Below are 143,575 nucleotides of genomic sequence, written 5' to 3'. Positions count from 1 at the left end.
AGTATTTTAAGTTCTTAGGCCCCACTTTCTGCCTGGGAGATAATAACATAACTACTCTGCAATTTGTAACAATTTTAAGAGCAGGAAGTTTCTAACAGATTTAATGTAAGCACATCCATCCATCCATAAATATCCATTCAAAGCATAGAGGAAGAACTAGTAAGCAAAAGAAAAAGGCTAGAGAGAAAGTAAAAGATACTATATAATTAAATTAATTTATATCAACACCATTTACTCTCCACCCCTTTCTATCCCTGCAAAGAATTCTTGCTTCCCCCATGTCTATGCAGTGCCTTTTGTTCTTAAATTTGTTCCCTTTCTTTTTGAGGATTTCATCTATTCCATCCAACCTCTTGGCCTTTTTAACAAACCCAAGAAGTGTGAGAAACACTGGAAAATGCAATCATAAAAGCCCAGACCAGCACAATTCCACTGAAAAAGAAAACAAGAAATTCAAGAAGAAACCAGCATGGCTGCACAAAGATCTCTCTGACAAACTGAAAGACAAAAAGGACATAGAAAAAATGGAAAGAGGGGCACATAACTAAGGCTGATTATCAGCAGACAGCCAGAACATGCAAAGATGAAGTCAGGAAAGCAAAGGCTCAGAATGAACAAAGACTTGCAACAGAAATCATGGGTAATAAAAAAAGTTTCTTCCAACATATTAAAAACAAAGTCAAGGAAACCATTGGTCCACTAAAGAGAGAAGATGGCCAGGAAATAACAGGGCGAAAGCAGCACTGCTTAACTCTTCACACAAAAAGAAACTATAGCCCAACTTACCACAAAAACCCACTGCAAAAGACAAATTAGAAACAAAAATTTAAATAAGCAAGAAAATGGTAAGAGAACACCTATCTGACCTTGATGAATATAAATCACCAGGGCCTGACAGATTACATCTCAGAGTTCTGAAGGAGCTGGCAAATGTTATCTCAGAACCATTGCACCACATCTTTCAAAAATCCTGGAGCACCAGGGAAGTACCTAAGGATTGGAAAAGGGCTGATGTGGTTCACATCTTCAAGAAAGGGGGAAAAATGGACCCAGGAAACTACAGACCAATCAGTTTAACATCGATACCTGGGAAGATCCTAGAAAATAAAATAAAAAAACAGATCTGCGAACAACTAGAAGCAAACAAAGTTATAACTAGTAGCCAGCACAGGTTTGTTAAAAATAGATCTTGCCAAACCAGTCTTATTTCATTCTTCAACAAAGTGACTAAACTAATAGACCAGCAAAATACTGTGGACATAGTGTATTTAGAATTCAGTAAGGCATTTGATAAAGTAGACAACAACCTACTCCTTGGTAAGCTAGAAAAAGGTGGAATATACAACATTACCACCAGATGGATCTGGCAAACCGTACTCAACCAGTAGTCCTCAACAGCACTACATCCACATGGAGAGAAGTAAGCAGTGGGGTACCACAAGATTCTGTCTTAGGCCCAGTACTCTTCAATATCTTCATCAATGACTTAGATGAGGGAATTGAAGGAGAGATCAAATTTGCAGAAAACACTAAACTGGCAGCAGTAGCCAACACCCCAGAAGACAAACTCAGGATCCAAAAAGATCTTGACAAATTTGAACAATGGGCCCTATCCAACAAAATAAGTTTCAATGTGGAGAAAAGCAAACTTTTACATTTAGGCAGGAAAAATCAAAGATACAAGTACAGATTGGGCAAGACCTGGCTTAAAAACAGTAGCTGTGAAAGGGACCTTGGAATCCTAGTGGATGATCATTGACTATGAGCCAGCAGTGTGCAGCAGCAGCCAAAAAAGCTAATACAATCCTGGGTTGTATAAACAAGAGGCATAGAATCAAGATCACACAAGGTATTAGTACCGCTTTATAAAATCTTAGTAAGACCACACCTGGAATACTGCAGCCAATTTTGGTCACCATATCACAAAAAAGATATTGAGAGTTTGGAAAAAATTTAGAGAAGAGCAACTAAGATGATCAAAGGCCTGGAGACTAAAACATATGAAGAATGGGTTTGGCTAGTCTAAAAAGAAGAAATAGGGGAGACATGATAGCAGTGTTCCAGTATTTGAGGGCTGCCACAAAGAAGAGGGGGTCATGTTATTCACCAAAGCACCAGAGGCCAGGACAAACAATGGTTGGAAACTGATCAAAGAGAGAAACAACCTGGAATTAAGGAGAACCTTCCTGACAGGACAATTAACCAGTGGAACATTTCCCCCCCAGAAATCATGGGCGCTCCATCACTGAAGATTTTAAAAAAGAGGCTAGACCGTCACTTGTCTGAGATGGTATAGGTAAGGGGTGTCAAACTGCCAGCCCGCGGGTTGGATGCATCACGCAGAAGTCGCGCCCACCCCATTGCCAGCAATGAAAACTCTCAATATGTTGCGCAACATCACGTGACGTCGTGAGTTTGACATGTCTGGTATAGGTTCTCCTGCTTGAGCAGAGGGCTGGACTAGAAGGCCTCCAAGGTTCCTTCCAGATTCTATTCTATTCCATTCCATTTGTATATATTTTCTCTGTAGTTCATCTTCATTATCATATGGTATAACCACTTCAGTATATTTCTTTGTAATAGTCTTTTATTGATGTATTCAGTTCACATTCATTCTATATCCATTTGTCCTTGACATCCATTCTTTTCTAATGTACCCTATCCAATTGCATTGGAACTTTTAGATTTGTTCCCAGCTCTCACTTCTGTGTAACAAAGTGAAAAGAAGCAGTTTTATATACAGCCATTGCTACTTCAGCAAACATTCCAACACACCACATATTACCTACTTATATACTACTACTACCAGACTAACTACCAGCGTTTGCACATTTTAAGATATCTCAATTTCCCTTTCTATCAAAGTATTCTTATTTTTCATTGTTTTGTAACTTAACATCAACATAACAAACTTTTTGCCTATCAACACGACAACCTTGTTCTTTGATATGTTCATGCTGAAATCCATAATCCTTACTGTCATACAATTCATTTAACATTTGCTGAAAATCTGGGTTCTCGGTCAATAACACACAAGAGCTACATACAAAAATACATAGCCATTTCTATTCCTAAACAATCTGCCTCTAATATTGCCACAAGCATTACTTATACATATATTCAAGTACATTAAATAATCAAAAGGAACGTATTCCCTGCTCATTAGGGAACAGTTTGCTAAGCTATTCATTCTCATGCACATTTTATTTCTATGTCACTCTTACCAAAGCAACCATCTTTCAATTCCATACTCACAAAAAATGATCCATAGTTCCAGGCAATTTGCTTCATTGTTTTACTTACATATACTAACAAATCTACAATAAATTATCTTTCTCACATTCATACATTTCTCAGTGAATTGCTGAAGAGTAAGATCTAATCTGTGCAACTCCTGTCTTGTGTAAAGCTGCCCTGCACCTCCCAGATTCTGCATCTTGAGATAACTTCTATCCGTTCAATGAGAATTCTGCGAAACATTTTCCAAGGAATACTTAATAAACTGAACTCTCTGTAGTTATGCATTTACTCTTACTACCTTTCACTTTCATTCTTTCAGGGTTCAGGCACAGATATAGGTCTTTGGCATACAAATGAACAAGTTGCATAGTCACTTCATAAGCAAACTACATTCATAGTTTAACTTCTACAGCTGCAACCTTACATTTTTCAATATTATAGTATTTATGTCTTTTTTTTCTGGACTACTAATGTTTACAGCATTTGTTTCATGTATCTTTATCATGCCCATCAGATCTCTAAAACATACCTTTCAGTATTTCTTAGTTTCATCCCAGAGCATTTCATTCAAATATTTCTGTATTTGCTAATCTGAACTGGTCCTTGCTCTCTTTGATTACATTCCTAGCCATTATGTTTTTATTTATATACAAATTATAGAGTATTTTTTATTCTAATTTCTTGAAGCACTCTTTTCCATGTATTTTTTCTCCTCTGCAGTTTTTTTCACCATATTTCATCAAGCAGCCTTTTCCAATCTGCCGTTAGTGAGATTTCAATAACTTCTCTAGCATTTGTTGAGCAGACTTTTTTTCAAACTAACTTTGCAGAATGCAGAATATAATGTTATCAATAACAACTACTGTAATTTTTAAAATAAAAATAGTAGATAAGTGTAAAGTTGCTATTAGATTAGTAAACAAGATGGTTTTGTATGATCAAACCAGGATTAAACTGTTTCAATAAAAACTGTTTGTCTGAAAATCTGGAACCTGAATGCCAATAATCTGAAGACAGCAGCTTTCTATGTTCCTATCTAATTCAGTTATTTTTCTAACATGTAAAAATAGCAGAACACATCTCCCTTAACATTCAAGATGTATTTAACTGTTATCTTCCCCCTTCAGTTATTTAATAGTATCCTGAGATGATTGCTAGAAAGCATGGAATCATCAGAGGGTGAGTACAGAAAGTCAGTGTTTATGGATTTAAATATATGCATGAAATTGTTCTACACCATATCCAAGGTCATTTGGATTAGAAACATTACAACTTGTCTTCTTGGTAAAAAAAAAATGCCCTTGTAGGAGGGCGTAGAAACTTTTTAACACTGTGTAACACTTAGTGTGAAGCTTTCTGTATGAAATTATGAAGAATTATAAGTTTACTTATTCAGGTAGATTTCATTTGTTTTAACTATGCCTAACTATTCATAAAGAGGGACGCGGTGGCTCAGTGGGTTAGGACGCTGAGCTTGTCGATCAGAAGGTCGGCAGTTTGGCGGGTGGAATCCCGAGTGCCGCGTAACAGAGTGAGGGCCTGTTACTCGTCCCAGCTTCTGCCAACCTAGCAGTTCGAAAGCACCTAAAAATGCAAGTAGAAAAATAGGGACCACTACGGTGGGAAGGTAACAGCGTTCCGTGCGCCTTTGGCGTCTAGTCATGCCGGCCACATGACCACGGAGACGTCCTTGGACAAGCGCTGGCTCTTTGGCTTTGAAACGGAGATGAGCACTGGCCCCTAGAGTTGGAAACGACTAGCATGCATGTACGGGGGAACCTTTGCCTTTACCTTTAACTATTCATAACTGTCTAGGTCAGGTTCCACTATGACATGTATAATTCTCAGAACATATTAAGATTATTACTAGCAGAATAATGAATAAGATGACTTTAATTCTCTGTTTTGCCACTAATTTTCCATGTGATTTGGTGCACAAGAATTAGCATCTTTTGTTTCCATGGAGTTTATAAGGGCTTTAAGTAGCTTTTTCTTGGGAATATTCTTCACTACAAAGTGCAAATAATAGCTCTCTCTCTTCTTGCTTAGAACTGTTAAGATGCGTAGGTAATGTTTGTGATGATGGTAAAGATTAAATATCCAGGTTAATACTTCTAATGATTATGATTTCTTATTTTTCAGATATAAAATTTATTACTGATGAAACACTGGATTTTGAACTGTTTTCTCCTTTGGATTGGTAAGACTGATAGATCACTACTGACAATTCATAGAAGCTGTCACATAAATAAAAAGCAAGTGTCTGAAATTGATAAGCAAGTATTCCAACAACCACTAACATTTTTTTTAAAAAAATAAAAGTGGAATTATTTACCTTAGGGGCCATGAACTCAGGCCCACTCTCTCCCTGCTATCTTGATCAGGATCAACTGATAGTCCTTCTAAGGATATTCCAATAATTTCCTTGATCCTGCTTATTCAATTTTTCCACTACCTTTCCATTCTTCTATTTCCATCAACCTTGCCATCCACAATATTTTTTTTCTAGTTCATCCACTTGCATTACAGATTCAAAGTTTGTGTATGTAATGTATGAGTTTCTACTTGATCAGAATTTTAAAGGAGTCTTTACTGTGTCCAGGACCAATTGACAGGTTTTTTAAGAGTAAGTGGCACTACTCTATCTAAACTCTTTATCTTGATCTATATCTGTATGTTACCACTTGTGGAGGGGATTGTCTTAACTCTTTTGTTATAGAAAATATCCTCAATCTTGTGTAAATTTGTCATTTTCATTGCTAGGATTATTGTACTTTAACTCATGTGAAACACCCCCCATGCCAGCCAGTTCTTGAATCCAAGAAGACAGAATTATCAATCTCCTTTATTTCTTTGATGTTACTTGTGAATCCAGTGATTGTGGTTGACATTGTATTTGTCATCTTAATATTTTCCGTTACTCATATTTTTCACTTATTTTTTAATGTTCTTTTTTCACTAAATTAAATATACTAAATTTGGTCCTCAATGTTCTTAAATTCTGACTCTATATTCTCTAAGTCAAATTAGTGGGTTCTACAAACTGTCATGGTGAATTGGAGTATATATCTACATTTTCTCTATTTTATTATGAAATGTTGGATGTTGTCCATTCAGTGATGTTCAGATGTGATCTGCCTTTAAATTGGTTGATGCAGATGTTGGCAGTGAAGACAGATGTTTCCTCATAAAACACTATTAACATCTCCTGCATTATTTCATTTACCTAGTCCTAATCTTCCTGTAATTCCAGTTTCTTCCATTTCTCTAAATTTTGCATTCCAATCATCCTTTTGCAATTTGTCATAGAATTTGTCAATGGCTTCCATCAATGTGTGTATAGTTGGTGCATAGCCTTGTTGACACTGATGTTCACTATATGCCCTCCTAATTCTGAAATATATTATCTTGTCATTTATCAAGTTATAGGTAAGCACATACTCAACTATATCCTTTTTTAAGTATCAGTGATGCTACATTCCTTTGTATGGTCTCATGACCTCAATATATAATATCTTGTGATTAGAGGGACCAATTCTGATTCACTTAGTGCATTTACTAAGTTGAGCTATTCTTAAAACAGGCAGTATAGTATATTTCATTTCTACTTTAAAAATGTCAGATTTCCTTTGGATCATTGTTCTTTATATTCCATGTACCAACTTAGTACATCCTTATAAAGTGAAAAATTCTTCTTTGACAGTACGACTGATCAGTGATCAGGCTTACTTATAGTATCGATATTGTCTTTTCCAGAGGTATTAATGAAATTCAGGGTTTTTTTAATTACAAGAGAAATGCCTTCTAAATTGTTGGTCTCATAATCTAGAACCAAATTTATCTAAATATCTATGGAGCTTCCTTGGCCACAATAAAGTAGTGGCTTGCCATTATCTTCTGGGATTCCTTTTGGAATTCGTTCCCTAGATACTGTAGCTTTCTTAACATCTGTCAAGCTCCACTTACCTTCATTCCTATTGAATCACTCATACATTATTCCTCATCTTTCTGATCTTATCGGCAAGGAGGCTCTCATGAAGTTCATGATCTTACTGGCTTCACTGTCAGGATCTTTGAAACTATTAAAATCCCTTAGAGAATGAAAGTGAAAGGCCCAGTGCAAACATTTTGCTCAAGTGTGCACAAATGAAGATCTTAGTGGATCAAATAAATTATTTAGGAGAAAAAAGAAAATAAATAAATGATTCACATTTGTTGTCCATTCCTTAAATTGAAAGATTATATATATAATCCCTAATATATTTCCAATGTATTTTTAAATAAAAAATAACAGTTGAAAATGCTAATACTGACAAGCTTTATTGGTTTTGTACAAAAGCCAAATACTTTGAAATCTGGCCAGATGGGAGCTACTTTATTAGGTGACCACCTTATATTCTTTTTTTTACATGCCTCTCATAACAAGTCTACAGTAATAAAAATATGGAACTTTATTTTGAGTTACATGGCTGTTTCCTTGCATGTGTAAATGTGTTTCATTTTTTTCTTTCTCAGCACTGTTTGCTATAGACAAGACGGAGAGTCTATAGCCTATCCCCTTGAACCCAATGACAAGAGTGTGGAACAAGCAGTTGATCTGAACATCTTGTTGGAGAAGAATGATGGAAGGGCCAGAGAGCCAATTCCCCAGTGGAGTCCCCTGACTCCAATGAAGCAGGAGGAGGTCAAGAAAGAAGCTAACTTGGTGGCTATGCAGCTTGAGAAATGTCAGCTCCTGGAAAAGCAGAATGTCAGTTCTGAAACAAAGCTTGAGACGGTTCTAGAACATGAGCTTTTACCCCCAATCAGATTCTTGTGTGCAGAGACTGAGAGTCCCCAGAACTCCCGGAGAAAGACTTTCAATGTGAAAAACAGTCCTCTGAAAGCTCTGCTCCCAACAGTGGAACCAGTTTCCTGCTTGGCTCAAGGTTCCCCCAAAGCTCTGCTTTCCAAAGGTAGAAGTCCTTCTTCCAACCTGGTGGAGTTGCCTAGTCCCAGAAGACTCCAAAATACATCTTATGTGTGCAGCACTGATGTTCTCCAAGCTGCACTCTCTGAACCCAAGGCCTTGGTGACAATGACATTTGGCAATAAAAAGGTATGGTGGCAGAACAGAAGCTCATAAATAAGGCATATAGATTGCAAACATTATGCTTAGGGAACCATTGGTTTTGATTCTGATTTCTTCCTTGTGCTTATTATACTTAGTCAGCCTTTCCCAACAGCCTTTCAACTCTGTTAAGAGTTTCAGCTCTCAAAACCTCAGCAACTGACCTCCTAGACCAGGCATGTCAAACTGCCGGCCCGTAGGCCAGATGCATCACAACAAAACCGCGCCCTCCCCATTGCCAGCAATGGGGAAAAAGTCGCGATACGTCGCACAACGTCACGTGACGTCACGGGTTTGACATGCCTGTCCTAGACTTCTTAGAAGACTGCAATGTCAGGTTCGCTAACTGAAAATGTTTGTAGACATTGCACACATGATGACTTCTTTTTAATGAAAACACTGTGTAATCCCCCATCCCCACCCCCAAATCTCTGGATTGCTAGACACAAAGAACTATGGAGTTTGTTTCTTTTTAGTATTTTAAACTGAGATAGTACAGTTGCGGCATCTTTTTCCCCCACATTGCAGTAGTTGCACAAAGATCCTTTTAAGTAGCTCTGCATGGTACTTATTAGCATTATCTTCCTATTACCATATAATAAAGATGATGCAATAGTTCATTACATGGATTGCTACAATATGTAGCATTCCTTTACCAATTTGTCCAAGTACCTTTTATGGTAATCTATTGCCTAGCTCTGTAAAAGATAATTTAGCTTTAATCATTTCCACTTTGCAAAATTGAATCTGAAAATTCAATATTGAATTTACTGCTAAGCTTGTAAGCCGCCCTGAGTCTTCGGAGAAGGGCGGGATATAAATGGAATTAAAATAAAAATAAAAATAAAAAAATATTAGGAAAGAAAATTCCCAACCTGATATCTTCTTTCTCTACCCAGCACCCTCTTATTTGAATAACAGAGTTGGAATGGACCCTGGAGGTCTTCTAGTCCACCCCTTTGCTCAAGCAGGACACACTGTATCATTTCAGACAAATGGTTGTCCAATTTCTTCTTAAAAACCTCCAGTGATGGAACAGCCAAAATTTCTAAAGGCAAGCCATTCTACTGATTAATTGTTGTGTCAGGAAATTTCTCCTTGTTTTTAGGATGCTTCTCTCCTTGACTAGTTTCCATATAAGAACATGGATGAAACATCCAGAACAAGCTTCTTTTTTTTCCTTTCAGGTGCTTTGGAAAATAGGTTGACCCCCCCTCTTCTTTTGTGGCAGCCCCTTAGATATTGGAACACTGCTATTATGTCATCTCTAGTCCTTCTCTTCATTAAACTAGATGTACCCAATTCCTGTAACCGTTCTTCATATTTTTAGCTTCCAGTCCCCTAATCATCTTTGTTGCTCTTCTCTACACTCTTTCCAGAGTCTACATATTTTAATATCATGGTGAGCAAAACTGGATGCAATATTCCAAGTGTGGCCTTACCAAATTATCCATTACATTCTCTGCTTTGAGTTTAGAGTCCCATAGTTGCCTTATTTTTTCAGAAATCACAAGGAAGCCCAACTATTTTAGAAGCATCTTTTGGAGCAGATCAAAATGCATAGAGTAGTAGTAGTTATTACTCTTAAGCAAGAATGCATCTCTGTGTATAAAATCTAGTGTAGTATATGCAGTCATGATCGTGGGATTCTGGAAATGCAGAACTTTACATTACAGTCGAAGTCATTAGATTTTTGAGGGAAGAGTTATATACACTTTTAAGAAAGATACTTGCTTCACCTTGCACTAAATGTATAGTAAAAGGAGAGAGGGACAGAGATGCCTGCTGTACTCTTTCAAAACCTTAGGATTCTGCCCAGAATCTATGCCAGTCAACTTTAGATTTGTATGAAAGTTGTAGCTATTGAAGATTGCTAATGGAAGGAGTAGCTAAGCTGCATTCCCCAAGTATTTAATTTTGTGACTCCTGTAGTCCCTTTTATCAAATAGCTTGCTACGTTTTTCACCATCCCAAGGCACAATATAAACAAAGTTCAATGTATGTCCTAAAATAGGTGTGCTATATGTTAAACCAAAAAAACGTATCTACCACCTTGGAGAGTTGATAGGAATCCAAAACCTGGCTCTACTAGTATATGGCCTTGCCCACTCATGTACCTCTCAGCTTCCCTCTTCTAAATGGGAAATGCAGCTCTTGGCCAGATGTTTCCCTGTCTTTTTATATCCACCTTATAAGTTACAACTTTCTTGTAGAAGAAAGTTCTGCGTGTAGTCCATTTGGAAAAATGTGCTCTGATAAACATGTTTAGACAACCACTTCGAAACAGGCTTCGTCTCAATCCTGCCAAGACTGAGTGGCTGTGCATATCGGCATCTCGGATAAACCAGGTTGTTCCACCACTAATGATGGGGGGTGAGGTGTTACCCCCCGTCGATAGGGCTCGCAACTTGGGCGTCCTCTTGGATTCACGGCTCAATTTTGAAGATCATATAGGAGCCGTGACCAGGGGGGCTTTTGCCCAGCTTCGTCTGGTGCGCCAGTTGCGGCCCTATCTGGACCAAGATGCCCTACGCACAGTCACCCATGCGCTTGTGACCTCCCGGCTAGACTACTGCAACGCTCTCTACATGGGGCTGCCCTTGAGGACCACTCAGAGGCTTCAGCTGGTGCAGAATGCAGCTGCGCTAGTTGTTATGGGAGTTTCCTGATACTCCCATGTAACACCTCTTCTCCGTGAGCTGCATTGGCTTCCGGTTGCCCTCCGGGTGAGATTCAAGGTCCTGGTAATGACCTATAAAGCTCTAAATGGCTTGGGTCCGGATTATCTAAGGGAACACCTGCTGCCGGCATCAACTTCCCATCGTCCTGTGCGCTCCCACAGGGAGCGCCTTCTTAGGGTACCGCCAGTTAAGGAATGCCGGCGGGTTATCCCCAGGGGAAGGGCATTCTCTGTGGGCACGCCGGCCCTTTGGAACCAGCTTCCCACGGAGCTTAGGACCGCCCCCGACCTTCGCTCATTTCGTAGGGACTTGAAAGCTTGGTTTTTTGAGTTGTCTGGCCCAGACTGAGGGGTTTTAATTTTTAATTAATGGGGTTTTAGTTAAGTTCAGGGATTAATTTAATCTTAGTTTTAATCATTTTTAATTGTATATGATGTATTTTAACTTTTAATTTTCCCTGTGAACCGCCCTGAGTCCTACGGGAATAGGGCGGTATATACCGGTAAATTTAAATATAAAATAAATAAATATAAATAAATGTACTTTTTGGTTCTGTGGAATCTGCCCATTTGCTTTTAACTTAGTCATATGTTTACTGACGTTTTTGCTTTTTAAAAGCTGCTACTCTGCTTTGAGGACCATACTTCTTCGAATGGGATATGTATCACCATATTTTGTATTTTTTCTTTTTCATAGAAAATCTGTGTAAAAATGTTTAGCCAACTTTCTACAGAATAGTAGTTCTGTTCAAAAGCTGCAGCTGTTTTATTTCTGCCCTTCAGCTTCAGGCAACTATCAGGAACAGCAGGACAGATAAAGCACTTGTCCTCCCCACTACCACAAAAGACCAGGAGCCATTGCTGCATTTGAAACCTCTCCCTCAAACCAGGATAAGGAAAATGCTGAGGAAGACAGAAGCTTCTGCTATAAATGTTTCTGATCAAGGTCCACAGGTACGGTATTTCCAACAGAAGAGCTGGGGGTGGGGGAGGGAACTGGGCAGATAGTTAGGAATGTACATCACTGCATAAAAGCTGCATGTATAGAGAACCACTCTGGCATGGTTCTCCAGGCTGAAAGGTTGCCTAGCTCATCTTTGTTCGTATCAGTGCAAGCGAAGGCTATAAACATCTCAAAAAACGTGCACGTAAGTTGTACAATCTCCTCAGAGATATATTCATCCACGGAAGAGTGGGTGTGCATGTGTGCCTATAGAACCATATTGTTTGTTTTCCATGCACAACAGGGAAGCTTCTGAATCTTTATGGAGCACCAGTCATCTTTATGATAGCGTAGCATAATCCTGTAAAATGTAATTTCCTCTGGAATCTTGCTGTGGATATATTTGCAGGTTTCCTCTAACAAAGAGACAGTGCTTGCTGCACACGTGAAAAAAAAGCCAACTCCTCAGTTGCATCTCTTGCAGACCAGCCCTGTGAAAAAAATTCCAGTTGCTCCAGAAAAGACGGTACCTCTCCAGAAGACAAATGCAAGTAAGTTAGAATAGGTTACTTGTATTTTGCCTTATCCCCTGATCACGTTTCACGAAAATCTTGGTAAGATTTCACAAGTGGTTTGCCATTGCCTACTTCCTAGGACTGAGTGACTGGCCCAAAGTCACTCAGCTGACTTTATGCCTAAAGTGGACTAGAACCCAGTCTCCTACGTGGCAACAAGAATAAATTAGTTAAGAGGGTTTTTTTTAGCTTTTCATTCTGGGTCTTCACTAGCTTGAAAACTTATTGACCCATCATTAATGTCTGATTCTCTAGCTGACAAGTGAACTGGTATTAGTCTTCATTCAAATCATTAGATCCCACATATTTTCCCCTTTCACTATGAATTGCCTTTGTTTCTTGCTCTATTCCTTACTGTGTGACTGCTGAATATCCATAGCACAGGGACTTAGACAAAGTACTCTTGAAAATCCATATAAACAATGTATCTACCTATAAACTACACATCCTTTTACATTTGAAGAATTAGATAGGATCCAGTCACCATGTCTAGAAACATTTTGCTGATTTGCCATTAAATCATATTTTTTTCCTTTCATCACAGGTCAGGTGAAAACTATGAGAGGCAATGGCCCCCAAACACAAGCCATCTCCAAGCCTCGTGGTGGTTCTTGTCAGATTCAAACAAGACACACTGCCACATCTGCACTGGCAAGCCAACTTCCAGTGCCAAAACCAAACAATCGTACTGCTGCTGTTTTAGGCAGGTATGCCGTTCCTGGGAAATCCAGCCAATTTAAACCACTGAGTACAGAAACATCTGGTGGGCAAAGATCCATTAAACCAACTGCTGTGGTTGGGAAGAAAGGTGAGTGAATGCACAAAGATGCTAAAGAGCTTTGCAATTCTGTTGAAATATATTGTTAGAAAAACTATACACTGGAATAAGATTGTCCTCAACGCCATTTCATCTATTAAAATGGTAGACATGTGACGTCACATTGTCTTAGGTGAGAAACAAGTTCTTCATCTAACTTAACCTACACATAACATGAAATAAGCCATCTGGGTCTTGTTTAGATATGCCTAGTAAGGTAGTCCTCAACTTACAACCATTCATTTAATGACACTGAAAACAGTGGCTTACCACTGTTTTCACATTTATGATCATTACAGCTGTTTTCACATTTATGATCATTACAGCATCCTCATGGTCATGTGATCACAATATGGATGCTTGGCAACTTGCATGTATTTATAATAATTGCAATGTCCTGGGATTATGTAATCACCATTTGTAACCTTCCCAGCCAGCTTCTGAAACCACAATTCTTTATCATCCTGAAGTATCATAAAGTACATTTGTATCCATGCCAGATATTGGACTACATAAACTGGTTTATAGGTTATTTACTTTGTGTTTCCTTTAGCAGCACATGCACTAAAATTGGAACAATAAAGAGAAAATTAGCATGGCCTATGTACAAGGAAGATATAGAAGTTCTATACTCTGGATACCAAGACAGTCATGTGTGTTAAGCACACACATAAAATAGCCTGTCTGCAATTCAAGCCTAGAAGGTCCTTGAATTTTGGAGAAGATACTTTACAGCATATCACATACATGTCCTTTTTTGACTTGTGGACAAAATGGACTTGACCATGAATCTTGAACGTAATCTGTTCATAAGTAGAGCACTGTCTGTATAAGAGAAATCCTCTGGTGACCCATTCTTGTTGCACACTTCTACAGTTACATTTCTGTATAGTGTTTTCCTTCCCTAATCTGCATGTTGTCTGATATGTGGACTTCAGCTCCCAGGATTCTCAGCAATGGACACAAATGGTGGCACTTAGGTTGCCATATTGAATCGAAGTGAGCTGCCAGATTTTTGCTGACAACCCTGCTCAATATGTAGAGAGGGAGGTTAAACCTATTTCAAACAATGGAATTTCCCCCATAACGTAGGATTAGAGTTCTGGTTACTTTAGTTTTCTCTGCTCAGTTTCCAGTCAAGAGTTGTCTGACTTTTTTGGCAGCATAAGTTTCCTCTGTGCTAGAATTATAAAATAAATAATGAATTAAATACAATTACTTCTCTTTTCCCTCTCTCCACCTCCCTCTACAGCTGCATGTCAGAAGCCAGTCTCACCTGGCACTTTTCAGAACAGCAGGATGAGACTGCCAAAGACGACAACTTCTAGCAGTTCAAAATGAGGGGCTGGATCCCTGGGTTTTGAAGCCACGTAAGTGTCCTACCACACCAGTGTCAATGGGAAAACATTAGCTCTCTAAGACAAGTCTGTGGGGAGAAAGTCAACCCATGTGCCGATGAGAGATTGTCTGCAGTGCTCTTTTGTCGAATGTTCTGGGTACTGAATGCTTGTGGATCTGATGATTAGCAGTTGAAAATCTATCCACATTGTTTATAAAAACAAAATCCCAGTCCTTGGATTTTAAAAAGTACATTAGTGATTGTTCTAAATAATGGAATAATTTGAAGTGTATGTAAAAAGTACAATACAAATTAATATTAAGTGCATACTGATTTCAAGCGTTTGTAGACCTGTCCTAACTACCTGCTCCATCTGTCCTTTAAGATAATACTACTAGCCATTACTCTAATCTTGGGAACAAGCCCGAAAGAACTGATAATCTCGGATGATGCCTTCCTTTTGAAGATAAAGCTGCTTTGGTCTCATAGAAGGTCCTGGAATCACTTCTTTCAAGAGAACTTTCAAAGCTTGCATTGTGCTTCTCTAATGCCATCACACTCTGGGTTTGTAGTTTGAGGATCTGGAGTAAGGAAGCACTGCCAGTTCTTGACCTATCATTACATTCCTTAGATTTATAAATGAAATTTTTGAGGGCTCAAAGTCTCTTTGAGCTGCAGCCTATGAAGCTTTGCTGAGCCATTGCTGAAAGCTTTATTTTGTAGCTTAAAACTTTATTAGATAAAAAACAGCCTTACTGGAACTCAGTGGAATATTTAGTCTCTTATAAGGTACACCAACCACTATACAGCATTGAGCTGTAAAGAAGCATCATGTAATACTGAATAATATATGCACTGTTGATCATTTTGATATTACTTTAGAAGTAAACACTAACATACGTTTTCAGTTGTTATACGTGAAGTATTTGTTTCTTTTGGTTAAACTTATTCAAAAGTAAGAAACCTTTTGATTCTTATTGTGTGAAAGACTACACAACTCACATTTCAAAACCTTTTATCTTTTCATTCTTATTCCATACCTCCTTTTTATATTAAACTGAGAACGGTCAGTGTTAGTGCTCTTAATCCACAGATTTCCTGTGCTATTAACCTAAACAGAAGTTAAAAAAAAACTTACTCTGTTATGGAGTTGCTAAAAATTTATCCCAAAACACAAATGACACTCATTAAATAGCATTTTTATACTGCTCTTGATTATTCTTAGGGCATTTGTGGCTTAGATGATGGAAAAGCAGCACACAGTGCTGAAAATACCTTTGCTTTTCAGCCAGTTTCATACTATTTAGACCTACAGTATATAAATACAAAAAAATACTTCTAAGCTGTTGCAGTGGAATTCTTAGAAGCCTAGTCTTGAACAGATCTACCTCCCTGCCTTCATTATCCATCTGCTTAATCAAATTTGCAACAACTAAAACAGAGAAAAATGCCTTGAACAAAAAATCTTCAGCTCCTTCCTATTCTAAATTAATTGGTGCTTCCCTAGTGGACAATAAAGCTTTAAGTGAATGAAGTTGAGCCTATTTAAGCAATCTCTGCAGAAGTGGTGTAATAATGTGTTAAGCATCGCAATACTCTTCATTTCAAGACCATATAGCGACAGGACTCTATTCAAAGACTGCAGACTGATTCCTGGATATATGGAAATTCTTCCTTCAGCAGATACTAAGGAATAGAAGATGAATTCTTTGCAGCTTAAGGAGTTGCAACAGTGAAGTTAATCCTTATGCCTTGCACAAGATTGAAGGACAAAATGCTGTATCAATTCTGCCAATATATTCATGAATGTTGTATCGATATTTTCTAATTTCTGAAAATGTGCCTTTCTAATAAAAACACACATCTATATAACAATTTGTAGCAAAACCAACTCCTTGAGTAATTATTGCCGCTTTGTGATCAGTGCTTACTCGGGGATAAGAGAACCAATACTGTAATTCCTTTTCAGCAACAGAAGCTTGACTTTTGTCCCATTTTGATATCATTAATGTAATGTCTCCAGATAGATAAGACTGTGTTACATTGTTCAGACAAAAACTGAATGAATTTCAAAACCTGCAGTGTACCATCATATTTCTGCGAAGATTAAGGGTTTCTCAAAATCAGTAAATCATTGTTAGAAGAACGGGGTGTGTGTGTGTCATTTTTCGATATATGTATATTTGAAAGAGAAGAAATCTAGATTCTGTTTTACAATGCCTCTGCCCAGAAACAGGGAAACCTAATAGCCTCAACTCTTTCTATTGATTTCAGGTTCTTGGTCTTCCCTTTCCCTACTCAATTTTCTAGTAAAGATAGGCAAAGCACTGAAATGGAACCACCTACATGGAACTATGGTTTTATTATATAGGAAAAGGGGTGAACCCTATTATATTTACATTAAGAACCCTCCCTACATACTTGAGATATTTAACCAAAGGAAAAGCCTATAACTCATCTAAAATTTAAAAAAACCATTTTGTTCCTCCAAAAAAATTAAATCATAACTCTTGTGCTTTCCCCTCTCATCAAACTGGGCTTCTTAAGGAAAAGTAAGGTTTGTTTCCCTGCCAATATTCCACCAACTTCAACAGCTGCCTGTCAAGCAGAAATTCAAAGACTACCATTTCCAATTCAGTAGATGAGGCTGTGACACGAAAGCATTTATTTCTTGAATTTCTGCATGCATCACAGCTACTCAAGACTATGGAAACAGCTGTACATGGCTTTAGCTGAGTTCTGCTGGAAATGACTTTACTAGCTAGTGAAGAGGGAAAAGATGGATTGCATCAATGGAAATTCATACTAGAAGACAAGAACCTTGAACCTACAATGGCATATGCTTAGGTCTGGACAATGGTGGTGGCGATTTATTGCCTAGGAAATGAAAGGTGTGCTCAGTTGTAAATATATGCATATACATCTTTAAAAAATAATAAATTAAAAAGCAGACATGTCAAATACATCCTTTCCACAGTTAAAACAGCTAATTAGCTCTTTATAGACAGCAGAGGGACACTTAAAAATTAATTAGCTGCAGTGATGAAGCAGAAGCTGAACTCTTCACATCAAGCTCCCCATACAAGACAGTTTCTCAGTTTTTAATACAGTTAAGGTTTAACACTTCCTTAGTCATGAATGGAGTGGCATACCTCCCCCTCCGATTCCGTCCCACCTGGCACAGGAATAGGTGGAACAACTCTTTTCCCTGGAAGCCGCTGCTGCTGTAGAGAGCTTAGTTTGAATTCTTTACTACCACTGCTTTCAAGTTTGTTTCAATTAATGGATTTGCCATATAAGAAATATTTTGCATAGGAAGTTATTGTAGGCTAGTTTGTGCATTTGACTTGCAGTCTAAAAACTCATCATTTAGAGGTACTTGCAATTGGGATGATGGAGCAGGTAACCAGTGCTTTTTGTCTGGTAGAAATCTAATACTTTGAATGGTTTCAGAGAAGCCAAAATGTAGTAAGTGAAGATGGTTTTTAATAAGGAAAAATTCCCAAGGCTTCATTTGTTTGATAGCTGCCTTAATGGAGCCCTGACATAAAATATAATGCAATGTTGCTTGGAGAAGAATATAATTTCATGTTTTTATGAAGGAATGGGGCTTTATGGAAGACACCGTAGAAATGCCATTGATCTTTCCTTCCAACCTTTCAGCATACCAAAACAAAAGAAATATATTCAGGAATAAATTAGCCTCTACCTTAACAGGTGGCAATTTGAGAGGGAGCCTTTTTGGTGTGCCTCTCCTTGTCCAGGAGTAAGACATCTGTAGCCCTCCAAATACAGCTAATAATCCCCAGCTTTTATCATTTGGGTTGGGGATACCTGTAACGTAGTTACATCTGAAAGACCTCCTGTCCTAGTGACTTTTTCTTCCGATCTATTTACTCCAACGCAGGAGTGTCAAACTGCCAGCCTGCGGGCCAGATGCGTCATGCTGAAACCACGCTCACCCCATTGCCGGCAATGGGAAAAAAGTCGCGATACGTCACGACACGTCATGTGACGCTGCAAGTTTGACACCCCTGCTCTAATACCTTTGCATTTCAAGTTGGCCTTCCCCAGTCAACACCTTTCAGATGTATTGGACTACATTCAACAACCCCCAAGTTGTACGACCAATGGATTATACTGGTTCTGGAGAATGGGACTTGCAGCTCAGACACATCTGAACAGCAACGGGTTGAGGAAAGCTATTATAGATATGGGATAGCCAAAAGTGTGCCCCATTTCCTGCATTTGGAAGCATCACTTACCATTTTGCATTCACCTATGAAGCATGAGGGAAAACACTTCCAGGGCAACAAGGGAAGTCCTGTGGGTTTTAAATACTCCTTCCTGCTGCAATAACTTCAACAAGCCATATATTAGGATGCCAAAGTGGTTCCTGCCCAGATGAATCTTATTTCCATATGTATCTCCAGTTTGCTTCAGTATGAGCAGCGCGAATTGACCAGAATGGTGTTGAACAGCAATACGGGCTCCAGGTGGAACTTGAGCAAATGGCTCTTTTGTTGTAACATGCTTTTTTGGGTGGAGGAGGAGGGGGTTGTGTCTCCTTTCACTTAACCAGCTAAAGTCAAATGGTTCAGAAGGAACACTCAGTGGAAATAACACAGTAGTAGATCATACGCTGAAGAAGCTGATATTTATCCCCTTTGACCTACTGGAATGGGACAACTAGCCACAACCAACTCGTTACGGCCAATTTGCCATGGCCAACTCACTACAGCCAACTTGCTGTGGGATAACTTGCCATAGCCAACTCACCACAGGACAACCCACTGCAGGACAATTGAACAATTCAATTTATTTAAAATAATTACAAAATTATTTTAATTTTTGTCATTCACATTTTATTTTGTCCCTCCTTTGGCATCCTTTCTTTATTGATTCTATTCTATTTCTTTGATATTGGTGTAACTTGTCCGGCGGTGAGCTGTCCCTTGGCAAGTTGGCCGTGGAGAGTTAACCCATGGCGAGTTGGCTGTGGCAAATTGGCTGTGATGAGTTGGCTGTGGCAAGTTGCAGACCCGCGACCTACTTAGCATTGTAGATGCCACTGCAGTGCCAAGTTGACCTTATACAGATTTCAGAGAATCACATTCTATGTGTCAAAACATTCCAAGAAAGGTTTTGGAATTGGCAAATACAGAGGCCACAAAAGGCTAAAGAGTAATGAGCGATATTACTGGAGGTGTTGAAAAGAAAAGCCTAATTTTCTTTCTTTGACAAGCCAGGCCATGACAACAGCCAAGTCCCAATTAACCCCTTATTGTGCAAACCTTGGCTAAGTCAGTAAAGCGCATCAGATTCTGCACCCAGCTAACAAGATTTAACATTGCTGTAAAGCATGACCCCAAGGGCTTTTCAACTATTTAAATTAGAACTCCTTCAGCAATGGTCAAATGAAAAATAAAAATAAAAACACATCAAAGTAACAGTGCCTTCACCCTCCCCAAGCTGCCCCCCTCTTCCCACTCTCCCTTAGCAGAATAGTCTCTTTCCCGGTGAACATTATAAAAAAAGTACTTTCCAAAAGGACCAACATGAAAAATCTCCATTATGAGCAGGCATCAGGCTTGGCTGAGTGTAGAAAAAAATGAAGGCTTCTGAGGCAGAAAGGCAGCAACCTATTGGCATGAGAGCCAGGTGCTTTTGGGAGACATCAAGGCAGCGTTCCTGCTCCAGCCACAGTAGCAACAGGGGGACACGTGCTGACTGGCTGGGAGGAGCGGGAGGCGGGACTTTTTACTTTTTGTCATTTTCTACGAAAATAATTGCAGCGTGGACTGATGGCTCAAGCAGGCCACACCTGTGGTGCTCAACACCTTATGGGCTGCCTCTTGGAGCATTCTGATGGGGCCAAGTTACTGGAATGGTGAGCTGAGCTTGGAGAAGTGGCTGTCAAACAAAGCAGTTAAGAAAGTAACTGTGATCCAAGGAGGAACGTTTCCATTGATGCCAGAGGATAGGCTGGTCCTGCGTCCCTGATCCCACTGCAGTCAGAAGCACCGTGGCTGGAGTAAGCAACTTGCCAGAGAAGAACAAGATCCCCAGCTGACGCTAAACTGTACAATCCATGAATGTAGGCAGCATGATAGCGATGAACATCCTGGGGAGATGGCTCTGGGTCTGGAACAAGCCTACTATTTCAACATTTTTTTTTAAAAAAAAACTTTCCTTAGGCCAGAAAAGTGCAGTTGGCACTAGTGCTTCCCTGCAGAAGAGCAATGTACTTTTACAGCATTCTGGAAAAGTTATCTGGATGATGTATTTCTTTCCTATTCTATAATTGCTTAGTATGGCAAAACCAAGATGTCAGACTCCTATTTTCTGTGTGTGCTGGAGAGCCCAAGACTGAACTGCACCCTGGATTAAATATGCTTCACTTGCACCTTGGAAGGTGTGTTTAGATGCACGCTGCTGGGTCAGAAAAAAGCATGACCATGGCCCCTTGACACACATACATTGCAGAGGAAAGCCGGTTGTGCCCTCCAGATTCAACACAAAGGTTCTTAAGGAATGTCTGGCATACAGTAGGTCTCACACGCGTCCTCTGCACAGCCAGGTCTGCTAGACCCTCCAGCTTCAGTTTAAAAGGTGCTATTTCCCTCCCGTCCAAGGAGAAGCCCAGTGTGGTGTCCGCCAAAACTGGGCTGATCCTGGATTGTTACTCAAGTCAAAACTTACAGTTCTTGGTGGCTCCTAGTTGCAGCCATCTTCAAGCACACTGGCCCCTAGCTCCACCCCATTGTCAAATATGCAATGAAAGCATCTGCACAATAATACATGTCCACATGGTGGCTGCTGAGGCTCCCCCAGACCAATTTTGATAACGAAAAAAATATATATATTCCAGACACGCAGCACTTCCAGACTGGGCAACAAAGCATGAAAATCCCTGAAGACGTGGAGGTGGTCAAGTTTATGTTCTTTCAGTCCATTTTAGAATGATCCAAAGTGCATCTGTTCAACAAGGTCCGCCTCCTGGAACCTGGTGTTCCCCCCCCAGGGGGTTGGGGGGGCAGGTCACTTTTCATTTGGCACGACATACAGTGGGTCCAGCTCCCTGGGCCAGGCCGAGCTGACGGAGACAACATTCCTCGCTGTGGTTTGAGAGCAATCCTGGCTCCCAGACTGGCCAAGCGTGTGTGAGAGAGAGAGTCTGGTGCATGCGACATCAGATTGAGGTTTCATCGCTCCTGCTCAGTGATCAAACACAAAGCGAGACAGGACAGGGGGAACACAAACACATGAGTGTGGTCATGAGCAGGTTTGAGCAAAGCACCCCCCCTGGGGCTCATGTGTTAATGGAGGAAATTAAAAAACAGAAATCTGGGCGATTGAAGCGAGAGGTGAGAGAACAAGAAACAGAGAAGGGAGGAGAGGAGGAGGAAAGGGGGTTAGTGCAAGAGAGCTCAGGAGGAGGTTGGAACAGGATAGCATCCCCCAGTTCCCCCCCCCCTCCCTCACAGTGCTGAATAGGTTGGCTGAGTCCCCCCAGCATCTCACAGGAACAGCTCAGTATTTCTCAGGGACTTTAAATCTGACATGCTGCTCTGGCCCTTGGGATAAGGTAACCCTGGGCTTCCCTTAAAAAGTTCCCTTTCCCACCTAAAGTCCACAAAGGAGGAGATGGCTGCATCCTGCCATTCAGATTCTGGCAGCTACATCCAGATGCAGCTAAGGGGTTATATTTTCTCCAAGAATAGGAACCCTCCCCTCAGTGGAATAGTCAAGGATTTCTGTAACATAAACATCAGGAAGAATCTAGGGAACTGTAAATAGGTAAGACTTTTTTTTTAAAGGCACAGCCTGGGAATAATAATAATAACAACAACAACTATGAAATATAGCAAAATATCAGCCTGAAAGATCGAAAGCACCATTTCCGGCGTGGACAAGAGGCTTCACGCAGGCAGCAAGTTGTCACCCGCAAACCACCAAGGACGGGAGAGCAAGGAAAAGGCTCAGCCATACTCACTCGGAGCCAGAAGAGTCCTCATCCACTGTGCCAGTCTTTATGCTCATGGTGATAGGTGTAAGGCCATTGAGCTGCTCCTGTAGTGTCTGTCGGGGTCGTGGCATCCCACCTCCACGGCTGCCATCACTCCCTGAAGAACCATGCAAGGATACCATTCCTGAGCGGCAGCTGGACAGCTTGTTATGGATGTGCTGGATGCTGCTCTTTTCACTGATGGGTGGCAGGTATTTTTTCTTTAAAATGCCTGAGGGCAAAAGATCCAGAGTTCAAAAAAATAAATAAATTCCTTGCTACAGTCAGGGAACCAAGGCCAAAGGATCTGACTACTTGTCTTTATGGACAGAGGAGCGGGCTTGGTGATGTTCTACTTGTAAAAAACAAAAGGCAGAGCTGGGTGTCATTTTCATCTATAAACCTTAAAGGCATCCAAGATCCAATCCATTTGGTAAATTAAAACAGTCTTGAAATTAATGACTAAAGACTATCTGGTTTTATATATTTCCTTCATCATATTGTCACATCCCATGGTCTTAGGCCCATCTTAAAAGAGATCAATTTTTTTTGTCTCAATTGTAAGCTGATAACTTGGAGAATCTTCATCCCAGTGCAGTCTTTAACTTTACAAAAATTGCCCTTGCCAGATTATCTGTATAATGTATATAAATTCTTATAAATTAGTATTGTGGAGCTTTCTCACCAAAGGCTGCAAACAGCCTTACGTCTGCCCAAACAGAGCTAGTTTTATTAACAGGAAAAAAAATTAAGCCTAACTAACATTGCATCTTTTAATACTGTATGTTCCCAGTGCTTTCTCTAGGCCCAATCTTATTTCTAACAAAGAATGACACATAATTAGATTTGTTGATTAATGGGTTATTAAAAGGTTATGTCCTATAAAGCAAAATTCTTCACACCTGGGAAAAATACTCATTTGCAAAACATTCTTTACATTTTTCTGTTTTCTTCCGGTCATACAGAAAGGCAAAAAATTATTCCTCTTAATTTCCACATAGACGTATTCCATATTTATCTGGTCTGAAAGGCTTCAGATGCTGAATTCACTCCTGAATATTAAGAGCAATTGCAAAATGCAACTTGTTGTTTGATGTGACCCCAAGAGGAAACTGCTAGGGCAGGGGTAGGCAACCTCGGCTCTTTTATGACTCATGGACTTCAACTCCCAGAATTCCTGAGCCAGCCAAGCTGGCTCAGGAATTCTGGAAGTTGAAGTCCATGAGTCATAAAAGAGCCGAGGTTGCCTACCCCTGTGGTAAAACAGACCAGTCGGTATTACGGTTCCCAGAATCTAACTTTTTACCTTTCTGGGGCTGAGCAGTGGGGTGAGGCAGTGAGCCCAAGATGCCCTCTCCATTCTCTCTGGCCAACTCCTCTGACAGTCCCAGCCGGTCATTCTTACCCATTGGTTCGACTCGCAGCGACTCTGAGCCAGGGTGGCCCTCGCTCTCGCTGGCAGTGGTTACAAAGTCACCCGGCCAATAAGGGTTTCCAGGTCCAGAGATGTTATCTACTGAGAAAGCAGAAGATTGTGGATTTCAATGTCCCTCTATCTGCTCTCCTGACTTTTCAACAGCTGCATTAAAGAACTTCACAAAAGCTACTGCCCAGGGAGATGCAACCGATATAAAAATACACGACCGGACCCAGAGGAAAATTATACTGAAGGAGGAGTTTTGTCCTATCTTTACTATTCTGGAGCGCCAACTTAGTGAGTGAGTTCTGCAGGGTTTCTTCTCTCCCTTTGTCACATAATTACATCTTTATATCACCTCTTGTTAGCAGCTCTTTACAGCTTGAAAACATACAAGGAGAAGAGACATCAATGCCACTGTTCTGAGGATTAAGGTACATCACAGTTTTAAATCGACAGGGAAGAACTAACAATAAAGTAGTTTACATGAAGAAATAAACTTGCTCTGGTCATAACTGAGATGATATCTGTTTTATCTCAATTGACAACTTTGCAGAGTTTTAAAGCATCTGCAACTTACAGCAGCTGAACTTGATTACACACCTTACTTAAGCTTTAAAATTCCCTGAAAGTAATGGTCTCGACCACACATTCAAAGAAATTCTAGAATGATGAAGATGAGTAGAAACATCTTTGTAACCTGGGTAAAGTCTGATCTAGTGTTAGCTCCATCCCTTCCTCCTTTAGTGAGATATTCCTGGAGTAGCCCAAAACCATCTCTAGCATTACCCTTTGGAGCGCTGAGTGTTGGCAGTTTCTCATTGTTAGGACACAGTAAGTTCTCCCAGCAGGGTTCCTTGGGAAATTCTTCATCCTCTTCACTGTCTGAGGAATGGGTGGAAGCAAAGGAACCACTCTGGTCATCCTCCAGGGAGAGGTCGCTGTCTGAATCGGTATCACGTTCTGTGCCCAAAAAGTGCAGGGAGAAAGACAAATAGTAATCAGACTGTATTAATAGTACACCCATTCTTCACTCAACTGTTCTACGGTCTCAAATCATAACAAAACATATCCCCTAAGAGGCTAGAAGAGGTGTCTGCTTAGGACATACCACCTGATTCTCATACCAAGTACTTAAATGGTCTCAATTGGTGATTTAAGAACCATCTACACCAGGGGTGTCAAACTGCCGGCCCATGGGCCGGATTTGTTATGCCAAAACCGTGCCTACCCCATTGCCGGCAATGGAAAAAAAGCCATGATACATTACGACACGTCATGTGACATTACGAGTTTGACACCCCTGATCTACATAAATCAGGTGATTACAGCATGTGATTAAATTGTTCTCTTGTATATTTATTTTTGTGCAAGCTCAGTCTATAACGTTCTATCTGTGTAGTGGCTACAGTGTCCACTTAGAATGGGAAAAAGCCAGGTTCAAATCTAAACCCAGAAAACCATCAGAATAGGTCAATTTGGAGTAAATGAGAGTGAAGATAATAAAATGTTCAAGTGGCATCAAATCAAACAATGTCGGGGGGTTTTCTTAGAGGCTTTGTTTCTTTTTCAACTTTTGCAAAATACATTTTAAGATATTGTCCCTTGGCTCACAGTGATGAAATGTATGTTTGAATGTGAATGCTACCTGAAGTTTATTCCCAAGTCTACTACTGTATAAGAACCATTTCAATTCAACTAGGAATACAACACACATCATCACTATTAAAAACAACAACAACTGGCTCCTGACCTTTGAGTCTTTCCCCACTTGTACCTAATCATAACAAATGCATGCCTGGGGAGGAAAGGGTGAAGATTGCCATGTCTACATGATGTTACCATCACTATGTTTCCAACCCACGAGTGAAACGGACTTATGTTGTTTTTAGCTATACCAGTGTAAATGCAGTGTTTCCTTCCTTACTCTTCCACAGTGGAAAGGCAATCTCAAGTTGTACAAAATTTCTTGGCTTTGTCCCCCATGACCTTGGCAAGAAGTGACTAGTTGCATAGGCAGTAGAGGATAAGGATCAGTAATGCAAACACCAAATTCCATGTTTTCACAACACCATAATGGGTGAACAGCACTTCAATTCTGTAGGGAAAATCCTTCTGTTCTGTGTCACTCTTCGGTGGAAGAGACAGCATGTTATCACTTTTAATTCCCTGTTTTTAAGTATTAGCTACACGAAAATTTCCCTGCATCTAAGCAATGCACCAGGAATCAAGCTCAATTTGAAGGTAGCTTTACTTCTTACCCCTTTATTTATTTGTGCTCTGCCTTTTATTACTTTTTACAAATAACTCAAGGTGGTGAACATTCACCTTTCCTCTTCCTATTTTCCCCTCAACAATAGCTCTGTAAGGTGAGTTGGGCTGAGAGAGAAACACTGATCCAAGGTCACCAGCTGGTGTTCATGGATAAAGCAGGACTAGAACTCACGATCTCTTGCTTTCTAGCCTGGTGCCTTAACCTCTAGACCAAACTGGTTATACAAGGGTGATCTTATTGGCTGTGGCAGCTTTTGTTTTATCAGTTTCTAAAGTCCAGGGTAATTTTTTAGTTTCCCAACAATTTGAGAGACTAACAAATAAATGGAAGCCTGGGAAAGGGCGGCCACTGAGGCTCTTGACCGAGTTGTACCCTTGCGGCCCCTGACCCGTCGAGCTCCATGGTTCTCCGCGGAGCTCCAGGAGATGAAGCGTCGGAGACGGGGCCTAGAGAGCGGTTGGAGGTCCAGCCGATCCGAATCCGACCGATTGCGACTAAGAACCTACATTAGGTCTTATCTCGCTGCGATAAGGGTGGCGAGGTCTAATCACTTCGCTACCCTTATCGCGTCCGCAGATAATCGCCCGGCCGCTCTGTTTAGGGTGACTCGCTCCCTCCTTAATCAGGAGGTGAGGGAGGAACCCTTGCAGGGTCGTGCCGAGGAGTTTAACAATTATCTGTCGGACAAAATCGCTCGGATTCGGATCGGTCTGGACTCTGACTGGGCAGAGTCTGGCGATCAGGACACGGGCGGTCTTGTCGATATCACCTGGGAGGAGTTTGATTCTGTGACTCCGGAGGAAGTGGACAGGATTATGGGGAGACTGAGCTCCACCACATGTTTATTGGACCCGTGCCCTTCCTGGCTGGTTTATGCAGCCCGGGAGAGGACACGCAGCTGGTTCCAAGCAGTTATATCAGCTTCTTTGAGTGAGGGTAGCTTCCCTGCCGTCTTGAAAGAGGCGGTGGTGAGGCCTCTCCTCAAGAAGCCTGCCTTGGACCCAGCTGTATTGAACAACTTTCGTCCGGTCTCCAACCTTCGCTTTCTTGCGAAGGTTGTTGAGAGTGTGGTGGCGCATCAGCTCCCTTTGGTCCTGGATGAAGCGGATTATCTAGACCCGTACCAATCGGGTTTCAGGCCCGGGCACAGCACGGAGACGGCATTGGTCGCGCTGGTGAATGATCTCTGGAGGGCTCGGGACAGGGGTCATTCCTCTGTTCTAGTCCTATTAGACCTCTCAGCGGCTTTCGATACCATCGACCATGGTATCCTGCTGCGGCGTCTCAGGGGATTGGGAGTGGGAGGCACGGTCTTACAGTGGTTCTCCTCCTATCTCCAGGGACGCTCGCAGTCGGTGTTGACAGGAGGGCAGAGGTCGACCGCGAGGTCTCTCGTTTGTGGAGTTCCTCAGGGGTCGGTCCTCTCGCCTCTCCTGTTCAACATCTACATGAAACCGCTGGGTGAGATCATTCGTGGCTTTGGAGTTGGGTATCATCAGTATGCTGATGATACCCAGCTTTTTCTTTCGACCCCAAACCACCCCAGTGATGCCCTCAACGTGATGTCCCGTTGCCTGGAGGCGGTTCGGGTCTGGATGGGGAGGAACAGACTTCAACTCAACCCCGACAAGACCGAGTGGCTTTGCATACCTTCATCCCGGGTTTATTCGGATATTCCATCTCTTTCTATGGGGGGTGAATTATTACCCCCCGTAGATAGGGCTCGCAACTTGGGAGTCCTCCTAGATTCACGGCTCACCTTGGAAGATCACATGGTGGCTGTGACTAGGGGGGCTTTCGCCCAGGTTCGCCTGGTGCGCCAGTTGCGGCCCTATCTAAGCCGGGATGATTTATGCACGGTCACTCATGCGCTCGTGACCTCTCGTCTGGACTACTGCAACGCTCTCTACATGGGGCTTCCCTTGAGGACCACCCGGAGGCTCCAACTGGTACAGAATGCAGCCGCGAGAGTTGTGTTGGGAGTCTCCCGATGCTCCCACGTTACACCTCTGCTCCGTGAGCTGCATTGGTTGCCAGTTGTCTTCCGGGTGAGATTCAAGGTACTAGTAATGGTGTTTAAAGCCCTACATGGCAGGGGTCCGGAGTACCTTAGGGAACACCTGCTGCCGGCATCAACTTCCCTCCGCCCTGTGCGTTCCCACAGAGAGGGCCTCCTCAGGGTGCCACCGGTCAGAGAATGTAGATTGGTGGCCCCCAGGGGGAGATCTTTCTCTGTGGGCGCCCCAGAATTATGGAACCAGCTACCAGTTGAGCTCCGGACGGCGCCCGATCTCCGCTCCTTCTGCCGCGACCTAAAAACATACTTGTTCGAACAAGCCGGCCTGGCCTGAGGGGGGATTGGGGGGGTTATTTTTATTTTATTGGGGTTATTTATTATGTATTAATTGTTCTTTTAACGGGCATATATTTAATTACTTTTAACTTTTGTAATTTTGTATTTTACTCTTGCCCTGTACACCGCCCTGAGTCCTTCGGGAGAAGGGCGGTATAGAAATATTAATAAATTAAAATTAAATTAAATTAAAATTAAATCAGAATTATACATCTTCTCACACAACAAATTGTCTCCTTTCTAACCTGTAGTACCCACCCCAAGCCCCCTTTCTATTTTAACTGACTAAATTCACTGAAGGGCAATGGGCTATCTGCCTTGCCTTATTTATTCCACAAGACTGTTGTGTAGATAAATACAGATTCTTTAACTATGAAGGGTGAAAATAAAAATTTCATAAGGAGTGGGATAGTGTCTATGGAAAAAAGGCAAGTATTCCTCTACAGGCACAGGAAGATCCATATCACAATGGCCTGGTTCTCAATTTCTGTATGCAAACAAAGACAGTGCTCATTTTAATCTGCCTTTCTCTTTTAGAGTCAATCAATTTTAGCACAACAAAAGAAATAGAGATTTGCTGTGCAATTCTATGAAGATATCCATGAATTCCATGGGATTTACAGAAATGCTATGTAATATACTAAGCTGCAACTTTAGGGATCTACTACATCCTCATCCCTAGCACATATTTAACTTTGACTAGACTCTGAGAAACATGAGGAAGAGGAATTGTCAATTTCTTGTTCACATGTAATCACCATAGCTGTCCAAAAACATAGAGCATTTAAAGAAATGGAGGGGGGAAAACAAGAAAAGAACTACATGGAAATGAGAAATATTATATGTAGCTTTAAAAAGCAAATTATAGGGCTATCAACTGAAGCCAATCCATAGGCCCAGGGATGTAGACAGTTCTGCCCAGAACTTGTCCCGTTCTCTTCCTCTCACCATTGTTCTGATCCTTGTCTTCCAAAAACAAAGAACTGGGATCCGCAGGCCCAATGTGTACCTGGCTATTGTTCAAGCCAGACTCCTCCCTGTGAACAGAAAATAGAGAATTTGATAGCTGCCAAGGCTCCACAATACAGACAGCAAGACCTATACTATGGGGGAAGGGAAAGAGTTAGACCTTCTTTACATTAGCATTACCTGAGCACAAAAGGGATGTAGCTGTGCTGACTTTTGCCTGAGCGGACAGTGCTATGCAAAGAACCAGTGGAGTCCCCAAATGGTGTATGGTACAATTGTCCATCCACGTAGGTATTGTTGCAAATATAAGCCTGTTGAGGTCAGAATAATATGGGAGAGATCAATTAATAGCAGCAGAGAGGCAACAACTAACTAACTTGGTGAGTCTCTTCAATATTTTTTTTTTGGTTCATCAATTGGACTAAGGATCTGAGTGTTTTACATTGGCACAGCTCTCCATTCTGGACCTCATATCTTTCACTATGCCAGCTTTGTCTCATCTACTTGACCATTCATCTCTTCTATATTAGAAGTCTCTTTTCTCAGTACTAGCATTATGTGTCTTCTCACAGGCATTCGTTCACTAGCTGTTCTTTGGAATCTGTTGCCAAAACACATCTTTGCTATAAGAAAGCAGACCATCTTTTTTCCTGTTATATTCTGGATATAAATACTCAGTGGATGATCTGAAAGCAAGATATAGAATATTATGCATGCCATCTGTTCCAAGAAACACAAAATTCGGAGGTGAATCTCAGCTTTCGTGATATTACTCAGTTTTAAGTGATGTAGATGGTTGTGAAAAGATGTGGGTGCTCAGGCGATCAAGCCTGGAGATTATACATAATTTGGCTTCAGTGTCCTACATCATTTTTGGGCCTTCCATAATACTAATAGTAGGAGAATATGTATACACGTTTCCTTCATTGCCAGTGGCTTCATTGTCATTTCTTGATGCAAAATATGACTCAAAATTCTGGACTGGAGCAAAATGCCAATTCCAGGTCAAAGTTTTGTTTATTTTTCCTTTTAAGATCAGTATTAAATTCTGCAACAACATACCCATAGTTTTCTACTCAAAGGTATTGTTGGCCCTCAGTGAGAATAGGAAAGAAAGCGCCTTGAGATACTCACTGCTGTCAAGGTAGATTTGGTAGTGAGTGTAGGATCAGTGCTGTGCTTCTTTCCGCAAATAGATCTGAGAGCCTTCCTCACTTCTTTGCATAAGATGACACAGAGGAGAAAGATTAAGGGTCCCTATGGAACAGTGAGAGAATAGGCAATGAATGGCAACCTCATGGCTTCCAAGCTTCAAAATGTTTATTTTTTTTCTTAGACTTATATCTTGTTCTTCCTTCAAGAGCTCAAGACAGCTTCCAGGGAGATCTCTTCACTGTATCTTCACAACAGCAATGCTGTGAAACAGGTTGCACTAAGAGAGAGAATGACTAGTCTAAAGTTATCAGGGTATTTCCATAGTAAAAGGGTTCTTGAACCTGGGTCTCCCTAGTACTAGTCCAGCAATTTAACCCTTGCACCACACTGGGTTTCCAAAACATTATAGTAAGGGAAAGCCAGTAGCCTAATTTGCAGACCTTGCTTTCTTTTTTCAATCCTATGTGGTCTTATTATTTTTGTTCCATATATTTCTACGCTGAGAATAACTGCTGCTTTTATTAATAAGACTCGCTCCGGTAGATGTTACCTTGGGGAAAAAAACAGTAGTTGTAAAAAATAAAAATGTCATATTTGCATGTTTTCATTATGACTGAGAGAGCAATATTTTTGGTAAAAATCATCATTTCCTAATTATTTGGTGAAATAGATCTCTGACAGAACAGTAGAGTATGAACTTGTTTGAAATCTATACAGATTCAAGTATTTGGAGCAACAGAGAGAAGTAAAATAGCTATTTCTACATATAGTAATAGAAATTAAAATCCTGTTGTTCCATAGGATTACATCACTTTAAGAGCCAGAGTTCAAGAATATAAGAATTGATTTACTTCAAAGGTTTAAAACATGTGGTCAAAGTGCTATGTAAGTGCTGTTTATGTCTCCCAGAATTCTCCTAGAATTCTTTCATCCTTTAAAAGACCCCAACCCACTAAAAATCTACCTCTTCTTCCCCTGCTAATTGCTTGACATCAAGGTCAATAAAATCTGCAGGGTCCTTGCTCCAATTGCCAACAGAGGTCAATCATACTCCAAATGCCGCATGAAATTCTAAAAATAAAAATCAATTTTGGCCTGATTCTTCAATTTATATTACTGTATGAAATTGAGATAAATGAGTTCTTGGAGAAAAAGGGAAAGTGGTGAAAACAAAATTGAATTTGGGGGGGGCTTCATAACAGCTCAGTATTATTGAGCAAATGTGACTGATTTGGGGAGATTCCATACCAATGTGTGCTATTGTGCTATATTACGATACCCAAATTACCTGGAAGCAGTTGAAGCCCACAAAGAGATAGTGGAAGAGGATGGCATCGCTGTTAATGGATAGCAGAGCCAGTAACCAGGTGACACTCATTATCAGCAAAGAGATGAAGCCCGACCGTAGACCGGAGCTACAGTAGAGAAAGAGTATAGTTAATGTGGTCTCTCCCACACAACAAGCCCCAAGTCTCATGGCTGAAATATTACTTATGAATAAGCTCCGGATTCTCTTGGCTGAACCTGGAGCATGGCCTCCACTAACTTTGCAATACTACTTAGCTTTGTACCTATGTAGGACAGATCCCACAATTCCAACAAAAATATTGGAAGCATAGACTTCCGGTGGCTCCGCGGCGACGGAGGCAGCCTTCCCGGGCTGCCCGCGGCTCAGCTGAGTGATTTTCGCCCGAAACAGCGCCGATCAGCTGTTCGGGCGAATTTGAAGCCCCCTCCTCGGGAGAAGAGGAGGGGGTGAGGCCCCAGGTAGGGGTTGAGTTCTCCGGGGCCGCCTGAGCTTGCAGCTTGGGCGGCCGAAGGATTGAACTCCCCCGTAGCCTGGGTCGCTCCCAGCTGGCCAGCGCCTCTGCTCCTGACTTTATGGAGCAGAGCCAGGCATCTGCGACCACCCCTGCCTGAAGGAAGGACTATGGAATAAAAAGAGCAGGCAGAGTACAAGAGGAAAAGGTGAAGAGGATTATTTTATTCTACTCTCGAGCTTGATGGACTTTTTAAACTCTAAGTGAAAGTGCGTCACAATTGAAAGTAAAAGATGGCGGCTAAACCTCCCCCTAAAACTCTTTGGAGTGCTGGAACTTCCCCGGTGCAACAATCATCATTGCAGGCATTGCATCCTCCTGATGTAGTGACATCGAAGGACTTACAAGTTGCTCTTGAAAAACATACCCAGGTAATCTTGGAATCAATTTTGGAATCAATGGGTGATAAATTTGCACAGATGGAGGAGAAATTGAAGAAGTTGGAGGAGAGAATGGAGGAGAGGATGGAACAGAAGTACAGGGTGATGAAGGTAGACATTTTGTCTTCAGTGTATAAAGTGGCTGAATGTGTGGAAGATTTGGATGAAAAAGTTAAAGATTCGACTCAAAAGAATGCCATATTAGAAGCAAAAGTATTGGAGAATGAAGATTTAAGACACAAAATGGATAAAGAATTGAGTCTTGCTCAATATTTCCAGATGCAGTTTGCCATTAGAATCAGAGGTTTAAAGGAGAATATTAAGGAAGATCTAAAGCAGCTGGTTTCTGAGGCTCTCGAAGTGGTATTGAATCAGCCAGCATCTGAAATAAAAGGAGGCATGGATAAAGTGTATCGTGTGAACTCATGGATTGCTAGACAGAGAAAGTTGCCTAGAGATGTGGTGGTTTATTTTACAAAAAGGGAAATTAGAGATGAAGTTATACAAGCTGCCTATGATACTAAGGTCGTGATTGCTGATCAAGAAGTTCTGGTTCTAAAAGAAATTCCTCCAAAGATTTTAAGGAGAAGGAAGGATTTTACATTTCTTGTGCAAGAGCTCAAGCAACGAGATATAAGGTTCAGATGGGAGATTCCAGCGGGGTTGATGGTGATGCATGAAGGTAAAAGGTACCGTCTGGTCACTGTGATGCAAGCGCGTGATTTTTACAATAATGTTTTAAAAGCAACCCCATTAACACTTCTGGAAGCTGCAAAGGGATCTGGAGAAGGAGAATATCAAGAGGTTGAAGATGGACAGACAGAGGAGAATGGTGCTGGAGGAGATCAAGTTATAACACTTTTGGATGATCCCAGAGAACAGAGGGTGACGCGTGCTGCTTTAAAACGATCAAAAAAGATAAAAGAACAAGATCAGCAGAAGTCTATGGAACTTTCACAACGTACTTACAGTCAAGTAGTGGGAGGTGGGAAAAGATTTGGGTGAGGAATGTAAAATTTATACAAGTTTGAAATCTAAGAGAGAATTTTTATAAAATGTTTTATAGATGGTATTTAGATTTTAAAAAGCTAAGCATGTATCTGAATTATTAGCCTAAATGTTGGAGGTGTGGTGATAAAGATGTAATATATTTTCATATTTTCATATATGGTAGACTTGTAAAAAGGTCAAGGCTTTTTGGATAAAAGCCTGATGGAATATACTAAGTTGATGTTGAATTTAATTACGGGGATAGTACTGGAAAGAGGAACTGCCGACTATAGAGGAGTGGATTTTAAAGGTTTCTGACCTGGTCGAAATGGTGAAGATGTCGGCCTATTTGAAAGATTACTCGCAGGAACGTTATATTATGGAAGGGAGAAAATGGCTTGGGTTTATTCAGAATAAGTATAGGGTTAAGAAGTTTTATATTTGAATAAGTCTTCTTTCTTTGTTTTTTTTTTCTATATTAGTTTTTTTTATATATATTTATATATATTTAATATTACTAAGGTTTGTTTTATCCTATATAAGCTAGAGAGTGATAGATTTTAGAGTTTATGGTTGTTAGTATATGGTTGTTTATGATTGTTTTTTTTATATATACCTTGTATTTAGCTCTGGTAAGTCGGTGGGGGGGAGGGGGGGAGGGGGGAGAGGAAGGGGGGAGGGAGAAGGGGGGGAGGGGGGATTTTTTAAGGGAAAAATTGTATGTAAAACTTTTCAATAAAAAAAAATATTGGAAGCATTGACTATTAGGATACATCAATGCTAAGTAAGAAAATGGAAAGCAGGAGAAAGAACAACTTAGTAGGGTGAAATAAGGTGGAGACAATAATAAGGGTGATAACTCAGAGGAAAGGCACATAGTACCAAAAAGGTAGAGATCACAACCCAGGGACATGGAAGAACAGTTAAATACACATAATAGGTGTAAAGAGTAGCTGTGCATGAACAATGACAGACTCACATTGTCCCCTTCTTCTCAAAACCCTGCTGTTGAGCCGCACACGTAGCCTTGGTGGCCAGGACATAGAGGAAGACACTCATCTATGGAATGAAAGAGGGAAAAGATTAATACTAGATTTCTCTCTGGCTAATAGTGCGTCCTCCCAAACCCGGAATATTTTAAATACTGTATCAGTCCCTCTTCCTTGGCAGTGCTCTTTCCTTGGTCTTGCAAAGATCAGTTCTATTTTATAAGTCTTATAACAATTGTATGACTGATTCGGAAACCCAGGTAACCTATCATCTGAGGTTCCTGTTGAAGCAAGGGAAGAGCTGCAGTGCTTCTCAGCCTTCCATTGCATCTTCAGTCAGTTGAGCAAGAAGACTGTTTTTCAAGTTAATCAAGGTGTTTTAGTTGGAAAAATAAAATGGCAGAACTAGGCAGTCTTGACACACTGGGTATATAAAACTAAACCCTAATGTGAAAAGTAATAGTTGCCATGTCCATGCTAAAGAAAAAAACTCTCTCTTTTTCCCATGCAGTTATAATTTACACCTCACATAAACCACAAGTAACCTTATGGAACTAGACAGCTGCCCCCATTTTGAGAAATGGGGTTTTCTTGCCTTTCCTCCCCATATTCCCTTGCTTCTCTACTCACTGCAACAGCAAAAGCAATGGGACCAGCAAAGCTCCAAATCAGGGTGTCATAGATGGAGAGCCAACAAAAGTCTGGGTTCCCATATCCTTCAGGATCCAGGCCCACAGCAAGTCCTAAGGAGAATACCACACAAAACAATCAATAAAGAGGAAACATAAGTCTTCAATCATTTCATCTACTCTACAGCACGCTGGAATCGAACTAACAGTGACAGGACATTATTAAGGTATTGGTTATCACCTTTAAAGCCCTTTATGGCATAGCTCCAGGCTTCTTGAGGAACAGTCTCATTCGGATGGGACTGGCCCACCCCGCCCGCGCCAGCACAGTGGGCATACTGAAGATCCCATCAGCCAAGGAATTTCAGCTGGTGGGATCCAGAAGAGCCTTCTCTGCCATGGTTCCTGTCCTCTTGAACATGCTACCCCCCCCCCGAGATGAGATTGGCCCCCAGCCTCATGACCTTACGTAAGAGCTTTAAGACCTGGTTCTGCCAGGTGGCTTGGGGAACCAATTGGGGACTTTCACACTGGAGTTGGCTGACTAATTAAAACCTAATCCTACCCCCCCCCCATGTATCTGGCTCGCTCCTTCACCATCTTGTGTTAATGATTTTACCCTCTTTTGTTATTTTATAATTGATTATTTTAATGTTTTTATGTTTTAACCCGCCCAGGGTCATTGGACACGAGATGGGCAGCAAATTAAATTTTGTAATAAATAAAAAAATAATTAATTTAAAAAGTCCAATACACTCCAGCCCTATGTTTAGGCTAGGCCAGTTATATCCTGCTTAAATTGATTCAGTTACCTGTTATAAGGCTAGCAGAGGAAGGAACCACTTTATTTTAATAAAATAAGCGATTTTCTTTTGAACAGAATAAGGTTCACAAAGGGTATAATGGGCTCAGAACGTCCATGCCTGTGTACCAGATTTTATGATGTTTAGTGCAGGCCTCACCTGTGATGAATGCTGGCACACCCCATCCAACCATATAATAGAAGCGCATGGGGCCATAGTTGATGTCTCGCACTTCACTCAGCATTCGGTAAATATGCAATGCTTCTAGCAATGCCCAGGCAAAGGCACACATGTACAGAAAGTGCAACAGGATGGCAATGACAGTACAGACAAACTATCATGGAAAGAGACAAAAGAGCAGGATTAGAAACCTTTTTCCAAATGTGTGCAAAACCCAAAATGTAATGAACCATTTCACTGTATATTCGGATAGGATATTTCCCTGTCTTTGATTCACATTTTCAGGAGCTGCTGCTATTAATTTAAGGCATTTTTCTTGGCATCTCAAAGGCACCCAAACAAAGAAGGATGCACAGATGCCAGAAAACTCTGTATGATTTGTTGGGGAGGAGTGGGGTATCATTAGCAACAGATAGTAATTATTGTATTGATACTTAATACTAGATGGGACAGTGACTATGAACTTGATCTTTTCAGCAGAGCTCCCTGGCTTTTCTGTCCCACCCATACAGATGCTTACTGGCAGATCAGCCTGGTTGATGCCCAGCAGGAAGACGAGTTCAGAAAAAAATAGTGCAATGACTAGGTTCTTGCGGATGCTTTGTTGGTTAGATCGCAGAGTTCGCAATCCCGCCAGGAAGAGGAAAGTAAGCAGGAGGCTGCCCAATGTCACAGCAATGGAGATATATGTGATCGTCTTCAGGGGTAGGATCTCACCATTCTGGGAGAAACAGACAATTTATTAATGGATACCCATGCATCTTATTATTTGGTCTCCCTAAAAGCAAGAGCAATTTGACTGTGGAATCAATTACTTCCCTTTACTAAAAAAATTTTAAAATTCCATTTATATCCCGCCTTTCTCCGAAGACTCAGGGCGGCTTACAAGCTTAGCAGTAGCCTTCATTCTATGTATATGCCTGCTTATTAGGGCTTTCACACACACCCCAAGCGGCATTATTACAAAGTCAGCTTAATTGCCCCCAACAATCTGGGTCCTCATTTTACCTACCTCGGAAGGATGGAAGGCTGAGTCAACCTTGAGCCTGGTGGGATGCGAACCTGCACTAATTGCAGGCAGCTGGTGTTACTTAAGGAGGCATTAGCCTTAAATGTGTTCAAACAGAAGCTAAAAAGCTATTTGTCTTGAATTCCAGCAGTGAGCAGGGGGCATACATGATGGCCCAAATACCTCAGCTCTAGTAGAAGCCAAAGCCTAACTTCTGCTACCATGTTATGCTCTCTTCAAAATTCTCCCTTGCCCTATTCTCCTATCCTCAAAGTAGGGTCCTTATTTTTCTCACCTCTCTGCGGGAAATATCCATCAGCACAGCAAAGCTTGTCATATGGTTACACTGGCAGCTGACATGGGTTTCATTCCTGAAGACAACCTCACAGCCTTTAGCTGACCAGCCACCAGTCCCACTGACCCTGAAAAACAGCAGAGTCAAAGATGGAGCCATCAGCCTGAGGAACCCCACTCCCAATATCTATTGCTCCCTCCGTGTTCATTATACGGCAATCCCAGACATTTTGCCTGGGAAATAGATCTCACAGGATGGAGTGGTTCCAGAAAACACAAATAGGTTTGGTCCGCTCCTCAGTTTCCAACATCCGAAATTGCACAGTGATGGGTTTCTCCAGGGCACGTTGCATCAATGCGTCATTATCATGGATGCTGATGCTCACCACTGGGGTGTTGATGACAGGACGCTTGGGGACTCTGTGATGACAACAGGGCATTTATTTATTCATATATTCATCCATCCATCTATCCTTTCGTTCAATTTCTATAGCTGCTCAACTCAGCCAAGTGACTCTAAGCGGCTTACAATTCTAAAATTAATTAATAATTAAAAAGCATTAAAATAATAAAAACATCCACACAAAGTACAAACAGTAGCCATGATGATTAATCAACTTATAGTAAAGCCAAATGACAGGACCCTTAACACATAGATCAATAAAATATATTTACTTAAATCACTGTTTCCCTCCTGTAAAGTTGAATTCTGATTACCATCTTTCTCCCATTTAGTGTCTTCAGAATTTGACAGGTCTTCAAATAAAATAAAATCTCTTTTAAATCAAGTTTGACTCTTGGAGATTTAATGATTACATAGATATCCTTTTTCTAGCAATACTACAGATGGAGGTTTGCAATTGCTTTAGAGGATATTTTTTCAATTTTCCAATCTTGGTGTTCCTTAGTGGTCTCTCATTCAAGTACTAGTCAGGATATGTCCTGCTTAGTTTCTAAAACTAGGCAAAGTCAGCCAGGCAAATAACAACAGCCATTATTTGTAACAATAGCTATTGGAATTTCAACAATCTTTTCAATAAACAACATGGAAAATTGGAATAAAACGCAAACATTGTGTATCTAAACATTTCTACACCCTCTACTAATACATTTTCTGCATTGAGGCATCACCTTAGACTCCTTTTATCTGTGTCATACTGCTCTGGAAGCAGACTTGCCAAGTTGCGGTAGATGATCACACTAGCAATGGCCTGGCCCTCACTTAGATCTGGATGTCTCTTCTGCCTTGTCATAAGGGCAGGTTCTTCTTCCTTACTGGTGCCTGGCAAATGCTTGGCACTGGCCACCGAAGATTCTGAAAAGTGAACATGAAACATGGAGCCACATTTTATTTTGCTAGAGCAACAGGGTAAACAAGGTTTCACTAATATTTGTTTCCAATATTTGTAGTCTGTCTGTTTGGGAAAACAAAAAAGAACCTAAAGGGCATGAACAGGTCACATTTTTTCAGGAGATAGTGGAGATTTTCAAGAAAAGATTGGACAACAATTTCTTCAAGATGGTATAAGGTCTCTTGCCCTGGAGTTGGATGAGAAGACCTCCAAGATCCTTTCCAACCCTATGACTTTATGTCTATGTCTATGTCTAATGAACTTATGTCAGCAGACAATTAGATCACCATTAGACCACCCTGACATAAGACCACCATTTCCCTTCTAACAAGTGATTAGCATCAGTCTGCACACTAGGGCCATCCCAATTCTCCTGCTTTATCTGCTACTTGAAACTACAACTTTGTTGCTCTTGCCTGGCCCCTTCCTTGCCTGGACCAAAAAAGACAATATTAAATTACTTCTGACATCATTTTAATCTACTATGCTAACTCCACTATTGTTCTTTTTAGATTGGCGATTTTGATAACATCCATAGTCCTATTTGTCAGGGCCTGAAGTTGTCCCTCATGACAAATATATCCTCTTCCCATTCCCTCATACATAGGAAATAAGAATTTTTGGAATTGACATACTGTATAACAGGAAAGGAAATATTAACAAGACTTCCTTCTTTTGGTCTCTGTTTTCCACTTCAGCTTCCCATTGGTAGTTTTCCTTTACAAGGAAAGCTAATAGAAACTCATCTTCAAGTGTAACTTAGTCTTGTTCACAGCATTCAGCACTGAATTACATTGACCCATTCAGGAAACTATGAAGCCTCAAAATAAATTCCTATGTTTGTTACGTAGCACACGAATCCTATTTGTCAGAACACATGGTGGTAAGGATAGAACCAGGGATGGGATTCAAATATGTGAACAACCGGTTCTCTGTGTGGATGCCACTTCAGTTCTGGGCCTGGGCAACAAAAAATTAGCTACCAGTTCTCCTGAACTGGTGCGAACTGGCTGAATCCCACCACTGGTTAGGTTAGGTTAGGTTAGGTTTATTAAATTTATATGCCGCCCTTCTCCCTGAGGACTCAGGGCGGCTCACAACAATAAAAAGTTAAAAGATATAAATACAAAAATTTATAGATAGAACAGATGGGTTTCCACATTGCACTAAGCCACAATGTAATTTATTTTAGTGTACTGCCAATTCTGCTGTATTCAGTGAAACTTGGTAAATATTCTACAGCTTAGCTTACTGAATAAACCAGGTCAATTAAGAACTTTGGAAGTGTCATATAAGACTTCACGAAAAGGCCAATTGGCTAAAGAAAAGATCTAATCAGCCCAATCTTGTGTATTCTGACCAATAGTCAGGGTATTATAAATGATATGTTTCTGTGTTAATGCTTCTCTATCACTCGTACCCCAGAGAAAAGAACTGGTTGTGTTGCCAAAGAGGAATTGTATCAATCAATTCCTCTTCTTTTTCCAATACAGGAATTTTCACCCCCATGCCCAAAACTCACGTTTGCCTTCTGGAGCCTTGAACACACTTTCAGGCAGGATGACAGCAGTTTCTATGTCGGCAGGTTTCTCACCGCGGAGTGTCTCATAGTGGGGCAGTTTGGCACCAGCAAAGTTCATTTTCTCTAGCCTCACCACCGAAATAACTGCCAGTGTAAGATACAGATAGATAGTGACCCACATATGCACACACGAGCCATGATGTTTCAAGCCAACTGAGTGGCAGTGTCCAGTTGGACTCTTTTATTTATAACTTTCATTCAGACGTGGATGTTTTTGAGTGGGCATTTATGTCCCTTTCATTTATCTCCACATACTGTCATAAATCCTAACTATATACCCAGTCCAAAGCAACAAACGTATTAGTTTTCAAATTATCTCATAATGGCAATAATGAAACATTATTTCCAGAATATGCCCACTCATCATTAATTGATGCAATGAAATATTTTTGCCCAGGGCAGGGAAAGACACTCATAATAACAAATAGTTTTGTTGTGGTGGTGGTGGTTGCTTAAATACTATGTTAAATAAATTAATGGAGGAATCACAAGGCTACATTATGCAATGCCACCACACCAGCATACCCTAGCCTAGCAACAATTCATGGAGGTGCTGTGTCTCACAGTATAGCTAAGAGGACTCACAACCCACTTAGCTATGCTAATATGATTTGTGAATGCGGGAAAACACTGGCCCGTAATTAGCCAATAATTAACTAAACAAAATTAAGAAACCTCATTTCAGCTCCCTATCATTAATTTTCAGATAATATTCTAGGTGTATCTTGGAATTATTGGACATTTACGGGGATAGTATAGGAAAAGAACTATAATGCCTGTTTAAAAAGCATGATAGTTCAGTACTGTGTTCAATATTTAATTAAATAATTAATTTAAAGCTGCACACCCAGGAATTTGATGCTGGTAACCATCTCCACAGGTGAATCATTTATGATCTCTTTGTTTTTTCCAGTATTTAAAACTAGGCTGTTTTCCTTACACCAATTCACCAACCCCTCAACCTCCTTGTGGTAAGCTTCCACCTTGTCATCATGAATAAGGCCCACTACTGTTGTATCATCTGCGAACTTCACAATATGGTTGGTGGCAAACCTAGCACAACAGTCATGGGTCAACAGGGTAAACAGCAGTGGACTTAGGACACAGCTCTGAGGAGAACCTGTGCTCAAGAAAATGGTATTAGAGATATTTATTCCAACTGGCACATATTGGGGCCTGTTGGTAAGAAAATCAAGAATCCAGTTGCACAAAGGAGTGTTTAAGCCTAAAAGGCCCAATTTGTCTACTAGATGCTGGGGAATTATTGTGTTAAATGAGTGGTAAGGACTCAATAGGTAGACAAAAATGCCAAATCCAGTCTGAACATCTGGCTGACTGTGCGCTGATCAATAATAATAATAACAACAATAATAATCTCTTTCATTTATCATTGTTGTTATTCACATGCAGATTAATCTACTGCAATTACAGTGGTACCTTGGTACTCATTCTTAATTGGTTCTGGGAGGAGCAATAAGTTACCAAAAACAATGAGTACCAAACAAATTTTTCCCATAAGAAATAATGTAATGAGTCACAAGGCAGCTTACACGAACAAGTTCTAACTTGTGCATTGAGTACCAAATGAACAAAGAATACTGGAGGCGGGAGGGGAATTCATGTCAAAATGCGTTGAGTACCAAACTTGATGAGTTTCAAAGCAGTTGAGTACCAACATACCACTATATAATTGTCTAAAATGCATAGAATTGAACAACTATTATTTTGCTAATTAAGAGACCTTATTATTATTATACTCTCACCAATGTTGGGTGTGATGATGGTGAATGGGTTCAAGTACGTCTTGCGCATGTTCTGGGCCAGAATGCTTGCATAGTCCTCAAAGTGCCTGAGCAACTGCGCTGTGCCACCTTCTGCCTGTTGGATCAGTTCCCAGTGACGCTTGTTGCTGTTGTCCAATAAAGCACTGCCAACCTTAAGCAAATTCTGTAGGACCCAAAAAAAGAATATAAGACAGCTACGAGTAGCTTCTGATGACAAGGCTAAAGTAACAGCTTGCTTCAAGGGCCAAGACTGGGATCCTGTCGCATTTACAGGAAGGCCAAAAAGTTACAAAGAATCCATGGCAAAAGGATATTTGTTGCTGATAGTTTTTGCAGGGAACATTTTACAATGTGTGTGCCTTTTAACAAACCACATTTATTAAGAAAATAATCTTCACTGGAGAACTAACTTAGGCTTTGTATTTATACAGAATGCTCTGTGGCATTTATTTTTATTGATTTTATTTTTATTGAAAACACCTGTAGATCAGATTTTAATCATTTAGGATGAAGAATAATTTGTCAGTTGTCATTCCTTCCATAATGCCCAGCTGAGCTAAACCCATTTGTTCCTCCTTTAAGTATCAGTGAAAGCACCAAACAACTTGATTCCCTTGAGATGCAACAGGATATCTGCCAGTTCTTTCCCACTAAACCATGTAGTGTTCTACATATTCCCATGCTGTAAAGCAGGGGTCCCCAAACCCCAGTGTGTGAACCGGCATGCCAGAAACTGGGCCATGCAAACAAGCGAAGCCCCATCCGTGGGATGCAGCAGCATGTGAAATCATGCCCCCTCTGGTCCACGGAAAAACCTCTCTCCACAGAGCGGTCCCTGGTGCCCAAAAGGTTAGGGGGCACTGCTCTAAAGAGTAGACCAGCCTAATATCATCAGATCAGATCAATGTATGGTATCGCCAAAGAAACCCTGGTGTCAAACCTGCTTGCCTGCTTGTGCTGCTGACAAGAGTTTCTATTTCATATAAACCTGAGCTGTTGGGCTTACCTCAGTGAAGTGAACATCCTGGGTAGCAGCCAAGCCAAAGCCTTCTTGGTTGCTTTCATGATTCAGAAGCTGAGCTAAGAGCTGAAAAGCTACTTTGACATCACTGCCAAAGAAGCTCTCAGTGTTTTGTGTAGCGTTGCGAAGCTGGAGAGCTACCCGCTGAGACTGCTCTGTATCCAAAAATGATTCATTCCGCAGCAATCTTTCTGCCTGTTCACAGGAAAGATTAAGATATTCTGCAAAGGTGCTTCAACAAAACAAGGTAAATTAACCAGACACAGATTCTACTGGACAACAATTTTTTTCAAAAGTTTTGCTTTCTGGAAAAACTTTTGGTGATTATGATAGACCCCTTCTAACTGAACACAAATATAATTTCAGAATGACTGCATCACATAGTCTTGAAAAATATGAAATTATTATAATGTATTTAATTGCATAAAGATTCTGACATGCTACAAGAGGTCTAAAAGTTTTGCTGCTGATTTTCATTTGTAGTCAGTGTCTGATGCACCCTGTTGCAACATCCAACAGTTGTCAGCCAGCACTGCCAGTGGTCCTAATACCATTGTTCTATTTTGACAATGTCCTGGTGAAACCTTTTACCATGTTCATCACTGACAGATTTTTGGGAAAGAAGTCCAAGTGTGAATGCAAAAAATGAATCTTCAGTGACACATTGCACTTCATGGTATTGTATGCTGTAAGAAGTTTGTCAACCAACTGAATGTAGTTTGGTGCTTTGTAGTTGCCAAGAAAAATCTCAATTATATCCTTAAATGCTTTTCAGGTGATTTTCTCTGGCCCCACTAACACACGGGTGTCAAATTTGTGACATCACGTGACGTGTCGTGACATATTGCGACTTTTCCCCCATTGCTGGCAATGGGATGGGGGCAGTTTGGGCATGACACATCCAGCCCACGGGCTGGCAATTTGACACCCCCACACTAACAGATCTCTGAACTGCTTGTCACTGATGATATATCTGATCTGTGGACCAATAAAAATGCCTCCCTTCATCTTGGCATCAGTTATTCTTGGAAACATTTTTTTCAAATAACAAAAACCTTCACCTTCCTTGTTCATTGCTTTCATCAGTCTGAGTTTTATGTGAAGTGGAGGTAAAAATATATTTGTCAGGTCAAGAAGTAGTTCTTGTGCTATGCTTTTCTGTCCTGGAACCAATTTCTTTTGGAGTGGCCATTTCTTTTTAATATAATGTGACTCTCTTGCACAGCTGTTCCATTTGCATATATAACAACAGTACTTAGTATATCTAAGCTGCATTCCAAGCAGCAGAGCCACTACTTTTAGATCTCCACAGATATTACAGATGTACTGGATGTGCTTCACTAATAGTTCCATGTTTTTGTATGTTTCTTTCATGTGTGTAGCATAGACAACAGGTTTTGAAAGGTATACAATGTCACTGTGTAAAAAAAGATTTCTATAATGATAGATTATAAATTATAGTACATGATAGATTAAATTACAGGTTGTTTTCATGATTAGCAGCCAAAAATCTATACTCCAAAATGTTCAGGAAGTGTCTTGATAGCTCAACTGTAGCTTTTGTCTCATCAAAGCTTTGCTAAGATTTAGTCAGAAATGGAACCAAACCTTACCCTAAGCTACTCCAATCAAAATGTCTAGTACTGAATTTAATATTCATCATAGTATTTCAGAATTCTGAAAATCTCTTCCTTCAAGTTATAGTCCCAGAGCTAAAAAAAACCCTGAAAATTTGAGGATTATACCAGCTGAAATAGCCAAAAGTAAAAATGATGGAAGTCTTATCAGTTACAGGCAGCAGCTGTTAGCTCTTAAAGAAAAGCAACTCATGAAGAGATAGTTTGTTTAAGCAATCTCTCCACTCTGTGAAGAGGGGGAAAAAGGGGAAAAAATGGGCCAGGCACAGGATAACATGTACTAACTGATTGAGAGAGAGATGCACTGTGAAAGTTGTAGATATGTCTTGTCACAAAGTTGTTTTTTTCAGCACCATTGTAACTTCAGATGTAACTTTAAACCTTCCAAGAGTCTCTTCATAAGAGATGGGTGGCATACAAATTTAATAAATAAAAAATAAATAAATAATGGTTAATGCATGAAGCAATTGGCAATCTCCTTGTACTTCTTTGTTAAAAGACAATTCATATTGCCATTCCATTCATCAATCCAGACAATAAGGGGAAGTGGTCCTGAGAAAGCTGCTGTCTTTCTATTTTTACAATAATGCAGGCTCACTCTCCACAAGTTCATTGTGAAACAACTTGCAAAGAGAGTCAATATTTCCTCCCTGGCTTATAGTCAAGGAATGGTAATTGGCAGGACTGGGGATTCTATGAATGAAACCAACTTGAGTAAGGACAAAGAGCCACATCAAACAACCATTGCTTTTGAGAATTTTGATGAAATAAAAATAAACTATTTGCATTTATTCATACATATAGAAGGAACTAGATCCATAGATTCCTGGCTTTGCTCTGGACCAGGAAAAATGAAAGATAAGTACTTACAAAGTCCTTGAGAATAGCAAAAGTCAGTGAGGTGCAGTTGAAGAGATTGGGTGCCAGCCAGCCCTTGTGTTCATCACAGTGCCGTACAGCAGTCCCTGTGGAAAGGAAGAGGAGGAGGAGGAGGAGGAGGAGGAGGAGGAGGAGGAGGAGGAGGAGGAGGAGAAGAATAGTTTACGGCAGACATGTCAAACACAAGGCCCGGGGGCCAGATCCGGCCCGCAAAGTGGTTTCATGCGGCCCACGAAGCCATCCTGGAAACAGTGAGGGAACGGCCCCCACTGCCTTGGCCCTGGCCCAGAGACTCTCCTTATACCAGAGACCCTCGGATCTGTCCCACTCCTGCCCAGGCCCCCATAGGCACCCTTGATGCGAACGATGTAGAGCTGGCCATGCCCACCCAGTAGGCCATACGCACTTTAGCCACGCCCACCCAGTAGGCCATGCCCACCCAGGCCACACCCACCTGGCCCCTTGAGGGCAACCACAATGCTGATGCGGCCCTCAATGAAATTGAGTTTGACACCCCTGGTTTACGGGAAAAGTGGCCACAATGTGAAACTTAGCTCACAAAACCAAATACTACGAAATATTAGCTTCCTCAGGTTTTCCTTCCTTCCTTGCTTGCTTCCTTCCTTTCTTCCTTCCTTCCTTTCTCTTTCTTTCTCTTTCTCTTTCTTTCTTTTTTTCTTTCTTTTTGAAACATTTTAAACATATGTCTCTCAAATAGAGAGAAGAATTGGATTGTACTTGTATTTCCCTTTTTATAATGTGGAATATTCTTTTCCAGACACAAATCACATTGGCATGATGCTAAGAGGAGAGTATGGCTGACACAAAAAGTGCTCCAAGCAGAGAGAAAAACTCTGTAACATACACTGTAATGTTTACTCCATTTTTTTAAATGATACCTACTTGAGGAAGACTACTTTCTTTGGCCATCTATAACAAATCACCAACAAAGTAGGATAACTAAATAATCCTTTATCTGGAAGCATCTAAAGACCATCTAATAACTCAATTGATTACTATATGTACATGACTGCATTCTTAAAGATATTTCATTACCTACAGATCCCCGAGGACAAGGTGCAGCTGCAGGTAAACCAAAGCGGGTGCGTGGCCACCAAATATCAGCTTCAATGGCACGTGGACAACTATCATAATTCACTGCAAGAAAAAATATTAAGAGTGTGTGTGTACTAATTTATTTATTTATTTATTTATTTAGTTGCATTTGTATACCGCCCTTTCCCTGAGGACTCAGGGCGGTTTACAGGGAATTAAAAATCAAAACATACAAAAGTTAAAACCAATTTAAAAAGCATTAAATTCACCCTGTACACTAAAAACCCCAGTTAAAATTTTCTCCTCAGCCTGGGCCCGAGAGCTCAAAGAGCCAGGTCTTCAGGCCCCGGCGGAATGATCGGAGGTCGGGAGCAGTCCTCAGCTCCACCGGCAGCTGGTTCCAGAGGGCAGGCGCTCCCACTGAGAAGGCCCTATCCCTGGGTGTCACCCGCCGGCAATCTCTCACCGGCGGAACCCTGAGCAGACCCTCCCTGTGGGAGCGCACTGGGCGAAGGGCGTTTGATGCCGGCAGCAGGTGTTCCCTCAAATAACCCGGACCCAGGCCATGTAGGGCTTTATAGGTAATAACCAGCACCTTGAATTTCACCCGGAGGGCAACCGGAAGCCAATGCAGCTCGCGGAGTAGAGGTGTTACATGGGAGTATCGGGAAACCCCCATTACAACTCGCGCGGCCGCATTCTGCACCAGTTGAAGCCTCCGAGTGGTCTTCAAGGGCAGCCCCATGTAGAGAGCGTTACAGTAGTCCAAACGGGAGGTCACAAGCGCATGAGTGACTGTGCGTAGGGCGTCTCGGTCCAGATAGGGACGCAACTGGCGCACCAGGCGAACCTGTGCAAAAGCCCCCCTGGTCACGGCTCCTATGTGATCTTCAAAATTGAGCCGTGAATCCAGGAGGACGCCCAAGTTGCGAGCCCTATCAACGGGGGGTAACACCTCACCCCCCATCATTAGAGGTGGAATAACTTGGTTAACCCGAGACGCCGATATGCACAGCCACTCAGTCTTGGCGGGATTGAGACGAAGCCTGTTTCTCCCCATCCAGACCTGAACCGCCTCCAGGCACCGGGACATCACGGAGAGGGCATCACTGGGTTGGTTCGGGGTGGAAAGAAAAAGTTGGGTATCATCAGCGTACTGGTGATACCCCACCCCAAAACCACGAATGATCTCGCCCAGCGGCTTCATATAGATGTTGAACAGGAGAGGCGAGAGAACCGACCCCTGAGGGACTCCACAAATGAGAGACCTCGGGGCGGATCTCTGCCCTCCCGTCAACACTGATTGCGAGCGGCCCTGGAGGTAGGAGGAGAACCACCGTAGAACGGTGCCTCCCACTCCCAACCCCCTGAGACGCCGCAGCAGGATACCATGGTCGATGGTATCGAAAGCCGCTGAGAGATCTAATAGGACCAGGACAGAGGAGCAACCCCTGTCCCTAGCCCTCCAGAGATCATTCACCAGCGCGACCAATGCCGTCTCCGTGCTCTGTCCGGGCCTGAAGCCCGATTGGTACGGGTCCAGATAATCAGTTTCCTCCAGGAACAGAGGGAGCTGATGCGCCACCACACTCTCAACAACCTTCGCCAGAAAGCGAAGGTTGGAGACTGGACGATAGTTGTTTAAAACAGCCGGGTCCAAAGCAGGCTTCTTGAGGAGGGGTCTCACCACCGCCTCCTTCAAGGCGGCAGGGAAGACACCCTCCTTCAAAGAAGCAGTTATTACTGCATGGAACCAGCCTCGTGTTCCCTCCCGAGCCGCATAAGCTAGCCAGGAGGGGCACGGATCCAACAAACAGGTGGTGGAGCTCAGTCTCCCCATGATCCTGTCCACATCATCAGGGGAAACAGGGTCGAACTCAGTCCAGATAACATGCTCAAGACCGCCTGATTCCTCCACATCAGACTCTGCCCAGTCAGAGTCCAAGCCGGTCCGGATCCGAGCGATTTTGTCCGTCAGATGATGACTGAACTCCTCGGCTCGTCCCTGCAAGGGATCCTCCCTCACCTCCTGGTTAAGGAGGGAGCGAGTCACCCTAAACAGGGCGGCCGGGCGATTATCTGCGGACGCGACAAGGGCGGCAAAGTAGTTAGACTTCGCCGTCCTTATCGCCGCAAGATAAGACCTTATAAAGGTTCTTAACTGCAATCGGTCGGATTCAGATCGGCTGGATCTCCAACCGCTCTCTAGACCTCGTCTCCGACGCTTCATCTCCCGGAGCTCCACCGAGAACCATGGAGCCCAGCGGGATCTGCGCCGAGTCAGAGGTCGCATGGGTACAACACAGTCGAGTGCCCTGGTGGCAGCCGTTTCCCAGGCCTCCACCAGAGCATCGACTGGGCTGTGGGTAAGGGTGATAGGTATCGGCCCAAGCGCCCTCTGGAACCGGTCCGGGTCCATTAGGCGCCTGGGGCGGAACCACCTGGTCGGTTCCGCCGCCCAGCGGCGGGGGATGGCATGACGGAAAACCAGCCTCAGGAGGTGATGATCTGACCATGACAGAGGGGTGATGGACGGAGAACCCCCTCCCAGATCATCCAACCACTGTCCAGACAGGAACACCAGGTCGAGAGTATGATCCCCCTCGTGAGTAGGGCCCTCAATAACCTGGGTCAGGCCCATGGCTGTCATGGAAGCCATAAATTTACCCTATGCAGCCTCAGAGTGCTCTTTTCAGCAAGCAAATTTAAAAGGGAAGGTAATCAAGACTTAATATTTTTACAAATACTTGCTTTGGAAATAAACTGCATACAGAAAACAGAGGGTAAAATGCACTCTGGTCATATAGAAAACAACAATTCACCCCCAAGAAATCCAATTTGTATGTGTTGCATTGTATCATCCCCTTTAATGGCTGGGTGCTTTTTAGTTCAGAAAATTGGTGAACAAAAGTAAAGGCATGATAAAGCAAACTTTCCTTTGAATCAAGCTTGACTTTGTTTTCTGTTAACTTCATAGACATACCATGTAGATTTTTTCTGAAGTAGCACAAAGGTGGTCTGTGATTGCTTTCTTCCAAGATTTCTTTACCCCCCCCCAATCTTGTCTATTGCTAGGGTTTCCTGGTGCCCTACCATTCATATCCCAATCAATTGTAACCCTACTGCATTCTTTGGGATCAGCTAAGGTTGCAGTTGCAGTAGACAAATGTGACCTAATCCAAAGTGCTTCAGTTATGCTTCCTGTCCATGGAGTATTTCTGACCTTCACAACCACTGATGGTAACTTCTGCAAAAGGATTGTCACAGCGGTCGCAGCGGCGCCCAATGACACCTGGCTTGCAGGAGCACTGCCCAGTCTCAGATTCACAGGTGCGAGACAATGAGCCGGTATGGTAGCAGTCACAGAGGAAACATGAGGCACTATCTGCTGGATGGTAGTGATTTTCCTGTAGAATATCAGAGAAAGATTTCTGTCCACTTTTTTTATCTGTCATAATAATCGTATATGAATCATACCTCTTGGCCAACCCAACACCTTTACCAGATATATTGTTTCCTATTACATTTTTAACAGTTTGCTTGCACACTCAAAAAGGACAGCATTTTCTAAGATATAAATGATTTCTATCAAATATGTCAAATCCAATTCTGTATTACTTTGAGTGACCATATGCATGTGTCATACCACGTAATGGTTAAGTTTGATGCTTATGAGAAGCAACAAGCACCAGCACACTCTGCCTTTACTGCCTCTACATTATTGGGAGCAAGTCAGAAGCATTTGATTTCCATTAACAGTGTCATCTGGAGGGAAAATCTGTGGCTAACATTATGGCTAGATTCAAATAATGTTCAGACATATTTTTATGAATTGTTAAAGCTAATTATAAGGATGTTGAACCATTATTTATTTAATGTTTACCTCACCAAATTCCTCAAGCTGAAGACAACTCACATAACATCACAAAAATGCATAAAAGCAAACAAATAAATTAACTGGTATAATACAAAACATAATTATTGGTCTGGGAAACAGCAAATTAATAGCAAAATACTTTGTATACACAAAGATTTTCAAATTTTTGTCTGGTGTGTCATAACTTCCCTTGGTAGACAAATTTATTTGTTAAAGTTATTGAAGGCCAAATGTTTAATAGCCAAGCTATTAAAACAATGAACAGCAATACAATATCAATACAGATACAGGAACTGTTTCTACCCTTAACAAGATAAATAATCCAAAACTCACCTTGCAGTGGCACTCTCCATTAGTTTTGTTGCAGTCAGGGTCAAATCCTTTATCAACATCACAGTTGCAGGGGCCACATATAGGATGCCCCCACCATCCCCGGGGACAGGGTTGAGCGAACCTAACAATGAAAACACAAGGCCTGTTGTAAGCACCTTTCAAATATAGTAGAAGATTATAGTAACTTCCTCATTACAAATTATGGTCTTGTTTTTTCTAAGCTCTTCCATTCCTTTGAGTATGAAGGCTTTCATCATTTACAAGCCTTCAGTAAAGAGACAATATCTAAAGATATGTTGGGATTTCCACAATTTGCCATATTGATTTGTATTATAAATCACATTATTTGAAGTAATCTCCTTGGCTGGCATGCACATGTACATCAATCATGGTATGTTAATTATGTACAGTATATATACACTGTATATACAAGTCAATGTCACTACATTCCTGCCTCTCCCATACATGAACTATTGTTACTCACACATTTAGGTTGACCTTTTTATTTGCACATTTGCACCCAGATGCAAATGCCTAAGATTTCTATTAATATCTGCAATATGCATCCAGCACTTCTGCATTTCAATTCTGTAAATACTGAAAAGTACCAACACACACTTACAGACACATAACAACAAATGTAAATGAACTTTCACAGACTCACTTGTTCTCGCAGTATGGTCCAAAGTAGCTGTCGGGACACTCACATATGTAGCCATGGGATGAGCTGGGCTTGCGGACACATATGGCTTGATGCTCACAAGGGTTAAAGGAACAGACATTGGCACAGCTGTCTCCATAGTAACCTGAGCACCACAGGAAGATTTCTGGGTATAACTCTGGCAATAATCTCCAACCTGAGACTAAAAGATAGCCCAGCCAAGCAAGCGATTCTGGGATAATCATTCTCCAATCATAACCGAGCTAAAGGCTATGTGTGGGAGGGGTGGCTGGAAAGATAGAAACCAACATTGCTCCTATCCTGTCTGGTCTAAAACAAAGTCCTGCTCTGTTGTAGAGACCTTTATGCTTCCTCAACCACCTACTTTTATTTTAACTTTTTAATAAAACAATGAAAAGCTAAAATAGGCTAAAAAAAATACAATCCCTAGCAAGAATATTGGTTTCTGGCCCAACCTCAGTCTGAAGTAGTAAATAATGAAATAAAAATTGTTTATTTCTGGTAGTTGTTATGTTTTGTATATTATCCTAATCAAGTGCAATGCCTAAATATTACTACTGTGAATTATGTAAATATAGTTCATGTTATTTCATTATGCTAAGATAACAATCTTAATTTTGGGGTATATTAGTTATTTAATTAAGGAAACTGTCAAAAACAAACTATATAGGATTAAAGGAAACAGCACGGAAAGTTCATATATATTGTACAGATGAACTACAGTAAGAAAGAACAGTCAAAACACAGTAAATTTATAACGTATCTTTCTATCAAATCAAGATTAATCAGAATAAATCACAATAAATTATTAAAACTTTGTTATCAGTGTTTTAATAGCACTATTTTAAGCTCTGATTCAGGTATTACACAACTAAAAATAATGCTTTGAATACAATGTAGGTATTATTTACAATAGCTAAAGCCATTTACATATCATACATGGCAAATACTTGGTGCCCTCCAGATATGTTGGACTATACCAGGGGTGTCAAACACAATGTCACGTGACGTGTCATGACGTATCGTGACTTTTTTGCCATTGCCGGCAATGGGGTGGGTGCGGTTTCCCTATGATGCATCCGGCCCGCGGGCTGGCAGTTTGACACCTCTGGACTATACCTAAACCCTAGGCAGCACGGTTAGAGCTGTTTTAGAGGATTTTTAAAAAATATATGTATATATTAAATTTATATGGTAGCCCATCTTGTGGTATGCAATTCTAGGCAGCCGAAGAACTGTAATGAGGAGTCTTCTACATCATTATAATCACACTGTTCCTTCCACTAACCTGGATCACAACTGCATGAATAACTATCCCAATCATCATTGCAGTAGCTATTGAGAGGACAGGGACTGGAGTCACAAGGGTCTGGGATACTGCAGCCATACTCCACATTCACTTTCTCAGCCTGGTTTACATTCAAGGTGATAGTGCTGCCTGACGTTTCACCCATGCTTACACCCTGGAGGATCCAAGCAAAAAAAACACAAACAAACAAGGAAGGAGAAGATCAACTCTTAGATAAATAGATGATTCTTCTGTACATTCCTTCCTTGCTTTACAGCCTATTTAAACCAACCGACATTTAGGAACCCAAAAGAAAATATAAATATCACTTAAATAAATAAGCCAACTATGAGATCTGCAGCCCCTAGGTGGTGCTGCATTGCTTAAAATAAACAGAGTTTATACCTGACACATCTGCATAAATAGTTTGTTCCAGTATTCATCAAATTTAAGATGCTATATACTCAGCCTACATTCATAAACAGGAAATACGGAGCCAGCATGACTATTAAGTCGGAAAAGTGAAAAACAATGCAGTGATAGAATTGTGAATTGTATGCTACAGGGAGTCCTCAACTTACAACAGTTCGTTTAGTGATGGTTCAAAGTTACAATGGAACTGAAAAAAAATGATTTTCAACTTTCACACTTATGACCATTGCAGCATCCCCATGGTCATGTGATCAAAATTCAGATGCTTGGCAACTGACTCAGTTTTGTGACAGTTGCAGTCTCCTGGGGTCATGTGATCACCTTCTGACAAGCAAAGTCAATTTGAAAACCAGATTCATTTAACAACCATGCTACTGAGTTAACAATTGCAGTGATTTACTTAACAACTGTGGCAAGAAAGTTTATAAAATGGGGCAAAACTCCTTGTCTCACTTAGCAACAGAAATTTTGGGCTCAATGGTGGTTGTAAGTCAAGGACTATCTGTATATGTTGTTGCCCTTGTTTAAGATCTGCATCAAGTAGATATTGCCTAGGACCTAGAAGCATGCCTGCTTCATTCAATTTTCAGCAAAATCAAGATGAGACCTCATCAGTACACAGTTCTGGTCGCTGTCTGGTTGATTTCCAGACAGAACCGCTTCTAATTTATTTATATGTATAGATATACTGACACAGACACATACTGCACAGCAATCGCTCCCAGTTATATAATTTCTTAAGGATGTCAGTTATGTTATTTTCTGAAGACTGATGTGGTCTAATCAATTGGGCCTACCTTTCCCAAAACATATGTCATTTATATAAAAAGCACCAAAGAAAGAAGAGTTGAAAGAAGTGGTGGAGCCTGCACCTGATGCGTCCATCATGGTATGACCCAATAACATCCAGAAAGAGCCATCAAGGTATATTCTTCACCTGCTCACCTGCATGCAACCACGGAATCCATGCTGCAGGTTTCCCTTTTCCCCCAGTACAGCACCGATACTCAAACTCCGCATTTTTAGTCCACGAAGTTCACTACTAATATTGGCCATCACCTAGAGGATAGGCAGGCAAAGCAAATATCATTTTTTCTTAATTTCTTGATGAGACCACAGTACTTATTTGTACAACACAGATCAGATGTTACAAACCATCAGGACATTGGTGAAAGCCAAGAAGAAGTGGGCTGGAATAAATTATTAAGATAGCTGTAGACTGACACTAAAGTATTTTATTGAATTAATTAACTATAAATCAAAATTGATAGAAAAAGAGCCTAAGTGTAAGGCTAGTCAAAGAGATTAGTGGCAAAGTGTATTAGAATACTAGGAATCAATTTAGATCCATCCCACAGATAGCTTCAGTTCCCCTGGATGAAATTATGCTACAAGTGTTATATTCAAGCTTTAGGAAATACACAGAATTATGCTCTATAAATGCCAAATTAGTTGACCAATGAGATTGAGTTCTAATGCTCACTGTACCTGGTGCAAACCATAATCAAAAGCCATTATGGCTAACCACTGGGCTTCTGGATTGTCCCAGCTGCTATGCAGCTCCAATTGTAGGTGATGCCAGTCACCATCATTTACTTTCACCTGGTGTAGCCTCAAAGCTGAAATTTGGCTGTTGGCTCGGTACACAGTCATCAGCACGGTGCCTTCATTTAACTGAGCAAAGAGATAAGAACAGAATGAGTTTAGTTTTGAGCCAAGCTTTCACTGCAGAAGGCACTACCCATCTCTGTCCATCATAGGGAGCTTGAAAATAATGAAACAAGTACATAGCATCAAAGAATGTCATGAGGCTTCTGATGATGCAAAGGATCTAGAAGCCACATCTCACCAACCTTTGTGCTGCTTCTGTAGAGCAGGAGACTCTAGAAAGTACACAGTTCCATTCCCGCTCGTAAGAGATACATGGAGAAGATAACTCCCTTTGCGGTTTGCTGCCACTGCAACTGGAATGGGAAGCCTCTGGGAGAAAATAGACCCTTCTCCACATTTTAAAATCCTCCCCCCATCATCTGAAATAGTGCTCCAGAAAATACTGCACATATTTTACCCATAAATGTTGGTGGGATAATCTTCAGAATGCTGGGAGGTTCCATGGGCTGCAAGATGCCCATCCCTGTTGTAACACAAAGCGGTTTTCTCTAGGCCACTAATCTGTACGAGAATAGTAAAGTGTTGCCTACTCACCCAAAGTGTGATGGAAGAATGCTGTCCCGCAGCAGCACGGAGGAGGACGCCATTGCTCTGCCTAGTACGGAACATAAGTCCAATGTGCCATGGAAGTGTGATGATCAGTGCCAAATTGCTCCAAGTCACCAGACTGTTGCCCAAGAAACGCTGAGGACTTGCCATTTCTTCACAGAGAAAAAAAAAGTTCAACAAGAGTATAAAATATTGCACACCAGACCATGTGTGTGTGTGTGTGTGTGTGTGTGTGTGTGTGTGTGTGTGGTGGGTGGACTATTCTTATATATACTCATAATATTTTTTTTAAAAAAATAACGTCCCTTCAGCATTTGGGGCTGAAAGTATTTAAAAATTCCAGCCAAGTTCTAATCAATGATCTGATGACAATTAAAAAAAATATCCTTAAAAAGTGAGCACCATACGGAAAAGCAGAAGAGAATTCAGTATTATCGTCCTGCATTAGATAGGGAAGGTTATGGGGATCCATTCTTTCTCTCCATTTTCTTGTCGTACAAATGGATATAGGAAGGGCCATACCCACCCTTGCTTAGGCTGGAGATACCAAATGAGGGTGTTTGAACCCACTCCAATAGAGGGGCCTTCTGGTAACTACAAGATCGTGTTCATATTAGAATTTCTGGCAACTATATATATAATTGGCTTGTCATTGACTTCTATAGTGTGTATGTGTATATTTATACACATGTAATAAAAAGAGAGAGAAAAACAATTTTAATATCCTTTTTGTAGTTTTGTTATAAAAGGTTCAAGAAGAGATAAGATGCTTTACTCAGTTTCTGCTGGATTGCTAGAGCTTCCTCTATTGGCTTCTTGATTGCTGAAAATGTGAGAACCAATACACTCACTTTGTAATTATCAACATTTCTATTTATTAACATGGGGAAAGATGTTGACAAGGAGGCGAGGGCCCAATTACAGAAGATCCTATGGGAAATGGCTTAGGCAGATCCCTTCCAGTCAGGATTCAGGCTCAGGCAGGGAAAAGAAATGACACTTCTTTTTTTAGAAATGAGCTATTTTAGAGGTCTGGATAGGTAGAGTGCACATTTCTTGGCTCTTTTGGATCTTTCAATGGCATTCATCAATATAAACCATGGTACTCTTTTGGACTGCTTGCAAGGGCTAGAGGTTGGGAGGATCAGGTTGCTCCTATCTAAGCAAATGGTTTTATTTATTTTATTTATTTATTTAATTGGATTTGTATACCGCCCTTTCCCGAAGGACTCAGGGCGGTTAACAGGGTAATTAAAACAGAAATACAAAAATTAAAAACAATTAAAAAGATTATAACAGTCCCTGAAAAAGTAAAAACCCCCAATTAAAAATAGAATTAAAATTCTCAGCCTGGGCCAGAGAGCTCGAAGAGCCAGGTCTTCAGGTCCCGGCGAAATGAACGGAGGTCGGGGGCGGTCCTCAGCTCCACGGGCAGCTGGTTCCAGAGGGCAGGCGCACCCACTGAGAAGGCCCTCCCCCTGGGTGTTACCCACTGGCAATCTTTTACCGGCGGCACCCTGAGAAGACCCTCCCTGTGGGAGTGCACTGGACGAAAGGAACTTGATGCTGGCAGCAGGTGTTCCCTCAGATATCCCGGACCCAAGCCATTTAGGGCTTTATAGGTCATTACCAGCACCTTGAATCTCACCCGGAGAGCAACCGGAAGCCAATGCAGCTCGCGGAGTAGAGGTGTTACATGGGAGTATCGGGAAACTCCCATCATAACTCGCGCGGCTGCATTCTGCACCAGCTGAAGCCTCCGAGTGGTTTTAGTTGATTGGGGTAGCATTCAAGCCCTTGTTTGCCCTAATGCATCGTACCACTGGGTTTTGTGCTTTCCTTGTATTATTTAACATTTATATGAAAACTTGGGAGAGGCATCCATTGATTTAGGTGGGGTGTCACCCACATGTGTTTGAAAACCAATTATATGTCACCCTACAGATGCCATACCCTGGATGGAGCAAGGCACCCTCAGATTAAGCATTAGCTAATGGAGTTGTTTTATGTTAATAAATATCCAGACAGTCCAGAAACTGGCCCCAAGGTTTACTTTTAATAAGGATTTTCTCCCTCCCCAAGAGTTGGTTTGTGATTAGGGATCTTTCTGAACTTGTGGCTCTTGTTCAAACAAGAGGCAGAAGCCATGGTCATAGGTGGCTTTGCCTAGCTTTGCCTAGTTATGATCCTACCTGGATCAGGATGCCCTTACAATGGAACCATGACCCCGGATCACCACTTGCACTCTAGGTGGGATTGCCTTTAGAGTTGGTTCAGAAGCTGCAGCTGGTACAGAATGAGGTTGTTGTGATTCAGGGTCAGCCTGTGGGTTCGGCAGTTGGGTCGGACGACTCAGAGGAGGAGGGAGGTGTTGAAGAGCTTGCTGAGGGGGTTGGAGAGCTTGCTGATGAGAGCCCTCAGCCAGGCCCCTCCCACCTGGTCACGACAGAGACCCAGCTGTGTGAGCCTGACAGCGTGGATGAAGATGACCCACAGCTGGCCCTGTTCAAGGACGCCCAACGCAGGAGGCAGTCAATCAGGAGTAAACAGAGGAAGGCAATGGGGCACCTCGGAAGGAGGCAGAGAGAAGCCACGCCCTGAACTGTATAAAAGGGGAATGCGTGGGAGGGCTGGTTTGCTGAAGGCAACTGCTTGAATAGCTCCTGTTTCATGGTTCGTGTCTTGTTTGTTTTTGTATCCATAAAATTGGTAGGCTTAGTTCCAGCCTCTTGCCTTCTTGTAAAAGGGGTTGTCCCTGCCTTTTCTGCAGGGCCGGTAGCAGGCTGGTACAGAACAGAGGTGGCCAGATTGGTGTCAGGACAACCCAATGCTGCACAATAATACTGCATTGACTGTTATTAGGTTTTTAAGTCCAATAAGAGTGTTAATTATCACCTATAAATCTCTACATGGTGTAGCATCAAGACATATTAGACACTGTCTTATCAGAATTGTTTCTAAACATCCTGTCCAAATATCAAGGAAGGCTCTATTAAAAGTACTCTTACTCTTGTAAAGTGTAGGAATATAGGTGAGACAACAGCTTTCTCTGTGATCACCCCCATGGTTTGGATCATATTCTGTGTGGAGGTATACCTGACATTTTCCTTTCTTTCTTTTTTATTTCACAAGGCACTTAAGACCATTTATTGTGGCTCTAGTTCTGATTCAACCTGGGCAACCATTTTTTGTGTGCTTTTTTGACTCCTTGCTATAACCAACCAGACATGTGGGAGCTACCAATGTAAAGAAGGGCCTAAACCACTCCCATTTTTCCCAATTTGTACTGGGTGACATAACCACTTTAGAAGAAACTGTATTTAATAGAATTGTATTCTGCAGCTAAGTAAATAACAGCTCTATTATACTTGGATCCCCAGGTATTTGCAAAAACCAATCAGCACATCCTATTCTCATACATATAAATAAAACTTATTAGTACTACAAGTTCCAGTCCAAGAATTTCTAGATTAGCATTCCCACCTTTTCTTCTGTTGCTTCTAATAATTAGAATAGTATATTTTCTGTTTTCTTGGAGCTAGGCAAGGTGTAACTTCCTGATATAGTTCCTGGCAATTAGCACATATGTCATTCCTAAAAAGCACCTTCTTTAGCAGCTTCCATCTTTTACCTTGCTTGCAGTCCTTGCCTCCAAAACCCAGGGGGCATTCACAGCTGAAAGTATTCCACTGGTTGACGCAAGTTCCACCATTATGACATGTGTTGCTATCACAAAAATTCTTCTTAGCAGAGCAGCCTGAAAAGAGAATGTAAGAATGCACTGGGAAGGACAGTAATAGAAAATTCTCCTGGGATTAGGAAAGTGTTTGCTGAATTTTCTACTGAGTAATGAGGAGCTAAGTCATGAATGAAAGTCATTCCTATGGATATGTTATACTGCAGACAATGGCTAGGGCCTGCTCAGGTGTTCTCGATAGGTAGTTTGCCAATTTCCATCCACAGAAACCCCACTATTTGAGCAAACTTTTAATTTCCTCCTAAATTCATCATACCAGGCAAAGTTCCATTATTTGCAATGAAGTCAGCCAGGTCGACATCTTGATTATCAATCAGAAAGTCTCTCATGCAACCTATAAAATGCCGATTCCGTACTGGGAAACTCTCAGGAAGGTCAGGAATGCCACCCAGTAACAAGGGACCTGTCAAATCCAAGGATCTGTAAAGTCAAATTAGAGTTATTCAAGAGAAAAACATGATCAAGAAGAAAAAAAAGTCTGCCTCAGAAAGTTGTTCTAACCTAAACAGGTATTAAGCTGGCATCAATCACACATTATATTAAAAGAGTAGATGGGTGACCTCAGAGTCACTATGGATCGAATTTATAGTAGAGGTTTATAGTAGAATTTTGAGATTTTAGCAAATCCCTGTATACCCCTGTATGTAAAATTGCAGCAGCAGAAGATAGCGGGGAAGACTAAGGAATATATCATCACCATCTCAAATGTCCTGCCCTGAAAATAGTCTTCACTTCTCAGAATTTTCAGCAATAGCCAAACTGACTGGGATATTTGGGAGTCGAAGTCTGTTCATTCATCCAAAAGCCACTCAGGTTAAGGGAGGCTAGCAGAATAGCGGAGTCGTGAAAAAAAGTAGTTTGGAACATACAGTAGTATTACTTCTCGTGACTGTTCCAGGTTTATGTACTGTATATGCATCCATGCAATGTGTCAAAATACCAGCTTCCTATCTCCGTGAATACCAGGACATTAAAGCGGATGACCAATAAAATCTACAGTACTTCACTTTTATATAGGGTGAAGTTGAGCCAGGGAAATTAACAAAGTTAGTTTTAGCCCTATGGCTTAACTTTCTGACAGCCATTTCCCCACTGAATAACTCCTGTAAAGTCAGTCTGCTTTCACCCATCACTATTCCATAATTATTACATTACAAGCTCATCAGATGAACTTAATAGTGCTTGCAAAAATTCTCACTTCTTTGTGCCTGATTGTGTCCCTTGAGCTGAACAGGAATAATTTCCTAGAATAGAGCCAAATTTCAAGGCCACTGAAGTGTCACAGTCGTCTACGGTCACCACAGCTACTTTCTCATCTGAAGGCCCCTGTGGAATTCCAGACGACCCCACGATGGGCTGTAAAAAGAAAGCAGAATTCTTTTATAAAACTTCAGGGAAGCCAATTAATAATTATGACAGAAAATTTTTATGGGTAAGTGCAGAATACTGACCAAAACCTACTGAACAATGCAAATGCTCTCATACAGCTGCTTCCAAATTAGGATGAATCTAGTAAAAAGGCCCATTTCTAACTTGCACTTTACATACTCTCTATGCACCCCTCTACAGCTGACTCCAGATGCACTATCCCCATGATAAATCGGCTTCTTTCAAAGCTTTTTTATTTCCATATTTATTTGTCTGGACCTGAAACAAAGTTAGCCTTTTTCCTGAAAAATGATAGGGCCTGTGAACAATTTGGTTTTCTACTGACTTTGCTCTTCTTTCACAACACCTGTCAGCTCCTGGCCATAATTAAATATTTCTCAGCATCCATTTCCTTAACTATCCTAAGAAAGGAATTTAAACAACCCTATCAGGCAACTCAATCCAAATCCTCCTGTTCACTTCCTGGTCAATGTCACTATATGAGAGAAAGAAAGCTTCCTCTGTTTCTATAATTTCTCAGGGAGCACTCTTAACATTTGTAGTCAGTTTCACAATCACGGCAAAAAATTTCCTGGCTAGGTTTTCTGTTTAAATAAACAACTTGCATGAAATTCAAGTGAGCCATTGCTCTCTTATCAAACACATGAAACCCCTCAAACATACCTGTAGAAAGTGTAAACCAAAAATCACAACTAGGGTTGGCGCTATTATGATAAATATCAAATTGCAAAGATGCTACCATGCCACCAGCTATGTGTATAATGAAGAATCTATTTCCCCAGAGTAGCTGGAAGATACTGTCCAATAAAATGCAATTACAGCAGTAGGCAATGCACCACTGAGTGGATTGCACAGGCTAATTCAAGAGGGAGAAGGGGGAGAAATGGAAAATTTAAGGGAAAAATACAATGTACCATAACAGACCACTCTGTTTTGTATATATCAACTTTCTAGCAGCACATCTAATACAGGGTTTTTAACTGTAGTAGAAGAAACTGTGTTCCCACAGCAGGCCAATTTCTTTCCCTCCAAAACAGTGGTCAAATGCACCTATAATGTGTACTGAAAAAGGAAAAGTGGGGTGCTAGCACCTTGTTTCCACTTTCTTTGCATGCATTGTATAAAGATGAGATTTTTATTCTACCAAGGCACAGGATGCTATTTGATCCCAGTTTTCATACTGAAGGCAGAACTGAATGCCTCATGGTGTTCCTGTTTTCTGCATTTCCAGGCCAGAAGAAGTGAATGAACATGGTTGTGGTTGGCTTCAAACCATATTGTCAGGGATTGAGGAATGGAAACAGAGTGAAATTTATGTGAAAGAGTCTTTCTTATACCTCAGAAATACTTGCAGGTTCAGTTAGATGGCACAGTTGTGCTTTTCAGGGAAAAAATGTGCAGCATTCCTCTGCTAGCTGTGATGCTAGAAATCATGGAAAAACAGCTATGATGGCAGCTTAACATCAATGGCCAAATACTTTCAGAGCATTCGCTAGAGTTTCGATACTTAGAACTCAACAAGGTGGTAAATGGGTGGAATTTTCCCCTGTTGTTTCATCACAGGTATTTATTTATGAAGCAGTGATTCTAATATGCACTAGCAATGATAAAGGCAGAACCAGGAGCTGAAACTTATTCTGATAAATGAATTTATGAACCAAGATGAATGCATTCTATATGTTTGCCTGGGGAGAAGTTAATGATCTAATCTTTAGAAATAGATCCGGCAGCCTAATATGATGTCTTATCCTGAGCTATCAGCATGTATTGCCTTACCTGGTTCCATCTATCTGTCAGAATCAGTAAACCCTAAGCGCTCTCTCTCTCTCTCTCTCTCTCTCTCTCTCTCTCTCTCTCTCTCTCTCTCTCTCTCTCTCCTTCTCTCTTTTCATGATGATGCCCTAACCATCTGGCGATGCCTGGAAGTCAAACGTATGACTTATATAAGTAAAGCATCAAGCAGACATCACACCCATACAAACATAAAAAGATTTTGCAGATTATAGGGGTATGATTTTTTTATCTTAATTATTAGTAATAATCTTAATATTTTTCTAAATCAGTTTTGTGCCAACATATATTGTTCCTTGCTATTCATGAGCAGTTTATTGCTAATGTATGTTGGATAATTGAGAAAACCAAAGAATACCAAGAAAGAAGTGGTCCTCACTTAATAACCACTCGTTCAGCGACTGTTTGGACTTCTGATGATGCTGAATTAGTGGTCAGAGTTCCTCAGAGTTCCAGCCATCACAATGTCCCTGAGGAAGCATGAATGCAGTCTAGGCATTCAGTGGCTGCCTTACAGTTATGACATTTCAGCATCCCAGAGTCATGTGCCACCTTTCCTGTTGCCATTTGTGTCAGGAAATCACAGTATGAGCAGAACATGGCAAAACATGCTCAGGCAGGAAACCCTATACCATTTCAGACAAATGGCTGGCCAGTCTCTTCTTAAAAACTTCCAGTGTTGGAGTATTCACCACTTCTGGAGGCAGGTTGTTCCACTGGTTAGTTGTTCTAACTGTCAGGAAATTTCTCCTTAGTTCTAGGTTGCTTCTCTCCTTGACTAGTTTCCATCCATTGCTTCTTGTCCTGCTTTCAGGTGCTTTGGAGAATAGCTTGACTCCCTCTTCTTTGTGGTAGCCCCTGAGATATTGGAACACTGCTATCATGTCACCCCTCACCCTTCTCTTCATTAAACTACACATACCCAATTCCAGCAACCGTTCCCTATATGTTTTAGCCTCCAGTCCCCCAATCATCTTTGTTGCTCTTCTCTGTATTCTTTCTAGAGTCTCGACATCTTTTTTTACATCGTGGTGACCAAAACTGGATGCAATATTCCAGGTGTGGCCTTACCAAGGCATTGTAAAATATCAAACATGCAAAGAAACAAAAATAAGTCCAAAATATCTGTATTACATCCAGAAATGCCAACTTTGCAACCAATATTTCTCATCCATAACTATGGCACCCTAAGGATACCTGCATACATGCAAATGTTTCTCTGGGATCAGTAACGCAACAGGGATTGCTTTTTCCTTCCAGTAACATATACCTAAAACCAGTTTATTGCATTTGGCAATTGTACTAAAAAAAATCTCATTCATTTAATTTGAAATCAAGTGAAAAATTGATTTAAATTATTTTATTAAAACAAATTAATGGCAATTCTTTTATAAAAAGTTGCCTCAAACAAAATGAGTTTGACATGCCTGCTCTAGATAGTTGAATGCTCCAAAATAAATTCTATACCAGGCCTGTACATTATTAATTGATGTTATTAATTGCAGCCTACCAAGCACCCTTGGACAGAGCAGACTTTTTTTTAAAGTAATAAAATCACCACCACTGCCCTGAAAGTCATGTTGCCTAGTGCCTCCATGGCTTACCATGACCACAAGCTCCAACACTGTAGATGCTCCTCTAGTCACCAAATCATTGATTAGCCCACCAGCATTCCTTTGCAGACCACAAAGATTTTTAATTTATCAGTGTGGGCCTTTCCTTTCTACAAGATAATAATAATAATAATAATAATAATAATAATAATAATAATAATAATAATAATAATAATAATAATAATAATAATAATAATAATAATTAGTAGTAGTAGTAGTTGGAAGGGACCTTGGAGGTCATCTAGTCCAACCTCCTGCTCAGGCAGGAAGCCCTGGATACATGTCTGGGTGCAATAGAATATATTGCTAATAAAGACCATAAACAGCATGTTATTTACAAATACAAACCAAATTTCTAATAAAACTCACAGAATGGCACAAATATCTACTTAAAGTCAAACCTTTAATAATTATGTGTTCTAGAATGAGAAGAACCAGAGTTGAATCAAGTTATTAGCAGCTGCCTGCCACGGCAGAAATTATTTATACTTTTCAATTTCATATGCTGTTATGAAATTATTTTTATTTCTAATTTATTTTAGGTCCTTGTTATGCAATTGCCTTTTTTGTTCATGAAAATTGCAGAAAGGGGAGGAGGGGAACCAGATGATAACCTCCTTTAAGTAACCCCGTCGCCATATGTTTCCATTATTTTTCCATTTTTATTCTTACCAGAACCAAATTCGGAAACAAAGAACATATCCAACTGCTGTCTAATGTTAAGATAGGTTGTGCTAGGTTTCAGCTTAGAAACATATCCAGTTACACTAAGAGCCCTCAAAGCAATTCACACCATTGTTTTGCAAAATGCCTATTGAACTGTCAGACTATGTAGAACTTGAAAGTGTGCTTTTTGTCTTATTAAATAAAAATAAAATCTTGTTATTAAGCATTCTCCCCACTTACACTTTTCATTTTATACACTGCTGGAGGGACAGAATATCTCACAAAGAGACTCTTGACAAGGTGCCTGTTTAGGAAAATGTGAACAGATAAGCATCTACAAAATCAGGAAAAGAGTAATCATGACTTAACCAGAGATATCTGTTTTGGAAAACTGGGGAACAGATGAATGTGTCAGATTAAACATCTATTCATTTTTTTTCCCTTTCAGGAGAGAGTTACTAAAGCAGATAGAAAATTTCAAATTAACACTATTTGCAGCCATCATTTCTAGGCTTGGAGGTCACTCTTTGTTTCTGCTGTTGATCTTTTTTTTCTTCAGGTATAAAATGTTGATCCTGCTTATGAGGATAGATTTCAGATGGTAATTTAAATATCTCTTTAAAATATGGTACAAATTCTTCGGCTTCTTTTCATAAATGCATTAAAAAAAATACCCTCCACGAGGCATCCCTTTGCCTTTTAACTAATACAATGTGAGCTTTTCTTCAAGACTCTGTCTCTTTCCCCTTTGTGTTCATCCACTTGGCTGGTCCATCCCGCACATCCCTTGTCCCTTGCAGGGAAAACCCATGGGTCACCAGTGGCAGTGTTGTTGTGCGAAGGCCTGGACTACAGTAGCTGAAGACCGATTCAAAGGCCTGGCTCAGGAAACAGGCCAGTTCCAGACAAAGGGAGTGAAGACAGCTACACAGGGGGAGGGTGAGTGTGCCCACAGCAGCAGGTCACAGCACAGCACAGCACCAAGGGACTGGCAGGCAGCCCAAATCTTCCCTCTGCCTTTGAGTCACTCCTCCACTTTAAACATGCAAAAACAAAATGGGAGAACAGAGGGAGGAACTCTGCCTAAGGTTCAGAGCCCAGCCCCCATACTTCAGCCGCAGGCAGATTCAAGTAAACTCCTCAGAGTTGGAGCTAAGTCTAAATTTGCTTCAGATCAAGTACTATCTATGTGGTGGCTTTTGCAAACAGCAGGCACACGGCAAAATAGAGACTTCAGTCTGAAAAATCTACAGAAGCGGGATTAGAAGAAGACTGCAGCTGCCAATCCCCCTTTTGTGCAAGCAACAGAAGCTTTCAAGCTCCAGGTACACGTACCTGCTTTGGACTGCTGACACTCAGAGACAAGTTCCCCAATACAAAAGGCAACATATGCTTTCCCCTCTGTTTTGCCCAGAGGCAATTCTTGTTTGACACAGGTTATTAAACATGAGGCTCTTACTTCTCTGGGATAAGATTACAGCATTTTGGAGTTACTGTAGCCTTAAAGATTTGTGAGCCTGGAAAACCAAACGTCTCCATTCTGTCATTCAAACATTTTAATTGTATAGTGATGGGTCCTTAGCTAATCCACTGTGACCAATGACAAAGGAGCTCTCTCTTTTTTCTGCAAGCCATTATTCCCAATCTTGTCCACATCTGGAGGACATCAGACTGGTGAAAGTGCTTGATATTTGACCACAGAGGAAAAAAACTCATGGAAAGTAAAAGTAATCAGATGATTGCCTCATTCAGACTCCAGGAAACCCAATACAGAAGAAAACAGGAGTTATAGGTATGAACTTCAGTTTCATACAAACTTTTATTGGGTGGCAGAAATACCAGGTAAACCATGAAAACAAGCAATGACTGCACCATGGCCTTTGAGAGGGAAGAAGCAACTAAGCAACCCTTATTTGCTCCTATTGTTAAGGAACTAAGAATGCAGTTTAACACATGATAAATGCAAATGCGGGCATTTTAGAAAAACATAGTCACTGCCACAAATGAGTATCTAAACCAGGAATGGTCAACGATGGCACCTTTATGTTCTGTGGACTTCCTAGTCCAGAAATTCTGGGAGTTGAAGTCCATAGGTCGTAAAGGTGCCATAGTTGCCTAACCCTGATTTAAATACTGCAGGTAGAGGAGGAAACATTTCTCAATATAGGGTTCCTGATGGCTGTATAGGAAGCAAGCTCAAATTATCATTAAAAAACCCCTTTCCTGCTCATACTTATAGCAGCATCAAACTCACACATGCATGAGAGTAATCATCATTAGAATTGTAAGGGGAAATGGCACGTTGGGAGTTCCTTCTTAACCTACCAAAAAAATAGCCAACTGAAAATTGTTAGTGATGTTTATTTTCAGGAGAGTTCCAGTTTCAATGAATCCAAAATCTTCACATAATTATGTCCAAAGTACGATAATTTGAGTCTGGTCATCTATGCCTTTGAGTTAGAATTCTAGGTTTTGTTTAATTATTTTTTTAAATTATTATTGTTCATTTTCTTGGCTAGCCAGGGCATTCTCATGAGTCTTCTCCAATACCAAAGTTAAAAAGCATCACTGTTCTTTCTATCTTGCTTCTTCAAAGTCCAACTTTTGCTTCCATAGAACACCACAGGCCCTATGGCATAAGGAAAACATTGCCTGAACAATTCTAGTATTTGTAAGTATACAAACATTATAGCATTTGAAAATATTTTTCAAGGCCTTGATGGCTACTCTGCAAAGTGTTAGTCTGCAGCAGACATGTCAAACTTGCGATGTCACGTGACGTCGCACGATGTATCAGAACTTTCCCCCCATTGCCGGCAATGGGGTGGGCGCAGTTTCCTCGTGGCACATCTGGCCTGCAGGCCGGCAGTTTGAGACCCTTGGTCTGCAGCATATTTCTTGAGTATTGGTTCCTTTACTGTTGATAGCTGAACCCCAAAGGGAGAAACTAACCAATATCTTCATGGTCAAGTTGATTACTGAACCTGCTCTCATGAATTTGCTCTTTATTTTTAATCTTAGTCCCATTTTTTTTACCATGCAACTTCACTTTCCTTATGAGAACTTGTTGATTCTTTGCCTCTTCACTTACCAGAGTAGCATCATCTGCATAGCACAGGTTATTAATGTTTCTTACTCTACTTTTAAAACACACTGCTCATCTTCTTTCAATCTACCTCCCCCCAATATATATTCTCCACATAAATCGAATAAGGAGAGAATACATAGTGTTGTCTCACTCCTTTGCTAACGAGTCAGTGTGTTTTGCTACCTTCTGTCCATATCGTGGTTTTCTGATCTGTGTATAGATTTTACACGAATGCAACTATGTGTTCAAGGATTCCATTTTTTCTAAACATATTCCAGAGATAACTAAAACCAAAAACTATACTTGGATATGCTGTATCTTTCAGCTACAAGTCACAACAAAACAATAGGGACTGGCCTATGAACAGCAATGTTTTCTGCAGGTTTGCAAACAGGAGGACAGCACTTTAACTGAGCTACAGGGAAGAACCCTTAATCTCCTTTTATTGTCCTAGGAGGATCATACTGTACTCTTTTCCTGCCTTCCATAATGTAGTCTTAGTATGTCTTATGTCTCTGTCAGTTCATGGATATTCTGCATTTTAGGTTTAGAAGGGGTGATTTTGTTTACTACCAAAATTCCCAAATCCTTCAATTCTTTTCACTGGCTAGAGGAAAATAGGAGTGAATTTTTTTTCTACAGCTCTGCTATTTTTTGTTCCCATAAGTGTATATATGCGCCCAGAAACACACACAATCTGTCATTAAACTAAGATGTACCAATAAGCCTCAAGGCAATGCCTAGGAGGACTTGGAGCAAAAATATTGAGAGCTGTTCTTTGGATCCACTTACTGACACAGACAATGGAGAAACTGAGAGCCAAGAAAGAAAACCAAGGTTAGCCACAGGTATGCAATGAGCTATCCCACTCTTTCACCATAGGAATAGTTGGTAGAAATAGCAAATTTTGCCCTAATTGGAAAGCATTCTGCTCAATACAAAGAAAGGGGGGAAAAAGAGCCTCGCTTCCTGTGTGTCCTAGCTTCCAAAGCTAGGATAAAGAGACAAGGCACTTTCAACAATTAAGCAAGCTCTCACATGTTTGGACAGAGATTCACAGTGGTTTTTAATAAGCTGTATTTATTGCTCTGAAAGAAACAGCAGGACTACCTTATTACCACTTGACAGGCATGGCACTGAAACCCAGAGCTTGCTCACTTTATCAAGCACTATCAATACTGGAAGCTTAGCCACTCGTATTAATACTTAAAAGAACACTTTTGTCAAATCTCTCCCCAACTTCTCCTCTGCTTGCAACAGCGTGCAGAAAAACACACACACACACACACACACACACACACACACACACACAACAGTATCCAAAGGACCAACAGTAAAAACTAACACATCTTGGTTTCCAGCCAGGATAAGCCAAGGATAACATATTTTTAGTTTGTGGGAGGAGGTCAGGGATAGAGTATCCCTCTATCTCCCATGTAATTTGCATGAAAGCATTTTTTAAAAAAGTAATATTCTGATAATCCCTAGTGTCATAGCTCAGAGGATGCCTTTGATTCTTAGAATGTAAGGTAGGAGGGAGAGTCACAGAGTTATTTCTACAAAAGCTCCAGAGCTTATGCAGGTTTGACTAGTTAGGACGCTGAGCTTGTCGATCAGAAGGTCGGCAGTTTGGCGGGTCGAATCCCGAGTGCCGCATAGCAGAGTGAGCGCCTGTTACTCGTCCCAGCTTCTGCCAACCTAGCAGTTTGAAAGCACGTAAAAATGCAAGTAGAAAAATAGGGACCAATGCGGTGGGAAGGTAACAGCGTTCCTTGCACCTTTGGCGTCTAGTCATGCCGGCCACATGACCACGGAGACGTCCTTGGACAAGCGCTGGCTCTTCGGCTTTGAAACGGAGATGAGCACCGGCCCCTAGAGTCGGAAACGACTAGCACGCATGTGCGGGGGAACCTTTACCTTTACCTTTAATGAAATATTGCAATGCTTCAGCTCAAGTTATGGAACTCTAGGTCAACACAACATGCTAACTACAGCAATCTATGAAAGCACCTTTGATTCCAGTTTTGCTTTTTACCCTGTAAATTGTCAGGCACCTATCTTTCTAAAACAAGGGTGAAAATTCGGGAGTGGGGGGAGGAAGAAATTGCTCTATGGCACTAGCTGGAGGCAGTGGTAGCAAGCACCCTCCCATATTAGTTAGCAAGAGCTGTCTGCTGGCGCACAAGCACTGTGCCTGGGTGAAGTACCCACAGGCAATCCAACTCATCAGTGCTGACACCTGTACAGTATTCAGAAACATTCCCAGGAATGGGAGGAACAACTCCCATCCCAAATAAAGTGCTTTCAAATTAGAGCACGGAGCCAAGCCAGACTCCTTTAAAACTCTTAATTTGTCACAAAAATGTGGTTCTGTTTTACTGCTACCTTTCACTTCTGCATTTGATGGGGAAATGAAATAAGCACCGGTCAAACAAGAACAAACGCAGCTCACAACAACAGATGGCTAATTGTGTAGTCTAACATGATATTTATCTAGCACAATGTCAATGCTAAATAAGTGTCAAACAATTGTAGTGATTATCTGATCTTTTTTTTTCTGTGTAGCAGACGTTCTTGCCTAACAGGTACTGTATTGATGCAATAGCACAAACATTAAGCAAATGAGAGGAATGCCTGTTAACTAGGCTGGATCTTGGCATCAGAATTTTTATTCAAGCTCTGAAAGACTGGGGCCTTTTACAGTATCATTGTGAAACCATTTAGGAGTCGCAGTTCAACACAACATGTATAGCTGAATTCATTTCTCTGTCCAAACACTACAAAAGCATAATTATTAAAGCTGAACGTTTATTAAGTAAGTCAGTGTCATGAAAATCATTCAATAGGGCGCTCTGGATCTGCTTTTTCATGATGCAACTGCTTAACACTATTTTTTTTTAAATGGATTTTGCCTGTCTGACGTGATCATCTAGGACGGGGATGTTTTAAATCCCAACTCCTTGAGAGATGCAAGAGACATGGACCTAGAGAACAACCTTACATGTCCCAACACAGTGGAACAACTTGCCCTTAGAGGTATCCCTGCCCTCTAGCTCCCAGCCTAGACCAGGGGTTCCCAACCGGGGGTGCGAGACGATATTCCAGGGGGTGCAAAAACTTGGGTTTAGAAATTTCAAAATTATAGTGTATATGCATAATTCATTGCCATTATTTCGAACCTTTGTAAGGGGTGCGAGAATATATAAGAAGCGTTCTAGGGGTGTGGGGTATAGAAAAGGTTGGGAACCGCTGGCCTAGACAATGAAGGCCATTCTCTTAAGGGACTTTTAATTCTGAATTTTAATGATGAAACAGGCTGTCAGGTTTAGTACCACCTTATTTTGATTTGGTTTTATTGTGAAAGGTTTGTGGATGTTATGATATTTTATGGAATTTGATACTGCATAACTCCTCAGAATTTTGGGATTATATAAATAATTGCAACAAGCAAGTACACAAGGCTGCTTCAAAGCTATTCCTGAAGTTCTTTCAGCAATTGCCAGAATAACCAGTGAGATGCTGCTTCCCTCCACTAGCAAACTCAGGAGAAATGTATTCTGGGCATGTAAATGCACATTTATAATGCTCTGGGAGAGCCTTGAAGCAACCATGCTGAGCCTTTGAGTAGCCATGGCTCCTTTGTGGCTTCAATATGTAGTTCTACTTCAAATAATTTGCTCAGGGCTTCTCTAAACTGATTTTTCTAGATGCTTTCTCACATCAAGTGGGCTGGTCTATGATCAAGGTTTTTGTATCCTTCAACTGATCATCACATTCAAGCAGCGAGTCCTGAGTGAATTGGATCAACATGATGACTTTTGGAAAAGTGAATGAAAAATGCACTGACCCTAGAGAAGCAATGGTAATTCCCTAGGACAACAAGGAGACAGCACACAGGAATCTGGCTCAGAAACAATAACTGTGAGAGGGATCTTGGAGTCCTAGTGGACGATGACTTAAATCTGAGCCAGCAGTGTGCGGCGGCAGCCAAAAAAGCTAAGACAATCCTTGGTTGTATAAACAGAGGCATAGACTCAAAATCACGTGAAGTATTAGTACCGCTTTATAAAACCTTAGTAAGACTACTCCTGGAATACTACATCCAGTTTTGGTTACCAGATTACAAAAAAAGATGTCGAGGCTTTGGAAAAAGTGCAAAAAAGAGCAACTAAGATGATTAAAGGCCTGGAGACAGAAACATATGAAGAACGATTGCAGGAATTGGGTATGGCTAGAGAAAAGAAGGACTGGGGTGACATGATAGCAGTATTCCAGTATTTGAGGGGCCGCCACAAAGAAGAGGGTGTCAACCTATTTTCCAAAGCACTAGAAGGCAAGACAAAAAAAACAATGGATGGAAACTTATCAAGGAGAGAAGCAACCTGGAATTAAGGAGAAATTTCCTAGTAGTGAGAACAATTAACCAGTGGAACAGCTTGCCTCCAGAAGTTGTGGATGCTTAAAAGACTGGACAGCCACCTGTCTGAAATGGTATAGGGTCTCCTACTTGAGCAGAAGATTGGACTAGAAGACCTCCAAGGTCCCTTCCAGCTCTATTCTGATTGATTCTGATTGACCTATAGAGCACAGGAGGACTTCCCTATTGCTCCTTCCCCTCCCCCAGATTAGTATCACTCCCTCCATTCTGCTCCTGCCCACCAGCCATCAATGCCATTGTATTCCCTTGGGCAGCCTTTTCAGGCCCTTGCTTATTAACTGAAGCAGGCTGTGACAATTGCACCAGCTGTTCACCTTTTCTTGCCCTCTGTCAGCATCCTCCTATTTAGCGATTGGCTTCTTGGACTCAGTCATGCTGGGACCACCACAGCTCTCTCTCTCCACTCCCCCCCACCACCACCACGCTTCTGTGTTTAGAGCACTATGAATACTAATAGCTGGGATACCCAACAGCTTACAGGAACCAAACATTCTGAGGCAGCCATCATGACAATGACTCCACAATCAAAAGCTTCTTTTAGTTCTTGAATGTTTCATGGAAACCACCTTCCTCTTCCCCTGGCAGCAAGATCTCCAACTACAGATAATGACATGTTACCCAGGGGATACCAGTGGGAAAATTGGCATAAAATGAGCAGAATGCTTCAGAGATCCCAAGACGATTGCTGTGCTATTTCAACACTAGGCCGGGTGCAGTTCAGCACAAAAAAAATCTTACCTTGTTATAATAGTGCAGGTGGACAGTGTGCCACTGTCCATCGCTCACACCTCCTGGGATGAATGGGGCAACTGTGCTTGTGGTTTCTCCTGAAGGAAAGATGAAACACCGCTCAGTTTTTAAAAATAAAACCTGAGGAGAAAAAGAATAATTTCCCCATCGTTTTACAAAGATTCTGAGAAGCAGTGAGGGCACCAGAGTTATAGCATGCTGAGCGAAGGAGGTAAAGAATATTGCTAAAGATTTAGGAAAAAATAAGGTACGGAAAGTAAAACCTAAGGTGGAGTGTTTATAAACCAAAATAAATTGACAGATATACTGGAGAGCAATCATACCTGCTGAGAAAGTAAGCTGAACTTGTTCTTGAACGATTTCCAATGCAACAAAATCATGCCGTTCATTGAAACGCCCATTGTAGAGGAGAAGACCATCCCGTTCCTTAGTGGCAAACCTGCCCCAAAAGAAGAGAAAGTTGAGCCTCGTTCCAAGCACCCCAATGCCCATTGCAAGATGTTCATAAGAACTAAGGTGACTTGTATGGATGTGAATTTTTGTCTGGGCCAAAATTTTGCAGCTTCTAATGCCTTATGAAATCAAAAGATGAAATGAAAAGAATTTAGAAAACCCCCAGAATGGATTCCCACACAAACCGATAGAAATTGTATCCTGAACTGTTATTGCTGGATCCCATATACTTACAAACAGTTTTCCTCTGAAAACATGCACAAAAAGAGAGAGTTCATATACAACATTCATAAATACACACAATTTACCATGTAGAAATTTTGGGGACATCCTGCCTCTGAACAGAGGAACTGTTGGTTGCTAAGGGCCATGGTTTACCTAAGGAAGCTAGCTAGATTTAACAAAGGCATTCCTTTGTGATTAGACACGTAGGTCCCTCATACAAAGGAGTGCCCAAAAGGCTGGCTCAGCTGTGACTCATCCTGGAACTCCCCCCCTCCCCCCACACACACTCTCCACCTCAACCCTCCATTCGTTCACATTGGTTGCACTGTGTGGCTGTATATAAATAACGCATAAGAGTGAAGAAAGGGACAACGATAAACACGAAATAACAATTTCTCCAATGTCAGTGGGAAGCTCTTCAAGGTCTGGAAGCCATCAGCGATCAGCCATTTGAAAAGGTTAATGCTCTGCTGGGAATATTATGAGAATTTGATTACTACTCCCAAAATCAAGACTATAGAGTCACATGTTGTTACATAACAACAAGAAGTATCAAGTTTCAGTCATAGTCTTTAAGGGAAATTCTGAGATAGCCCAGGATATTTATAGTCGTGAGGAAGAGGCCAGAAAGCACGGCATCCAGGCCAAGTTCAAGAAACGGGACAAGAAGAGTAAGATTTCTGTTAAGTCAAGCAAGAAACTGGGGTAACAGAAATAGGGATTGGTGGACAAATTGATCCAATAATATCCAGAGAATGCTATAGTTGTGTTGGAAGAAAATTACATGCTCAAAACTTGGGGAAAAGTGCTCTGTATAAATTAAAAGGTTTTGCTAGCTACTGATTAAAGCTCTGGCCAAAAAAAAAATATCTAGAAACTGGGTTTTGCTTCATGTATCACAACTTAACTTGTAGCCTCACACCTTCTTCTATTCCTTATTTCATTAGATGGCTAGGAGGAGAAAATACATTGATGGGTTACTTCAGGAAATACAATGGGATGTTCAGTTGATTTACAGTACGCTACTGCTTCTGGGTGATCTATAGTGAAACTTCCACTTTGTTAATGTAGCAGTCAGTTTTTTTTGACAACATCAGAAAACACAAAATTCCAAAATATATATTTAGACAAAAGATTCAGGTACTCATTAACTCCCATGTAATTATGAAATCAACCTCTACCAATCTATTTCAACTTCGAGCTTGCTAGAATGCCATTTTTAGGTGCCTCTTTACTGTGATACTGGTGGTGGAAGATTATTATTATTATTATTATTATTATTATTATTATTATTATTATTATTATTATTATTATTATTATTATTATATTATTATTATTATTATTATTGTTGTTGTTGTTGTTGTTGTTGTTATTATTATTAATTATTTGCAAACGATCATGTTCGCTTTAATGTAACTGATGGGTCTCCAGAGCAAATTCAGCTGATCATCAGGCACTCAAAGGTTGCTTACTATGATTTAGTCTAAAGAAATGGAAATGGAAAACCACTATAGTTAGGATGATCTTTTCTTTAATTAACTGCACACTGACATATTAATTGTCTATAGTCAGAATACTGGGTGTCTTTTTGTTGTTGTTGTTGTTGCTTTCTACAATCTTCTGGTAGAACAAAGAGCACCCATTTACTAGTTTCAATCCTTATAGCTTCCTGGCACCAGATCAAAAATGTAATCTGGTAGAAAAAGGAATTAAAAGATCCCAACAAATAAGCTTAGAGGTGTCAAATTATTCCGTCTTCTCTCTTCTGATAAATATGAGAATTATATCATTCATTATTTCATGTAGGCTTTCATCAGAGTATGTTGCTTACTGCTACTCATTCCTAAAATGTACCATTTCTAATTGCAAATGGGAAAACAACACATGAATGCTTCTCAATATAACAACCGGAATTACCTATGTATAAGTTGGAGAGCTATATAAATTTGTTTAATAAAAAAATAAATATAAAACTTATAAAAATAAAAAGTATTCTCTTAATTTGTTATGATGGAAGCTAGTCTTCTCCTGATGTGCTATTATTCTCATTCTCACCTTCTGTATTTATTGGCTACTGTATATAGGCTGATTTATCCAAAAAAGACTAAAATACAAGTCAGTTAATATGTTTTGCATTTTTAGCTGTTAGTGATACCATTTCATACTTGTAGAAATACACTATTTCTGAGCATAGAAGCCTTTAAAGGTTCCCAATGATTTTAAAAACATAGTTGTTAAGTAATAATGAATTTTTAAAATGAGCAGCAGCTCAGAAAAGTCAGAAAACACAAACTATACAAATTACGTGTTTGCATTAATTTCTACCACTTTGAATTCCACTGTACCTACTTTACACACTTCATGATCGGTATTCATACCTTGAGAAAGATGCACAATGTTCTCAGTATAAAACTACACATCCACACCTTCATTTAAGATATTAGCTATTTGCTACTGGCTCTGAATTTTTCATTTGCCCTGCACAACCTTGTGAAGTAGGAAAGGTGCGCCTACTAATGAAATTTAGAACCCCACTCCTAAATTGCCATTCAGAAAATCGAAGGTGGTCAATTAATATCTTGACTGGCATAGGGTACCGAGAGTTGCTGCTGGTTAGCTAAGGCAACCTGTAAATATTTTAAAAAACATATTATAATTGGACACAGCCAACAGCCAACTACCAATTCTGCATGGCTGCAAGTTTTTCTTTTATTACCGGTAATTGCTACTTCAAATACACACTTGTCTATTCTTTAACAACAACATGTTTATTCCCCAACATTCATACTTAGAGTCAAAGGAGCAGAAGCACCTTCTCACTGGAATACGTGAAATTACACCTGCTCAGCATATTATATTTTATTAAGGTTGCTAAAGGGTATTTAGTTCTGATCTAACAAATGAAGGATAGAGACATTTTTAAAGATTTATAAGGTTGGTAAAGGGGAAAAAATGTGTACTTCATAACTGGTCAACTAATAGTAAAACTTTTTAAAAATCTAATTCCCTAGGTGAATTACTATACAGGTAGTCCTCAACCTATGACCACAACTGAGCCCAAAATTTCTGTTGTTAAGGCAGACATTTGTTAAGTGAGTTTTATCCCATTTACAAACTTTCCTGCCACGGTTGTTAGGTGAATGAATGCAGTTGTTAAGTTAGTGACTCAGTTGTTAAGTGAATCTGACTTTGCTTGTCAGAAGGTTGCAAAAGGCGATCACATGACCCCGGGACACTGCAACCGTCATAAATATGAGTCAGTTGCCAAGCATTCTTAATTTTGATCACGTGACCATGGGGATGCATCAATGGTCATAAGTGTGAAAAACTGTGAAAAGTCACTTTTCCAGTGCCTTTCTAACTTTGAACCATCACTAAACGAACTGTTGTAAATCGAGGACGATCTATATGCAAGAATAGAAAGTTTCTCAAATCAGGCATCAAGTATTCTTGTTTTTCCCTCTTACCACAATCTATTTTGCAACGGTATCTGAAATAAACGCAGAGCCCCATGCAAGAGGCTCTTCTAGATTAGCAAGTGGCTGAATTATTGGAGCAACCCCGTCTGCAGCAGGTGGGAAATGATAATCCACAGAAACAGTGAATGATGAGCCTGTCAGGGCTGAAAAATACAGTTTCCATCTGAGCAAAGCAGATCTTCCTTTCCCTTGTGACCACACACAGAATTGCTCTCCTGGGTAGATTCATTTTAGATTGTCAGCACTTGGCAGTTTCCCCCCATTACCCACCCACACCCACCCACCCACCCACACTCCACACACAGTCCCAGAGGAAAAAGTGTGTGACAAATATACAGAGCAGAACTGGAGATCACTGACCCTTTGCTGGGGACAAAAAGGCTTTGGCTGGCTGGCTTCTTTGTGCTAGGCTAACAAAAAGGATGGAATTGGAATAATTATGGGTGGTAAGGCCAGGAAATGGGGAAGGCTCCATAATCTCATCAGAGGAACTCAAGCAAATAACATCCTTACAACAAATAGAGTACTTATATGCCCATTTACACTGAAAGGACAAAATGAGAAGTGAAATACGTAAATCCCAAAAATTTTGCTAGGCTTTACTCTAGTAAAAGTTCCTTTCTCATTTGTTCAGAGATGGACCTATACAAGTGCAACACTATCAGTGCTTACTTATATAACTTCCTGCTGTGGGTAAGACTCGGAGATTCCCCTGACACATATTGTATGTCCATATTCAAGTCTTTTTAATTTGTCTGACATAACTTTTCAAATCTCAGCATGAGAAAAAAACATGCATAAGATGAAACAGAAGTTTGTATCAAAACTTTTAAGACTACAATTTTAAACACATTTAAGAGGGGATGGTCCATCTGGACACAGTGGGACTTTTTTTTTAACTTGTAGAGCTTATTTTTAAGGAAAATGAGTATAATATCCAAGGAAATATTATAGTCATATAGTGCATCTAATTTTGCTTCAAAAAATGGGGATTTATTTTCCAAAACTTTACCTTTTGCAAATGCTTAGCTCTGTAACATTATATTTGAAGAACTGGTTAATTATTTATACTTTTCTAATTATATTTTCTGTTTTTAAAATCTTTTTTCTTAGGGCTTCATATTTTTTAAAAAAAACTTTGGGAATGAAATAAGATTTTTTTAAAAAAACAGGGATAGTTACAAGGGTTACCCTGCTGGCTCATAGTCCAGAATGTCAGAAAAATTTAAGGAAGGACAAAATAATGTAAATATAAATGTAAGACCATATTGGACTTCTCTTTTTCCTAAGCCAAGTACTTACTTGAGAACAATGGTGAAATGGAAGCGTTGGCGCAGCCCCTTAAAAGTAAGGAAGGAGTGGCCTGGGAAACTGCGGGTACTCATCTGGCAGTACGGCTTCTCATAGTCTCCAGAAAGGCAGTCACACTTGAAACCACCCACCAGCAGGTTGACACAGGTGCCACTGTTCTTGCAGACACCAGGGGTACAGCGGCCCAAGCGTGAATTCACTTCACAATTCTCTCCTGTAGCAGAAGGAAAGAATATCTATCAACCAACATACATATTCTCTACCTGCCTTGTCCATATTTCTCAAAATTAGTTAACATTCAAAGCTACTCCAAGCCCAATTGAATTTCTTCCCACAAATGCATTTGAAGCAAAGCATTTGGATTCGGTGGTATAATTATATATACTATTAGTAGCATTTATACCATTTATAGGCTACATCACTCGTGACTCTGAGTGGATTACAAATTAAAAATAAAAAACACAAAACACAAAAGGAAATCATGAGAGGCTCTCAAAACAACATACAGTATGACCACACATACACACATCATCACACATACACACATCCTTCATCATCAGAGTGGGAGCCATCTGGATCTCTGAATGAGTATCATTCCAGAAGCCAGCCACACTTTCTGAATCCCACATGACAATACTGCTTAATCAATAGGACATGGAGCAGTCCCACTCTCCCTGAACGCACAGTCTAGGCAAAAACAACCACAGATAAGTGGTCCGTCAAAAAAAAAAGAAGGCTTTGAATTATCCCCAGAAGCCAACCGGTAACCAGTGCAGCTCAGAGAAGAGTGATCATACAAAAATAATGAAGCATGCCCAATACTGTCCAGGTTGTTGCATTTTGAACCAGTGATGCATTGGGTACACCTGTGCAAAAATCCACTTGGCCACAGCTACCACCTGTTCTTTGAGCAGAAGCTGTGAGTTCCAGTATAACCAAGTTGCACACCAGTCTTGAGTGGCAAAATGGAATCCCATCCAAGATCAATAATGAAAAATCCTCAGACCTAGATGACTCAAATATTTGCAGCTACTCAATCTTGTCAAAATTGAACCTGCATCTGTTCCTCCTCATCCAGACATGCAGAGCTTCTAGACACTGGAATGTGATTTCAATGGCATTGCTTAGTCAATCTGGAACTGAGATGTATTATTGGATGTCATCATTGTTATGATAATATGTGACCCCAAAATCATCCCATGGTTTCATGTACATGTTAAACAGATGGGGGTAAGAGTGGTAGCCCATAAGTAAAAGGCTGTAGGCTTCATCTCTCCTTCATGTTAAGATCTGGAACCAGCCACAAAGAAAAAAGAAACACAACCCCCCCCAAAAAAAAACAACCTTTGCAGCCAGTGCAGAAGAACATCATGATTAAAATTATTAAAGACATGAAGGAGCACAAGGAAAGATACAGTACTCTCATCCTGGTTCACCACAGGTCATCAAAAAGCACATCCAATATTGTCTCCATAATGTGATCCAGCCTCAAACTCAACTGAAATGGGTTCAGATAATCCATCTTCTCAATTCTGATCGTTCATATTTGTGATAATCCATCTTGCAATTCTGATCGTTCATATTTGTGAGACTACAGAAATTATTTTAATATAATTTAAGGTTCTGACTGTTTTTTGTAATTGCTCTACATAAGCAGAAAAACTAAAAATATATGAACGCTCATACACTCCCATGATATTAAGCACTGGCCCTTTTTAAAATGATGGCCAACTTCTTAAGATAACTTAACATAACTCTGAAAATTAGCAATGGAATATCAATTTCCACTTGATTCTCAGTTACCAGTTTTAGGCAAATAGTGGCTGGGATTTCCCACGAATTAGGGCAGAAAATATTTGGCACAGATAAACAGTCAAATAATCAGAGTTATCATTTTAGCACTAGAACACAAGAGCAATCTCAGAAAATCTCTGGTCATATCATATAAACCGTTTGCATGTTGGTGAAAGCTGAATTAAAACTTGATTAGAAAGCCTAGCCTCAACAAGTCTGATTCTCCAGAGTTTACTCTTCAATTTGCTTTAGTGAAAAATGTCATTAACCAAAAGATTTAATGTGGCAAATATCTTTGATATATTCTATCAATATACATACAGCTGCTTTTGTTAATAATGGAAACTGCTTAACAATGGGATGTCTTCAACAAAATTATGTTCGCTTCCAAAGCATGTGTTATAAACAAGCAAATCTGTTCCCTGTATTATTAGCAATCTGAAGGAGTGATTTCAGACAGATTTATGTGAATATTTTTATTACTTTAACTCTATCTGTTGTTCATTTCTCAATTTCCAGATAATGTAGAAAAGCTGAATTTACCAGGACTAGCCTTTGATGGATACAAATAAACTAAGCTGATAATTTAATGCCACTTTTTCTCAAAAATTGTATACTGAATGCTCTTGTATTGGAAACAAAGAAGACCCAAGTTCTGATTTAAAACATTTGCATTCGTTTGTTATAAATTTCAAGTGACCAAAACTGCAATTCACCTAACCCAGGGGTCTGCAACCTGAAACAGTGAAAGAGCCACTCGGAACCGGTTTCCTCACAAAAGGAAAAACTGGGAGCCGCAAAAAATGTGTGCACATGCGCGTACATGTGCACATGCGCAGAACAGGGTTTGACTGAACAGTGGAGCCAAGGCGAGATATGCACCTACCCTGCATATTTGAATTGATTGGTTGAACTTTTTTAGTCCCACTTTTTTTTTGGACTGCACATGGCAGAGGACTGGGAGCCGCAGGAGACGGCTGAAAGAGCCGCATGCGGCTCCGGAGCTGCGGGTTGCAGACCTGTGACCTAACCTAAATAGTTGAAACCCAGACATGTTTTTGTCCCCACCAGCTTTCTGTTTTACACCCTTCCTTTCAACCTTGTTTTCAGATTTCCTTGTTTATTTTTCATTACCTTCAAAGGTTTCTTCTGAATCCTAATCAGATTACCAACCTTAGCTTCCCTCCTCTCTCATTTCTGTTTTAATTACTGGGTTCAGACAACAACAGTTTCATTAAGATACATCGGAAGCTAACTAGCTTAGCCACGTGACCTATTTTACACAAACATTCCTCTATGCTCCAGAATCCAGACTTTTAACTATCATTATTCCCAACCAAGGGAGCCTAGAGTGTTATAGTCCATGGGGCTGTGAAGAATTGGGTACAGTTTAGTGATTGAACATCAATGACAACAACATTCCCAACCAGTATAGTCAATATAGCTACATCTCCTCACATATCTTGAGCATATCAGGATCTGTCCCTAATCTGTTCTTTCAGGTTTTCCAATGATAACTAGGGTTATCCATCTTGCAACTGATCTTTTTTTTCCTTCTCTTTCCTGCCACCTTCTTACCTTAGAGCCTTTTCCTGGAATCTAGATCTTCATATAACATGACTGAAGTAGGATAATTTGAGCCTAATCATTTGTTCTTCAATGCTTATCTCATAAAGCAATATAAAATTGGCTATTTTGATCTCAGGGACATATTTGCATAGGATCCTGCAGAGTTATATACTTTAGATTGCACCTACACATTTATACTTGGCAGTAGTTGTGAGTGCTCCAACTTTGGAGATTTTAAAGAAGAGATTGGACCATTTGTCTGAAATGGTATAGGGTTTTCTGCATGAGCAATGGGTTGGACTAGAAGACCTCCAAGGTCCCTTCCAACTCTGTTATTCTGTTTTTGCAAACAAGTATGCACAATAGGGCTGTGTAATGTTTCAGATGTGATTCAGAAGAAGTGCTTTGGAATGTATGAAAGTGTTAATGTAGAATAATTGCCCGATTTATTAGAGCCATTGGAGGGAGAATTCCACAGCAGCCATTTGATCTTAGAAACAGTTGTGAGTGCTTTAATCATTCTCAGAGAGTTTGTTTATACTCCTTCACATTCTGAAACACTTTTTCTGAATCATTCTCAAATAATTGTATAATAGCAATAGCAACAATAGTTAGACTTAATAATAGCATAGGACGTAGAACCGTCATAGTGCTTTTACAGCTCTTTCTAAACAGTTTACAGAGTCAGCATTGTGGGAAGAATCCAGAAAAAGAAATATTTTGGGAAATATTAAAAAGGCAGAATATATTTCTCCAAAGGAATAATGGAGAAGATCTTTAAAAGGCAGAAACCTCTCCCTCTCCCCAGCCAAAAAACTCAGCAGAAACCAGCTTTTAGAAATGCAGACGTAATAATCCATTCAGGAAGGTTGAGGCCAGGAAGCTAGAAGCTATGAGATTAGGAAGACAAAGACCTCTAAAATCTACATACCCCACCCAAACTATGGGGACATAATAGGATTAACCCACCAATACCAAAAGGGCACACTCAGACTCAGGTCAAAGTACATAACACAGGAAATACAAAGCCTCAAACAGGAACAGGAAACAACCTCAACCAGAAGGTATAAAAACCCACCACTCCCAGCAACATATGGTCAGCTGCTCCAGAGCCTCATGTCTTGTGGGTCTGCTTTTCAATAAACTCCAACCTTCTTTCTAAAGCAGTCTCCATTTTGTTTATTCCCAGCTTGGACTGGATCCTGATGAAGATTTTTCTTTCAACAGCATATTGCCTCCAACAATCTGGCTCCTCATTTTACCGATCTCGGAAGGATGGAAGGCTGAGTCAACCTTGAGCCAGTCAGGATTGAACTCCTGGCAGTCAGCAGAATTAGCCTGCAATACTGCATTCTAACCACTGCACCACCACAGCTCATAACCGTAATAATCAGAGACACTGAAGTTTGAATATCTTTTATTAATGAATTGAACTGAATACTTTATTTGACCATGTGTGATTAGACACACAAGGAATTTGTCTGTGGTACAAAAGCACTCAGTGTACTTGCAAGACAACAGAGAAAATAATAATAGTAGTAAATACCATTTGCCTGCAAGCAAGAACTGGCGGGACCATAAAATAGAGAAAGTAATAGAAAATGAAGAAGCTAAAGTGCTCTGGGACTTTAGAATTCAAACAGATGGGCATCTGCCACATAACACACCAGATTTAACAACTATCAATAAAAAAGACAAAAAAATCTGGATAGTGGATATGCCAGTACCTGGAGATAGCAGAATAGAAGAGAAGGAACTTGAAAAGAGAAGAAAATACAACTAGAGATAGAACAACTTTGGCATAACAAAGCAAAGGTAGATTGCCAGGTGCCTTGGGAGCAATCCCAAAATAAGTGGAGCACCACTTGAACACCCTCAGCATTGACAAATTCACCATCAGTCAATTGCAAAAGGCAGCTTTACTCAGAATAACTTACATCCTGTAACAATATCTCTAACACCATAAATCATCAACATCTGCCAGTCCCAGGTCTTTGGGAAGGACTTGATAGGTGGATAAAAATGACAAATCCAGACTGAACATCTGGCTGATTGTGCAATGGACCATAATAATAATACCAAATAAAAGGAAGAAGTAAAGAAGATAATAAATACTATTACTAATAATAATACTAAGCCACACTTTATAAATTGATATACATACACGTTAGACAGAACTGTGAGAATTAGGTGTTTAGCAGAGTGATGTTATGTTCTAGAAGATACCGGTATTTATCATCTGTGGACATTTCTAGAATTTGTTCATATGGAAATGTCCCTGGGCCTCCAGACAAAATTATGAAACTTCCTTGAAGTATAATTTGAACTGCAAAGAAGCCTTAAAGGGAGTTTCAAGAAGCTGATCTAAAGATGTTTGGATATGGGAAGCAATAATTTGATCGGCTGCAGACACACCATTTTGCTGCTGGACTATACAACCCTGTCTGGTTTGTGAGGTAATTTAATAGAAACTTATTTCTATGTTATCCTGAAGTCACTTAGGAAACTGCAGGACAGGTTCAAATTTCTCCTTGGGGAAAAATGGGGCTGCTATAACTATACATAATAACAGGAATTTATGCTGAGGCCATATTACAAAGTGTAATGATCCCTCTGGCCATATTCTGTCTCTGACATATGCAGAAATAGGATAGGGAAGGGAGGGATTGGATAGTTGTTATAAAATGGCTTACTGAATTTGTAGCTCAATCTGGCCTACTTTCTTGACCTTTATCCTCAATATAACCTTCACATAAGTCTTTTGACCGTAATAAATATGAAATGTATTTTATCAGAAATATATAGAATTTTTCCTGCAATGTTGATCCCATTTTTCACACCCAAGGTAGAAATGTTAGTAATGCATTGTGAAAGGCATCACAAATTAATGTTGAAAAGTTCACCTTCACAAATGGCCCAACTTTGATTTAGGATTAATTTCTGAAGCACCAACTAAAATAAATTGTAAATAAATGTATTACATTTAATAAATGTAAGCTACCTGATAAATTTCTGAGCTTTTTTCTTTGGTTGCATTCAGCAAACCAAAGCATTTAAGAGGCCTTGGACATAGGGTTAAATGATACCTCATTATCTGTACACATGCCATAATTATGTTCTTAAGTGAGAAGCAGCTGTTTGCTTTAATAACATAATGTTAGCTAGCAGGCTTATGCCAAAAGCATGCTTCTTACTCTGTAATAAGACCTAAAGTAGATGAGACACATGAAATGCATTTTTGCATGTCTCATATATAATAACGCAAATAATTTGATATATGTGAAAAGTGTATTACAAAACAGAAGATAGAGAAGAAAGAGAAAGAGACAAAAGAAATGGCAGAGGGATCCAATCTAGAGCAAAATTCCAGTGAGTAATATTCTACAGTAGTAAAATTACTAGACTAGGATCAAGAGAACCAGATTCAAATTTAGCTACAGCCATGAAACTCACTGACTGAGACAGTCAGTATTTTTTTTAGCACAAATTATATCATGGGATAGTTGTGGAGGGAGAAATGGAGAAGAAGATGATATGTTATATATCATATATATAATATATGATACAATGGAAATACAAAAGTAAATAGTGGAAAAGATGGGGAAGGGAAAAGGGAATAGAGAAGTGAGGTAAGGGAGAGAGAAAAAAAGGAGGGGAAGGCATTGACATCCGACTTCCTTTGGTCCAATAGAGTATCAACCTTCAGTTCTTGAAGGAAAGGTAAGATCAAAATCTGTCCAATTAAAAAAAAATCCTTGCTCCAAGTCAAAGTTGGAACTTTGGACGACTCTATGGAACTTGGAACTTACCACGGAACCTATATTTCTATCCCCTCTTCTCTTTCAGAGTAAGAAGACCACCACAAAGGAATAAGGAAAGAACTAGTGTGGCACAGAGATTTCAGGTGTTGGGCCAGGAGATTTTGGTCCACCCTCAGCCATGGAAGCCAGTCAGACCCTTGGTAGAAACTACTTCACAGACTTGTTGTGGGGGTAAAGAGGTGATATAAACTCATACCAAATAAAAATACTAAAAAGTACTATACTAAGAAATAGTAAACCAAAGAAATTAAAGGCATGAGTTGAGAAAAGGAAACGTTGCTAAAGCAAGTGTATTCCAACTTTACTCACAATACTTTTTCATACCTTTCTGCAAACTATTCTTCTTCCCACCATGTTCATTTGCAACATTGTACACTGCCTAAACTGCTCATCTCTCATTTTTTCAGAATTTCATCATCTAACTTTATTCTCAATCATTCCCCTCTTTTCAACCCATTCCTATATTTGTTTTTTTTTTGTATTTAGTTTTCTTTCATTCACTGTATACAAACAAAACACCTCAACATACTTTTCCCTGCTGGTCATTCTTTTTGCATTCAGTCCACAAATCTTGAGCCTATCTCTTCTTGTTTACCATACACACTTAAGTTCCCCTTCCCTTCAATTCTAATATAAGGTAAAGGTAAAGGTTCTCTAGGGGCCGGTGATCATCTCCATTTCAAAGCCGAAGAGCCAGTGCTTGTCCGAGGACATCTCTGTGGCCATGTGGCCAGCATGACTAGATGCCAAAGGCGCATGGAACGCTGTTACCTTCCCACCATAGTGGTCCCTATTTTTCTACTTGCATTTTTACGTGCTTTCGAACTGCTAGGTTGGCAGAATCTGGGATGAATAACAGGCGCTCACTCTGTTATGCAGCACTCGGGATTCAACCCACCAAACTGCAGACCTTCTGATCGACAAGCTCAGCGTCCTAACCCACTGAGCCACCGCATCCCTTTCAATTCTAATATAAAAGCATTCTTTTCCCTGACATACTCAAATCTCATTTACATGTAACAAATTGGGGGAAAGGACTCTTTTACACACAGCCCTTTTCACCTCTTTGACAAACATTCATTACTCACAACAGATTACATACAGTATGACCCTTATACTGTTCTAACAGCATTTACCCATATTGAATTTTTTCCATCCATTTTCCCATCTTTAGTAAACACAATACCAAGATTCAGTTCATCTACTTGCTCTAATTTTCACTGTTTATATTTAATATGTACACTAATCGTTCACTCCTTTTCCTTGCCAAGTGCAACTACATTGCTCTTTGATACATTAATTTTCAGATCTAATATTCACCACAAATCATTCGGGTTCCCAGTCAACAAAAAAGCATTATTTTAATAAAAAAAATACATGTGCAGTTCTCAACCAATAATTTACTAATGTAACTACAGGCATAGCATAAATTTTGCTTAATTACTTTGCTATATGCAAGGATTAATGATATTAATTGATGATGATTAATAATTAATAATTCATTATATTTATAAGACCCCCAACTAAAAAAGACTCAAGATGGCATGCAAAGTTAAAAATATTATAAGAACATAAAACCAAGTAGAGTTTGGGGGAGATAAACAAAAATGTCAACCATCCATCATTAATTATCATCAAAATAGATTCCATTGTACATTCTGTTCATAATCAAAACTACACTATCACTTTCCTATAGGTATTAATCAATTACATTCCATTAAATCAGACAATCTTTATTAGGGTCTGTACTACTCTCCCTGTTTCCCCTCATTTTAACACATTTAGCCACATGTCTATTTTTCTTTCATTTCATTTATACACATATGCTTCTTATCATTTATGCCCCTTATACTCCAAATCTCCGTCTTCTACACACTGTGATCACTTCCAGATGGGCCCATAGATTATCTGTGCCACTGATCATTTCTTTGTTCAAGCAAAACATAATGTTTTAATAAGCTGGACTAAGTGCAGACTAAGTTATCAACCCTAACTATACTCTAACACATGCAATGTTTCCTATGAACAGTATGAACAGTACAGATCAGTTTTGTACATTGTGGCCAGTATGCCACGTGCAATTTTATCCCAGGTATGTTCATGCAAGCTAGAGTCTCTAACATAGAGGGTATCTTACAAGTCAAGATACTGTTGCCCAAATCCAAATCAACTTGGAGATATATTCAATAGATTAACAGACTCAGATATCACGGAATATCTTCTAAGATGATGTTTCTTTACACTATGTTTCATGGAAGCCTAGCATGTTTCATAAAACACAGTTCCATGATCGACTAAAGGGGGAAAATATCATTTGAAGACAGCCAATTTTCCATCATTAGAGTTTGCCTCTTGATCATCAGCTTTGGGATTTATTTATTTGTTTGTTTGTTTGTTTGTTTGTTTACTTACTTACTTACTTACTTACTTACTTACTTACTTACTTACTTACTTACTCATAGGTTTTTCTGATCTAAGGGATGTTCCCAAGAAATTTGTAAGATGGTGCTTGGTAGTCATGGCAATGTAACACAATTTTGATTGCTGTACGTTCTGGAGACAAACTCTGCGGAATGTCGATCAAGAAAAATAGCTCCAGAAAGTGTGGGGATTTGTAAAGATTCAGCTCCCCATGACATTTTAACACCTGTATGCCCACTAAATTCATGATTTAAAATATGTCTGCGTCTTCTTCTCTTTCACATGCTCCTTCTTTCTGCCTCTTTCCATTATCTAATCTGTTCTCCATCCAGTTCCTCTCTATTACTCCAGCTTGTTGTTCATTCCATTATATGTATCGCAAATCCCTGCCATGCATACACATCTGTGTGTGTGCCCACACATATACACACACATCTTCATCAAGATTTTTTTAATAGATTTATTGCCAGCCTCTTTTTGATTCTTTACCCTAGTGACCAGCTTTGGTTGCCAAGGAAACAAATATTCTCCCAGAGTGCCCCTCCCCAATCTTGAGCAGACAAAGCCCTTATTCCACCTCCCCACCATGCCGTCTGCCTCCCCTTCCTCCTCTACCTGCACAGGGAGAGCCAATATTGCAGCCAAAAAGAAAAGAGCAGAAATAGATTTACACAGGGCAACCAACTCTCATTGCTCCTCTTCCCCAGCCCTTATCCTCAGCATCCGCCCTAAGCACTAAACACAGAAATAGCTTTCCTACCAAGCATTTGGCTACAGGGACCTGCGTTTCCTGGAACATACCTCAGCAAGAGTTTCTTCTTCTAATCTAGGGAGTCCATCCTTCAGGGGATGCTCCTGCTAACCCAAGGTTGTGTCATCTACACAGACTGCTACAAAACCCATTCCTCTAAAACAGAAGACATCTTAAGACAAAATGTAGACTACAGAAGGTATGGATCGTTTCACTGGTGGTCATTCTAAGCAAGATGAATCAATATGCTGCTAACATTACAATTCTTGTAATATAATTTTCAGTATTAAATATGGCCCCTGAATAGGATTAAATATTTTGAAGCCCCTGTGTGAGTTTCAATTAACATCAGCTGTAGTGGTATGGATACAATGATACCCATTATGATGGCGTGTAGGAAACTACATTAGTGAAATGAATACTACCTAGAACTCACTAATGTCCCCATTGATATCATGTATAGTTTTTAGTAATTCTGGATTTTATTATTTACTATTATTTAACAAATAGCCTTCCTTGCCTTCCATGGAGAAAATAATACAGTATAGAAGCATGTTTATTATTAGAAAAGTAACTAAGGGACAGGGAGGAAGGGTTTGAGTAGGAAAATGGTCATAGATAAATGAATTAACTAGTCCATCAAAAAAAACTATACCTTTGCTGCTGAATTCTGCAATGTCCACAATCTAATTTTAGTTTGGTTTGGGTTTTTTGGGGGGGGCGTGGTTAACCCAGGGTAAAGCTATACATTACAATTACGATTTACAATATCCTGGTTCATGTTTTCAGAGAAACTAACAAAATGGTGTCAAAGCTGTAGTTGATCAAAAGAAATAATTGGAAAGTTGACAGCCAAGAATAAAAAAATATCAAGATGTGTTGGGACAGGAGATGCCAGGCATTATCTTTTTCCTAAAAAAGAAGGGATGCTACTTCTATAACCTACTCTGTTCTATTCTATTCTATAACCAGGAATGAAACAAACACAATCCTGTGATGTTCTTCTTGTAATTCTCCCTGATTCAACTAGACCAGGGGTAGGCAACCTTGGCTCTTTTATGACTCATGGACTTCAACTCCCAGAATTCCTGAGCCAGCACGTGCTGGCTCAGGAATTCTGGGAGTTGAAGTCCACAAGTCATAAAAGAGCCAAGGTTGCCCACCCCTGAACTAGACTGAGCCTCTTTTTGGTCTTCCTTTGCCTCATTCTCCTATTCCAAAACAATAAATTTATTTTATTGAAGATATTAAAATGGATTATGAACAGAACCTGCTACACTTTTCTAATTTGCATTTCCACATTGCCATATATTATTTAGTAAGAATGAACTTATGGAAAATTTTAGCAGAAATGAATCACTGGCGCAGATTGGTGAAAATTGGTTCTAGATCACGCCACATGAATTCATAAGAATTTATTTAAAATGATTATTTTCATACTAAATTCTCAGCAAATCATTTTAAAAACACATGAAAAATATGTGTACATCATACAGCGTTAGTATGTGTTTATATCAATTCATTTGTTTTTCTATACAGCTTACCAAATACAGAGATTTTGTTTTACATTACCCTTAATAAATATTTGTCTAAGCAACATAAAATAATAAGCACATTTTCTATACTAAAAGTCCATTCGCTCTAACATTTATTTTAAATGTAACTTTCTGGACTGTTTTCACTACAGTCAATCATACTCGGTGGATTATATGGGGTCACGTTTTGACATGAACAGTTGGTTGATCAAAGATAGTTTTAGTCCCACTAACATCTTGAGGCTGCTAAATAGAAAGCAAAATCCAAGCTAATTCAGGACAAATTACAGTGTGGGATTTAGGGGGTCTGGTGTCCTGCAATTATTCGGAGAAGATAATTCCAGGAAAATTCCACTGGTCATCAGATGGTTTGATGGAGTTTTGTTTAAGAGATCTGAAAAGCACTTGGGGAAAGTCATTGCTGAATGAGTGAATCCTTGATGATAGTGAATAGCATGGAAGAGGGGATTTTTTAAAACCATTCTTGATGGAAGGAATTAACACCAGGTGAGAAACTGCTATACATGCTGGGTAATGGGTGAGTTAACTCAACAACAGATGCCCTTATATTCCTTCTGGGAAAAATACTTCTGCAATTTATAAATTACACATTTCCCACTAGACTTGTAAAACAGGAGGAGTACACGTGGAACCCCTATATCTAGCAAATGTCTTGCAGGAATTTTAATAATATTTCTCAAATTCTAATCTATACGGAATCCTAAAACTATCTTGATTAGCAGCATAGGATAAAAGTCCAAACAAGGCCATCTTTCAGGCTAACATTCTTTTGTGGACCACAATTGACCTCCTAGCACAGGGGTAGGCAACCTTGGCTCTTTTATGACTCGTGGACTTCAACTCCCAGAATTCCTGAGCCAGCTGGCTCAGGAATTCTGGGAGTTGAAGTCCACGAGTCATAAAAGAGCCAAGGTTGCCTACCCCTGTACTAGCACAAGATGTTCTGAGCTTTACTCTTATCCCCTTGAACCTTCTGCTGTAAGAAATGATTTATAGCAACAAGGGCTGATTTTGTGCCTTCTGGAAGTTTTGGGTGACAACTTCAACAATTCTTTCACACTAGCCATCTTGCATAAAACTTATGGCAATTAGTCTTACATCTGAACAGCACCCAGCTGCCTTTTCTTAGAGTTGGATACTATCCAAAGATCATGGGAGTTGTGGTTACCTAGACCGTGTTGCTGGGAAAGGCTTAGATAGGCTGTTGGGTCAATAGAAGCATCTCTTCTATTTTCTCACAAATTTTGGCAAATATTCTATTTCTGTTTTCTCTTTCCAAGTTTGACATCTCCATCTTTCAGCATTCTAATCCCTCTTACTTACTAATAAATAACAAGCATAAATTAATTATAAAAGTCATTCTGAGCCATAAAAATGCCTTGGAGGAAATGATTACAATGATTCCAGGTAGAATGTCAACACTGGGATTTATCGAAGAACTAAGACAACAGCTTCCAAAGACTACTAAGCAGCTCCCTAAGTGGGATCTGTCTTGGGTGATTTTTCCCCCCAAATCAATACTTACCAGTGTAGCCTTCTTGGCACTCACAAGTATATCCTCCTTCACGGCTTTGGCAATGCCCATTATTTCCACATGGATTAGAGTAGCAAAGATCAATCTCAGTTTCACAATAATCACCAGTAAAACCCAGCGGGCAACGGCAACGCAAACCATTGACAGGGTGGATAGGACGGAAAAGAATAGTGTTGGAGGAAATGAAGGGTGCTGAGCTGTCAAACTTCAACACTGAGACACAGCGCATATAATTCTCACAGGGTTCCCGCAAACAAATATTATCATCAAAAGGCAAAACCCTCTGCTCCGAAATAGCAGCCAAGAGTGTCCGGTTGAGGTACAGTCGTTCTTGGAGATCTTCTGAAGGAATATAATGGCTCCCATGAATTCTATCAGGCAATTGCACTGACAGACTAACATTCAGGATTTGGGCAGCCTGAACATCTGTGTCATTTTGGATGTTGAAAAGGACAACATGATCACGGGGAGCAGATAGCACAGTTGCTACTCCTTCAAGAAAGAGAGCCAGCAGTGGTGAAAGGAAGCGTTCTTGGGACATGTTCTCCAGCCGCAAAGTGATACTGTTGGTCAGCATCTCATCTGTGATAATGGTCACCTGCAGCATGCATTGAGCAGCAACACTGTGGATGCCATCTATAGAAAACAGGAGAGAATAATTAGTTTCAATCTGCACTGAAGGGTGAAGAAGAGAATGTAGAAATCACCTTGTAATATTCATATTATTTTTCAGGCAACGATGGTTCTTTTTTATACAACAGACACATGGGTGAATGGGACTGGCATCTACCTTAATTTTTAAAAGGCAGGCTGCATAATTGTATAGTATTGTAGCATATAGTGAGGCACAATGGAAAGTATTTCACTATACTCTTCAATATACAGTATAAAGTCTAAACCAACACAGTAGTTAATATGACACAGGATAATCTGGATGAAGTCCATCCTCAGCTCTGGAAGCTCATGGTGGAACTTAGGGCTACTCACTCTCTCTCAGTCCAACCTACTTCACAGGGTTGTTTTTGGGATAAGGGAATGCTACTTCCTTGAGAACCAGAACAAAAAGTGGGATATAAATCTAATTAAAAAAATAATCTGTACAATAGCCATAGTACTATAATACAGATTAAGCTCTCTGAATTCATCAAATATTTTATTCTACTTCTAATTACATGGATCACAGATGAACAATGTGTGACCCTTTATCATTATCCCCAGATATTATTGTCTAGATGTAGTTATACTGATTGCCAGTTTCATCCATTTTGGTGAAACTAGATGAGGTACTATTAAATATGCTTTGCTCACATCCAGTTTGGATTACTGTAATATACTCTGTGTGGAGCTCTCACACAGCTTAGTAGGCAAAATCTTTATAATCCCTCCCATGCTATTTTATTGTTATGCAGAGATTCAAGGCATGTAGAAACAAACGCTAATTAAACATTTTATTGTTCTCTTTGTGAATGAAAAGCTTTACTGACTCATTCATTCATACAAGTGTGTGCATACACACTTATGCATACAGACCTACCCAACTCAAACTCTAGCTACTTTAGAGTTCCAGTAGAATCAAGATGGGATACCTTTCATGTACAATTTATGTGAGGGTTTAATGTTCTACATTTCCCACTCTTTTATAATTTTTACAAGGTTTGGCCTGTCTAAGCTTGGAACTCTTACCATGCTTCCATATCTATGTGGATTCAGAAACACCAACAAGTTGAATATTTTTTTATTTTATTAGGTAATTCATTTTATCAGGCAATGACCAAGTAGCTTTCAATATTATCACTTAAAGCTGGAATAGTTGCTAAAGAGGTTGTCTACTTAGAAATTACAATGGTGAAAATTCATAGTTTCATGAAGACAAGAAATAGAAGACAAGCTTATTGGTCAAACTGAACTTCCTTCACATTAAGAAAGATTTGAGACATAGTCATTTTTCATTCTTAGGGCAGAAGCAGATAATTCTACAAAATACAGAGCTGACGCAACAGATATCTCCTGCTATCTTTCTTGTAATACATTTAAAAAATGAACAAAATCAAGATTCTTAAAGCAAGAAGAACCAATTATACCACTTCACTCTGAAGTGTGGGTTGCTATTTGTACTATTTCCTTATATGCATTTGCAAGTTATTTGCTTATTTTTTTAAAAAAATCAAGACACCTGCTCCATCCTAATCTGTCAGGTGTTTATTTGACTGCTACAGCCCCAGCTACCAAAGCTGAAAGGATACAGCCCTTTCAAGGACTGTAATTCAATTATTTCCAAAATTATCACCTCATTCTTCTGCCTGTGTACGGACAAGACATGGGCATGATGTGCAATGTGATAGCAACACTCTTCATGTTTCTTGATTAGGTGCTAGGAATGAAAGATAAGAAAACAGAGAAAGCAATAGCAGGATATCACACGTTATGTTGATTTGATGTTAAGATAGAAACTTATATCCCTTGCAGTGTCAGTTTATGGAATGCAACTTTTGATTTGTAACTTTTGACTGAATATCTAAAAATCTTTTTAAAAAGTTCCAAGAAATGTTGGACTAACTCAACCTCATATTTTCATATAGTATGTACAAATGTTTTACCAATGTACCCCAAATGTCTCAGATTGAAGGTCCACATAAAGTTCCCAAACCCACCATGTATGTTCATGCCTTTGAGTAATTGTCGACTAGTGGTAATTGCCTAGACAGGTCCCTGCAGTTTTCTTGGCAAGATTTCAGAAGTAGCTTGCCACTCTTTCTTTGCAGGGCTTAAAGTGAGTGTAATGGTATTGTATGTGGAAATAATCTTGGGAGACAGGGAAAAGACCCACAGCCAGGGGAATGGCTGGACAACAGGAGCTTAGATGCAGAAAGAATGTTGTCATAGCAAATGTCACAGGATGGACCCTCCCAGTTCCTTGGGCTATAAAGACAATGGGGAGAAAAGGACTGCCAGACTTGTAAGGTTAAAGTAACCTTACAATAAAATATAGCCACTACACTTCCGGTGTGCTTCTTACTTGGACTACTTTATGAGGCTAACTAAGAATGATGGGCCCAAAGTCACCCAGCTGGCTTCGTGCTGGAAGCAGTAGAATTCATGGTTTCACAGTTTCTGTCCTTAACCACTACACAAAACTGGCTCTCAAGCCCACTGTATCCATTTCTTTCTTTTTTTAAAAAAAGAATAATTTGGGTCAGTTTTCACCAGGGCTTTTTTTTCCTCATAGAACGCTCAGAACGGAGTTCCGGCACCTTTTTTGGATGGAGCCTTGTAGGGTAGGCAAGGTGGGTTGTATGACATGTGTGAGTTCCGGCACCTTTTTCTTTTACAAATAAGCACTGGTTTTCACTATCTGCTATCACAATGAAATAGAAGTGACATGTAATATGCTTTGCTACCATTTCAGTGTCTTCTAAGGTGATGTTGGTATGCCGATTTCCCAGTCTCACACCTTTGCATAGTACTATTTCCTGTATTGTAAGTACTCTCTCTGCTGGTACTTTGGGCTTTAGTGATCCATTCCTATTATCTTAGTGCCAGGTCATTAATGGGGTTCCTTTTGCTGAAGGAACTGAAAAAGCCCACCCAATGACCGTGATCAGAATTATTAACATAAACCCAGAGAATAGACTGTTCTGAGGTTTCAATATCGAGTTTCTACCTTCATAGCCAAACTCGTCTTAACCTGTCTTGAAAAATTAGTTTTTAAACCAGTCTTGCACTCTAGATTGATATGGTTCCAACCTTCTTTAGATTCTTTGTTTATCTTTATGGTTTCATTTGATAACACTAATCAAGTTACTCCTCTGAGTGATGGACACTGCTTGAAAAAGGTCTCAGTCCTGCCAAGGGATGAACTGCCACCAGATAGATAAAAGTCTATTAGAAGTTTTATTTTGATTACTTCTTAATTTATACTTTCTATTTGTTTTAAGATATTAGGATTGAGTTAATCCAGTAGGATATGAACAAACTACACACATACAAAGGAACGCATTAAGATCTAAAGAGATAATAAAGGATAATCACTACAACCTCTCTCTCCAAAGGCAAAACGCTTTTTGTGGTAAAAATTCTCTTATTGAATTTTAACATGATGATATCACTTTCTGATTATCATTTTGCCCCTCCCTCTTTCAACTGCTATTATAGGTAGTGTATCTTACTTATTCTGGATGATATTCAGGTTCATCTAGTTAGTATGTCACGACAGAGAATGAGGTGGCTGGATGGAGTCACTGAAGCAGTAGGCGTGAGCTTAAATGGACTCCAGAAGATGGTAGAGGACAGGAAGGCCTGGAGGAACGTTGTCCATGGGGTCATGATGGGTCAGATACGACTTCGCAACTAGCAACAACAACAAGTTAGTATGTCCAAACAGAAGTGCAAAAAAGAAAAGCACGCACGGGTGGGGGGAGTTTATATGTTTACAAAAGTATCCAGAAATTATGACCAAATCATATGAAAAGAGACGCACTAAAAATGATGCTATAGTAAAAACTAGGACAGTTGCCCAGCGCAAACAAAAGCAGGAAGGAAGCTGGCCCTGGTTGGTGTCTGGCAGTAGTTTGGCTCAAGCAAAGGGAAAGAGGAGAAAGGAAACAAATGAGCTGCATGGTCAGGAAGCAGCAGCAGAAATTTTGTATCATCCTGTTGTTAGTCACAAGGGTAGATGGACACATAGGGAAGATAGACTGGTCATCAACAAACATGCAGGAATAATAGTTCCACAGACAGACAGACAGACACACACACACACACACACACACACACACACACACACAGAGGGGGAGGGGATACTGTTTAGTCAAGTCCCAAATGTTTCTGAGATATAGATGGGTAGTGCAATCTTCAGAATGATTTGTGGCATTCACTCTTAAAATAATAAATGTCTATGATTTACGATGTCTACGAAATGTCACCACAATATAAAAAAAGATGTTGAGACTCTAATAAGAGTGCAGACAAAAGCAACAAAGATGATTAGGAGATTGGAGGCTAAAGCATATGAAGCATGGGTGCAGAAATTGGGTATGTCTAATAAAGGAAGGACTATGAGTGACACGATAGCAGTGTTCCAATATCTAGGGGCTGCCACAAAGAAGAGGGAGTCAATCTACTCTCCAAAGCACCTGAAGGCAGGGCAAAAAGCAGTGGATGGAAACTAATCAAGGAAAGAACCAACCTAGAACTAAGGAGAAATTAATTTGTGGAATGACTTGCCTCCAGAGGTTATAAGTGATCCAACACTGGACATTTTAAAGAAGAGATTGGACAATCATTTGTCTGAAATGGTATAAGGTTTCCTGCTTGAGCGAGGTTGGACTAGAAAACCCCCAAGGTCCCTTGCAACTCTGTTATTCCACCATACTCTTCCTTTCAATTACAATCTCTATAATTTGTAAAGAAAAATAGACCGTGTTCCTGGCAGTCACATAGTTTTACTCCTAATTCATGTAATCTATGTTTTTCTCCCATTTCTGCATCTAACTTCTTTATAGCTGGGTCTTTTCTATTTGCTTCCATAATCATACAATACCCCACATAATAAAGTCAGTGCAATATAATTAGAATAAGAACAGGTACAAAAATCGAGTCAAAGATCTGATGAAATCAAGTTAATTCTGTCTTCAAGCAAACAAGAGAGCACCAAGCTCAGAGGGCACCAAGGATTCTACATTGCTAAACCATCCACTTACCTGCATTTCTAAGAAATTATTCCCATACCCTATTAAACCATAATGAATGCAAAGTCATTTGCTCTCCTTCTCACATGTACAGGCACTTTCAACTCCAACTTACTGCTGGGTGGGGTGGGGGATGTTTCCCGTCTGGTTTTGTTTGATTCATTTTGCTTTCTAGTATATGGAGCCACGAGAACAAAGAGCTGAACAAAATGCCAGCAGCTTCGCACTTAACACAAAACAAGGAGAGGAGAGCTATCCAAGATAACTATTACCTTGTCATCCTTATGGCTGATTTTTAAAAATGGCCATAGTACCCTAAACCTTATATTTCTTCCACCCACCCCCAGTCATGAAAGAGGCTACAGCTGGTCCTTTCAGCCTTCCAGTTCAGACAAATGCTATCAATAATTAACTTTCTTAATCTGAGCAATGGTAGGAATCTACCGGTTGAGTAGCTCCCAAGAGTCAGGAGCGGGTAACACTCTCTGGCACCTGCACTTGGAAATTCCCTTGGGAAAGTGCCTCGGCCCCTCCTTCACTTTTAGTCAGAGATACTTAAGGTATATTTCAGAACTAGTGCGTGTGTCCTAAGCCCAGCATACAAAACAGAAGCCCTCAGTGCTGAATTAGAAGCAGTATGGCAAAGGTGGATTGTACTCACAATGCATGAAATGGAAGTCCCTTCCATAGACTCCTCACGTTATCTCTTTATGGTTAGCAACCCTATGGGTTTTCAGACCTATATGCAAAATACCCCATACCTATCTTTACTGAAGTACCCTTGCATTATAATTCTATACATGTCTACTCAGAAGTAAATTCTGTTAAATTCATAAAAGCCAAATGACAGGCATACTGGTCTATTAAAAAAAATATCCAAAATCTACAATAAGGCAATGAGTAGGTTCAAAGATCAAGCTTGAAATGGATTACCTAACTATATTTTATTATTCAATAAACCACAACTGATACATAACATTCTAAGGAACAAACAAATGAATGACCTGGTATGATGTGTGATGCAGGCAATATTTTTACTAGTTCCCATTAAAATGTCACAAAATTTGTTTGAATTCATTGTGGTAAATTTAATTTGCTTTAATAAAATTATTGTTCTATTGTCCATTGAGTTTAAAGACACTCATTTCCTAGTAAGTAATTAACTGTGTTTCTCTAACAGCTGCTAGCAAAAATTCAAGAAGTAATGAAATTAAAGGGCAGAAGATAGATTGTTATGTATAAGCCCGGATTTGCTACAATCCTATAGAAAAAAAATTATATGGAATTATTATTATTATTATTATTTAAACAATATGGAATGCTGCAAAGCAAAATAATACCTTCCAGAATTGTCTTCATTTCATAGAATACTTCTGAAATTTACCTGGGCCCTTAGAAAATAAAAAATGCAATGTAATTTGCAACCCAATGCTTTCTTTGGAACTGTTCCCATCTATGCAGAAAGAAGGCAAATAAATGGAATGTGGTAGGAGGTATCCTGGGGCTAAAAGATATGGCAGGTAACTTCCTCATCACATTGCCTTCTAATAAAACAGAAATTTAAGTTTAGACACATCAACAACCAACCTGTTCAAACACTGTAAATTAAAAAGTTTAGGTATGTCCAAATTAAGCAGTTGCCCCCAATTCTGAAGGTGTCACCATACTTCACACAGTATATTTAGCTTTAATATTTTTGTTTCTGGATAGTTCAAACCTGATTCAGTTTCCACTCTAATAATTAAATTCCAGATGGTTGCTGTATAGATGCCCATTCCTAACCACTCTTTTCTCTTGTGACACAGATGACTAGAAGTTAACTGCTCAACTGTAGAACAAATGCAGAAACCTCACAACTTTACTATACTATATTGCTGCTTTCTCGTAATGATCCCAAATAGATTTAAATGTCATATGCTAAAGAACACTAGCATGGGCATTCCTTTGAAACATAGGATAAAATTTGTAGACCCGTGTTTCTCAAGCTCAACAACTGTAAGATGTTGCAACTTCAACTCCCAGAATTCTAGGATTTGAAGTCCATTCATTCATTCATTCATTCATTCATTCATTCATTCATTCATGTATTAAATATATATTCTACTATGATTAGAAAATGTAAAAATAACAATAGTAAAAGAATAAAACAATAAAAATAAACAGTGGGAGTGCAATAATATGAAGTTAAAAAGATGAGCAGAGGGGGAGCAGGAAATGCAGGGGGGAGATGTGGCCAGCAAGTTAAACTTTAATTTTAATTTTAAACTTGCTGAGGTTGAGAAACTCTGGTCTAGACCAATATTACTTCTGAATTAGCTATATCATATCCAAACATTTTTCCTTTCTTTGCCTCATTTCCAATTATTACAAAAAGAAAACAATCAAAACATTCTCCCTTTGTCAGTGTTGATATACAGAAGGTAGAAGGTTAAGGCATGGAAAGGAAATACTGGAACTCTGGAAGATTGGGATTAGCCAGCCAAAGACTAAGAGGGTCTTGGAATACAAGAATCTTCTTCAGATTCAGTTGTGTGATAAAACATACCTGAGCGGTTGCCAGAGGTAATGCTTTACAGGGAAAGCACTCAACAAGTTTTACATTACTAAAAAACTTATTTGGACCACAAAAGTCTGCTTGAAACTCAGTGAGAGGGCAAAGTCCTTTCATTAGAAAACTACAAACTGGAAGCAGAGAAAATGACAGAAATACAATATGGAACCTGCACTTCCCAATAGATGATGAAAGGATGACTTAAATATTTTGCCGGGGTACCACATTGTAAAGATCACTCTGAGAAAAATCAGAGGAAATGGTACATGCATTGGGCAAAAAATGGCAGCATTCTTCCTATATATGAATATACTTTATCTCACTGGTTTTGATTTATGGCATATTTTGGAACACAGTAAGAGAAACAGAATCCAGTAGAGACAAGCTCTCTTAAACAAGCTTTAAATAACTACAGTACTGTAAAAGTCATTTCAAAGATCCCGGGTTTCATAAGACACCAAGTTTCTTCGGCCTTCAGGATTTGTTGAAAATTATTGAAATTGAAATCCTGCATATTTGGAATAGAAAATCAACAAATGTAAGCCTTCGCTATTCCATACGCTAATTCTACTTGCTCTGTATCTAAGGATTCCTTTGTTTGTGGAAGCACACCCCTTGTTTTACAATTGTATACACATGACCAACACTGCCTTTTAATAAGCAAATTAATTTTGCTGTGTGTAAACACTTCAACAATGTAATAACTATTCTGAGCAAAGGAGAATTAATTATAATGATCACACCTCCACCAATTGTAACTAAGTTCAATTGCCGCCTAAAATTAGTCTTCCTGAATTATTTGATAAATATTTCTGAATAGTTTAATGAACTTCTGTTTTACAAGGTAGAAGAAATTGCAACATCTTCCCCAATATAAAATATGGAAGATGCATTGCCTGGCTCACTGTTTGCTTTACAGTTTTCTCGTATGTCCCTGAAAGTGAACTAACATCCTTTCTGTTGAATGTTTAATGTTCTTGGCCACATGGGCCACCCAAGAGAGAGATGGTCACATGGGAAAAACAAGGAAGAATTAATGTTATTGCTAGTGACTGCTAACTATACACAGAAGCATTACTGGCTGAAGCCTTTTCAATAAGGCAATTGCTTTTCACCTTCCCTATTGACTGTGCATGGGGAACATCAAAGACAGATCCACAATCAGTGTTTATTGTAGTAACAATTACCAAATATCAATTCTTGTTTCATATGCATCAGACTTTAAAAATTGTTGAGCAGAAAACAGCTAACATGACCCTACTTGATTCTTTGGGTCTGCAGTGACACAATTCATAGAAGCTTTTGTATTCAAATAACTTCCTGACAGAATTTCTCCCTATTGTGCTCATTCCTAAGACTATAATATCTAGTGTGATGCTCAATCCCTGAAATATGTGAACACAGTCTTCTTATCCTGAAGCACACCCTGAGCATTTATCTCCTCAAAGGCCCTTATGATGCTATCGTTAATTTGTCTGCCAAAGTTAGTTGGTTGCCTGCCCGTGGGTCCAGTGCTCTGCTTTAAAAAAACAACAAAAAAACCACAAAATTGGTCTCTGCTGAACTCTCTGCAGATGGAGACCCCGCTGCTGGGGAACAAAGGTGAATTTGAATTCTTCCCCACTATGTTACTCCTCCTTTCAGGGAAAGATTGCTGCTTTACTATCGTCTCCCCATCTCCATGGCAACCACTACTAACAAAGCATCTAGCAAAGCTGTACTTTTTCCCAGAGCCACAGAAAGAAAGAAAGAAAAAAAGACATCATGGCAATGTTGTATTCCAACACATCCCATGTTTCTGACAAAGACAAGGTGCTCAGCTCAGAAACAGCAGGAGAACTGGAGGTCATTTGTCAACTGACATGGGAGGTCTATATGGGCCTGAATGTTTAAGAAAAAAATAGCACTCTTAAGGCTCTCTCGTTCTCAAATAGCAAATCTTTGGAGAACCATGTGGAGACTGGTCAATCACATACTTCATCCTGAGATAAAATAGTGAATGATGTCCCACCTGCACCCTTTGCCCCATTAAAGACGTAATATGGGGATCTCAAAGAGACCGGTAGCATGTTCAACAGTTCAGGAGATCCATGACTGTGCTTGCTGGAATTAGCCCAACATGCCCCTCCAAGGGTTCAAGAACCTGGTCTAAATCTCAGATACCAAACCATGGCTGAACAAATCCCTCTGCAGACACAAGCCAGCCTATCTAGATGAGGAAATAGTGGGATTGCTAGTGCTACCTAGAGTGCCAGATCTGTCAAGAAGGGGAGAGGATTCATTAGATGGGGTATTATATTATTAACTAGATGTTTGAATATGGTGGAGAATAGATAATTGCTAGAAACAGAAGTTCTATCATAACTAGAAAGATAAGATTTGTAACTAGAATATTAGATTTTGGTATACAAAGGAAACAGGAAAAAGCTCAGAAGTTTGAATAAGGGAAGCTTTTGGTTACCCAAATATAACTTACTTTGAAATTATAAACAACAGAGACATTTTGAACACTGATGGGAAATTATTTTTTTTTTAAAAAAAAAAGCGAAAACAGGACATACGGATATTAAGTGCAAATGCAATTAAGATACATTTTGGTTAGAAAAGTTATCTAAAACTGACATTATTGATATTATGAGGAAAATGTAACAAAGATGTTGATATTCAATTGTATATTCATTAATAACAATAAGAATTGTATTTGCCTAGTGTGGGAAAATAGGTACTACCAGAAGAACAGAAGAAACATTTGACGGTGTAATATCAGATCTAGATTGAAGAAGTTAATATATACCACTGAATTACTAATGGACCCAGACAACACATTGCCTATTAAGTATTTGATTGTAAAACTAGAAAATTAATAAAATATTCATAAAAAAGAAGGAAAAAGGGAAAGGGAAAAGGCCTTAATCTCCTATTTGCCCAGACCTTCCTGTTGCATAATGACCATGAATTGCTATATCTCTGCATGAACTATATTGCCTTTAGAAGAACAAGGAAGAAACAAACAAAAAGAAACACCTTTGTATAGCTAGACCACAGGTCTGCAACCCGCGGCTCCGGAGCCGCATGCGGCTCTTTCAGCCGTCTCCTGCGGCCCCCAGTCCTCTGCCATGTGCAGTCCAAAAAAAAAAAAGTGGGACTAAAAAAATTCAATCAATTCAAATATGCAGGGTAGGTGCATATCTCACCTTGGCTCCACTCTTCAAACCCTGTTCTGCACATGCGCGTACATGCGCGCATGTGCACACATTTTTTGCGGCTCCCAGTTTTTCCTTTTGTGAGGGAACCAGTTCCAAGTGGCTCTTTCACTGTTTCAGGTTGCTGACCCCTGAGCTAGACCAACTTCTCTTTGTGCTGAAAAAAATGCAGGTTAATGTAGCTGAATTCTGCTATCAAGCAGGTTAGATAAACTGCAGGTCCTCAGCTACCTGAAGAATAAAGTACTGTATCAAATGTTTTAGCTATCTCAAGTAGAAAAATCCCACTCAGAATGAAACAGGTTTGGTGTAGTGGTTAAGGCAGGGGTGTCAAACTCAATTTCATGGAGGGCCGCATCAGCATTGCGGTTGCCCTCAGGGGGCCGGGTGGGTTATGGCCAGGGTGGGCGTAGCCTACTGGGTGGGTGTGGCTAGAGTGCGTATGGCCTACTGGGTGGGCGTGGCCAGCTATACATCGTTCGCATTAAGGGTGCCTATGGGGGCCTGGGCAGGAGTGGGACAGATCTGAGGGTCTCTGGCAGAAGAAGGGTCTCTGGGCCAGGGCCAAGGCAATGGGGGCCGTTCCCTCACTGTTTCCAGGATGGCTTCACGGGCCACATGAAACCACTTCGTGGGCCGGATTTTCTTTCAGACTTAGGAAGGAGGCAATTGGAAACCACTTCTGAAAAACCTTGCCAGGAAAACTGCAGGGATTTGTCCAGGAACTCTCCAAGGATCGGACAAGGTTTAACAGAAGAGGAAAACCCTCAAAACAGTATATCATGCAGATGATCCACACAACTAATTTGCTCCACACAAACCACTGGAAATTTTTCAGGAGTAAGAATGCACGATGCCATCTCTTTTTACCCCTGCCCTCCTTGAAGGAAACTCATCATATTCCTGCTATGAATCAAATGTAGTGCTTTGCAACCAGCACTGGCACAAGTGGTGCTTACCAATTTGTCTCCTGCACCTCAATTCATTGTAGACAAAGAGACTACCAAGTCATCACTGTGGTCGATGTGAAGGAAGGGGATAAAATCCAGAAAAATTTATTTAAGCCTTTTTTTTTCTAGATAGCTTTTGCATAGGAGCTAGTGGCTGCCAGGCGGATTTCATTTAAATCAAGTCAATTTAAATCACGATTTAAATCACTAGTAAACAGGCTTGATTTACCGTAAATCAACTCGATTTAAATCATAATTTTTAAAGAGCAACTGTCATCTGTGTCCCGCATCGGCTCCTCCTCTGACCCGCTGTTGACTCACTGACAGTCCCACTCACTTTAATGGGATGGCTGGTGATGCGGCAGTGACACAACAAAGTGAGGGATGTGGCGGGCAGCAGGTGAGTGGATGCCCACTAACAGGCGCTGCCATGATGGATCTGAAATGACAGCTGCTCTTTAAATGTAAGGACTTGTTCTTGCTGGTAGTTAGAACCTTTAATATTATAATTTGCAAACAAAATGAAGGTTTCCTATTTAGAATAATAAGCTGTCAGGTTAGTAAAACAGTGATATCAGAACCGATTTTAGGTTAATAGGCTAATCGCACATAGTTGGAGAACTACTCAAATTCTTTTATTTAATTAAAACACTTAGAGCCTGGTACAGATGCATTTCTCTTCAAATAATCATACAGTTTGTAGTGTCCATAGATTTGCAAAACAATGGGATAAAGGAATATTCCTGAACTCTGTTTTATGATTTATCTCATGGTTACTGTGAAATTGTGTGAATGCATCAATGCAGTGCATGTTATCTCAGCTTGTAGATCTTGGATTCATCGAATGAGTTTACCAAAAATGTAAATAGTGCAGAATATGCTACATAACTAAGCTCCATTTTATGCTGAATATACTAAATTATTAATGTATTTTAAATAGAAAACTATATTTAGATAGATTTTTACTCCAAAAGCATTTTATTAAAATACATTTGATAAAAATAAAAAAATCCAAATTAAATTAAAAAAATCCATTTTTTAAAAAAAAATTAAAAAAACCAATTATTATCTACCCTGGTGGCTGCCATGCTGAAGAACCATTCAAAAGTTAGAGGGCTTTCCTGTTTTTTAAAAAAAACATTTTTAATTAAATTAAATGTTTAATTAAAAATATTTGATATAGTACTTTATAAAAAACAGATTGGATAATTGCCAACTGAGGATGCTGTAGAACCAGGTTTCTCACATGGATAGGTGAATCATTCTGTCTTTTAGACTCTTTTAGCATTATGACTCAAACAGAAACTACACACATTTACTCTGAGCCCCCATGTTCATAGGGATTCTTCAAATGATTTCAATCTATCAAGTCACTGATGTTTGTTACTCCAACTGCACCCGTAGAAATATCGCAGAAACGTTCCTATGGCATCCTATAACCTTATCAGTTGATTGCAAGATTCCCTAAATAGTAAGACATCTGCTAATGTTATCCTTTACTGTCTTCTGTTTTGTGCCTTTTGTGATTTGGGCTCAGCACTCAAGCTGCAATGGCTGTGCTCCTTTCTCTATGACAAGCAGCAAAAAGGATGTGTGAAGGTCATTCATCAAATGCTAGTTCTCAGCAAGTATCCAAACAATGGGCAAATGTGGGTCAGCAACCTAGCCAAATTCTACTCTACATAAGAATGGAAAATGAATGAGAATTATTCTCCATGTCTAACTATTTCATCTCAAATTATTATACCTGGCCTGTGAATATAGCTTTAGTTTAGAAGACTATTTTATAATACTAAAAATAAATTTCTATATATGAACTACAGATCAAAACTTCCCATGGAATATAGGAAAATAAAATAAAAGTAGTCATTACAGCATAGCAAAACAATATGTTAAAACAATAACCAGCAGTGTGTCTGATTTAATTAGTGAATTTGCAGTGCTTCCTCCAACTCAAAGAATTCCCTACTCAACATTATGTGAATTAAAGTCCACACATATACTCTATTTTTAGAATGGTATATGTTATGTATTAGGCTTTAAGGAACACCTAAAGCATTTGTATAAGAGTCACCACCAGGAGGCGTTGAACTGTAACTATTTTGGCGGGAAGCAGTTTCAGCGGGAAACAGAGGTTCAATCCGATTGGTTGGCTGTGTACCTGGCCAAGTACTGGCCAGGTATATAAAGAGTGCAGGTAACCCCTATTCCCCAGTACGGTCACTTCCACCTAATAAAGAGCTGTTATGCTGTACTCATCGGCCTGGCGTCCTTCCTGCTCTCCAGAACCCACTACACAACAGTATACATTGCCTGTCTTCCCTTTTAAGCACTGAGACACACAAGTATAGATATTAAAAGCCAATTTGGTGTAGTGATTAAACTGTTGACCACAAATAAGGAGATTATCTAGGCCAGACATACGCGCAACATATTGGGACGGTTTTGCCATTGCCAGCAATGGGATGGGCATGGCTTCCACATGACCCATCCGGCCCATGGGCCAGCAGTTTGACATCCCTGAGCTAGGTCTCCATTAAGCATGGAAACCAGCTCGGTGACTTTGGGCCAATTGTTGTTGTTGGTGGTGGTGGTTGCATAGTCGTGTACTCTCACTCAAACCAACCCACCTCATAGGGTTGTTGTGGAGAAAATAGGAGGCAGGAATATTAGGTATGTTCACTGCCTGGAGTTATATATAAAATGGTGGGATTAAAAAAACTGATTATGGCATATGGTTATTTATTTTTTTGCATGACTTTCACATCCCCTCTTAGAGAGGAGAATTTTATTTTTTTATACAGAATATATCCTGTGTGGTATTTTTACTAGTATTGACCAGGAGGCAGTAAATTACAGGTTTCGTTCTATTTGGAACTTATGAAGCACATACTTCCATTGATCCATACTTTCATGGGGTTCAAACCCTCTACTGAGCACTGAACTCACAAACTATGGTGCTGTAGGTAATTAAATAGTCCTTCAACATTGCTGAGCATCAGTATCTGCAGAGCTTCTAAAACTAATGCACTCTATAAAAGGTAAAGGTTCCCCCACACATGCGTGCTAGTTGTTTCCATCTCCGTTTCAAAGCCGAATAGCCAGCGCTTGTCCGAGAACCTCTCCGTGGTCATGTGGCTGGCATGACTAGACGCCAAAGGCGCACGGAATGCTGTTACCTTCCCACCGTAGTGATCCCTATTTTACTACTTGCATTTTTACGTGCTTTCGAACTGCTAGGTTGGCAGAAGCTGGGACGAGTAACAGGCGCTCACTCTGTTATGCGGCACTCGGGATTCGACCTGCCAAACTGCTGACCTTCTGGTCGACAAGCTAACCCACTGAGTAGCCATCTAAAATGGCATAATCCACAGATTAAATTCCCAATAAATTCTTTGAATCACATAATAAAATTAATAGCCACATACACCTAATAAGTTACCAATAGAATAAAACCAATCAGGTAGTGCCTCTGATGTTGTGCACATTTAGAAAATGTCAGGCTGAAAAAAAGATATAGGTAGCCCTTGACTTATAACCATAATTGAGCCCAAAGCTTCTGTTGCTAAGCGAGACATTTGTGAAGTGAATTTTGCTCCATTTTATGACCTTTCCTGCCACAGTTGTTAAGTGAATCACTGCAGTCATTAGGTTAGTAACATGGTTGTTAAGTGAACCTGGCTTCCCCGTTGACTTTGCTTGTCAGAAGGTCACAAAAGGTGATCACACGATCACCTTAAGGACGCTGTGACCATCATATGAGCCAATTGCCAAGCGTCTGGATTTTGATCACATGACCATGGGGATACTGCAATGGTCATAAGTGTGAAAAATATTCATAAGTCACTTTTTCCAGTGCCCTTGTAACTTTGAACAGTCACTAAATGAACTGTTGTAAGTTGAGGACTACCTGTACTTTAAAAGCACAAGTATGGGCAACGAAGCTCATCAGATAAATAGGGTACTTTTGAAATATATTTATATATTTATATTTATTTGATTTATATACCGCCCTTCTCCCGAAGGACTCAGGGCGGTGTACAGGGCAATAAATACCAAAAGTACAAGATACAAAAAGTAAAAACAAATTAAACAATTGTGCCCAATACAATAAATTAGTTAAAATCAATAATTAAAACCCCAAACCCATCAGACCAGGCCGGCTTGTTCGAATAAATAAGTTTTTAGATCACGTTTTCAGACTTCTAGACTAACCATTATTTTTCAATAACAGTGTACATCAAGAAGATTTGCAGATGTCAGCCAAACTTTTGCATGCAGTATGTAAATATGCCTCTAGAACACATAACCCCATCCCTTTAATTAAACCAGGAGCATTGGGTTATTTTAGCGTAGAAAAGCGAACGGAAGTGATACTATGAACCTCTCTTTAGGCAATGAAGTATTCTTAGAATCTAGACAAGCTAGTGACTGGGTTCTTCTGAATAGAAAGGGCTATGAAAAGCTTATTTGGATTGGGATCAATCGTGAATGCAAACCTCTTCCGGGCTGCATAGTATTTCTGGGCATTTTTCAGCTCTGAGTCTTTGGTTCTCATTCTGCTTCTGATTCAACTCTAACAGCTGTCAATACTTAGTCTTCATACAATATGCTGTTGTTTTCATGAGAGAGAGAGAGAGAGAGAGAGAGAGAGAGAGAGAGAGAGAGAGAGAGAGAGAGAGAGAGAGAGAGAGAGAGAGAGAGAGAGAGAGAGAGAGAATGCCTTTAGGCTCTATGAATCCTTTCCTTGTTCTCCATTAAGATCAGCAAACACTTTCCTCAGGGGTGCTATTCAAACAGCTAAAGGGCTCTTCAATCTGAAGATTGCATGCCTCAGATATTCCAGGCAGGAGGGGCTGATAATCTCTTCTCTCCAGGTGGGCACTTTTATGCACAGTATACTCTTGGCTTATTTGTTTGTGCCAGGTGAATAAATTACTAAAAAAAAGGATTTTGAGTGGCAGGTGATAGATGATTAACACATGAGACATCGTGTAGAAGTGAGGATATGTGGGAAATTCAAGGCTGAGGAACTGAACAGCTGCAGCGTGAGTTTCGGTGGCATAGGCACAGAATTATAAAGGGACACAATCATCTGCATGCCTGAAGCCAAGCCTCCAACAGAAAAATCTGCATGTGGTTTTCTAACCGTTATTCATTGTTTGGTGAAGGGCAATAGCTGCTATGGCAACGGCTGGAGCACAGATTTCCTTATCAGGCAGTGAAGGAAAAGTAATGCTCTCTCTCTCATGCTTTTAGACCCAGGTCCAGATTAAAGCTTTGATTTGGAGGGAAAGGGAGCTCCCAACCAGTACCTACAAAACATCTGACACCTCAAAACGAACCAAGTTCCTCTTGGCTGCCTCTTGGGCTTCCAAAACCTCTTTTTGCCAGTTGAATTTCCACTGAAAACCTGCAGAAAATTTATGGACAGACGCAGTGGTGGGATTCAAATATGTGAACAACCAGTTCTCTGTGTGGATGCCACTTCAGGAAGTCCATTCTGGGCCTGGGCAACAGAAAATTAGCTACCGGTTCTGCCAAACTGGTGTAAACCAGCCGAATCCCACCACTGGACAGAGGGGGATCCTGGAAAGTGATCACAATGGTCAGACATGATAATGGGCTACCAGAATACAGCAAAATTAAGGCACACTAATGTTTGTAAATACTATTCTCTATTTTCTTCCTAGCGTTTTTCCTGCAAGTGCAGGGTTCGGGGTTTTTTTTGATCAACCAAGTTTTGATCCATTTGATTGTTACAAAAATTGACCAACTAACACGTCACCTGAGCCTGAATACATGGGATGAGAGAGAACAACTGACCCAAAGGCACCCAACCAGCTTTACCAGGACTACAGTTCACAGTCTTCTGGCTTCTAGCCTGGTGCCTTAACCACTAAACTGGCTCTCTGCCTGTTCTCTTATCACCTTTGTATAAATATGCTGCAGGCATCATACATCATCTTTAATCCCAGAGTTTTAGTAACTTCGTGGTAAACCTAGATCTTTCAATCAAATTCTATTTTGCAGTTAGGATCTAATTGCCTAAATTGTAATTGACTTTACTGATGAAAAGCATTATGTCGCCTAAATAATCCCTTTTCCTTCTCCTTAAATTATGAAGGTTGATATTATTCAGAGATAATAGGTCTACGTAAAGAATTTAGCAGATTTGCTCTACAGCTGGGGGATAACTAAATTTTGAAGTAAAGTCTTCATTTTTCTTATTGTGCACCTTTGGAGTGCTGATCTCCTACAGTGCCATATACTAGAAAATTGAATACCACTAGCATCGTACTGATAAGTCAAGTTGCAGGTACAGTCTTGTAACTGTCTAAAGACACTACAGTATGGGAATAGGGGTGACAAAAAAATTCACTAGAAAAGTAAAACATGAAGTTCAGCAAGAGAAAGGGTTACAGGATTTCATCCAGGCAACCAGGAACTAGGAATTCAGTTTAAAAGGAGCCAGCAGAATCAATTAAGGTTGGTCCATAAATGCTTGATTTGGGACGGGACAAACATAAATAGCAACAGCAGCACTCATATGCAAGAAAACAAATTATTTAAGTTATCCTTCTGAAGTAAAATAATAGTTATAATACCAAGTCAGGTCAGGTAGGACTGGAAGCCAAACAGGCTAAGTTAAATATTAAATATTGTTGGTAAAATATTGTTGAAATACATGGCATATAAAAGTTTGGATTCTCATGCGAAGTATTATTACCACTTTATAAAACCCTAATAAGACCACATCTGGAATACTGCAGCCAATTTTGGTCACCATATCACAAAAAAGATGTTGAGAATTTGGGGAAAAAATCAGAGAATAGCAATTAAGATGATCAAAGGCCTGGAGACTAAAACATACGAAGAACGGCCGGGACTTGGGTTTGGCTAGTCTAAAGAAAAGAAGAAATAGGAGAAAGATGCTAGCAGTGTTCCAGTATCTGAGGGGCTGCCACAAGGCAGAGTGGGCCAGGTTGTTCACCAAAGCACCAGAGGGAAGGACGAGAAACAATGGTTGGAAACTGAACAAAGAGAGAAGCAACCTGGAATTAAGGAGAAACTTCCTGACAGTGAAGACAATTAACTAGTGGAACAGCTTACCCCCAGAAATTGTAGGTGCTCCATCTCTGGAGATTTTTAAGAAGAGACCACACATTTTACCTGTCTGTGACGATATAGGTTCTCCTGCTTGAGCAGGGGGCTGGCCTAGAAGATCTCCAAAGTCCCTTCCAGTTCTATTCTATTCTTTTAGTTTGTAGGAAAGACAATGTTGATGGGTGCACTTTCTCCCAATTACCATGTTGTATGAAGTCTAGGATGTTTTATTTACTCAATTATACATTTACAACAGAAAGCAAGCCTCAAACTTATAGAACCAGTTCTGTTTAGTGGTAATAGCCCTCCAACCAAGATGAGACAGATGAAAGCCTAGTTTTCTGAACTCCATGAAACTTCAGCTGGGATAGCTACATGAGCTATCCCGGCCTCAGACTAAAGCACACTAATTCACTCTGAAATCACTGGATTTGCATAAAGCATAAAGTTGCAGAGGAAAGGAAAAGCAGTTCCCATCTGAAGGACTGAACCTGTGAGGCTAGAGACCAATGCAACAGACATCTCCAACTCTCAAGGTGGGGAAAAGAAAAGCCAAAAGTCTATTTATTCCAAAGGAAGTATAAAATGGGATTGTGTGTAAAAAGTCACTTGAACTGAATTTTAATTCTTGTGTCATGGCGTGGGCACATAATTTAGAAACAAATAGCATTAACACATCACAGCCACCCCTCAAAGCCTAGCAACAGAAAGCCTTAAGGGAAAAACTGTCATTTGAATGTTAGTGTTGGAGAAGACTGCCAAGATTATTGGGCAGCCAAGAATATCAACCAATGGATCCTCAAATAGATCAACTCAAGGGTTCTGACTCAAGACAAAAATGACCAGGTTCAAATTATCCTACTTTGGATACATTATGTGAACACCCAGCTCTCTGATACAGGCTCTAATGCTGGGGAAGATGAAAGGAAAAAGAAAAAGAGAATGGTGAGCAGCAAGTTGGATGGACACATGCAGTGGCAATGACTCCACCATTGGGAGGCCTAAAATAACAGGTTAGGGATATGGGGAAAAATATCTATCTATGTAGTCACTAGGAATCAAAAGCAACCTGATGGTACATAATCAAGCAATCACCCAATCAGAAGAAAGGGGGAGGGGACATTTGCTGTGGGACACAGTTTTCAATGGGAACAAGACTGTTGAAAAAAGCTCATTTATGTTCCTCATTTAACATTAGCCAAGTAAACAGCTCCACGGTTACGTGATAACTGAAATGTTCTTCTGCATATGAATTAGGTTGGAATGGTAAATACAATACAATCTGGTAAGCACAATACAAAACACTACACTACACAACTTCTTGCGCATATTCTTGAACTTTGACTTAAAACTCTCAGCTTCAGAGATGCAAAATATTGCTTAGATATTGACTAATGTTGATTTTTTCCCAGTCTTGTCACATTTCAGTGCCATACTCATATTCAAGGAAATTACAGATCAGTTTAGGGCACAAGCTGACTTACAGCTGGTGCAACTTAGAAACATTCTGAACACTGAATGTATGATTAAAAAAACACACATGTAGTCCTTGACTTAACGGCCGCAATGGAGCCTAACATTTCTGTTGCTAAACGAGACAACTGTTAAGTGAGCTTGGGCCATTTTATGACTTCTCTTTCCATAGTTGTTAAGTGAACCAAGGCAGTTGTCAAGTTAGTAACATGGTTGTTAAGTGAATCTGCCTTCCCCATTGACTTTGCTTGTCAGAAGGTCGCAGAAGGTGATCACATGACCCTGGGACAGTCCAACCATCATAAAGATGAGCCAGCTGCCAAGCAGTCAAATTTTGATCACATGACCCTGGGGATGCTGCAACAGTCGTAGGTGTGAAAAACGGTCATAAGTCACTTTTTTCAGTGCCACTGTAACTTTGAATGGTCACTAAATGAACAGTTGAAAATCGAGGACTACCTGTAGTGAAGTTATTTTCACAAGACATTCCAATACACTTGCACAGAGAATATTGTTCGGTTATAAAAGGAACTCCATTTTCCATGCTCCAGTTTTTGATGTTAATATTTCTTCAGCACACATTGATGGCAGAGATCTGCTCCTTTTAATTTTTCTTCTCTGCTCTCTCACTACTATGAAATAGGAACTGGATAATTTCTTTGCTTTGCATCCTACAATCTTCCACATCATAAACCAGTTCACTCCCAGTACTAAAATGGCATCACAGCCAGGAGATCCTTGATAGGATAATTTATTAGCCATTCCTCCATTGTCATTCCTCCAATTTAGTGGTGGTATTATAGTTACAAAGGTGGAACAGATGGTTTAAGTAAATTATCTAGTAGAGGCCAAATCCCAGCTGCTACAGTAGGTTGCCTTGGATTGGAGGATCCTAGTAGTTGCCAAGCCTGCTCTAATATTTTCACATGCTAATCTCAATCCTGACACCCTTTAATTTATAAAAAAAATCCTATTTCATGGTTCAAAATATCTGAACAGACTCAACCATAAACCAATTCAACCTAAGAAAGTAGAACATCATTGGGCAAGATTATAGGGACTGGCAAAAATAATGACATGAGGAAAAAAAATCTGTCCAGGATTAATAAGCAGCAAAATGTGGGAGGAAAAACTCTATTATTGACACCCAAAAGAAACCTCTACTGAATGGTCTACAATCATATTCAGGCTGGATAAATTCTAGCAATTTGAAACATGTTTTTCTTTCCCTAGTTATATCAATAATAATTCATGAAAAGTGTCTACATAGCCTTTCTTCCACTAGAGCAGGCATGTCAAACTGTCGGCCCATGGCCCAGATGTATCACGATGAAACCGCGCCCTCCCCATTGCTGGCAATGGGGAAAAATTCATGATACGGCGCACGACGTCATGTGACGTCGCAACTTTGACATGCCTGCACTAGAGAATCCTTTTTAATTATTTTATTGCTATTATATTTAAATAATACAAAAAAAGGAACAAAAGTATAATGCAAATACATACATACCTTCTGAAACACATAAAAATACTTTTAAAACATGAAAAAATAGAGCAGAAAAAGGGAAAAAGAAACAAAGTATATTATTTAACAGAAGTTATAATTTTAATTATTAAATTACATATGTTTATTCCTAATACACTTATATATTCTTTTTAACCTACAGTATTTTGTATAAGTGAGTTCCATATTTTATTATACTTATTCAAAATCGACATCTATAGGCAATCTGCTCATAGGTTATCCGTAAAAAGCCTGTCTATAGGCAACTGGCTTATATTATTTTAGAATCTTTGACATGGTGTTATGACTTTGGCAAACTTGATTACAGTGAGTGGATCTACTGCTAAGTAGGGTTTTTACAAAGAAAATAAATGCTTTTCAGAGAAAATCATCTTCACCTCCTCAAAATGCAACACCTATCAGCATTGAACAACTAGAAAAGTAACTTTGTTAAAAGAAACATACTGTCAGGACCCACCTCAATCCACATCTTAGGAAATAAGAACTCTTGGATGCAAGTTTAGTCCAAAAGGAAAATGTTTACTAGGATGGAATCGATTGTGGGAATACAAGATGGAATCTGAGAAAAGTTACATTTCAATCCTATATAAACCATTCCCATTCCAGCCCCTCCCCTCATCCATTTGGTCAGGCTGTCGTCAGTTGCTAGGTGTCAGGTCCTTCCATGGGAAAGGGAACTCTCCTTGGTTTTATGGTTATTGCTTTCCTTTTCAGTTGTAAATGAAGATACAATCCAGACCTGTCTGTCCCCCCTCCCTTCCCCAGTAAAACATCCCCTGTTGTTTGAAAATCACTTTAGTAACCATCCTCTCCCCCCCCCCTCGGAGAGATGGCAGAATCCCCAGAAATAGCACGTTGTTCTACCTATACAATTATGAAATGTGATATAAATGGATTCTGACACATACATACATATACATATACATATACATACATACATACACATATACATATACATATACATATACATATACATATACATATACATACATACATACATACATACATACATACATATATATATATCATTCTACGTGGGGAAAAACCCGAATGACCAAAGATCTACATACAAACACCCGCGAAAACCTCAGAATATATATATATATATTCTGAGGTTTTCGCGGGTGTTTGTATGTAGATCTTTGGTCATTCGGGTTTTTTCCCACGTAGAATTGAAGGTATAAGAGCAACGTTTCGACGAAATCTCATCCGTCATCCTCAGGCTGGTGGCTTCAGCTTCGTTCTTCTGGGAGAAGTGTGTGGTAGTGGCTGTTTGTTCCTCTTTTTTAAACTGCCAGAGGGGGTGTGTTCTGCGGGTGGAGGTGTGCTCTGATTGGGTGGGGGGTTAGCACAACTCACCAGTTCAGGTCTAAGGCTGGCAGCTGAGACCAGCCCATCCACTCAAAACACATCCAATCAGAACACAGCCCACATTCAAAACACACTCCCACCCAATCAGAACACGGCTAACCCCCCACCCAATCAGAGCACACCTGATTACACCTGATTTACACAAATATGAGCATATAATGTAACCATAATCTATTCTTTATTTATTTCCAATGACTTGTGAAAGCATTCTTTTTCAGCAGGTTTTTACCATATCAAGGCAATAATCAATCTCTATCCCTATACATTTTAATCTGACATGGCTTATTTGTGTCCTTGTTGTGTTGACTGTGTATCTGTATATGTGCACGCAGACTTATACTTTTGATTTCTGTGCTCCAAGTAGTTCATTGCTAAGATTAGATCTGCTTTCAGCCAATTGAGAAAGCAGTGAGTTCCATCTCATTGACTGGCTAGTATGTATTGTCTGAGCCTACAAGAATTTTTGGAAATACCGTAGCAATTTTCCTGCACTTGAACAGAGTGAACAGTGACTGTGTGAATCCATGGTTCACTACAACAAGCTAAATTATGGTCCAAACAAACACAATTATAAACTACATGATAAAACTGTTCAAATAGACAAAAGATCCTCATGTATTCTCAGTGTTACATTAATATGAGCAGTAAGGTTTTAAAATAATTATTTTGAAGTGTCCCTGTTATAAAGGTGAGCCATTTTGCACTATAGTTTCCTAATTCAGTGCAATAACTTGGTCGTTGTTTTTTTAGCAAAAGTCATTAATATTGACCTCCATATTCCTTTTGAGGGGAAAAAAAAGGATTGTTCATGCAGGATTTGCGAAAGCTAACTTTTATGTCATAATGTTCAGTTAAATCACTATTTTAAAAAAGAACTGTGGAGTAATACCTGTTTTTTTGGGCGATTCTTTAGGAATTACCAATCTGTTATCTGGCAATATGGCTGGATTTTCTTGGTTTATTTTTATGGCAGAAGAATTTTTTTAAAAATCCATTCTTTGCTGCAAGTGACCAGCCCCAGAGTGCCAGCTGCATCTATTTCCAATAATGCCAGGGGCTTCCGTCAGAGGCAACAATATCATTCAGCAAGGCTCCGAAGGCAGCCAGGAGCCATGGATATTATCAGTCCTCTAATCTAGCCACTGTGTGGTATTCCCCAGTCCCTATTTGCCTATCGGCCGCCCAAGCAGGTGCGGTCTTTAGCCACCATGCTGAGAGTTTAATTGCTGAAACCCAGGGACAGCTGCTCTTACGCATCTCCAAATTTGTTTCCAGCAATCAGGCCTATCATCATCCATGCTATGAAGAGTGATATTAATGAGGGTTGAGGGGTGGATATGCAATGATACTCCTGGGACAAAGAATTTCATTCCCCCCCCCAACATATATTTGAATCTGTCTCCATTGTTCTTCTGCAAAATTTGGGATAATCTAGAAAGCCTGACTGTTATTCTTATAAACAGGCAGGAAGAAAAAAATATACCTTTCTCTTTAGGAAGTTATAGGCTGAAATCATATGCATATTCTAGCATTGGTTGTGCTTACTTGGTGCAAACACTCTTTTAAGAGTCACAGTTAATATTTCAGTCTCAATAGCTTCACAACAATATTATATCAACATCAATGGTCCCAAAATGGGGTTGATAATCTAACAGATCTCAAGGATATCAGGTTGACAAATTCTGGTCTGTATCTGGAGACGGTCCAGTAGTACTATGCTCGCTTGAAATAGGATTTGTTTTTTTAAATAATTAATACTGTTTGGGATTTTATATAGAAAAATGTGCTGTAATGTTGGAGCTAAAGAAGGAGATACATACTGCAAAATATGTTACAGACTAGAAGCAAGAAAATAAGATGCAAGATTAATAACACTTTAATTATGAAGCTTGCAGAAAATTTAGTTATGTAGGAAAAATTTGATAGACAGATAAATTAAATTGAAAGCATGTAATTTCTTTTATCAAACAAAAGGAGCGCAAATGTCAATATATAGAAGCTGCAGGAAAGCACATTCTCCAATTTAGGAAGATGTTGGTATTAACAATAATCAAGTAATAAAGTTTTTTTATTAAAAAGTATACAATGGCTCAATAATATCCTTCATATGGTAAGGTAGAACAGGTCAACTGAGAATACAATTCTTGACACATCTGCAATCAACCCCCACATATGCCACATATGCTACAATAGCAGAGTCTGTCAAATTTGCCATTGGCATTTGGTAAGATTCAATTCAAGCGGAGTTCCAACTATCCCTCGTTATTTCCCCCTGAAGGCAGATACCAGCAACATCACATGCAAGATCTGGACCATAAATGTGGCTCCATAATTCCTACCAGAAACCTGGTAGAACAGGTGTGACTGCAACGATCCAAGAAAGAAATAGACAAGTAATAACTAGTAAAAGTTACTGTTGAAGGAAAATAATTTTGAATGCTGGTCAGGCTAGACCAGGGGTAGGCAACCTCGGCTCTTTTATGACTCATGGACTTCAACTCCCAGAATTCTTGAGCCAGCCATGCTCCATGAGTCATAAAAGAGCCGAGGTTGCTTACCCCTGGGCTAGACACTCTCTAAGACCATAGAGAAAATGAACATTGCCAAATTCACACTCCTAACCAGAACTAACTCAGTATGGATCATATACAGTTAAAACATCACACAATAACTCATCTGACTTTGCACAGAAGAAATGGCCATCTGGAGATGCTATAGAAGTAGAGAGTTAAACATTTTATAGTTGTAACTTATTCTCTTCTGAAGAAATGGAGACAGAGCCTTTTCCTCTAGTCTAGATAAGACTAATAATGTAAGCCACCAAGTTTGTTCTAGGGAAAGATTAATTACGTCTTGCACCAAGCGGGAGACGTTACGTGAATTGTGAGAGTAAGGTTAATTTTTTCAGCAGTGGAGGTGGAATGAGCAAGGTACACCCTTGTAGGCTTTATCCAGTCTAACCAAATGTGCCATCTCCTTGCACTTGCACCATCAATACTAGTATTCTTCGCTCGTATTCCAGTCATTTGGAATGGGCACAATTGGTACCATCTTAGACAAGGGCTATTCTAGTATATGCTCTGTCTACTTCCAGATCTGATTTTACAGTTCAGGCACTTGCAAGAAACTAGCCATTTCCTTCAGTTCCTGAGCAGAATACTAAATCAGGGACAATGTAGACAATTAAATGGGAAGAAACTCCAATTGCCAGGATCCACCTGAAACACAGAGGGCTCACTAATGCAGGAAAGAGCTTGCCAATGATGACAGTTGTAGGTAGGTTTATGAGCAAAAAGCCTTAGCAAAATAAAGTCTTATCAAATAGCACACAGAAAATAATCAAAAGCCTTAAATGCCATATACTCTAATCATCTAAACCCTAGCCAAAACTGTTCTTAAAGAATTAATCCAGCCATATTTACTCCCACTAGATCCAACTATATATAGAGAGGACATAACACTAGGAAAGCCTATTTTAGCTAAATTATTTTATAGACAATGTTATATTTAATAGGATTAGGAACTCCAGGGCTTTGGCATCAAAGATATCTAGAAAGCTCTAAAAAATTCCTGACCTCTAATTTATTTATTTATTTATTTATTTATTCGTTTTATATACCGCCCTTCTCCCGGAGGACTCAGGGCGGTGTACAGAGCAAAGTAAGTATACAATAAACCAACAATAAAACAAATAAAACCCCAGATCTACAAATAAAACCCCAAATCTATCAGGCCAGGCCGGCTTGCTGGAATAGATAGGTTTTTAAATCTCGCCGAAAGGTGCGAAGGTCGGGGGCCATCCGGATTTCGGCTGGTAAGCGGTTCCAGAGGATTGGCGCACCCACCGAGAATGCTCTCCCCCTGGGGGTCACCAGCCGGCATTCTCTGACCGGTGGCACCCTGAGGAGGCCCTCTCTGTGGGAGCGCACAGGACGGAGGGGTGTTGACGCTGGCAGTAGGTGCTCCCGTAGGTATTCCGGACCCATGCCATGTAGGGCTTTGTATGTCATCACTAGCACCTTGAATTTCACCCGGAAGGCAACTGGAAGCCAGTGCAGCTCACGAAGCAGAGGTGTAATATGGGAGTATCGGGGAGCCCCCAAAATCGTCCGTGCAGCTGCACTCTGTACCAGCTGAAGCTTCCGAGTGATTCTCAAGGGCAGCCCCATGTAAAGAGCGTTGCAGTAGTCAAGATGGTTATCTGGATTTTTGCAGCCCAGATCTGGTAGCCCTAAGTAAGATGACTTGGTTGGCCAAACTGGTTCTGAGCATGACCTTTCTGGTTTTGGCAAGCTTTTGGCAAGTGACATTTTTGTTGTGCGTAATCAAAAGTATAAATATTCCTGTCACTGAAGAATTTTATCATTTGAACATTTAGAGCCTTAAGATTTTATAGCGGCCCTTTCACATGCCCTTGACACCATCAGCAGCTTCCTTTACTATTAGCTATACGTTACTTATAAGTATCTCTCTGTTGATGCTTGCAGCCCTGCAGCCCTTGGAAAGCTCTGAATTGGGATAGTGACATTTAATTTAAGTTAATTGCTAGGCATTAGGCACCCTAATAAAGAGGCAATGTAGGAAAAGAAGAGCATGTGGCTAATTAAAGAGGTTGTATCTTCAGCTCCCCTGACACATTTCTTCCACAGTGTGCCAACCTGTGGCACAAATTTAGCAGAAGAGCAGCTTATTTGCCTGCTCAAGTAAAAATAGTCTCGAGGCAGGATAAAGACTAATAAACTTTCAATGTTATAAATTTACACCATCATGTTTTTCATGGGAACCGTAGTGGCCAATACAAATATATCCAAACTGCTTTATATGATAACCAAGTAACTGCATGAGAACTACACCAAATTCTTTTCTCCCCCTGATTTCTAGCACTGACAGAAGAATGTCAATTCCTCCTTAGAAGTATTCACAAAATTCACTCTCCTGGCACCTCACGCAATCTGTCCTGGCCACTAAAAAGCCATTTTGATGTCTTCACATCATCATCATTCACAGTCTAGTCATATATGAGACAAGTCAATCTTATTCGAGATTAATTTTGAGTGGTTGATTGATTTCAACAGAAAAGAGAGGAGGAGGAGGAGGAGGAGGAGGAGGAGGAGGAGGAGGAGGAGGAGGAGGAGGAGGAGGAAGAGATGTTTTTCTGGAAAATTGGCAACCTAGAGAGAAGGAGCTATTTTAGAATGAAATCTATGGCAGTCAACTGGGGTAATGCAACAAGATTGTTTGCACATTCTGCAATCTCTACCAATTCTACAATGTCTCTATCAAAAGAAACAAAAATGAGAGACTAGCGGCTGAATTTCTAAAAGGTGTCATCCACCCATTTGCACAACACTTATAAACGTAATCAAAGATTAGGGGTCAGCCTCAGTGATGTGTTTTTCACGTGTGATTTTAATTCCTTTCTTAATTGTGATAATAATCTTAGCCATAGCTTCTCAATTGGGTAATGAGGAAAACTTGAACAAGGAGTAGAAATTGGATAAAATAGCTTCATAACTTCCTTCTGGTCCCTACAATTATGTTCACATTGCTAAACCACAATTTTTTTTAAAAAAAACCAACCACCTGTATTTTGTTTAGCCAATCCACAATTGGCTGGATTCACACATCACATAAGCTATAAACTATAACTACGGCTAACATACCAGAATGGATATAACCATGACTTATAAAGTTGTAAACCAGATTTTATTATAACCTAGCATATGTGATCCCAGTCTATAAGCTGGTACAAATTCAGATTAATATCTCCCACACCATATCATACATAAACACACCTTACCTGATACAGAAATTCTCATGGTTGCCTCCAAAGGTCTATTGTTATCCAGGGCCCTGCTCAGACGTAGTTCTCCAGTACTGTGGTTCAAGAGAACAAGTTTCAATTCATTGCCTTGCTCAAAACTGTAAGTAAGACTATCAGAAACATCAGGATCATAGGCTGGGATCCTGCCAATGACTCCAGTGGGGAAACTGCTGGACTTGTTGGTGATGTAGTTATTGAATATGATCTCAAAGTTCTTCAAGACTGGGACGTTATCATTCTTATCCAGTAAACGAACATGCACAGTAGCCCGGCTTACCAGTGGAGCTGAAGTAGCTTGGACTACTATGACATATTCAGACTTGGTCTCATAATCCAAATCCATCAGTGCTGTCAGCTCTCCTGAGAAAATATCAAGTTGAAACACCTCCGGAATATTACCTTCCACTATCTGGTACATAATTTGAGCATTGGTACCCTCATCTGGATCACTGGCAGTGATTCGGGACACCACTAAACCTATTGGACTATTTTCTTCCACAAAGATGTCAAACTCATCATGCTCAAAGACAGGGGGGTTGTCATTGACATCAAGAACAGTGACATGGACATCAATTGGCGTCCTCATGGCTGGTACTCCTTTATCCACTGCATATGCTCTAAGCTCATAGAGTGGAACATTTTCCCTGTCCAGTCTACGCAACGTCCTAACAATACCAGAAGTGGTTTCAATTATGAAGTCCCCATCACCATCATCTCCACCCTGAAAGGTATAGAACACTCTCCCATTCATTCCAGAGTCTCTATCTGTAGCAGAAACCTGCAGGACACTTGTGAAACCAGGTACATCCTCATAGACAGATCCTTGGTAATTATCCCTTAAAAACTGAGGTGCATTGTCATTTACATCATTAACTAGTATCTCTAGATAGGTGGTATCTGATTTCTGTGGGATGCCATTGTCACGAGCTGTAATTGCCAAGGTATAGGATACTTGGTCTTCATAATCCAATTCCATCTGAGTTGTCACAGCACCAGTATCTATATCAATTCTGAACTGAGGAATACTGTCTTCCATGAAGTAAGTGATACGAGCATTCTCCCCTGTGTCTTCATCTGTAGCACTGATAATCACTACAGTGGTACCCACCGGACTGTCCTCATTGATATTAACAGTGTAATGGGAACTCTGGAACACTGGCCGATGTGTGTTGGCATCAGTTACATTAACAAAGACTTGAGCAGTGTCAAACCGAGTGCCATCAGAAGCTGTGATTGTAAGAAGGTACTGCCGCTCTAATTTATAATCCAAGGGTAGGGCGAGAGTGATGAGACCACCACCACTCTGGCTGGTGATGGAGAAGCGATTGCGAGTATTCCCATTCGTGATCTGGTAGGTGATGACACTGTTGACATCCCGATCAATGGCCGAGACAATAAGAACACTGGTGCCCACAGCCGCATCTTCATTGAGACGCATGGTATATTCCCTTTGTGTGAATTCAGGATTGTTATCATTGACATCCAGAACGGTAATACTAACACTTGCTGAAGAAGTCATTGGAGGGCTACCGTGATCTCTGGCCTCAACCCCAAATTTGTAGAAGTCCACAGCTTCACGATCCAAACCAGAAGCCACTACAATCCAGCCTGTGTTGTTATTGATAATAAAAGGGAAATCGGGACTCACATCAACCAGAGCATATTCTAGTCGGGCATTCTCCCCAGAATCTGCATCAATGGCTTGGATGTGAATAACAGAATAGCCCACAGGTACATTTTCCAACACCGTGGACTGGAAAGGGGTGCTAACAAAAATAGGGGCATTGTCATTCACATCCAGTACCTGGATGGTCACCAGCCCACTGATATTGGAAAGAGGAGGCCTTCCTCCATCTTGGGCCCTAATACGAAGAGTGTATTCCTTATTCATCTCATAATCAAGCTGACTGACTACATCAATATTACCTATTTGGGCATCTATGTAAAATTGTCCCCGCGTGTTGCCACTCATTATGCTGTAATGCACCATAGCATTACTGCCTTTGTCCCTGTCTGTGGCATTTACCTGCAATATGTGGGTGTTTGAGGCCACATTCTCCGGTACCTGTACAACATAACGTTTCTCACTGAACTGCGGTGAGTTGTCATTGTCATCCTCCACTGTAATATGAATTGTAGCCGTGCTGCTGCGCGGTCCTGGGTCTCGGCCCTGGTCATTGGCCTCCACGATCAGCTGATAGGATTCCACAGCTTCTCTGTCCACAAGGCCATTTGTGCGGATGACTCCAGACTTGGGGTCAATTTCAAAGATCCTGTTGACCCCATTACCATTCAAGATGCGGTACAGGATGTTGGCATTGGGGCTGGCATCGCCATCGGTAGCTCTCACCGTCAACACTTCGTAGCCAACCTCAAGGTTCTCCCGCATGCTCTCCTTATACTCCTGCTGCTCAAACACAGGATCATGATCGTTGGTGTCACTGACCGTGATTGTGAGCGTGGCCAGAGCCGTGCGACGCGGTGTGCCATGATCTGTCGCTGTCACCCGGAACACATGGGTGCTTTTGGTTTCTCGATCCAGTTCTTCAGCTGTGGTGACGGCTCCTGTCTGGGGATCAATGGCAAAGAAGCTGTTTGAGCGGCTGTCAAAAAGCGCATCCATGGAGTAGTCCAAGCGGCCCGCGTCCCCCTCATCAGGGTCCATGGCCCTCAGCAAGATCACAGGTGTGCCTGTCGGTCTGTTCTCCGGCACTGATACTTGGTAGGTGGGCATCTGGAACTGGGGGCTGGTGTTCACATCCCGCTTCCTTCTGCTGCCCCCCTCACCTTGGCAGCCACACCCCTCCAAGGGCCACAGCTTCCGCACCTCCTGCTGCGAAGAGCCCACAGCCAGCAGCCAGTGGACAAAGATCTCGGTCTTCTCATCGCAGACTTGGCACCAGAGCCCCAACCGTAATGGGCGTCCCGGCCGGAGACACAGGGCTCGTGGGGGCAGGATCAGTTCTCCCGGGGGATGGAACGGCCCATGCTGGTCTCTAGCGCCGCCGCCGCCGCCTTGCACCGTGCACCTTAGCTGGCAGCCGCCCCGCGAGCTAGCGGGCGGCAAAGGAATGTGGGCGCCTGATTTCAAGCACAGAGTCCGGCTTCGCCCTCTGCGGAATCGGCCGCCCGGAACCGGGGCCAACAGAAGGTGGCTTAACAGCAACAGCTCTCCATCCTCGGCCGCCGCCGCCGAAGCACCATCGCACCGCGGTCCCAGCAGGTGCGCCCAGAGGCCGCGGGCCGGACGCGAAACCCGGCAAAGCCACAGCGGCGGCGGCTCGGCGCAAGCAGGCGGCCGGTTCGGTGGTGACAGCGGCCGCTCGGGCAGCCGAGGGTCCCTGAAGGGGGCGCAGAGAGGGGGCGGTTCGGGGCCGTCGGCGCGGGAGCGGGGGATCCCCAGCGCCAGCAGTAGCAGCACAGCCCGGCCGGGGGCGCCGCCGCCGCCGCCGCCCATCTCCCACCGCCCGCAGCCCGCTCTTCGTTTTGTCCGTCCAGCGATCAGCAACTGCGCTTCATGCCAAAGAGGAGGTCCGGGCCGACGGCCCCCCCCCCCACTCGCCCGGTCCACCCGATAAGCTCGAGCAAGTCCGCCGCCGCCGTTGCCTGCTCTCCCGCCGCAGCCAGCTAAGGTCTCGCCGCCTGCCAAGCAAGCCCGGTTCGGCTCCGCTGCGGCAGCAGCTCTGCGAGGCTGATTTCCATAGACCTGCGGCTCTTAAAGGAGCCGCGTCAGCTTCGCTGCTGAAAAGGCGGCCGCGCGGTGGGGCCTCCCCTCTGCACCGCCAGGTTCTCCTCTTGTGGGGCGAGCAACCTTAGGGCAAGAGGACGTCTGAACCGCTTCGCACCTGTTGTCGAATGGCTATAATCCACCGCAAACACAGAGCGTGCACAGAGGATTCCGGTGCTTCCCTAAATACCTTAGTACAGGGTTTTCCAACCTTGGCAATGTTTAGACGGCTGGACTTCATCTCCCAGAATTCCCCAGCCAGCATGGCTGGCTGGGGAATTCTGGGAGTTGAAGTCCAGTTGTCTTAACATTGCCAAGGTTGGGAAACTCTGCCTTAGTAGACCAATCAAGTACTGTATAATCGCAGCTGGGAGGCCTCCCAACACAAGGCATTTCCTAGTTCCTCGCTTCTGGAGACCAGGGTTGAATGGCAACGTTCAGGGCTCAGCCCTGGAATCCCAAAGCAGTCAGACACTAGTGTCCCTGTGCAGAATGTGCTTTCCCTTCACCTGTTTCAGAATTAAACAAGAATATTTCCAGGCAGACAACTCTTGAGTGCTATAAATCCAAAGTGGTTGCCCCAAAATTATCTCTGAAAGGATGTGAGGGGCAGGAAAAACATGGTGGGGCTGAGAAATGGAAGACTAACCATAACCAAAGTTTCACCTATGAAAGAGAAGTAATTTCACGAGAAAAGCCATTTTAAAACAAAAACAAAAACAAAAACAAAACACACAAATAGAAGGGGAGAGGACTCCATTCCAGAAGATGGCATTTAATGTTGACTATTTCTGAAAACCTATATTTAGTAATTTTTATTGTCATAATTAATCATTAGTTGTCAGTTATTATTATCAAATATATTCTAAGACGGGCTTACTTGGTTTACTACTCTGAAAGAGGGGGAAAAAATCTGTATCTACATCACAATATAATATAATACAATACACCACTATCAATGTCCCCCTTCACCTTTTCCCCTTAAGCTATACACCCCAAAGTTAATGCAGTGAAAGCCCCTTAATCATTGTGCTGTTTTCTACATCTTTCCCATCCCCAAACAATATTTTTGGGAGTACAGTAATAAAATTGTGCACATTATAGGAGAAGAGACATGTTAGTTGGTGGCAGAAATTAGGAAGAGCTTGATAGCAGCTCGTGAAAACTTACGCCATTTAATAAAATTTGCTAGTTGGAAAAGATGTTATCAGACTCCTGAAAACTCTACACAGTATCTCAAGGCTACAACATCATAATTGTCTATGAGGGAACCACAGTATTGGCAGTTTTTTTATTCTTTCCATGTGCATCCTCGTGTAAATTTGTATGGATTTCATTGTAGCCTATTGATTATTGTATACATTAAAGATTACACTACAGGGAGGTGTAATGGCAAAAAATATAGGAACCCCTAATCTAATATAGCACAAGCATGAACACTCTGTTATGCAGACAAGCAGAATTTCCACCGATGACATAAAAATAAAGCAAATAGATTATATGTGAGATTTCAGTCATTACAGTACATAGAAAACTGCCCCTTTGTGTCCATATATCTCAGTATGATTCTTGCAGATGTTGTAATGAATTACAAACAGAACTCTTTTCCAGAAGTCTTGGAGATGCAGATGCTCAGCTAGTCTATATTGTAAAGCAGGGGTCCCCAACCCCCTGTCAGTGGACCAGCACTGGGCCGCAGCACGCCAGCAACAGGTCCGCACAAACAACCAAAGCATCATCTGCGGGATGCAGTCAGCACACAAAACCACTCCCCGTGTAACCAGTCCCTGGTGCCCAAAAGTGGGGGGGGACCTCTGTTGTAACGCATGCAGCCTTTCTTAATCGGTTGCTCTTCAGATGTATTGTATTTGAATTTCTGTAATTCACAGGCAGTATGAATTGAGTCTTGCTATGATTCCCAGAGTGGAGGCAGCTGGTAGAAGTCTGCAACCACCAACAGCTACAAGCAGAACACTTTGGCATCTGAAGGAGGGTCCAGGAACATACCTTGTAGTAATGCACCTTATACTTCTCAAAACAATTTTGTCAACTGCTTCTTTGAAATCTTTTACATACATTCAGCACATAAGTTCTGCTTAGAAAATGTAGGATGCTGTACGTGTGATATATATGGAGAAATTACAAACATGCGATACAACTCAAAATTTACCCCAAGCCATTCAAGATGTGGCAGGGAACCCTCTTGCCACAAAATTTCTTGCATGTAATGATTTGTCATATCTCCTTCTTATATATGATGGTTAATACACACTGTAGCTACCTTTGCACGCCTGTTGTTTAGGCAAACTGAGTTGTTTGGCACAGTCGTGAATGTAGAGCCAGTTCCACGTTTTACATCAGACTGAAAGTCTATGGAGCTTCTCAGTCATCCAGGTCATAATTATCCCAAATATGCTTTTTCACGAGACAACTGAACTTTCTTGTTTTTCTTTGAAGACGTTTTGCTTCTCATCCAAGAAGCTTCTTCAGCTCTGACTGGTTGGTGGGGAATGGAAAGGTTTGTTTTTATATTATAAAGAAAAACAAGGAAGTCCAGTTGCCTCATGAAAAAGCATCTTTGGGATATCAGACTGAAGGCATTAGGCTTGATCATGGGACTACAGATCACTGGGGAGGCCTTGGGGATAGAGATGACCCCTGGGTGGGGGGAAACAGCAGAAAAGATGTGTGTGATGAAGCACTGGAACGTGTTCAGAAGGAGCCAAAGAGTATGCAACAAATAACACTGGACTAGTTCAGGAGTGCACAAATTTGGAGGCATGGAGGTGAAAAGAAAGTGAGTGGAGCCTGAAAAAACATTTTAATTAAATTAATATTACATTAAATTAATTACATATGATTAGTAATTTTGCTTTCCTATCATATTAAAAATTAAAACATGACATTTCAGGGCTCTAAAGACCACATCTCAGGCTTTTTGGGGCTATTCATGGCCTTGGGTTTCAAATTGTACACCTCTGCATTTGATGGACCATGTGCCTGGCCTGATCCAAATCAGCATTTGATCATCCTAAAATACATAAGAATCTGCTTTCTAATCTGTAAGGCTATTTATTAGGTCAACTCTCAATCTGTTCTTGGAATCAAGGCAATTGTTCTGGGGAAGGTCTCATTCAGCCCACTGTTGTGTCACAGGGCTGGCCTGAAGCCCAAGCTCAAGAATCTATTTGAGTGATAAACAGAGATAAGCAGAAATACTAAAACTATACTGGACAGCAGCCTCAACTAGTACCCACATGCTCCTTCATTTTTCCACTCTTCAAAAGCTGGTCCAGCCAGCCCCAGTGGTTGATTGTCTGGATCCAAAATCAGAGCTAAGGGCTGGATTCTGTATTTTCCTTCCATCCCATTCATCTTTTTTCCTTGTCACACCAACTTTTGCAGCACATCTTGCTTGTGTACATTTTTGTATCCATAAGAAACCACAAGGGCTGCTCCTAGAATAGTCTTTCTTAAAAGGGCAATGCCTCTAGCTTTCCCACAGCCACACTCCTAGCAGGTGCATGTATCTATGAAAACTTTCAACTAGTGAGTGAGCTGGATGAATGCCATAACACCAGCACTATGTCTGTCATTTACATACTGGCAATATGTAATTAATGTTCCTGTTATTCACAGTTGTAAAACGTTTTTAAATCTGCAGTTCAATCATCTCTTTAGGTAGGTAGATAGATGATAGACAGACAGGCAGGCAGACAGATAATGAATGTTGAAAGCCAATATACTACAAAGACATAGTTAAATCCTCCAAATGTTAGACACGGTCTCTTTAAAATTTGCAGCAAATATTTTTCTCTTCTCCTGCTTTTAAACCTTTTCATTTATATATTTGTGCAATGGTTATTTGCTACATTAATTGTCTTCCATTTTTTACACAATCCTATAAAATAAGTGACTGTAACAAAATCACCCAGGGAGCTTCCTCCATATGTGAAGCTGGACTTGAAACTGGATTTCCTGGGTCCTAGTCCAAAGCTTTAATTATTACATTGTCATTGGCTTATGATTAATGCAATACGTTATGAAGGGAGGAGGAGGAGGAGGAGGAGGAGGAGGAGGAGGAGGAGGAGGAGGAGGAGGAGGAGGAGGAGGAGGAGGAGGAGGAGTTCATCTAATATGGTAGTAATTCATGCAAGGTATTTTTTAAATTAACATTTTCATCCAATTGCAAATGGGGAAACTTGAAATTAGGTTGAAATTTGAAACACCCAACTGATTCATGTGGTACTTGAGAAAAGTATTAAAAACAGAATGTATCAGCTAGTATTACAAACTAGTATATATAAAGGTTTAGCATTCTCCAATCTGATCTCTTCCAGTTTTTGACATAAAGTCTCTGCAAGTAGAGCTTAATTCCATAGATATGCCTGTGCAGTCATCTTCACAAGTGGTTTGCCACTGTTTTCTTATGGAATGATTGTTTTTACTTCTCAGTCTAGTCTATAGCCAAGGAGTTCCCATCCAACTACTAACCAAGCTACATCCTACTTAGTTCTTTCAAGCTTTGCAGTTTGGAGATATGGAACCACATTCTGTGATTCAATAAATTCCATCTAGCATTGTCAAAGACTGTATTAAAAAACAAAAAGAAACATTTTATCCGGCATGGCAGCTATATGCTCTATTCCCATGAAGCCCGAGTAGAAACTTATCAGCAAAGAAAACATTTAAAATGGTCTTTCTGAACAATAAATTTGTAAGATGATAAGGTTCAATTTTGATCTTAAATATGGAAACATACTATACTCCAATAAAAACACTGAGATCATTGAGCAGTCAATATTAATACATTCTAGGAACAACAAGGAATATATGCATTATTACATATTTAGATTTTAATTTTTTAAAGAAATAAATAATAATATAATGAGGCCACAGAAGCAATTTACAAACCATTTGCCACTTGTTTGGCATTGTACAAGCATACTTCACAGGTGTTTCTTCACAACAGTAACAATATGTTGAAAATGTGAATTCCTTGGCATTTTTCCATGAGAGCTAAGGAGACAGAGTATACTGTACCTCCCTTCACTACTTTTATCCTCAGAGCAGAGCAAACATTTAAAAATATTTTTTGGGTACATGATGGATCTAGGCATGCTGGCAAGCTTGCAAAAAGTGTCTGCAAAATGTTTGGACAAATGTAACAGATTGTCTTTTCATCTGTGTTATTTATGGCTCAAACCCTTTAGATGAAGGTTGCTAGAATTGTGGGTTTGAGGTTTGTTTTGCTTCTGTACATGTTTGTGTATCTACATGGAGGCTTTTAAAAAGTATGAACCCCTGCCTGCCCACCCTTTGGTGCATGTCACTTCAACAAGGCTTACTTTCAGATAACCCCATTCTATTTAATTTCCATCATGCTTAGAGATCAACAATTATTGTACCAGCAACTTAGCAAATAAAAAGAAAATGAAGGAGTCACATTCCAGTGAGGTAGCTATGTTAGTCCTTTGCAACAAAATCAAACAATTTAAAGTGAACCAGTTTCACAATATTGGGGGGGGGGGAAATGGAGTTCTCCCAAGTTTTATATGCTGGCTGAAGAATTTGGGGAGTTGAAGTCCACACATCTTAAAATTGCAGACTATGAAAACATTGTGCTAAGGAGAATTGCCTTGCTATAGATATCTTAGTTTACAATGGAATTTTGACATCCAACTAATAAAGAACAAAACAACTGCAAAAACAAAAGCCTGGCATTGGTTTGGGTGTCTTGATCACATGGCTCTCTGCACTTTCACAGAGCAAAGCTGAAGGCAAATTATGGAAGGTCTCCCTTAAATACTTCAAAACTTCTGTCTCAACCGTTAATGGCCAGGCCAAGTCATTTTCTTGCCAAACCCCAATGAAACAGGTAGGCAGACAAGCCAGCCGGCAAGCAGGAACTATCAATGGATCCCAAGGATACAGTGAGGAATTTACCCGCTCCTCCTAGTCTAAAGAGTGAAAACAAACAAGTTAGACACCGCCATTCAGAAGAAGAATGGCCATCAATTAATTATACCCTGGATTTAGGACCCATCCTGGAAGGGTGTTAAAAGAATCTAGTACCATCAGGGAGACCAAGAAAGGGGGAATTGCCCTCGGACAACTTTGTTAAATTTCTAAAGGCATCTTGGGATCTGAGCTAAGGATGTGAAGGGTTAAGATTAGACAAAGAATACAGGAAAATGGAACTATAAGGGAGACAAGGATATCACCAGCTCCTGCCATCAGGTTACATCACAAGTAGAAAAAACTCCAAAGCAATATTTCTAGGTAAAAATAAATAAATAAATCCATCTTCTCTAAGCAGGCTCCAGGTCCCTCTAGGTCAGACATGTCAAACACAAGGCCCGGGGGCCAGATCCGGCCCGCAAAGCGGTTTCATGTGGCCCGCGAAGCCATCCTGGAAGTAGTGAGGGAACGGCCCCCACTGCCTTGGCCCTGCCCCAGAGACCCTCCTCCTGCCAGAGACCCTCAGATCTGTCCCACTCCTGCCCAGGCCCCCATAGGCACCCTTGATGTGAACGATGTAGAGCTGGCCACGCCCACCCAGTAGGCCATATGCACTTTAGCCACGCCCACCTAGTAGGCCACGCCCACCCTGGCCATACCCACCCGGCCCCCTGAGGGCAACCGCAATGCTGATGCGGCCCTCAATGAAATTGAGTTTGACACCCCTGCTCTAGGTCATGAGGCCAAAGGCCTCACGTGGATTTTGAATGGCGTGTCAGGGGTTGCATTCCCCCCAAAAGAGGAATGAGACCAAGAGAAAAAAAAATGTGATTTCATTTCATTTAGTTTTAATGAAACTACTTCTAAGGTTTGGCCTAGTGGCTAGATGTGATCTCAGATTATTCACTACTCCAGATACCTCGTGATGGGAAATTCTGGAAGTGTCCAGTATCCAACTACGTCTGGCAAGAGTGTCAGATTTATTGGAAAACCCTGCTTGTAACTAAAATGTATATGCTACTCCCTTCCTCTTTCATGTGGAACTCTACAACATAGAAACACACTTTTTTGTGTGTGTGTGTTACTTCTTCCTTTGAAAATATGTGACCTAATTTCTCCACATCCTGTTTAAAATAGAATTTGGAAGAGATTGCCATCAGGGCAGGACTGGGGACAAAACCCTACAGCTTCACAGATCAGCATGATTCTCCAACCCCTGCAAACGCAGCAGAACTGTTCTACCACATATTAATGTCCTACTCATTACCTTATAAAGTGAGATTGGGGGCGAGCTATAAATCCATTGCACTTGAAATCAAAATTTGGTGATAGTTTTCACAGTAAATAACAAAGCCAAATAGGTTATAGAACTTCAGAAAAAAAGGAGCAAGAATTAGGTGACTTAATCTGTTCAAAATGTGCTTTAAACAATTTGCATTCCAGATGAGAATCTCCTTGGTGTTCTCTCACTATTGTCAAACAGCTTTCCCATTATGGTAAACCCACTCTAAAACATTTAGACATGATTCATTTTAAGCCATTAAAAGTTATTTAAGCTTCCAGTATTACTCCAAGAATACTCCTAAAGGAAAGGCAAACTTTGCTGCTATGAATTCAAAAAACTGTTTCATGGTATTAATTCTAATACTTAATCTATAGATTACATGAGCCAGTAAAACTATTAATCAGGAAAATATCTAATCTCCAGCATCTGTTAGAAGGAGCAGGGTATTTTTTTTCCTCCTTGAAATGATCAAACACAATATTTTAATGTTACAATAAAAATGTCATTTTTTTATGAATCCCAAAGAATTGTGTAATGATCTGCTACAACTTTGTCACTAAATCAAGACTGTATTCTTTTAAAAATGGAAACTAGAAATCCCTCCATTGGAGTCCGGTACACAAAACACAAATTAGAATAAAAATAAAATGTTGCACTCAAGACAGTTGTTATCAGCACCAAAATTAAATGGTGCTTACGACCCTTCTCCACAAAAATCCATCCCATTATTCCACTTGTAAAAAGAGATGGGGAATTTCTCTCTCTGTTTGCTGCTGTTATTAAACAATTGGAAGCCAAGCGTCTTTGTCAATCTATTGCAAATCACCCAGAATCTGTGGAGGTGATCTCCTTTCAACTGCCCCAAAAGGCTTATGTCAATAGATTGGTAAATCAGAAACTACTCTTTTCTCAAGAAGTTCTGCATTTAGCATTCTGATACTTTAAAAGCTGGCAGTTCTGGTCCAGGAGCATGATAATGACACGGGATCACTCAGCACTGGGGAGAGGAAACTGTTCCATTACTGCTATTATTAGTGGGGCAGGTCATACTATTGTGCTCAGAACATATATCCAGTGGAAAAACCAGATTCTGCTCCGGAAGAGTCAAATAACTGCGAATGCAATCACACATCATTGGCCATCAGCTGGTGGTGATGGCGCTGGATGGACACAGTGCAGGAGAGGATTCCAGATTTCCAAAACACTTGCCTGGTTTGGAAACATAAGGCAAGAAGCTAGCAACAGAGTGTTAATAAGCAGGCAAAAGGTTGCTGCAAAGCAAAAAAAGCTCAGTTAAGCCAAGTCCTTTCTCTGCTTTAAAGAAGATGACTCTGTAACAGACCCCCATCTCTGGAGAAGGTTTGCAAGGAGTGTATACCAAGGCAAAGAGAGAAATGATTGGTATAAACAGGTCAAGAGCAAGACAGACAAATTGTGGAAATGAGGCAATCTCACAACATAATCCATGATTTATAAACCCCATAGGTTAGGCTGAGTTAATTATTAGTAAAGAAACATATATAGTTGGCCATCTACCAGAAGCAACTGAGTGGCAAACAAGAATCAAAATCACAAAATAGTTAAATCAACTGAGCAAAGAAGGAAAAAAAACCACCAGAAAAAACAATGTTGAACTCTCAATAAAACTTCCATTCATCAACCATACCATGCTGACTCCATCAACATCCTGGCCCCAGTGCCTGAGGAAATAGCCAGGTCTTCTCAGATTTTATGAAGGCCAACAAGGTCAAGTCTATCCATATCTGTTCCATAAGGCAGGTGCTACAACAAAGAAGGAACATTTCTGAGGCCCCACCAGACAATACTATTTCACTAAAGGAATTCAGAGAGCATATGCTCCCTGACAGATCTAGTGTGGTAGGCAGAAACCATTAGGGATAGATGTTTCCACAAATAACCTGGTCCCATGCTATGAAGGGCTGAAAGGTGATGACCAGCACCCTGAATTGCACCTGGAAGCCCACCAGGAGTCAGTGCAGCTCACGTAGCAGTAGAATCACATATGTATACTGTAATGCACACCATACTGTGAATGCCACTGCATTGTGGACCAGCTGCAACCTCCAATGGATTTTCAAGGGCAGCTCCATGAAGAGCAGGTTGCAATAGTTCAATTGGGAGGTGACTGAGGCATGAAAAAATGTGAGCAGTACCTCACAATCTAAGAAAAGGTACAACTAAAAATGCATTTGCAAAGCCATGGCTGCCACTTGCTCTTCAGATAGGAGCCCAGACTCCAGGAGAACACCCAGATTGTGCATCAACTCTGACTGGGGTGTGTAACCCCAGCCAGAGTTAAAGAGGGCAAACCATGAGATACAGGTGGCCCAAAACCTCACAGCTACTTGGTCTTGTCACGGTTGAGTTGAAGCTGGTTCTTCCTATCCAGACCTGTATCACTTCCAGGCACTGGGAAAGTACCTCCACAGCATCACTTGGATGGCCCAGGGCAGAGATGTACAATTGAGTATCATAATACTGATTCTTGACCCTGTGCCAACATATCAGCTCATCCAGTGGTTTCATGTAGATCCTAGAGCTAAACCTTACCCGCTCCACCCAATCCCCCTGCCAAAACAAACCTGAACTGGTCTTGGAGGAAGGAAAGCCACTGCCTATCTGGGCAAGAAGAATGCATGACCATTGGTATTGAACGTCCCTGAGAGATCATTTAGGGCCAGAATGGATCCATCACCCCCATTCTGAGCCACCAGAGGGCATCCACAAGTGTGGTCAGATGCCAACTAAATACTATATTTCCACCTGAAAACTGATTGTAACGGGCCCAGACAATCTGCTTCTCCAAATCCCTTTGAACTGTAAACCTACCATTTTTTCAACAATCTTCCCCCAAAAGAAAAGTTGCAGACTGGATGAAGAACGTTCAATATTTCCAGGTTGAGGAATGATCTCTTGAGGAAGGAACAGACTGCCACCTCCATCAAGGCACACAGAACTGTTCCCTGCTGCAAAGAAGCATTTACCACTACTTGGACCCAGCTACATGTTACTTCCTAGGAGGTGTTGACTAAGCCGGAAAGAAATAGATTGGCCACAGATAGCAGAACTCAACCACCCAAGGATGTTGTCCACTTCCTTAGCAGTAGCCAAGTCAAACTGAGCCTAGATGACTGGACAAGACTCAATTCCAGTCATTTCCACAAGACCAGCACAGACAAGTGACTTTAATCAACAGGTGTGTTTCACAATCCTCACAGTGGCCCCGCAAGGGCTCTTTCAACTCTTCCTTCCCAAGGAAGGATTTAATCATCCAAAATGTATGATCTTGATCCAGAAGCAAAGGAACCACAGTTAACTCGTACCCACACAGGTTTGTTCCAGTTATTCCTAGGTGCCTAAACAAAACTTGTAACAGACATAGACAAGCAATGAGTCTAGTGATTGTGGTAATTTGGAAAGAAAAATTTGCATGCATTTGGCAAAGTGCCTACCTGGGAAGGATTAGATCTGCTAGCATGGGTGTAGAAGCAATTAGCTGGGTCTGTATGATTTAGGTGGCCACCTCCTTAGCTAGAAGCCAGCAGAGATATTAAGGGTGTACTTGTTCTTTGAACTAATGAATAGTTTTATATTACTGATGAAGGAAGCTGAACAGGTATGTTGGAGCTGAACACACTGTGTGGGGTGAGTGATCCAAAATGGATATAGGGTAATATACAGAATGTACGGACTGAATGTAGTTAGTTAATGTTCTAAGAGATTCCATGCAAGAAAACAAAAACTGACACCTAAAAATGATTCTTAAATTGTAATTTTGCTGTTAGAAACAGCAACCGACCCATATGGGATCTTACACATACAATGATACATTGTTTAAACCTACATATAAAAAGTCATCCAAATAGGTGTGTATGCTTGGCGTGCTAAAATAAAATAATAATAATAATAAAATAAAATAAAAATGCTGCCTTGTTTACAAAAGATGTAGCAGTGAACAGGAACAATCCAGGAACAATGGATTCTGAAACACTGTGAGACAGAAACTTACTCTTTCAGACTCCATCCCAATTTTATGCCAATCCAGGGGGGAATGAAGGCAGCATGGATTTCTCACACTTCAATACAGCTTTTAGACAAAAAGGAATAGGTTTAGTGGAAACCTGTTCACTAGTTCTCAACATAAAAATACTGCCTGCTATGTCAGGGCTTGGATAACCCTGTCCATGTAAACCATCCACTGACAGAAATCATGTGGTAAGTACGCTATGATCTCTCTCTCTCTCTCTCTCTCTCTCTCTCTCTCTCTCTCTCTCTCTCTCTCTCTCTCTCTCTCTCTCTCTCTCTCTCTCTCTCTCTCTGAAAATGATCCATGCTCTCTCTCTCTCAGAGAGAGAGAGAGAGAGAGAGAGAGAGAGAGAGAGAGAGAGAGAGAGAGAGAGAGAGAGAGAGAGAGAGAGAGAGAGAGAGAGAGAGCATGGATCATTTTTCATCCCCTTTGCAAGTCCTAGCTTAGGCTGCTGCACAAGCAGGTTCATGTCACTGGGATAAGAACGATGAAATTGCCTTCAGGGTTCTTTTAAAATTGGCAGAAAAACAGCTCAGTTGGGGGCAAGAGAACTGACTCTGTCTCCGCCTTGTAAGTCACCTAGGCTAGACTCAGTGTGAGACTCTATGCTTTTTCTTTCTTTTTGGAAGCAAGATGATCGCCAAACTCGGATTCAGTGGGATCCCACCGTGGATGATAGATTAACCTACTTCCTTCCACTAACTACATTCATGCTTAGTTTTGTTCATTTAGACAGTTTCAGAAAGCAGCTCCCACTTTCCCAAAGCAGGAAGGATCTGTCGATCTAGTATTTGGGGAGTGAATGTGTGCAGTGGTGGGATTCAAATATGTGAACAACCAGTTCTCTGTGTGGATGCTGCTTCCGGAAGTCCATTCTGGACCTGGGCAACAAAAAATTAACTACCGATTCTGCTGAAGTGGTGCGAGCCAGCTGAATCCCACCACTGGATGTGTGTAATAATTTCTTTCCAGCCATTGTCCTTAAGTTTGTGGATTCAGCCATCATTAGAGATGGTGAGATCCTATCCGCGTCCTTTTCTGAATTCCAGCCCCCCTCCACACATACACACACACCAGGGTTGGAAGAATCAGGAATGCAAATTTCCAAGCCCGCTTTTTGAATTACAAATGGGAGCCTCTCCAAGCTGCTCCTTTTGTTCTCCTTCCTATTTAGCATTATTCCTCAGCGTAGCTGATCAAAGAAAGCCAGGGAAAAAGTGCTCTCAGTCAGAGGGATGGAAAGCCAATGGCCAATGAATGGCTATCCCTAGCTCTCTGGGTACCAGCTGCTCTTTCATGTGCAAAATAACTGGCCAGAACTTGTTTTAAAACCCAGCTACACAATTAATAAGATCAATCCCTCAAAGTGCACAAGCATTTAATGGGCCTTACAATGTAGTCTGAAAGAAACCCTCTCTCTCAAGGCAGTCTGCACATTCTCCTTCTCCTGCATACTACTTTCCCAGCTAGATATCATTTAGGAAGGCAAGCCAGAAATATTTCCATCAAAAGAAAAATGAGAGGCAAATGATACTGATTCCCATTTTCTCCCACTTTTTTGCTTGTGGCACAAGGGTAAAAGCAGGACTGTAATAACTCATTGGCTGGAAGCTGTGGCAAAACTTGTAATTGTGGAAAAGCGAGACCCAGATTACCATAAGTGGCATTAAAGAAAGACTCTCTTCATCGCTCCACCAGATGAATCACACAAGGCAACCTGCCCGAAAATATCTGCCTGTGATGAAAAAAATTCTCTTGACGTGTGAAAGGGATTCTCCATATGACCAGTTGTTGCTTGTGCAAAGATTGCCTGTCCATGTGTGGGAGGCCTCCACACTGAAAAAGCAGGTTTTGTTGCTGTTTTTCTTGTTTCGAGTTGTCAGTCAGTCATCTCATATTTGTCTCTGAAATCAGAAATCCTGTGTTGGTTATCATTCAGGAAACCATCGTCAAGGCCTGATTCTGAAGAACAGAATTCTGTGGTAAAATCCCAGTGAAACAGGACCTCTCTCAGAAAATGGTCAGTGGATTTCACTGAGGAGAAAGATTAAGGAGACTGATGATCACAGTAGTCAAGTTGTCTCTAGAAGGTACAGTTGTCCACATGGACCAACACAGGGTCCTGACTGACAAGCAAGCATAATACTGTAGCTTAATGTTTCTCAACCACAGCAACTTTAAGATGTGTGCACTTCAGTTCCCACAAGTTCCCCAGCCTGCATAACAGACATGAGATCAGTCCTAGGTGCTTTTCAAAAAACATCTAAGATCTGGCTTTCCTTCTGTGAGGGAATGCTTGTATGGAAGTGGTTATTAATGCACCTGGGGTATTCTGATTTATGCACTCTTTTATATCCATTGCCTATATGCGTATCATATCTGTATCTGTATCAGATACATACAAGGCTTATTACTGTGACTGAAGTTGCATATGCCTTCAATTCCTCACATTGCATTTTCAGAGAGTGAGCTAATTTTTTTTTGCTTTAGACCTACAGAGCTCGTCCCAGACAGAATGCATAGTTTGAGTCCCCCATAATTCAAGCTGATGTCCATTGGAAATAGAACAGGGCAGAGGACAGAGCTTCTACTTACTTTGACTCTATTTCAATAAGGTTCTATGTTTTTTTAGACATTGTAGAAGAACCATGTTAGTCTATAGCAGTATTTTCCAATTGGCAACTTTGGCAATTTTAAGATGTATGGACCAACTTCCAGATGTGTGGGCTTCAACTTTCCCCAGCATGTTGGCTGGAAATTGAAGTCCACACTTCTTAAAAGTTGCTAAGGTTGACAAACACTGTACTAGCCAAAACCACCATGCATCTAATTGAGTGAGCTCTAGTTCACAAAAGCTTAGGCTTTTTAATAAAATTAGTTAGTCCAAACAGGTACAACCAAAATCCTTCTAGCATTTTCAGTGGCATGTGTTGGTACGTGTGTGCACTTGCATGATGTGTGGATTTCATTATATGCTTTCTTTCCAGATAGAGGCTAAAGTTGCTTTTAAATAATAAAAAAGCATATGCATAAAGTGTTCAGAAGTGACAATCAACAACAAACATAATCCTTGAAACGGTTTAAAAGCATCTATACCAAGAAGCATAATAGCAAAAGATTAAAAGCCAGGAAGGAAAATTGGAAGGAATGATTTTACTCTAAGGCATTATGGCCTCTCTTTAGTGCTTGTGTGCCACAGTCATTATGTTCTTAAACTTAAGTTAAATGAAACAAGGCTGTACTTTACCACTATCCCCATTCTTTCTGTCACATGCTATTTCTTGCACTAAAGCAGGCATTGAAAAATAATAGAAAGATATTGGTAATATTTCCAAATATTTAGAACTCATACACTGTATATCCTAAAATGTTTCTCAAGAGTGGAAAGAAAAAAACGAGGTTTTCTTGCTGTATGACACTAGTTATCCCATGCAACTTTTCTCTCTTCACTATAAAAAATAGAAATCAGCAAACTGAAGAACCCCCCCCCCCCGCTTTAAAAAAGTAGATGAGATGTGGCGATGGTGAGAACAACACTTGGCCATAACCATAAATGGAAACAGAGGGAGCTTTTTATGGTTAGCAATAAGGATGAGGCATTACCAGATGCAGAGCAGATACAAGTTAGCAGCTGCTAACTGGGCAGGTGCAATTTCCTGATGTTCCAACCAATTACTTGCAAATTGTGTTGATGCTACTCATCAACCCATCACAGCTGCCAGAAATAATAATTGTTGAGAGAACAAGATCCCCCCTCTTTTTTTTGTCTCAATATTCAGAACCTAGCATTGCTACTATTGGGCACAAAAGATAATTAAATGACTAAAAGGTGCTGCCAGTACTGATCTATTTATTCTACCTCTAGATTATACAAATGTGATACTTAAAGAATATTCTGCTAATGGCTGGACTGTGTTTATCAGCCATTGGGACTATCAAAGACATTTGCCAGCAATATATTTCTCCTGCTTGAATAAGCTCCACTCTTGGTGACTACATGGAGATATCTAGGTAATTTTTTAAGTTTGGTATTGCCTTCTTCCAGTGAAGAGAATCACACAGCCTTATTTACTTGCTGGTCCAGCTCACAGTGCTGAGATTTCCAAATTGTTGCCCATCAGAATCACTCCGTGAGATGGGCAGTCTCCAAATTTAATATATAAATAAAGTGTAACTTTGATCTGACCTTGCTTAACTTTTCTGAATTCAATCAAAATTGATCAGATGCTGCCACCTGCTGAGGATCATGCATGAGATAATGTCACAAATAACTTTTTGGTTCCCAAGTGAGTTTCTATGGCAGACTACATGTTCCTGAAGTGCAGGGTCAGCATTGCGGTGGAGATTATGGTGAATTCTAACCAGTGCACTCTCTCCAGACAAGGAGAGATATGAGATCACTCACTTGCACTCTGAATAGCCACTACGAGAGGAATCTGCAGGAACTGAAGTTTTGCAATCAACTCGTAACTTGAGTGGCTGGATGGATTTCAATCAAACTCACAGCCAAAATGCAGCCTTTATGTACACAAGGTTGGCAAAACCCTCACTTTCTTAATCACTATCGGATGTAATCAATTTACAGCTAAAGAGTGATTTTCTGAGCAGGAGGATAAAAGAAATATATTTGGTGAATCAACTGTCATTCTTGATTAAAGGAGAGGAAAAAGGCTTTAAGAGGTTTAAATATTTAACAAAATGCTTAATAAGAATTAGTTATAAGGAAGTTTAAGAGATAAAGGGGACAGTAATTTTAAAGTTAAATTCTGGTGACAGTGCTTTTGAAAATATCAGAATAGAATTAAACAAACAAGCCTGACAATTACCAGAAAAGTGGCCAAAACAGGGGAGGGGAACATTAGAACAACCTGCAGAAATAATAACAGAATTTCTTCAGAAAATGTATAGGGAATTAGAGTTATATGAAAGTTCAGATATAGGAAAGGTTTGGGATGCAGAGACAGCTTCCATGTATTATTTTATATAACATAACAGTAAACTCAAAAAGACAAGCTTCAAAAAACTCTATTTACAACCTGTCCTTGAGGTTATAATTGCCACATGCAGCCACACAATTGCATTTTAGGCACTTGGCAACCAGCTTGTATTTATGACTGGTTGGAGTGCCCATGGTCACAACTGTGATTTGCAATAGTTTTTGCTCTTTTCTGCCAAAAAATGTGTATGATATGCTGGACTTGCTTAAAAACCACGCAATTTGCTTAACCACTGCAGTGAACTTATGACGATTATAAAAATGGTAGTAAAATCAAATCCAGTCACATGTGCCTCAACTTATGACCACAATTATGACAACTTATGACGGTAATTCCAGGCTCTATTGTAATTTTAAGTCAAAACTAACTATATGAACTTTGGAGATAATTTATTTATGCTTCGTATGTCTTAGCTGCCCTTTTTCCTTGGATTAAGACAGACTGATTTACATTTCAAGGAAAGCACAAATTGTCAGTAAAGATCTAACAAAAACCTGTGATACAAAAATGGACAAGACAGAGATGTCTCCTCTCCTATTTATCTTAATTCTTGAAATATCAAATAGATATATAAGATGAAAGAATTGTGGAAATAAGCATTAAAAAAGAAACATAAGTTAAAGGTATTTGCTGATGACTTTATGCTTTGTTTAGGAAAGGAATGATAGTTAAACAAAAATGGTTAACTTGTGCTAATGTACTGTCTTTCTCTCAAGACCTTAAGTTAAAAGCAAGAGATTTGGGGTTACGTTATATACTGTATATCATTGATTTTCTTATGCTCAGCTAATGAAGATTTAAATTTGACAAGAATTATGATTTTGAATATGCTAAAACTGAATCTGATGTGAAAATGTGTACAAATGCCCACATTATTGCAAAAATGTACTCATTTATTGAAGACGGGAACTGAAGATGAACATGTCAGACTGATAAGATGGGCAACAAAGTTCGGATGTACTATATAGTTGGATCAATGGGAGATTATGTAGAAGAAAAAGTAGAAATTCATGCTGAATTACTATCTTAGAGAGAACTTTTATGAAATTATGTATTGTTGGTATTTGACACCAGATAAGTTGTTAAAAATGTATAATGGAATTACAAATATCTGTTGGAAATTAATCAAACTGAGGTTCTGTTCTTCTATCATTGGTGGCCATGTAAAAAAGCTAGAAAATATTGGGATCAAATTTGTATCTTTAGATTTTTAAAAGTAAATGTACAATTGAAATTAGGTTTTTCTTTTCAACCGAATTGAAAGATGCTGTAAATGATGTTTTTTATATATGATAACAGAAGCAAGACTTCTATATAGATAGGTGGAAGAACTTATAAATAC

The 143,575-nt window shown here is 40.3% G+C and overlaps 1 protein-coding gene across 1 annotated transcript; it reads right to left on the bottom strand.

The window, feature by feature from the left end:
• Nucleotides 1-21,896: 21,896 nt before the first annotated feature.
• On the bottom strand, nucleotides 21,897-125,672 carry CELSR2 (cadherin EGF LAG seven-pass G-type receptor 2; the record flags this gene model as incomplete). The annotated part of the gene is made up of 35 exons (XM_081322187.1): nucleotides 21,897-21,918; nucleotides 22,701-22,944; nucleotides 24,019-24,228; nucleotides 24,919-25,092; nucleotides 29,706-29,794; nucleotides 29,907-30,037; nucleotides 30,861-30,983; nucleotides 32,170-32,296; nucleotides 35,051-35,130; nucleotides 35,691-35,803; nucleotides 36,652-36,826; nucleotides 37,193-37,393; nucleotides 37,977-38,103; nucleotides 38,228-38,395; nucleotides 39,107-39,257; nucleotides 40,850-40,993; nucleotides 42,673-42,856; nucleotides 43,700-43,909; nucleotides 46,222-46,316; nucleotides 47,287-47,388; nucleotides 50,510-50,693; nucleotides 51,497-51,617; nucleotides 52,161-52,302; nucleotides 53,467-53,641; nucleotides 54,844-54,957; nucleotides 55,387-55,572; nucleotides 56,104-56,270; nucleotides 59,750-59,875; nucleotides 60,132-60,295; nucleotides 61,074-61,231; nucleotides 73,599-73,687; nucleotides 73,934-74,049; nucleotides 79,070-79,292; nucleotides 92,516-93,160; nucleotides 122,192-125,672. The coding sequence occupies 35 exons, from the start codon at nucleotides 125,670-125,672 to the stop codon at nucleotides 21,897-21,899; spliced, it is 8,961 nt and encodes a 2,986-aa protein (XP_081178313.1).
• Nucleotides 125,673-143,575: the final 17,903 nt, after the last annotated feature.

The sequence above is a fragment of the Vipera berus genome (genome assembly GCF_964194415.1).
Source record: "Vipera berus genome assembly, chromosome: 3".
Taxonomy (NCBI): domain Eukaryota; kingdom Metazoa; phylum Chordata; class Lepidosauria; order Squamata; family Viperidae; genus Vipera; species Vipera berus.
This window is presented reverse-complemented; position numbering and strand designations above follow the sequence as displayed.